The sequence below is a fragment of the Watersipora subatra genome, chromosome 11 (genome assembly GCF_963576615.1).
Source record: "Watersipora subatra chromosome 11, tzWatSuba1.1, whole genome shotgun sequence".
Lineage (NCBI taxonomy): Eukaryota > Metazoa > Bryozoa > Gymnolaemata > Cheilostomatida > Watersiporidae > Watersipora > Watersipora subatra.
In genome coordinates, this window is record NC_088718.1 from 11,001,237 (window position 1) to 11,145,415 (window position 144,179).

The 144,179-nt window shown below is 36.0% G+C and overlaps 4 protein-coding genes across 14 annotated transcripts; 3 read left to right on the forward strand and 1 right to left on the reverse strand.

Moving 5' to 3' along the window:
- Positions 1 to 1,737: 1,737 nt before the first annotated feature.
- LOC137408858 (solute carrier family 25 member 36-A-like) lies at positions 1,738 to 10,480 on the forward strand. The gene is made up of 7 exons (XM_068095440.1): positions 1,738 to 1,819; positions 2,357 to 2,596; positions 2,776 to 3,024; positions 3,484 to 3,561; positions 4,033 to 4,209; positions 7,093 to 7,367; positions 9,998 to 10,480. Exons 2-7 carry the CDS (start codon positions 2,556 to 2,558, stop codon positions 10,222 to 10,224), a joined length of 1,047 nt encoding a protein of 348 aa, XP_067951541.1. The 5' UTR covers positions 1,738 to 1,819; positions 2,357 to 2,555; the 3' UTR covers positions 10,225 to 10,480.
- A 942-nt stretch (positions 10,481 to 11,422) lies between these two features.
- LOC137408890 (synaptotagmin-like protein 4) lies at positions 11,423 to 70,504 on the forward strand. 11 transcript variants are annotated; one of them, XM_068095501.1, is made up of 22 exons: positions 11,423 to 11,463; positions 13,971 to 14,127; positions 26,423 to 26,647; positions 28,031 to 28,164; positions 30,036 to 30,100; positions 33,131 to 33,344; positions 34,081 to 34,159; positions 37,076 to 37,176; positions 38,297 to 38,329; positions 38,465 to 39,076; positions 39,311 to 39,433; positions 41,307 to 41,455; positions 47,016 to 47,144; positions 48,284 to 48,307; positions 53,428 to 53,508; positions 55,317 to 55,417; positions 61,331 to 61,475; positions 62,383 to 62,505; positions 65,072 to 65,265; positions 67,855 to 67,945; positions 68,264 to 68,372; positions 70,025 to 70,504. In XM_068095501.1, exons 2-22 carry the CDS (start codon positions 14,003 to 14,005, stop codon positions 70,159 to 70,161), a joined length of 2,994 nt encoding a protein of 997 aa, XP_067951602.1. In that variant the 5' UTR covers positions 11,423 to 11,463; positions 13,971 to 14,002; the 3' UTR covers positions 70,162 to 70,504. The 11 variants fall into 11 exon arrangements, with proteins under 11 accessions (XP_067951602.1, XP_067951601.1, XP_067951604.1 ...); XM_068095500.1 differs by lacking the exon at positions 11,423 to 11,463 and adding an exon at positions 11,470 to 11,508; XM_068095503.1 differs by lacking the exons at positions 11,423 to 11,463; positions 48,284 to 48,307 and adding exons at positions 11,470 to 11,508; positions 49,755 to 49,769.
- A 4,184-nt stretch (positions 70,505 to 74,688) lies between these two features.
- On the forward strand, positions 74,689 to 107,697 carry LOC137407816 (carotenoid-cleaving dioxygenase, mitochondrial-like). The gene is made up of 11 exons (XM_068094196.1): positions 74,689 to 74,764; positions 81,458 to 81,608; positions 85,064 to 85,171; positions 86,817 to 86,958; positions 88,897 to 89,038; positions 89,880 to 90,094; positions 92,799 to 92,952; positions 104,063 to 104,287; positions 104,762 to 104,871; positions 106,981 to 107,101; positions 107,494 to 107,697. Exons 1-11 carry the CDS (start codon positions 74,689 to 74,691, stop codon positions 107,646 to 107,648), a joined length of 1,599 nt encoding a protein of 532 aa, XP_067950297.1. The 3' UTR covers positions 107,649 to 107,697.
- Positions 107,698 to 110,059: 2,362 nt separating this feature from the next.
- Positions 110,060 to 121,506, reverse strand: LOC137408596 (serine/threonine-protein phosphatase 6 regulatory ankyrin repeat subunit A-like). The gene is made up of 4 exons (XM_068095178.1): positions 120,718 to 121,506; positions 113,387 to 113,934; positions 111,273 to 111,321; positions 110,060 to 110,562 (listed from the first exon to the last, which is right to left on the reverse strand). The coding sequence occupies exons 1-4, from the start codon at positions 121,421 to 121,423 to the stop codon at positions 110,192 to 110,194; spliced, it is 1,674 nt and encodes a 557-aa protein (XP_067951279.1). The 5' UTR covers positions 121,424 to 121,506; the 3' UTR covers positions 110,060 to 110,191.
- Positions 121,507 to 144,179: the final 22,673 nt, after the last annotated feature.

A 144,179-nucleotide genomic window follows, 5' to 3' on the forward strand; every position in this document is an offset into this window, starting at 1 on the left:
ACCTGGCGGAGTATATTGGTGAACATAGACATAAAATATGCGTGATACAGACAAAAATATTTAATTTCCTTGAATCTATTCGTCCTGCTTTACTGGAGAACTGTGATGATGTGTTGGTAATTATAGTGAACTATAAACTTAACAATCATTTTTCAGCAATTTTATGCTAAATTTTCAAAACTTTTTTAGAACTTTTCCATTTTTAAATCTTTAATTACGTTGTATTCCTTTCCTACACTGTGTGGATGTGACAAACCTGTGTTAGTGGCTGGTTAATTTTTATCATATACATGTAGCTTATTTGATGAATTTTTTTTGTTCCAACTAGCCATTGGAACAACACTAAGTAGAGCAGCCTTTCACTGCGTCATTGTGACTAGCCAACTTTGTTACCTGGATGATTAGTGACTCTCCTTATAGAATCCATTGTTACGGGCATGAGCTAAAACTGTGTGTATTGATAAACACATTACTACCAATAAATAAACTCAAAAATGACTTGATAATAAAATATTAAATTTTTTTAAACTTATTTAGCAAATTGAATATAATTATTCTTAACACTACTAAGTAAGAAACATAGAATTAAGAGTTATGTTAACTTTAATAAAAAAAAACTTAAAAAAGAGTAGATAACTCAGTATATCTTACGTTTTTCTCTAGTTTTTTGAACATACGTACGAAAAATAGCTTAGTGTATGTATGTACATACACTAAGCTGAATCAATTAATAACGCTCAATGCGCTTGTTGTCATGCTATAGAGCATAAATAAATAACAGCTTTTGGTTTTGATCTGTTGGCTAGTATCAAGTACAAGCGGTGTATCAGGGGTGGATCTAGCAAAAAAAGTGTGTGGTACAAAATTTGTATAATATATCTAGAGTGGGAGGGACTGCGCGGGGTGACCCCCTTACCTGACACCGCGCTAGCGGAACTTTTTAAAATTTAGGCATCTTAGAATGAAGGAGAGGTGTGTTTGAGCAAAAGTTGTGGCTCAATTGGGGATGTTTATTGGGACCACTCTCATTTGTTTATAAGCTAAACAAATTTAGGTCAATGTTATTAAAACTGGTTCGTTTTAACGAGCTCTACTAGGCCGTTTTTGTTCATTTCCTCCCAAAGCAAGTTCTCAGTGAAATGAATTGTAATTTACTCAATTCTTGATGGATTTTAAATCTTTTTTTTTATTTTTTGTCATATTTATGGTGGTGCATTTGCACCATATGCACCACAGTAGATCCGTCCCTGTGTATACACCAATGATATAAACCCTCACTGAAAATAATTTAAATTTGGAAACAAAATCATTGGTCTGGTGAGATATTACTTAGAATGCATCTGATAAGCCATTAGGAGGTATTTTCTGGAATGATTTCAACCTTCATGCAGTGTCATGCGTCACGCGTTATACTAAACGCGTGCGTTGATTTAGCCCACATTCCTTGTGGCCACGAAAGTTCAAATTTAGTTTCACATCCATAACGCTGTAGAGCGCAAGCTATAACACTTTCACGCGTATAAAGCGTGATCTGGGAAAATTCCTACACGATGACTTGAACATGACTAAATATTGGAAGACGCGCTACAAACCCGCTCTGATACATATAAGTAAGACGTAAAAACTATCGTAAATGTAAACCAAGATATACAGGTAAAATACGACGTCTTATAAAAACGTTGATGTTCGGTTCGGTACGAAGAAACTTTGACAGCACGTGGAAAATTTTTAGTCTACTACGAACTCAGCGTCTACACAATCCCGGTTAAACTGTCGAGGATCGTTGGTGTCGGTGGCAGTGATATATATTGCATGCGAAGTAAGATTAAATTTATGCACTTCAAACATTATGAATTTTTTATATGTATACCCATTTTTGTGAATACAACTTCCATGTTGTGGTACTGTAATTAGCTAATTGCAATGACATGTTAGATTTGCAAGCAGTTTCGCCTACCGCGTGGTCGTGATATGCTGTTGGAGTATGCAGCTCGCGTCTTTGTTCCAGTTATAGTTTATTATTTGTAATTCTAACACAATTCAGTTTTCGTAAGTTATGAAGGACATCCGAAAGTTTTGTCAAACTCAGTTTATAAATGATCATATTCCTATTGTGACTATTCTATGTAAATAAATGTTGTAGAAACACTAGTTACTACTTTTTTACGGGTAGCTAGCTAAGTTAAGTTCCTAAACAAGCTAAGCCAAACTAGCTAAGTTGCTAAACAAAACACTAAATAATAGTTTCTATCGTTCGGAGACGTAATCGTCGGCGTGCACTGTACAATTGTTAATAGATAACTTGATGATGTAACAGTATTTTGCAACGTATTGAAATTTATTAAATATTTTGTAGAAGTAATTTTACAGAGATATTTTTGAGAAGAACTTCCTAGGGTGCAACATAAAGTCCGATCGAACAATTCATGAGTCAACAAAGCCACACCCCAAGTATAGTCGGTCTACCACCACTACAAACAAAACTGTTGTTACAAACACACTGTCTTTCCAAAATTGAACCTGGATAGCCCCAAGTATTCCTCAAAGTCAACATCATGGGAGATTGCAATCCACTTGTTAATCTTTTTGCTGGCGGGTAAGTAACGATTAATTATTGTAGTTTTTGGTACTCTCTAGCGTATCCTCACTGTTGGTATGCCGTTGTTCTACTCTGAAATAGAATAATTGTGTCATTTCATTATTCAATTGTTTCCTAAAGGCGAAAAGACAAAAAATTTTGCGTGATATTCTCAAAATTTTCTTTAAAATTCTTAGTGTTGGGGGGACGGTTGGTGCAATAGTGACGAGTCCCCTTGATGTGGTAAAAACGAGACTTCAATCCAGTGGGGCTCAATGGACAGCCCCGAAATCATTACAACCGACGTTCAAATGCCCGACTACTGGCTTGCCCATCGATCCAGCGACAACAAGAAAATTTCTTGGAAACACCACACCACTGCAGTACTACAGCACAGTATCTCCTGCTACACAGTTGCCAAGACTTTCTCTGTTTGATTGTCTCAGGTAGGCCCTGAATTGAGCAACTTCAATAGATTAATGCTGCATCGAATCTTACACAACTTTTGGAAACAGGGAGGCAGTCTGTGCCTCATTGTAGCAGTAGATTAACTCTTGTTTTCATTATCCTGCTGCTCCTGTTGCATTCATGATTAGGTATTTGCGCACGGCTAGGCTAGGCTGCGGGGATGCAGGCACGTAAATAGCTCAAGCTGTGCAGGTCTGTTCTGCATTTGATTATAGCTCACAACAGTATTGATAAGCAATTTGACACTATATTCGAATGTAACACATTCCTTGCCCACTGTTTTGTAATCGTTTACGTCTAGATTGACCTTGAAATCCAGCTGATGTTATGTACCTGAAAGAAACTTCTCATATTTTTTGTGGCCTTTGTTTGATGGAAGTTCAGTTTTTGCCAGTGTGCTGCTTTCTCTTACCTACGGTTATGCAATACACTTGTAGATTTATTCACAGACATGAAGGGATCCCAGGGCTATTCAGGGGGCTTGGACCGAACCTCGTTGGTGTAGCTCCATCAAGGTAGGCTTCATATGTCCTTTTGGATGACATCACCGCTCACAATATCGAAATTCCTTCTCATCCGTTATTTCATTTACATGATGAAACCGCCCTTCGAAAAAATCTATGCTTGCATTAAGGCATGCAATTATTGATATTTTGTTTTGAGCTTGTGGCAGGCTTTGGTTTCTATTGTTAAGCACTTCTAAAAATATCCATGGAATAACTTTATTAGTCAGTGGAAAAGGCCATTTACTGACATTTTAACTTTGTCTGCTGATCTAAGATCGTGTTTTTTGTGGGCTTGATTTGTTAAAAGAAAAACTGCTGCTTTTCACACCATTTTACTTTCTGTTAGTATTACTGCAGATATACCCCAGCAAACAAGCTAAGATAAGCTGTCATTGTATATCTATAGCATTTGTTATTCAATTGAATGAAATACTGCAACATCATTTGAAGTTAAACAGAAGAATGGTTTGAATGTTTTAGAGCCATATATTTCTGTGCGTACGCCAAGAGTAAGGAAATCTACTCTCATTCAACTTACATTACCTCCTACGGTAACTCCATGGTACATTTGCTCTCGGCAGCAACAGGTGGTTTCATCTGCTGCTCGCTTACCAATCCCATCTGGTTCCTCAAAACTCGACTACAGCTCGACAGCAAGTAAGTGCTTATCTCCTTTTCGTCGCTGTCTCGTTGGTTGGCCTTCATTCTGAGAAAATCGCACCCAAAAAGTTTCCCGCCAGATTGTTCTTATTGAAATTTTAGGGGCTCAAGTATTCAGTTTTTCAGACCTGCCCATTCATTAGCAACTTCAGTGCCATTTGTAATTACTTTGTTCTTCTAAATCCTTTTTAGCCCTGTTAGGAGTATTACAGACTCCAATCAGTCTTTTATTCTATCAAAAAATAGGAGGCATTCTGTCTGTAATGCTGTTTTCATGAGAGAAATTTGGCTGCGTTAGCATTCTGAGGTTGTAGGCTCTGCTGATCACTTTTACCGACAGTATGTAGTGTCTGTAGAATTTGAGTGGCTGCTAAACATGCCTTGGGGGGAGATTGTAATTTAGTGGTCAATATGAAGCATTATCTGTAAAACCCAAATATGCGGATATTATTTGTTACTCTCGTTTTGTTTTGTAAATTCTACATAGTCTTCCTCTAGCCCGATCCTTACAAACAGTTCTACCTTTGATACCAAAATTTCACTTACTTTTTATCAGCAAAATTCAGGAATGCATTGCTGTCTTCCCTTGTTTTAGTGTAGACAAGCAATCGCCTACAAATTTCCATCAATATTGCTGACAGCTGACTTTACTTAGTAATCTATATGTTATTGTCCGCCCGATCGCATCTACTCTTGTGAACCATAGTTGATGCTAGTCTCTGTTTCACCAGGTCACTCTGCCCTACTTAGACATTGACCTCTATGATGATCAACATGTTTACAACTCCCGCACTCTCCTATAGTATAAGCGATGGCATCAGACTGGACTTGAATACAAAATCATAACATAAATATACAAGAAGAATACTTTTGAAGAAAGGTTGCCACTATTGAACCTGGTCACGCTTAATTAGTTAAGAGATGGATTTCATTAACAGCTAGCGTTTACCCTCTTAACTTGCTGGGGTCATTTTTATTTTTGTTCATGTCTTATATGAGAGACATGTTTAGTCATCGGTCAGGCAAACAAACACCAGCAATCGCCTTTTTATAGCTGAAGAGCGCTTTATTGTAGCGAATATGCTCACTCTCATGCGTCCTTAGTTGCTTCTTCATACGCCTTCGCACTCGTTCTGTAGCTCTGTGTTGGATTACCTCCTAACGTACATTGAATGGTGAGCGTTGGATCTCGCTAGGCCTTTATAGATAGCTAAGGTGCTGGGAAGACTTGATGGCAATCAGTGTAATCCTTGGTTGTTAGATGACTTCGTCTATTGGCATACGCTGACTTTTCCCAAAGCTCTAGTAGTTGTTTTATATAGTTACTAGTTAGTCTGGGTGGTTCACTGCCAAGATCTGTGAGTTTAGCTACTGCCTATTATAGGTAATGGGCTTCGCTTTGTTGGTTAATCTCCAACTGCTATTCAAAGGCACTTTTTAACAGCTGCAGCAAGAACTAGCTAGTAATTCTCGCAAGCATTTGCTAGTATTTCTCATGTGCGCTTCATAGCCGATCTCGCAAGCTTAGCGAACCCAAATTCCTTCCTGGTGATTGTTAAAGCAAAAAATGGTTCCATTTATCAATCAGGTATGATATCATTCTGTTCAGATGTCATTTACAGCTGTTCCGATAATTTTATGTTTGTAAAAGATGGTAATATGTCCACATAAAGACATTAGTATTAGTAGTTCATGATGTCATTTCGATATCCAATTGACTGATATCTAATATGACAATTGACTGATATCGACTAGATTTGCCCTATTTTCAGTTCATTGCTATAGGTGTGAGGTACTGCTAATAGTGTAATTTTACTTTGAGGACAATTTGCTGAAATACGTTTACAACCTCACACTAACCCTGCGTCACACCTTTTTACCTTCCTGCGGTCTGCACCCAACCGGTCAAATGGCTGAGAAAGGCAGATTGATTACTGCCTTTACCTTATCATAAATATACAGCAATCCAATGAAATGCGTAGTCGAACCTTAATTGTATGACGCTATTGTTGTGGATTCATGATGTTCGCTATACCATGAATAATTCCTATGCTCGGAGTGCATAGATTGGTGTGGAAATTTTCCATCACGCTGGGACTTGCCCTCATCGCTTTGTTGAACTACAATTCAATGCCTCTCGCTAACAACTTGGCCGGATTATATGGTTATATATGATTACTTATGGATTATATACATTATGTCATGATTCTGCTGAGAGCTGTTAGTATACCGTGTTCTTTAGTTGATTAGTTATGGTATTTAAATACAACTAGCCTAGTGTTACTGCACTCTAAGATGCTTTCAGTATGATGAGACATTTAGTGCAGTCAAATCTCTGCTTATCTTCTTTACCTTGCTGCACATTTTGTAACAAGGGAAATATATAAAATTTTAGCAAAAAATTTCTAGAATTGTTTTGCTTCCATAAGCAAATTGTGTTGAAATATTGCGAATTATTTGTTCTAGATCAGAGCTGTTGATATACTGATTTGCAAAAAAGATTTGCATTACTCACATTTTTAAACTTACGAAAAGAAATCGCATGCTCACATGAGAACATGGAGGTAGATGTGTTTCGCTCCCAACATCGCTATTAGTAGAGTGGTGCTTCCAGCGCTGGCTATTGGACTTGTGTATGCAGCTAAATCAACTAAACCAAAGACATGCTCTCATAAATACGTTATAAAGTTTTGCAAATGTGAAAGATTAAACTACAATACCAGGCATTGAAGGAATCAAGTATTCATGTTTTAGCTATACGCAGCCGAGTAGACAACTCCTGAACTTCTTTAATCAAAGTTGAGGAAGCTTGATTGTGTCAGGACATTCTAAAGTTATGCTGCTTATTCTTGACTCTATTGATACTTGTTTCCCTTGCAGGAAGGGAATCAGCAAACTAACGGTGCTACGGTGCATTCGAGAAGTATACAAAGAGAATGGCATCAAAGGGTTTTACCGTGGCATCACCGCTTCCTACCTCGGCATATCTGAAACCGTCCTCAACTTTGTAATATATGAGAAACTAAAGGAGAAGATCCTTGTTCATGGTCGTACAGTCGACATGGAGAATGACCGGACTGCGGTCGATTTTGGGCAGTTCATGCTTGCTGGTGCTATGAGCAAGACCATTGCCTGCATCACATTCTACCCACATGGTTAGTTTTAGAGATTTCTTTGTTTTAACATTTTTAGATTCAAGGTGCAACCGTGATTCAGTGATTAGCTTATGTTCAGTAGGTCTTCGATCAGTATGCAGCTAGTTTAAGTTGAGGAAGGCCCATTTGTGTCATTGGGGAGAGCATTCAACCACAAATGCACACCTAATCTCATGAGCATATGATGACAGTAAATCATATATCCACTTCCCTAACAGGAAAAGCTGAAGTAAGATATTTGCCTAGTGTTAATGCCCTGTGTACTCGGTGCCAGCTGTTCATATATCTGACTGAGAGTCAGTTTGTCGAGGGATACGCTTTCTCATAGACTTTCATATACTTGACCTGATTGGTCCACCCAATGGGACAGTTTTTCCTGTTGTCACGCGAGGTTACTGCAAGATGACTCAACAAATATATTTTATGTACAAAAACGAATATCGGTTGCCTAGATTGTGTAAACGCTCCATTGAGATTCCATCGAGCGTTTACAATGATTGTGTGAATGCAAAAAAAAGAAATATTCCTTTTAAAGTTATTACAATCATGTAAAAGGGTAACGTTCTAGCTGGATGACAATTGCACTTGAATCAATATTTTGCTTAATAACACTGTTCCATGACTTGGCCTTGGGAAATGGAGAGGCAATTGGGATAGAAATGGCCCACTCAGCTTGCATCGTGTAAAAATCCATTTTCCTGGGCTCCATCATCATCTTTGGATCACCTGGAATGTGCGCATCACTAGTAAGAAATGAAGAACAGTGTGTCTTGCTGCATCTCAGATGGTAAGGCAGTTTTTTGCCATTACCGTACACCTCTTTCCAATGAGCCGTTTTATTTAGCTGCAAATACCGCATTTTTCAAGTCATTGACATCGCTGTACATCCAACATTGATAGCATTGCAATTACAAGGTTTTTCTCTCCGTGTAAAGTTGAAATGACAGTTTTAGTAATTCAGCTCCAACCTGATTATGTAACTACAATATTTGTTTTCATTTTTTAAAAATACTTCAACAACATTTCACGTAGATTTTACTGTTAAAAAATATGGCATTAACAGTTTTGAAAATTTAAGAGCCAAATATGAACATTTGTGTATCAGTTGAAGAATTGAATAGTTTATGGAAGTCTTGGTAATCTCGCACGTCCAGATTTGCTCTTTGGAATACATAAAACTCTGCACGATTCGTTAAAAATGATCACCAACTTAATTTAAATATCTCGGCACATACTAACTCATATGACTATGAAGTTTCTATTCTCATTTTGAAATTATTTTAAAAATATCAATCAATTTGAAAAGATTTTTTGTGTAATCACCTGAACATTGCAACACGATCTGGCTGTTAGTACACAGAAATCTTTCTAAAGCTCACAGATTTGCGATGAACCTCTCTGCCTTTCACTCGGGATGCACTGTGGTTTTAGTAATTTACTGGCTTGCTAGAGATGTAGTGTTTTGGGCAGCATGAGTGGCTCATGTAACAACAGCATTAGCGAGAGAGAATAACTCGCTAGGGGGCCAAAACCTTAGCTAAGCCTGTAATCTAGAACCCTCATCAACATTTACAACCATTTTCATTATCTGATGTGAGCAAATAGTGGAGTTGTTCTCTCTTTACATCATAAATGTTTTGGTCTGTTTCGTCATTCTTGTAAAATTCCTTGTAGTTTGTTCTCTAGTGATTGCATGCATTGTGACATGTTTTTAATTGATGCTTTAGTAACAGTATATGATGTAAAAACAATATATTGTATTATCTTTGCACTCCCATTTATTCTTTAATATCTTTTTAATGCAACCGGATGCATACACATCAGAATCAATCAATGATGCTCAATGCGCTCATAGAGCATAAATGGATAACAGCTTTCGATTTTGATCTGTTGGTTAGTTGAACTGATTGCACATTTTAAAGCATTTTAATACATATACTAACACTGCTATAAATTTGGGCACCCCTATATGTTATATATACTTGCTCTAGCTATATATATATTTGTCAAGTTGAAAGGTTTTATACTGTGCAATTGGAAGATCTTAGAACTGGATACTTTCGTAAAACATAGTATTAATAGTATGGCACATTTGTCTCTAAAGTGGATTTTAGTTTTCTTGTATTCTTATCTACCTAATCAATCTGAGACATAAAAAATGCTTGTCTAACAAGAGTGTAGTTGATACTCATCAAATGTCATTGAATTATAGTCCTGGCAAAAGCAGGAAAAGCAATTGTACCATCATATTGGCTCCTTTCCTGTTACAAAGATGCCTACTATTACTAAAAACAATTTGATAGAGTTAAGGAAAATACCTATATCTCCCTTGGTTTATGTGTGCAACTGATGAAAGTGTGTAGAATATAGTGCATAGAGGAGAGATAATTCTTTTGTGCATAGACATTCGTCATTGTCTATTATGTCTGATATATACAGACAGTTGTTCGATGGAGGAAAGTATCTTTTTAATAAAACCAATAATTTCAAATTAAAAATGTTGCTGATAGCTTTACTTGAAGACTTGAAACAAATTCTTCAACATAGTTGCCCTTTTATGTATACTAGACATAATATTGTAATGTGCTGTCTGGGTTGACAAATAACTCTGTTATTCTCTGTTGTTGCAGAGGTAGCACGAACAAGATTGAGGGAGGCCGGCAGTGTCTACACAGGCTTGTTTCAGACACTTTCGAAAGTCGTAATAGATGAGGGTTTTCCGGGTCTTTACAAGGGCCTCTCTGCCCAGCTGCTTCGTGCCATTCCCAACACTGCCATCATGCTGTGCACATATGAGCTCGTCGTTTACACACTAACACCTGGCTGCAAGAGGAGCAACTGCCTCGACGAGGAGTAGCCTCCTCCTGTTGATTTCATCACAAATAGTTACAAATGCATTCATTATATTTTGATTCTGAGTAACCTTGGGTTTGAGAATCACCCTTCTAGCAATCCTTGATGCGAATAATTCCAATGAATCTTTTAAAGTCACTTCCTTTTTCTATCTTAGTTTAAGAGTTGGTGCTTGTGATTTTCCAGATTTAATATGTATATGTATGGTGTACCTGTATATATTGTTACATAGACCGCAATAAATTTGACTTATAGTTTGCTGTGAAACAACTTGGTATAAATTCTTCATTAGTATAAGCTTCCTTTAGTGTCGTCGAGTTCATATCTTTTACACGCAAAGCTAAAATATTCTCTTAGCCGTTTAATGGACTAGATATAAATGGTATAATATTTATAAAGGATCATTATAAATGATTTGTTTTTGCATGCACTAGTCTCTCCTTCAGCATGCATAATAAATGGTGATCATTTAGCTAGGCCAGCTGAATAGTAAATTTTATCGCTTAGTCAAACGCTGAAAGGTGTGTGCTTCGAATCAATTGTACATTTTTAAAAGCTAGTTCACACAATTAGCAGCTGATTAAAGGTAACATTGGCCAACGTTGTCATAAGGAAAGACTGCGAGTCTACGAGGCTAACAGTAAAACAGCTCGTTGAGTATCTTGTGGGCGTATCTGACTTGTAATGAGGGATTTTTTAATATTGCGATTAATTCTAAACTGTTCATCACACTTGTCTTATAGCTTAGTGTTTGGTTTCGTTGTCGATATAGAATTTTGCTTTTATGGTAAGTGGCACTCGGGGGTGTTCACCTAGGAGACAATACAATGTATAGGTTAACTTTCTACATGCCCAACGATGATACGACGAAGATAGTTTTCACTACAGAAGTTGTTTACTCGTGCTTTTAGCCCAAAGTCGCGGTGATAATTGTAGACCTAAAATCCTACTGTTAAGAAACGATCACTGACTCTTTATTTGTCGGATAAAACGCCATGACGTTCAGTTTTTAGTGATGCTCGCATGAGATTATCAATATAGTAGTACTAATACGGTATTACATGTATGTAGATTATTGTTTTGCCGAAAAAAACGTTGGCATTTAGCCTGTTGGCTAAATTCGCCAAACGTTAGATACGTGTACTTCGACAACTTTACGAACTGTTGTTTTGATGTAGCCGAAGGCTGTCCGAAAACACGTGTTTCCTGTAGTTAGACTTACAATCGGACCTTCGACGCAGTGGTAAGCTAGCAGTACTTGATTGTACAGGTGTCAGGTACTGTGACAGTACGTTTTAATTTTGTTCCATTTCTGTAGTATTTTTACTTCAGCTTTGATGAATGATATAATTGTAACGGTATTTTATTTATTTGATTTTTGAATGGCTACGCAAAGTTAAGTTTACTCTGAGTGTTACTGCATTTGTAGTCAGCACGTTTGTTGGCTCTGTTACTATCACCTTTTATAAGGAGAATAATAAATCTTGAAAATTAATGACAGTCAAACGTGTAAATTTATGAAATTTAATTGCTTGCTATTTATTGGTTACGTGTAATAAGGTTAAGACGAACTGTAATTATGCTGGAGCAAAGTTGTTTACTTTTGTTTGTCAGAAAATATAATTAGTTGCCGTTCACTTTTTGCACATTTTAGTTGATAGTTTGGTTCTGAAACGATCGTTAAAAAGCTAGCAATAAAACTTGAAATTCCACTCAGTGCTGAACCGGCTGTGAATTAATAACTTTTAATTTTTGTTTTGAACATTGATTTTTTGCTACTATTTCATGATTATCTGGTTAATTACTGTTCGGATTTATTGACACTATTCTATAAATTTAATACTTTGATTATTATAACTGACGGGTGGAGAATCAGCATTAAAAAGAATTTTTGTGGAGAATGCTATCGTCTTTTATGATGCTATGTCAAATGATTTATTTAAGGCTAGCTTGGGGAAGTGTTATCGATGTTTCATTTTTATTACCATTAGAAGTTTGCATAACGATTTAGACCTCTGAATGCTATCACCATACTTACTGACAAATTCGTTCTTACATTTTATATTCCTTTATTTAGCTGCCAAACCTGCTGATTATTATCTTTGCTTTCAATAGGTCAATGCCAATTATCTGCTGGGTCAGCCTTTCTATTTACATTTACTAAGTACATTTGCTGTTCTGTAATCAATAGGTACTGTAGCAGCAGTATAGTGTTACATTCTTCTATGCATAACAAGTATCAGTATTCCTCGTACACGTAGTTGGAGTGCATTCTGTTGTAGTCAGTGTTCTTACTAGGTAGGGTTCTTTTATTTAAACAAGGCATGACATTAGATCTTTAGTCACCAGTAGTAGTAGATGTCAAAATTTCTTTAGTTCAACTGACAAGCTTATTTAGGAGAACTGTCAGTTTCATACGCATGCCCTAGAGGGTTACAAATCGCAAAATCTCTACGGTGGAATGGAATATATGACAAGTATTTGTTTAAAAATACTTGTCTCCCCCATGTAGGCAAGAATCACTTTTTTGAAAATTTGAAGGGCTCATGTATACCTACCCAATTGAGTTCCTCCTATGTTCAGGGAACCAAAAAGCAACATAAGGTAACTTTAGACCCGTCATCTGAATTGTCAACAAGACAGAGAAAGGAGGTTGTTGCCCCTCTGCAGGCTACTATACCTCTGTCAATGTATGATGTTATGACAACATAACATTGCAAGAAACGTAATCCTTCATCTTGCATGTTGTACCAGCAATAATGTATTATGTATCTACTAAGTGCAAGCCAAGAGCAAGTGTTTCCAATTTTTATTCCTTATGCAATGCATTGTTTTGACAGATCCGACAGGTTAGCTATGACAGTCATAGAAATGCCCAGCCTTATCTACCAACAATAATTTTATGTGAAAAAATATTTTTCTGTGAAAATAAACAGAAATTAGAAATTATGAGAACATAAAAGGGCTCTAAACTATTTAAATGCTACTTTTATTTATTGCTTGTTATGAAATGTTAAAGTGAAACATCTATTAGTCGGTTGGTCATATCTCTATTGCAATTTACATGGAACTAAAGGCCGGTACGCTTTATGTCTCCATGTGTCGACGTTGTCCTCTCGGCAATTATTTGTCGATTATGCGCACGGTAAACCGAAGGCATCGCCCAGGCAATGTGGATAATTCGGGCAAAATTGCTGCTGTCAAACTTTCCTGATAGTTTGCCAAGCATCCACGGCAGCCTAGGCAATGTACACTATTTAGGTGACGGTGATTGGCTGTCTCGTATTGCTCGATGTATATTTTCTTTTGTGACAGTTTCTGCGGTACTAGTATTTTGTCGTTTCCGCTACTGCATTGTATAATAAGAACGCTATTTCTCGACATAAACGTAAATGATATAAATGTCGATGGATTTGTGATAGTGTGAACATTGTTATCACAGACGATCACCTATTTATGGCGAGATTAACACTGACATACGACGAAACATTGTGAACCAGCTTTGGAGATGGAGATTAGCATTTTATGTATTGATATTCTGTTGAACCTGACCTAAATTCTATATAGATTTAACATTAGAATATGAATGTAACTTGGCGGATGCATACTCCTATCACTACCAAGCACGTGAATTTTTTAATCTCACACTTGGTTGATCACGGCAAATCATAAACAAGGGGCAGGCTTTGCGTTAGCTACAGCTTGGATGCCAATGTCATTTGCATTCGGGCTCATGTGATCTTCATTTAGGTTGTGCTTGTGACCGACTTTTTTCTCTCGCCATGTCTGGAGTGCATCTGGATTTTGAGCTGGATTTGGACTTTCTTTCTGTTGAGGAAAGGGACATCATCCTCGCAGTCTTAAAGAGGGATGAGGCATTGAGAAAGGCTGAACAAGAGAGGAAAAGGTAGATAGAAATATACATACTGGTTGGTGATATTTCTTTTTAGTTTCGGGATTCACATAGACAAAGGTCAATTATTTAGAATTACAACTTAACAATGTTGCTAAAGTTCCTGTGCTAAATGGTAGGAATTAGGACACGAACCATTTCTATATGCCAAGTTATCCTTGTTTATAAATATCAGCTAATATGCCTCTTTTTGTGCCGTGGAAAGGGCTCATAGTATTCCTAGTTATTCACTGGGTTTCCATGCTTCGAATGGGTAGGGAATTGCAGGCTGGCGATGAACTTCCACGGTACTGTTATATGAATCTTTCCAAGATTTATGATGTATCCTTAAAAAAAACTTGTGAAGTAGATTTGCTTTTTTACAGCGAAGCCTTCTCACATAAAAAAGCGAACGAGTTGGATTTTACTGTATCTATGATTTGAAGTGGAAGCAACTCTGAACCCATTCGAAGCTTGGAAAGACAGTGTTTGAGCCTTGCTAGTAGATGTAGTTAACACATCGATAAGTTTGGAGTAATGGCTTCACCTTCATGCTACATTCTCAAGTAATTGAAAGATACATTGGTTAAGAATTTAGTCCAAAAGTTTAGAAAATTGGGGATCACTTTCCAGCAATCAATCTCTTTGCACATTTGTCATATGTTCATTCTGTTTGCGGTATTTCAATGGATGAGCTGTGCATGATCTGGAACGACTCCGGAATTCCTGAACCGATGATGGACTACTTCAGTTTTCCTACTTGTGGCAAACAATGATGTAGCTCTGTGAGTTTAGCTTCTTTCAGTTTGAGGGCCGTGGCCAATGTTTCGCGTTAACAAAAGGATCAATACTCGTGTCCATTTGTAACATCCTTCTGTTCTGCTCAACTGGACTAAACCAGTCTTTGCCCTGGAGTCATTCATGTTCGGCCTATAGTCGTCTTCACAATTAGGGCTATATCGATTGTCTCAAAATATTTGTAAGCTTGTTGCATTTTTCCTTGTCAAAGGCATGTACTAAGTTCCCATACATGTAAATGTAGTGACACACCCACATGGCGCTGCAATGTCATCATAGAAACAACCACGTCACTCTCATTCTGTCGTGATTCAGTGTCGCTGTTTGGAGGTGAAATACCTGTATAATGCCCCATCTTTGTGCCATAGAAACAGCCGTAACGACTAACAGCGTCGCACATGTGCGTGCGCGTAGGTCTTGCTTTCCTGTCGCCCCATAGCTTTATTTGTCCTTGACATCCTAAAGATATAAAGGCGCGATAAGGCGTTGCACAAATATCGCTCTACTATTATAGCACCCTATAGAAGCATGATCTGCTTGTCACCCAACGTATCACTTCGGCCCTTGCGTACCCAGGTGTCATTATACTATTGCTATCTGGAAATGGCGTAATGTTGCTACAAAGACAGGGTTGGGAGATATGATCCAACCATGTTTGGATCCACACCAACTAGTTGATTAGAAAGATTTTATCAGAAACGAGTTAGGAATAAAATATAGGCCAGTCTGTTGTGGCCGGGAAGTATTTTACTTATAGGGGGATACACTTTAGCTTGTTTTTATTGTAATTGTGCTACGCTGCCATTTATATATTTTATATTTATCTTTTGGCAAGTGGAAGTTCTGTTTCATATGCGGCTGATAATCCCATGTGATCATTGACAAAGCTTCCTTGTAAAACGAAGAGCAGTGGCCCCATTACTTTTGTAATATGGCGCGGCCCACCAGTGATACGACCCTTTTGAGGGCAAGCCTTTTTCTAGGAACATTCTAGAAAGTTGCCTTTCTTATAACACACTCTTGCTTGCATTAATTCAGCTCGCCACTGAACAGGGTCACCTAACGATGGTACATGGCAATTTTTGGTTTTTGAAACATTATCGTTTTGTAACATAGCAGGTTGCTTTCAAATCTTACATTTCTTTCTCTCATGTAAACTGGTAGAATGTTCCTGAGGATTGGGTCTAAAATTTTGTTATGCAAAGATCTGCTTTATTCTCATTCCTTTTCTATGAAATTATGAAGCGATGATGCAGGAGCAATAGAATTTGTTGAATGAAAAACATCGAATGCAAAATTGGGTTTTAAATTTTGACAATAAACCAGAGGTTGAAGCATTGCACTGTTTGTAAATCGACCCTCGTAATGCTGGACTACCGCTTTGCTAGTTCTACTATTAATATCAGTTGCTTGAAACAACGATCCCGTATTACATATTTGTAAATACTAAGTCAGCATATGATTTTTATGTGGTCAGCTATGACTCGTCATTAAATCACTAGCAAATCTTCAAAATATACTAATTTAACCAACATGGCGGCATTCCATAGAGAAAACTTACTCTAAGAGAGTGAAAGCGAATTTTATGAAAATAGTAGCCGAATGCTCGGCGCTGCACGGGTAATAACAAAACCTTTGCATAGAACATTTATTTTCAATTGGCTAAGTTTCTTTACCCTATGAATTTAAGGAACTTGAGCTAGTCTAAATCTTTACTATAACAAGAGCCATTTTCATCTCTCCGAAGCCAGTGCTAGAAAAAAAGATTGCTTCATGATCTCTCACGCTAACAAGATCTTAAAGCGTGCTAGCTGCAGCAGTGAGCGTTCTATTTCAACCAATTGGCGTTAAAGATTGGCAGGTGCATAGCTATGTGCACAATTATTCATAGTAGTACCAGTTGGATGCATAGTCTAATGGATATCACTCCTGTCTTCAGGACTGGAGGTTTGGAGTTCAAATCCTTTGCAAAGTGGATATCTCGTTTCTAAAACTTAATCGATATAGCTGGACCCACAAACTCCAGACAAACACTGAAGTTAATATATATAGATTGTGTAGCCTGTATTTAGCATGAGAGATTACTTCTCGAATGACTCACAACAAGGTCCTTTTTGTTTAATAAGGGCGAGTGTGCCTTAGACATATGTTGGAGTTGCGAAACCGTGATTTTATTATGGCAGCATATCCTAGAACCACCCAGCTTAATAACTAATAAGTGATATCACAATTGACTGATTGTAACACACGTAGCTGGTTGACAAGTGTATGTAAACAGCATGAGAGATTATTGGCCAGCTCAATGGTATGCTATGGTATCGACAGGGTTTGTAGTAATTATTAGGAACAACTCGGCATTTGTTGTCATATTTGTACCAGCTTTTCTGGTCGTCTGTTCAGAGCCATGGATGGAGGCTAGAAAAAATTTGTGTTGTGTGAGAGTCGAACTGTCAAAAAGCTGTTAGACGAGCGATCCTGGTATTTGATCATGGATCGCGATATTTTGTGAGTTGATTTGATAAGATCTTTAATCCTCCATGTTTTATTCTTTACAGCAATGGATGTCGAGCAAATAATCCCTCTCTTTTCGAAGTTAATCGGGACTCACTCGCCTCTGCAAAAAGCAAGAGTCCACGAAATGGAAATTAATAAACTCATAACTGATAAAATTACTTTTTTATTAATAGTAAAATTTTCCTTTTTCTGAGGTTTATTAGACGGTTTTAAGGGTCCAGAGCATTTAAGAGGCATGATGAAGTGTGTCACAAGCACTTTGCATTTTTGCAAAATGTTTCAAGAAACAGCGAACCCCTGAGACTACTATCACAATGATGTTTGGGGAGGGATCTCACTGAGCCAGACTATGAGAGAGATTTATGTATTTCAGTTTTTATTTTTCTAATGAATACTTTTTACCCCGGAAAGTACTGAAGTTGTGAAGGCTGATCCGCGATGTAGCGAGATGTTATTATATTATAGTCAAGCAAGTTTATTTATGTCCTGTGTAGCAAAGGATGCGTGAAAGCATTACCCCTTGATGAGCTTTCGTGCCTTGAAGTAGTGCCTGCTTATAATGGTACGATGAACGTACGTTCATTGAAATCTGTGCAGCGCTAGCTCTCTGAATCCCCTTCATCTTGTCTTGTGATTTTTCACGCTAAATTAACCGATGATTCAAATTACATAAGCCATCAAGGTTTTGCTAGTTGCTATGCTAATACATTGGTCACTATGCCTCGACACTGGACATAATAACTAGAGGATTCTGATTCGCAATAACCAAATGTCAGGCCGGCTCATGTGATCTTTTATAATCAGACTCCGGCGGAATTTATGTTACGATTCACTGACCTCTCGGAATGTTTCTGATGCCAGCAGTCGGCTGAGTGCAGGAAGCAAAGCGGAACACCTTGGCTTGATAGCTCGCACTTAGTCGACAAGTATTCATGACCGAAATTCATAACCTCCATCTTGTAAAATATGGATATTTGTGTGTAACCCTTGGAGATTGAGTATGATGTCTGCTTAACTTACGGCAAGCAGAGGTTGTGCGTGTTTTAAAAGCTCTGTTGTATAAACAATGGCTCTATGATCTTGACTTGAGACATCTGAGTTTTGTCGAAAATTTAGAACCACGACTAGTGGAGTCATGTACAGTTGCAGAGAGTACCGTACTTTTTGGACTATTAGCCGCTACTTTTTTCAGATGTTTTGAGCCAAGCCGCTTATTTAGAGGCTGCGGGCTATTCTGTGGTTTTTCTTTCACCGCCAGGGGCGCGCTAACCGGAGTCTCCGGTTAGCGGCTACTTGCAGTGAAAGAAAAAACGGAACATTGCCTGACGGTACTGTTTCGTTAAGCACTGGGTAAAAAAGCGGTGGTTAATACGGAACAATGCCTGTGGCACTGTTCCGTATTAACCAGCTCAGTTGCTGCCGTGTTAAAAATCACTGTTACGAGTTGTGCCGCCTATACAAAAGGTACGGCCTATGTATTGTTTTATTATTGTTTTTTTTAAATAGAGCAGATGCGGCTTATATAGGGGTGCGGTTAATAGTCCGGAAAATACAGTAATTCATTGTTGGATGTCATATGATTCCTGTCACCGCCAAAGGTAATTCAACCCCAACCCATTGTTTATACGTCAGTAGTTATAGACCACAGTCTATGGCCACTCTTTTGGATCTTTGTAGCGTGTCAAGCTTATCTATGTTCTCTTCAGAGGATCGGCTTTTTAATCCGATCTATACTAAATCGATACTGAACGTCAAAATAAGAATTTTAGGAGCCCGTGTTGTGTCAGGGCCCCTACAAACCGTCGTTTATTTCTCCGTGTATTTTCTTGTTTTATCATTCATCAAAACATTTTGTTTTGATGAATGATTACTACAGGAATGAATGTTACTACATGTGCTTGATGTGTTGAGGTTATATAAGCTTTGAGTTATCCCTACATGCGTGTTTTCAAAGGTATCGGATTGATATGATAATTGTCCTATCAACTAGGGGATATTTCACACATGAATCCAATAAAAACATTGTTAATATCTACCAAATGCATTAGTTATACTAATATCTGTCAGTTATTGTAATTTATTATTGACGATTTAACAAAATTCTGGATGACACCGGTAAAGGATGCATCGGAATGCTTCTATTTACTCACTGTCAAAGATGTCTACCAAACTCCAATACTGCGAATATTGTGTACCCAGTCAAAGCAGAAAAACTTGCAATTCTTTGATATATATGCAGGATACATGATTAAAATTTGTTGCGTGTGCGTACATGTGTAAATATGTAATTTGGAAGGACCTTCTATGACAACAGCATTGCTCCAAGAGTTTTTATAGTAAATTGTCGATCGTTAAAAACAGGCTATATTTGTGGAAATCAGGCTTTGATAAACATTCTGGGTATCATTTAGTAAACCGTCGCATGACACTCCAACAGCCCATGATAGCCATAAACAGGTGCTCAAAGCATTGATCAACTTTTTGTTTAATCAGTTGCATTCTACCAGCCTTAGCCTATCATTAAAGGTTATAAAATTGAGTCAACTGTGATTTAATTTTCTGTTTGGCAATTCAAACACAATTCTTAGATTTTTAATGATATGAAGATTATAAACATCGTTATCACAGACAAATTGAATGTATTAATTTTAAAAACAAAAATAGCATTTTTTTTGTTATTTTTGCATTGCATGTTCAATTGATATAAACCGTTTGTAAATGCCAACAGGCAGCATGAGTTGAGCTTTTACCAGACTAGATAAGTAGGCCTACTTAAACACAGATTATCAAAAGACCAGCTGCATTCTGTCCTACCTGGCAGGGAATCATTTGAGACTATGTTTTCCGATTAATTTGCTCAATTTTATTGAAAGGTTGGGTGTTGGGTTAATGGCTAAAATATGTAGTATGAATTGTTCATTTTACAGACGTAGTAGATGATATTAAGGTTGAATAATGTTTGCTACTCTGCATCCATTTCTTGGTAGAAATCAAGTTTTTTAATGTCATTGTGGTTGATATAGAATTTGTCAAGGCCTCAAATACCTAATCATTGATGTAGTCTAGATATGAGGCCTTTGAGAAGGGGATCTTGTTCCAAGATCTTGTTCCAAGTACCGGATAAGGTCGCAGCGTAACCTATTTTGTCCAGCCCAGATTTTATCAGAAACCCGTGGATTCCTGACTAATTACAGCTGTAGATTAAAGAATGTAAAGGAACATCTTGTCATAGTCACTGTTTCCATGACACGCATGATGCACAAATTTGAGCCGATCCGCATCATGGAAACAGCTGAAATCCACTAGCTAAAGCCTGTACAGCCTGTTCCCATATCAGCTGCCTGCGGGATGCTGGTGGTAGTCTTGCGCAGCAAAACACTTGCAAAGCTAGGCTCGGCGGCTTCTGTTCACATGAAGCCTGGTTCCCATATACGCCGCAAGTACTAGCGACAGCACCGCAGAGCTATCAGCTGTGAAATGTGAACCTACACGTCGAGTACCGCCGGTAGTTGCCGACGGTCAACGCAAGACTTCAGCGCTGTTAAAATTTCGCCAAGATTGGCAGGAAAAACCTTCCCGAAATGCTCTGTACAAGTGAAGGTCAGCATTTTTGAAACGGCATAGCGAGCGAAAATGTTTATGCGATTATTAGCGACCTTCAAGGCTGGTTTACGCTACCGCAAACCCATCCGCGTTCACACTAGTGAATATTCTGCGGCACAGTGTTCTCAATATTCAATTCGGTCGCCGAAGGGATGAAATACCAGTCCCGCAGCGACTATCGGGTAAGGGACTATATATCAAGCAATCCATGACAGCCAATCACCATCGTCGAAGTGATGCACATTTCACAGACTGTCGTGATGCATGGTGAAATATCAGGAAGATTTGACAGCTACAATTTTTCTTGACCCTATCTACGTTGCTTCAGCGACGTCATGTATCAATGGTGTATATAGTTGGTGAATAATCATCAAGATGAAAGCCCCCTACATGCCGGGATACAGTATGTTCAGCCTTTAGCATTTACAATAAGCATGGTGCTATTTTATTCATATACTGAAAAACCTCTAATTGAACGCCGTGGCTCTATTTTTGCAACTCTTTTGCTATAGTGGCGGTCAAATAGAGGTGGCATTCAATTAGAGGTGGCATTCAATTAGAGGTTTTTCGTAACTCAATTGATATTTATTTGTGGCTCATGATTGTTTTAATTACCCGCTCGGCCATTGATCCACCAGTTGGCACATTCTTTACCTGATATGATTGGTTAAAAATTAATTATTAGGGTTTGTCAAATGAGATAAAAGAGAACTCTCGAATCCTTATCAACCACCTTTCATGACTGTCTCAGACGGAACTGCTTGACATCCTATAGACTTTACGTAGCTTAGCAAATATTTTGATAGAATTTAGAGTAAGACGTGGTTTCAGAGACATGCTGGTAGCAGCATTATATCCTCCTCAAACTATGCCACGGGTCCATCTACATGGCGTCATGGATCATAATTTACTTACAATATCCTATAGTTTCGTAATAGCGCCTGTGCTGAGAAAGCAAGGAATTTGGAACTCTATGGAATTTGCAACCTGCGTGCCTCTACAACTCTACGGTGTCATACGTTTAAAAGTGTTAGGTTCTATCATACACTGTATAGTTCTTGAATTCAGTGTAAGGATTCTGTCCATAGCTGGACAACTCTTACTAGCTGCTGTTGAGCTGGATTGGATAATATAGGAAGTGCTTTAATTCACTTTATATTACAGTCCAATGTTCCAACATACGGAGAAACATGCTAGCAAATATTCGATTCTACGTTCCAAGTAATCTCCAATATATGTTATTCGAGTTTTTTAAAACACGACAGTTTTACGAGGGTTTTGAAGCTTGGGAAAAAAATCTCAAAAATATAAAAATGATAAAATTGTATAAGCTAATATAGTTTAAGTTGTACCCACAGGAAGTTAGGTAAGTTATCTACCTCTACCCTTGAACCTATCCATTACCGAAGCCATATTTTCATACGCTTGTTTCTAAGGCTAACAACCAAACCCACTTTTTATTGATTACTATTTCATTAATTTATTGTTTTGAGAAGTTTTATATAATGTATTTATTTTGATGCTGTGTAGTATTAAGGGTTATTAAAGGATTATTAAAGGTTTTTGGGTCGCGGTACGTTTTAGATGAATGATTGTGTACTCTTATAGAGACATATCCTCCAACACTCACGCTTAACATTTGGAGATGATTTTAGGATGACTCAGCTTCATATGTTGGGGTTTGACATTTTAGTAGCCCACAGTTCATTGGTTAACCCTTTGGCTAGGTTAAAGCCCTGCCAAAACACCTGAAAGGCGTGTAATTTATTTTTGAAAATTTAATAAAATCGGTATTTTATGAACATGCATAGCTCAAACTAAAATTTATTTCTTTTAACAAAATCTTTTGTACATGAACATTCATTTACATATGTACTACTACAAAAAAGCTGCAACTATGTACAATTTTTCCTGTATGAAATGCTTGGACTCCTTTCAGTAGAGTCCAACGCCACAGCGTAGCCGTGCGAGCTACAATAACGATCATCTCTGTATATTCAAAGTTTTACGCGTTTGCATCACTTCTATCATGTGAATTATTTTTATACTGATCAGACATAGATCACTAACAATCGCAGGATCAAATAAATTTTTATTTTACCGTTTTGAAAGTCGAGCCGATGTTGACCGGTTTTTCCAACTTCCATTTTTTTCCAAGTAGTCGCGATTTCTTTAGTTTTTAGCACAAAGCGATGCCTCTCAAATAATCATTTTATATTGTAATTCATCGACTAATATCTTGTTGGTGATATTAAAAACTTACTAGCGTTCATATCCTTTGTTTGGTGTTACTAGGTGACAACTTTATAAACGTCTACCGAAAGCGACATAAATGTTGTTTCCCCACGCAACCGATAAATGACATTTTTGTCGTTTTCCCAGCCAAAGGGTTAAAGGGAGCCAATCAGCATGCGAATAGTAGTGAAGAATTTGCTGTATGTGCCCGGTTATTCACCTGTACACACACCTATGATAAAATAAAAGGCAATATTTGCTGCAATGAGCCGCTGTTCGGAGGAAACCTTGGGAGTGCACCAGCTGGCCTGTCTCCTAGCCACTAATTAATCCTTTCACTGCCATCCATGTACAAATTTAGCTATCGGCCTACTGCCAGCCATTTTACTGAAAATCGCCAATTTTGCTTCATGATATGTAAACGATGTTTTTAACTTCAAGCTCTATCTAGACTATTTTTGTTATGTACGTGTCTTTTATTTTGCCAACATGTTAACAAACACTGCTATCCAAAAAATTCAATGTATCTATACTTTGCGCATTGATAAAGCTATGTGAAGCTACGATTGCTATGAAGCTAAACCGTTCCTCTACAATGTTCCTTACTCTTACAAAACTATTTCTATCATCACCATTAGAGTCAGCGCTGCTACTTTAATTATCTGTGTAATCCTGTGTTATCTGTGTACCAAAATCTGAATATGAATCGTCTATGCCGTCCTCAACATAAGAAATTATCTATTTTCTAACTCGGGAGGTCTTTACGGAAGCTAGAATAACACCAAATAGCTCGAATGTCAGAAAGAAAAAATGTTTGTTTTCAAGTTGGAAATTCCCAAACAAAAATTTGAAAATGCTTCGTTAATTTAGGCTAATTTTATAGAGAAATCTTCGGACAACACTGTCAATACCATAAAAGCCCTAAAGATCGTTGGTTATGTTGTCAACGAATAATGAAATTAAGCTACTACGCAATTGCTGGGACATTTGCAAAAATGCGCATATGGCAGTGAAAGGGTTAAAACATCTATCAGTGGTGCTTACCTCCTAAACTTTAAGCAAGTCACTTGTCTGGCATGCTTCATTCTCTATCCTAATAATTGGTAGCATAACTGCCTACATTCACCAGTTCTTCTGACAGCTGGAAACCAATGCATTCAATCATGGTTATAGATGAAACATGGCACGTGAGCTTTACAAAACTGCTAAAAAGCGTGAAGATCAAAGTTCCCTTTAGACAAGCTGAAGGCTGGGCAAGAGATTTTTTCTTAACTACAGCAGAGGTATTAGTAGTCAGCAGGAGTCTAAAGGATGTTTCATACTATGTCAGGGGTTAATCCCCTCCACTTGATTTGTCAACTATGTGCACCGATGTTATCGCCGAGGCAAAGCAGACATGTCGAAAAACATCGCCGATGTCAAAATTTCCCGATTTTTGTCGTATATTAACGATTGTCTGTGCATGTGCAATACTCACCACTTCGGCTATGGTGATTGGCTGTTGCGAATTGTATGATCTATACTTCCCTTCATGATAGTTGCTGCGGGACTAGCATTTTATGGTTTCGCGACTGTAGTGTGTAATGAGATCGCTGTGTCGCAAACTATTTGTCGATGTAAACGCAGATGGGTTTGTGATTGTGTGAACAGACGATCACGGAAGCATTGCAGGATTAATGCTGACATACTTGAATACAGCGTGCACCAGCCTAAAGATGAACTTGCATGACATTTCAGTAGACTATCAAAAGCTTTCAGTATGTTTCTATCATTTGTGATTGTTTTTAATGTAATCTGACTGTTTTAAGATTAAAATCGACGAAACTTGATCGTGGTTGAAACGATAAAAAGAAAATTACATGCTGAAATGATGTCACTAGTTGCGAGGCTGCCAGTCTCTCTCGCTATTGATATCAGCTATAGTATTCAAGTTGCAGCGTTACGTGTCTTTGTTCTGTTGATCTTTTTGCAATTATAGACGCCATAATCACACTTTAGCTTGAATATAAGCATTTTAACCACAATGAAGTTTCTTGAAATATTCTGGTAGTCTGATCACCTCAAACATCAAAACAATCGCAAATGATAGAAAAATACTGATACTCTCTGATAAAATCTACTAAAGTTTCGTATAAGTCCATCTTTAATACGAACATACTGTCATTTAGTGTGTATTAGCTTGTGGTGGCTGTTCTTTGCTTCTCTAAGTCAGTAGAAATGGTCAGAAGGGGAACATTTGGGTGTAAGAGGACCCGATTCATTACAGATTAGCAACTCTTCTAGCTCAAAATATTTAGCAGGGTAGACGGCCAATCTAATCATACTACGTGAAGTTAGTACCTCGGGTAGAGCCATGATGGAGCCAACTATGAAATGATAGACGAGTGAACTTAGTACTTGTTGAATTTGTTAAATACCTGAGCCTTATCATTCGGTTACTACCTTCCCTCTGTTAGCATAATATATGGTGATGCAAACATGCGATCAGGTAGAACTCAAGGTTTGGTTAGATTTCTTGGTAAAAACTTAACTCCAAGGGCTGACAATTTCATGTGTTTCCGCTTTTGTTTGGTTTGATGATTTAACTGCAGCTTTAAAGCTGCCATGTAAATGGAAAGATGTTGTTAGTTGTTCTTTTTTAAGATTGTATTAATGCTAGTTAAATTGAACTATACTGTAATTGTCTCCACTTGTATACCAAATGCCTGTTTCTGCTTTTATTAGGAGAGCACAACTCCAAATTATGCAACTTTCGAATCAATAAATGCCTTTGATTTCTATATACGAGTGGCATTTCATTTGCACAAGGGGTTGGTAGTTCCTTAAAGTGTTGCTAGTGATAGCTATTTCTGGCATGTAGAAGACAACTCCAAATTTATACTTTTATATTCATAAGATAACTCCCAAGTGTATATTTTTGTGTACATACTGATGCGCAAGCCCAGTCAATGATCAATGTTTCAATGTGAACTATATAGGGTTATACTCGCATAGGGAACTGAAACGCCTTTTATAAGTCATTTTATATATACGTATATATGGTAGCTTGTCAGATCTTGCTATAAGATTACTGCTACAGCAAAGATGTTACTTCATGAGAGATTTTAACATGGCTCCTAGTTTCTCTGTATTCAATAGATGGGATTATTTACATTTTTAGTGATCTGAAGAATGAGATATCTCAACTGAGGCAGCAGTCTGCACTCAGGGTCGGCTCCCAGCAGAAAAACCGTCAATGTATCCGCTGCCAGCAGGAATTCGGGATATTGTTTAAAAAGGGGGAAGTTTGTGTGAAATGCAAGCACCGAATCTGCATGAATTGTCGAGTGAACATTGGAAACTCGTCTACATTTGCCTGGCTCTGCAGCCTTTGCTATAAACAGAGGTGTGTATCTTATGGTCGGTATTTGCTTCTTGAGGATGTTAAACCGTTGTTACAACGATGATCTCAAAATGAGCTCAAAATTGCACGATAACGACGCTAGCTTGTGATAAAACCACGCTTTTTTGAGCTCATTCTTGGCATTCAGCCTATTTAAACATCATGTAACAAGCTACGAGCAATGTTAATTTATACCTTATCTACCTTTCAGAAAAGACAGATTATTTTAAGGCTGAATTTAGAGAATCATGGGTTTTAAGACACTCATCTCTATAATTCTCGATCGGACTAAACATCCCCAACTTCCATCCCTAAAAAGCTAGGTTACGTCACATATTTATGGGCGGGGCTTGTTGTGTCGATTGCGACACCGATATTGAATCGCTGTAAAAAAACCTTCAAAAACAAAAATAACTTTTGAAATTTAGTGGACCAATCTTTATTTTGAGTACAAAATCGGAATCAGCGTGTCTGATTCACCTATGAATAAACAATGAAAGCTGTTCGTGGCAGTTATGCGTTAACAGTGGCTCATCGGTGTATTAGGTAGCCTAGTTGTCGACTGTAATCGCGACTGAAAGACCAGACTTTTATAGCTGAAACAACAGTAAATACCTTATTTACTATTAAATTAACTTAATAAAGGTATTATTTAATACCTGGGCAGGGTATTATTCTATGTTTATAGATATGTTTTTTTTGTATTATTACTACTACTACTACTCACATTAGACTTCTTGGAATCCATGATTTTAAAACGAAAAAAATAAGGGTAAAGGGCTGTTTAATAGTATTCGAACTCCGTAAAACCAGAATATGTGAAGGAAAATTGTGTAAATATGGACTGATTGACAATTTTTTGAGAAACGATAGAAAAAGAAAAATTCTGAATGCGGTATGTTGGAAATTACCTCATCTGTTGAGACACACATTCATTAAAATTTTACACTGTATGTTTAATTTTAATTTTAAAGTTTAATTTTACACGGCATGTTAAAGTGGCTTCACACTTCACACTTGTTAAAGTGGCTCAAGTCTAGCCTTGACTCTACTGCTTTATCATGTTTAATAATAATAATATGGAACTTGGGCACGTTTTCATAGCAGTCTAATTTGGAATAAAGCCTGAAAGTACCTCTCAGCCGGTGTCAATCTCCTAGTTGAATTGGCTCATTAAATGAATTGATTATTTTATGTACCTTTCTGTGCTAACAACAAAAAGGTCGGAAATGACATTCCGTTGCTGACCTGAAGGCAGCCTAGGGTCTTATTTCTGATATTCTAAATTCAAATGGGAAAATATGGCTGCCACATAATACTTCCTCTCAACTTGTAGTTCTGTCATCTTTTATATAGTCTTCTATATGAATTTTGTTTCTCTTATAGACTTCTGCCGGCGGTGGCTGGTGATTGGTTTTACTCCAAGGTAGAAGAGCGACACAAATATGACATCAACGCTCTCCATGGCAGCGATGTAGTGCGTTCCTCCATCAGACGCTCGAGACATCTAACAGAAGAAGGTAGGAAAATATGAACACTTTTATGCTGATTGTTAGCTCCTTTGCTTTCATGTGATGTAGGAGCGTGAGTTCATCATAGCTTTGCTTTCATGTGATGTAGGAGCGTGAGTTAATCATAGCTTTGCTTTCATGTGATGTAGGAGCGTGAGTTAATCATAGCTTTGCTTTCATGTGATGTAGGAGCGTGAGTTCATCATAGCTTTGCTTTCATGTGATGTAGGAGCGTGAGTTAATCATAGCTTTGCTTTCATGTGATGTAGGAGCGTGAGTTAATCATAGCTTTGCTTTCATGTGATGTAGGAGCGTGAGTTAATCATAGCTTTGCTTTCATGTGATGTAGGAGCGTGAGTTAATCATAGCTTTGCTTTCATGTGATGTAGGAGCGTGAGTTCATCATAGCTTTGAATCTATTTTCTAACACATCTGAAGTCTGAGCGCGAAAAAGCGCAGGTTGTCGGGTTTTCATCGGATCATACGCAAGGCTATAAAATTTTAGCCGACTTGCGTGTGATACGTTTTCCGTATTATTTCGAGTTTCAAATCGATTGGACGACTAGTTATCGAAATACTGAGAGCATTTCAAACTAACCAAGAAATGACAAATGCCTGCTGGCAGGGTATTATTTTCTAATGGCACATGGATTGAAGGTTTGATATAAAAGCTCACAAATAGACAAAGCTAGAAAACCTCTTATCGTCATCAAGGAGAACTTTTACACCAAAACTATTTGTTGTTTTATTCGTAATAAATTTACACTCTTTACTCTAAACATGCACCAGTTCTGGTATACTGCTATAGTGATGGTTTTGCAGTTACTTCTAAAACATGACTTTCTTGAGAGAGTGTGAAATGAGGACTATTGACTCTATGTGATTTATGTTTCTTTCATGGAGTTGTACAAGCGTAGAGCTTCAGAATATTTAGTTTAAAAGGAGTTGTGCTCTCTTAAGTGCTTTTACACTCGTTGGAAAGTTGCTAATGCAGTCTAGGGTCAGGGGACCCGCTTGTATATACAAGGTTAGGCTTCAAAGGTCAAAGTTTAACTGTCATATTGTCATATATTTTTCTTTGGCAGTGGCTTCCGAAAACCTGTACGATTCGTCATAATGTCCATTCAAGAGTTATCTCCTCTCATAAATAAAGTTTGCTGTTCGCATGAGCTGGCAAACCTAACCTTTGATTTGATCTTATACTGAGTATCAGCATAGACAAGTAGATTTAACCCTGTCTATGCGAGGTTAAATGTTATGTGATGTTAAAGTATTATGTCTATTAGTGTGGTCATGCAATGATAGCCTTCCTTCTATCATCTAATCATTTTACTTACTCTCTGTATATTAGTGTGGTTGCACATTATAAACACTTAATGTATTTGTACTACCATATAATATACACCCTTAATAAATCAGTGTGACTATATAATATTGACTCTATATATCGGATTGTGATCACGCAGTACTAAATCTACATATATCAGTATCACCAAGTCATGTTTACATCCATATAACAGCTTAGCCAGGTAATATTAAACTTTGTATAGTAGTGTGATATTAATGTTGATTAATATTACTATTATGTATTATTATGTATATTCATAGAATATTGTATATATATTATTAGTTTATTAATTTTAATATCAATTTACTATATACCAGTGTGATCATATGACCGTAAATCTCCATCTATCGGTGTCTCCAGGTTAACTTGCAGATAACAGCATGACCATGTGATATTAAATTTTGCATATCAGTGATCACACAATACTAAGGTTTTGTATATCAGTGTCACCATTTATTGTTAACTTTCATGTTACCATGTAATATCAATTCTCCATGTATCAATGGGTTTATATGATGTCATCTCTCTGTAGACCAGGATAGACTTAAAAACCTCACAGGGAGGAGTAATCCGTTCGACGAGGATGCGTCTCCTCCAGTGAGTGCTTTGTTTATTTATTTATCAGCTGTCACTCCTATATAGCCAGTGAGCTGTCAGTTGCCACTCCTACTATCTAGCCAGGGAGCTGTCACTACTACTATCTAGCCAGTGATATGTCAGCTGTCACTGCTACTATCTAGCCAGTGAGCTGTCAGCTGTCACTACTACTATCTAGCCAGTGAGCTGTCACTCTCACTATCTAGCCAGTGAGCTGTCAGCTGTCACTTTTACTATCTAGCCAGTGAGCTGTCAGCTGACACTTTTACTATCTAGCCAGTGAGCTATCAGCTGTCACTTTTACTATCTAGCCAGTGAGCTGTCACTACTGCTATCTAGCCAGTGAGCTGTCAGCTGTCACTGCTACTATCTAGCCAGTGAGCTGTCACTCCTACTATCTAGCCAGTGAGCTGTCACTCTTACTATTTAGCCAGTGAGCTGTCACTCCTACTATCTACCCAGTGAGTTGTCACCTGTCACTCCTACTATCTAGCCAGTGAGCTGTCACTACTACTATCTATCCAGTGAGCTGTCACTGCTACTATCTATCCAGCGAGCTGTCAGCTGTCACTACTACTATCTAGCCAGTGAGCTGTCACTCTCACTATCTAGCCAGTGAGCTGTCAGCTGTCACTTTTACTATCTAGCCAGTGAGCTGTCAGCTGACACTTTTACTATCTAGCCAGTGAGCTATCAGCTGTCACTTTTACTATCTAGCCAGTGAGCTGTCACTACTGCTATCTAGCCAGTGAGCTGTCAGCTGTCACTGCTACTATCTAGCCAGTGAGCTGTCACTCCTACTATCTAGCCAGTGAGCTGTCACTCTTACTATTTAGCCAGTGAGCTGTCACTCCTACTATCTACCCAGTGAGTTGTCACCTGTCACTCCTACTATCTAGCCAGTGAGCTGTCACCTGTCACTACTACTATATATCCAGTGAGCTGGCCAGTCTTCAAGCGCAATCATGTACTGTATTACAAACACTATTCACAGCAATGTTTATTTATTCTTAGGAGTTGTCTATTCTCTCTAGCACAACACTGCGATTGGGAAAACAACTGCTGGTTTTACACGCTCTCTCTTAGTTATGCTTCTGGGAGTTTGCTTTAGTTGTTTCCAATAAGGAAAACGTTACTTGTTGTTACTAATAGGTGTGGGGTATAGTGTAGTAGGCGTATAGTGTAGTAGGTGTATAGTGTAGTAGTGTATACTGTAGTAGTGTATAGTGTAGTAGGCGTATAGTGTGGTAGGTGTATAGTGTGGTAGGTGTACAGTGTAGTAGGTGTATAGTGTAGTAGGTGTACAGTGTAGTAAGCGTATAGCGTAGTAGGTGTATAGTGTAGTAGGTGTATAGTGTAGTAAGCGTATAGCGTAGTAGGTGTATAGTGTAGTAGGTGTATAGTGTAGTAAGCGTAGAGTGTAGTAGGTGTATAGTGTAGTAGGTGTATAGTGTAGTAGTGTATACTGTAGTAGTGTATAGTGTAGTAGGCGTATAATGTAGTAGGTGTATAGTGTGGTAGGTGTACAGTGTAGTAGGTGTATAGTGTAGTAGGTGTACAGTGTAGTAAGCGTATAGCGTAGTAGGTGTATAGTGTAGTAGGTGTATAGTGTAGTAAGCGTATAGCGTAGTAGGTGTATAGTGTAGTAGGTGTATAGTGTAGTAAGCGTAGAGTGTAGTAGGTGTATAGTGTAGTAGGTGTATAGTGTAGTAGGTGTATAGTGTAGTAGGTGTACAGTGTAGTAAGCGTATAGCGTAGTAGGTGTATAGTGTAGTAGTGTATAGTGTAGTAAGCGTACAGTGTAGTAAGCGTATAGCGTAGTAGGTGTATAGTGTAGTAGGTGTATAGTGTAGTAAGCGTATAGCGTAGTAGGTGTATAGTGTAGTAGGTGTATAGTGTAGTAAGCGTAGAGTGTAGTAGGTGTATAGTGTAGTAGGTGTATAGTGTAGTAGGTGTATAGTGTAGTAGGTGTACAGTGTAGTAAGCGTATAGCGTAGTAGGTGTATAGTGTAGTAGGTGTATAGTGTAGTAAGCGTAGAGTGTAGTAGGTGTATAGTGTAGTAGGTGTATAGTGTAGTAGGTGTATAGTGTAGTAGGTGTACAGTGTAGTAAGCGTATAGCGTAGTAGGTGTATAGTGTAGTAGGTGTATAGTGTAGTAAGCGTAGAGTGTAGTAGGTGTATAGTGTAGTAGGTGTATAGTGTAGTAGGTGTATAGTGTAGTAGGTGTACAGTGTAGTAAGCGTATAGCGTAGTAGGTGTATAGTGTAGTAGTGTATAGTGTAGTAAGCGTACAGTGTAGTAAGCGTATAGCGTAGTAGGTGTATAGTGTAGTAGGTGTATAGTGTAGTAAGCGTATAGCGTAGTAGGTGTATAGTGTAGTAGGTGTATAGTGTAGTAAGCGTAGAGTGTAGTAGGTGTACAGTGTAGTAAGCGTATAGCGTAGTAGGTGTATAGTGTAGTAGGTGTATAGTGTAGTAAGCGTATAGTGTAGTAGTGTATAGTGTAGTAGGTGCATAGTGTAGTATTCTAACAAAAACCTTCAAATAGTTTCTACAAATACAGCATATAAATTACAGTTTGCAAAATCTGTATAGAATAAAAAGTTTTTTCAGTTCTCAAAGTTAAAACATTACAAGTTTAAATCAATCATACATTGTTACCACAACTACCATGTACTATTTCTTCTAGCTCTGTGTAATGGTGATGTTTCTGATTACTAGACATGACTGCGCTGCTAGACTATGTTCAACAGCTCTCAAAAGCTGGAGGTAGAACTTTTCCAATGTTTCTTTGAATATTTCAACTGCGTGAATCTAAACTCAAGTATGCTCAATTCTAGTAGACCTTGCGTAGTTCCTTACTACAGTTCTTGTCGGTACTCTCCATACGCATCCCCACATTTCTCTACTCTGCTATAGTCAAATATTCCTTAATTTTTCATCGGGCGTCAGGCATTGGAGAGAATAGTCGGGGGAGAGCAGTACCACCTATGGCTAGTAACATGGGTAATCTAGGGCTATGTGCTGCAGGGGGCTAATAATAAATCCAAACCGCGCTCAGGGAATGAGTCGCCGACCTATGTTCATGCTGCCGACAGCAGAGTCGTACGACGAGTGAGAAGCAAGGGTTTGCGCAATTCAAGCAGCAGTAGCGGCGGCAGCAGCTCGGAGGAAGAGAGTGAGGAGGTCAAATCTCGACAGAAGCAGCTTTTAAGAAAGCTTTCCAACACATCTTCTGAGGAAGGTAGGCTTTGGGGTGACACGTTTCCTGCAGGTGAGTTTCGTTTGAATGCCTGTTTTAACAGAAGTGCTTTTTGAATGTCCTGTAAGATCATTTCGTTGTGCTTTGCATTTTCATCAAAGCCTTCTCTCTTTTTTGCACACAGATTGTAATCGTCTACTATTGTGTTTAGGAAATGCTGCAAGAAATGCTACACTATTGGTCAGCTGACTGACCCATAAAACTCTGTCAAATATGACCTTTTGTTTTATTAAAAGGTTTATTTAATGAAGGACTAGCGGAGCATGTTAGTTATATGCCTCTCTATGGACTATTCAATGAGCCATAATGCCAGGGCAATCTGTATTTGTGATGTGACTAAACAGGCCACACACAGATGCAACACATTTGCGTTTAGCTAGTTACTTGAATGACTAATTTTTGGCCCACTCCATTATTAAAACGAAATATGAATCAAATTGACGTTTATAAGAGGATGTCTCAATAAAACTCACAGAGATGTGTAAAAGTTCCTTGGTCAAACCATTAGATTTGCTTGCCTCCAACAACAGCATACGTTTACTATACATCTATGATTGGTGTGTTTTTTGATTTCAGCATTGAGGTGGAAGTTTTTTTGAAATTTGCTACGGTATATGTCGCGTTATCATCATCAAAAGAGATGGCAAACACGCTGTATCTATTAAGTTGTGCTGGCAAATTATTGATGTTCTATTCTAGTACTCGGCTGTTCTTGTAGGTGAACCTGAGCAGTCAGATACGTCACATGCCAACTCACGAACAGGATCATCCAAGGATGATTTGGATGGCACTAAGAGGTGATCAGTTGTTTTGATGTTGCCTAGCAACTGTTTACGTAAAGATTTGCTTAGCATCCGCTAATATAAACGTTTGCCTAGCTGCTACCAACACAAACATTTGTCTTGCATCAATCAACACAAAATTTTCAAATCTAAAATTTTTTTGGAAAATATTAGCATGAGTCGATGTTACTGTAGATGATAACAATATGGCGATTTTAATCAATTGATATTTGCATGATTTATGAGATATTGGTGCTGTGTGACAATCGACTTGATCCAACACGCATGTCATTTCACTATTGTTTACAAATAAGTGTTATCACCTGGTCTCCTTAAGGTACGGCCACACGTAATGATTTTTTCGTTGGTTCTGACCGGAACCACGAAATGAACGAAAAACACAGAATTATTCGACCGAAATTCACAAAATTTTCAGAGCTGTGCATGCACACCAAAGTCGTCAATGAAATGCGTTTAATTAGGTAGCTAAACAAATTATTAGCGAGCGAGCACGATGCTAGCAGCTTTCGCAATTGATATTTTTCGCAACATTATTCAAACTTTTGGTAGTGGCTATCGTAGTCTCATTGTATTAATGATTTTCTATGTCAAGTGCATCTACTAGTGTGCTAGTCAATTACAATTATCTGTTCTATATAATAATATCAACATAGTTTAAGTCTGTTTGTTTAGCCTATTTAATTTTTTCAATGCTGTTTTCAAACTTAAAAATTCGTTTAGAAGGGTTAATATGTTTTTAATATTCTACAACCAGATTCCATATTACCATGACTACAACGTGTTAGATATGTGCAATAGTACTAGGTCTAAGTCTGTTTGAAATGTTTCTGCATTGCTCATGTATCATTGACTAGTTTCGCTATTGCTGAGCACTGTTTTTCGGTTTTAACCAGTCGTAAAAACGATAGGTCTAGGGCCCAGGGAGTTTCATGACTAATGTATCGCTAGAGTCGGTGTTATTAGGAAACAGCCAGCGGGTATGAAACATCGTGATGTAAACATTGGTAAGTGAGCTTGGCCTGTATGGACACTTGAGCGTAAGCTCGATGCCTCTTCCCAGCCTTTGGTACCCTAAATGATGGCTTATATATGTAGTGATGACTCAATTTATGGATGCTTTCAAACTACCTCGTGTAAAGTCAACTTTGAAAAATAACTCATAAAAACTAAAACATAAAAAATATAAAATGAACAATAAGTTTCTAAGGTAAGTTAGTTAAAACTTTACTCGTATGACATTAGAGTAAGTTCATATTTTTATTACCATGTTCATCTCTGAAACTACATATATACATAACGTAACGATAACGGAATAATAAAATTCTCTTTTTGTTGATTTTTCTATTGGTTTAAGTTTTTACGTATATTTTAGTTTTTACATTTAGCTTTTTTGTAATCTATTCATTTTAATACTAGCCAATTACCTACAGTATTATATTTAAAAAGTTAGAACAGGTCTGTTGTGCTGTAGAATGCATCAGTTTATTGTTATGGGTATATTTGCTCTATCACGTTTGATGGTTTTAACATAGCAAATGTTGGAGTGACTTAACTGTAGTGTAACTTGTATGTAATCGACAGCAATTCGTTTGACTAGTGTGCTATCGACAGCAGTTTGTTTGACTAGTGTGTTATCGACTGCAGTTCATTTGACTAGTGTGATATCGACAGCTGTTCATTTGACTAGTGTGTTATCGACAGCAGTTCATTTGACTAGTGTGTTATCGACAGCAGTTCATTTGACTAGTGTGATATCGACAGCAGTTCGTTTGACTAGTGTTATATCGACAGCTGTTCATTATACTAGTGTGATATCGACAGCTGTTCGGTTGACTAGTGTATTATCGACAGCAGTTCATTTGATTAGTGTGTTATCGACAGCAGTTCATTTTACTAGTGTGTTATCGACAGCAGTTCATTTGACTAGTGTGTTATCGACAGCAGTTCATTTTACTAGTGTGTTATCGACAGCAGTTCGTTTGACTAATGTGTTACCAACAGCAGTTCGTTTGACTAATGTGATACCGGCAGCATTTAGTTTGACTAGTGTGTTATTGACAGCTGTTCGTTTGACTAGTGTATTATCGACAGTTGTTCGTTTGACTAATGTGTTATCGACAGCTGTTCGTTTGACTAGTGTGTTATTGACAGCTGTTCGTTTGACTAGTGTGTTATCGACAGCTGTTCATTTGACTAGTGTGATATCGACAGCAGTTCATTTGACTAGTGTGATATCAACAGCAGTTCATTTGACTAGTGTGATATCGACAGCATTTAGTTTGACTAGTGTGATATCGACAGCTGTTCGTTTGACTAGTGTGATATCGACAGCATTTAGTTTGACTAGTGTGATATCGACAGCTGTTCGTTTGACTAGTGCGGTATCGACAGCTGTTCGTTTGACTAGTGTGTTATCGACAGCTGTTCATTTGACTAGTGTGATATCGACAGTTGTTCATTTGACTAGTGTGATATCGACAGCCGTTCATTTGACTAGTGTGTTATCGACAGCAGTTCATTTGACTAGTGTGATATCGACAGCCGTTCATTTGACTAGTGTGATATCGACAGCTGTTCGTTTGACTAGTGCGGTATCAACAGCCGTTCATTCGACTAGTGTGATATCGACAGCTGTTCGTTTGACTAGTGCGGTATCGACAGCTGTTCGTTTGACTAGTGTGTTATCGACAGCTGTTCATTTTACTAGTGTGTTATCGACAGCAGTTCATTTGACTAGTGTTATATCGACAGCCGTTCATTTGACTAGTGTGTTATCGACAGCAGTTCATTTGACTAGTGGGATATCGACAGCCGTTCATTTGACTAGTGTGATATTGACAGCAGTTCGTTTGACAACGATAGGCAGTAGTTAGTCGATGTGTTACTTATGTCAACTGTCTGTTAACGTAGGCCGGGGACTAACACCGAGCAGCGGGAGTTCGCAGCCATACAGCAGGCACAGGCGGAACTACGTGGTGCCTCTTCAATCAGCGATGGAAGCGATTCCTTAGGTAAGCCTGCTGGACTTATCTCCTCTCGTCCATCTCTCAAACCAACTCTTTTTTTCATAAACCGCAATCTAAGCTAAGACATACTTGGTAGATGCTATGAAACTGGTACCACGGTGTTTCTTCGAAGGGTCTGTTTAAAATTCACATGATACCAACGCTGTCCACTTGTTCTTATATTTTGTCCACGCCATTGGTATTATTTCTTACACAAGTAGGTCTCTCGGGCGCGATGGGGCTAATTCTTCACATTGAATTTCCTTGAAATGTGAAATCAAATATTTATCATATTTGAAATTGGCTGTAAGATATATTCCAAGTTCATTTTGTTGGCAACTGACCCATACTTTTGCAAAGCTGAAGATAGTGAAAATTTTGGCTCTGATAAGGATATAAGTGTTGCGCAACAATTCATATATGATTGTTTTTAAATGATTCTTTTCACAAAATGTGTCAATTTGTGGACAGGGGTGGATTAAAAGACTAATCGAGGGGGGACGTCGCCATGGGATGACTCTCTCCTGACTAATTACCAATAAACACCAACTTTGTGTGTTTTTAGATGAACATTGTACATGGCTCGTACTTTTCCTCTTCCCAGCTTTCTCCTTTCTAGCATCCCCTTTCACCTTCTCCAACTCGCTGAGAATGAAAGCTTTCCTTGTATTGTCATGCTCTTTCTTACACACTGAAACTTGGTTAGTGAGCATGTAGTGGGAGGATAACTCCTGCCAGTGTATAATATCATGGAGATGTCCTATTATGCTATTATCGGTGTAAGAGAACACAGCTGTAAGTGTAATAGGAGATTGCTTGGAATAAGTAATTGCATCCATCTCAACTCCCAGCCAAAATGGTTTTATCAATTTCTCTTAAATTTGACCCATGTGTGACCTTTTGACCCCAAAATACAGGTGTTCTCCTAAATAACTATCATTGGGTAGTGTTTTTGTTTGCTCTTAGAATTTTTGTTCTATTTACGTACTATAAATAATTTTATTTCCTGTTCGTTGTTCTGTCAGCATGTTTTCATTTCGCATGTGGGGTGCTGTTCGGTCAATGTTGGGGGAGAAGATTTTTCGGTGTTGGCCCCACTGTATTTGCTGCTCTTTCTTTTTGACAGATTCTGACGACATGACTACCGATAGTGGTCTAGGTAGCCTTAGTTACGCTTTGGGTGCTTTTGGGGTGGCGGGTAGCAGCGCTTCGCATAACTTTAGCACTTCTAACCAGTCGTCAGTAGAGTATGCTGCTAGCGTTAGTTTAGATTCAATCACATCGCTTTCCTCAGATGAGTGTGCCCGGCGAAAGATACCATTGACCCCTGACCTTGAAATTGTCTCCCCTATGATTGGCCGAAGAGAATTGGACATATCAGCAAAGTTTCTCAAGGATTTTAGTGATTCCTCTTCAGATGAAGACGATGAGGTGATTGATGTGTTCGCTGAAGGAGACTTGGAGAAGTACACTCTGGAGATGCCCCGAGTCGAACGCACCCAGGTACAGCCCACACTGAGCGTCATTAGAGAGGAAGATTCCCCAACTAACACACTACAGAAATCCGAGTCAACGGAACGCAAGAAACTAAAGTTGATCATAAATCCTGAAGATTTTGATTCGCCGGTCGAATCGAATGAAAGAGATGAGGGTCTGGAGGAAACGCCAGTTACTCCAGGCAAGTACAGCAGTAACTGGGATGACTTGAGCACGACACCTCGAGAAGCACATCTCTCAAAGACATCTAGCTGGTGCTCCGATCCAAATTCCACTGACACTGCTCTTCCAGGAGAGAGCGAGTCCACCATCATAGATGACGGTTCTCTTCTAGTAGATGATGGTTCTCTTCCAGTAGATGCTGGTCATCTTCAAGTAGAAGATAATGACGATAGTGAAAGCACCCCAGGTAATTTTTTACGTGAACGTGGTGCCGATTAGGTTTTGTCTTCTCCTCCGTCTTTTACGGAGGTTGACAGGTGCTTAGTTAGGATGAGGAGAATGAAGAGTTGGCGCTTTTCTAACCCGTCGCTTCCTCACTCGCCTATTTCTCTCGCACCTTTCAATCTCCTAACCTTCTTTCTCTGCTGCCTGAGATGCTTTAAGCTAAAATATTTAAATTTAATCTGTTTGTCTACTTTAGTGTCCAGTGGATTTGATGTCTTTGGTCTACCAGGTTCTGGCCCGCTTGACCACCTTCGGTGTACACTTTGCGCCGAGCATTTTGGCGGCAAGCCCCCGCACCAGAATGCGGCTGTCACTGAAGGTGGTGTATTTAGAGCCAGTTGTCTTCTCTTTGTGAGATTAACTCTACTTAGATGTTATTGGTCTTTGCATTTTCCGCATGCACTTGCTGAGTCAGCTGTATACTTGTTTGAACTGTACCTTTGTATTGACATGGCAAAGTTTTAGGGGAAATTTTTATCATCTTGCTAGTGAAGACAAAAATTCCTACTAAGTAATTTTTTACCTTCATTAATCGGTATTTAGCATTTGACGTCTGCATGTTTTTGCTGGTTTTTACTGACACGAGTATAAATAACCTTAGAGTAATGATGGAATACAAACCCGCAAAAATCTAGAATTGTTCTCTTACATTGATCTCTAACATTGATCTCTGAATGTCACAAAGTAATGCGCCGCAAAAATCTAGAATTGTTCTCTTACATTGATCTCTAACATTGATCTCTGAATGTCACAAATTGCTGTGTCCGTTTTTACAAATCACCATGTTTTGGTGCAAAGCAAGTTGAATATACCTACAGTTGCTGTCAGCACTTCACTTGCTGCCGGTGTTAGTGAAAACAGACTGCTGTGGTGTCTTTGTCACGGGTGTACAGTGCTTCCGCTAGTCTGCGCCTCTCTGTCTGCTCTCAAATTTCTTGTTTTTGTGGACACACCTGCTCATCATCTATTCTAAGTTGGATGTTTATTCTTTGTTGTTGGGGGACCTTTTCTGATATCTCGTTGTTAAACTGCACACTATGTACGCATGGATAAATTTTGCTGTTCCTACAACAATACCTGATAACAAAAACTTATAAAAGGAAGTTCCAGTTTTTTTGTAACTCTGTTTGATTTGATTTTTTGTTGGTCTGTATTAAATCCAGACACATTCATTAAACAGAACATTGGTTTTACCGTTAAGTTGTTTGTTGACATGAATTATTTTTGCATTGTTGCGTTGGTTGCACGAATTGGTTGTTTAACCGGTTTTATTGATTGTGAAAACATTGGAGAATAGATATATCATAATGCTGAAAAATTTATTACAAAAATATCGTTTAATAGTTTGGTACGCTAAATTCTACTTTTCATTTGTTCGAGAAGCTAAAAAATCTAGCATGACTACAAGAAGTAATGCTAATTGTATATCTTGATAAGCTTTGCTTTTATTTTAATTTTGCTCTGATTACGTTTTGTGAACTAATCGATCTACTTTTTAATTCACAAGTAGTCAAATTCTAATTGACTTTTTTTCATTGAAAAACTAGCTAAATATAGCCTTGATTCTGTTAAAGTGTGTTCTCAAGCCACCTCTATCTCATCTTACTTTTTGAGAGTGCAACTAAAGTTTTGTTAATGAAAGTTACCAACAAAAGTTAATTATAATTGAGCATTCTTTTTGGGGCGATTTCGAGAACATTTTGATAAAATTTACAGTTTGATTTTTCTGTGGTTTGTTCTTAAAGATGAACTTCCACAAACCTTTAGCAGATTTTATCAAAAAAGTATCGGTATTTTTTATCATTTACGATTATTTTTGATGTTTGAAGTGATCTGACTGCCAGGATGTTTTCAAGTTAAAACAAAAATCAATAAAACTTGATCCCTGTCAAAATGCTCAGATCAAGTGAAAAGGCGATTTTGGCGTTTATAGAACTTTATAAAGAGACTGACAGAATAGAGACGTGTAATGCTGCAACTTGAACGCAATAGAAGATATCAAGTATCACAACAATGCAACTAGTGATGTCATTTTAGCACGTATTTTTCTTCTGATCGTTCTAACCGCGATCATGCTTTGTCGATTTTAATTTTGAAACATCCTGGCAGAAAAAATGAACTGACTTACTGACCTCATCATTACAAACACAAGTTATGCCACATTCTTTTACAGCAACTTGTTTGTTTTGTAGAATTGAAGAAAAAACTAGCTGACAGACAATTGCGCTACTCTCCTGTTGACAACACCTCTATGGGTAACCAACCAGAAAGCGAGACATCGTCAATGGGGAGAAAAGGATCATTGGCACCGGAGATAGTAGTGAGCGTTGCACAGTCAGAGGTAAGCGTGGTGTACGAAGGGTGACGGATGAAGGAATGCACATGCTGTAGTATATTGTGTTATCTACGTATGATATACAGTGCACCCTCAGGATACAATTACCCTGATATACGAGTTTTCCCCTTGCGAAGTCGAACGTGATGATTTTTAATTTTTTTTAGTGATTCTTATTAATCGACAAAATAATAAAGACGCGAAATAAAACATTTTTACAACACTTGAAAGAGACACGATGAGTGATTTCTCTCAGTTCAGAGTTTCTTGTGTGTAAAGCAGTAATATTTTCCCTTTAAAACAAGAAGATAAGATGGAGTTGCAATCCCTTGAAACAGAAAGTTAGCGGTCAGACAACCTTCATTAACCTGCTAACGAAAACCATTAGCCTGATTACGAAAACAGCATCATTTGAGCTTTTTTGCCGAATTAGGCTGAAAAAGGGTTTTAATGAGATTCACTAAAATTATATTGGAAACGAAGTCAGACACTAATAAGCTATAAAATTTTAGTGATAAAAAGTTGAAATTCAGTAAAATAGTTGAAGATACATACTAAAATTTAGCTTTTAGCGTGTTTAGTAAGCTAAACTTATTTAAAGGTTGACTTGTAACAAAATTCACATTACAGTTATTTAGTATCAGAAGATTCACCATGTCTTACTCTGTTGTGTTGTATGTGCCAAATATGTGGAAATGTGATTACAAGCTCTTAAAAGCTCAAAAACGAACAGAAAATCGCAGCCACGATGTACTCCTTCGAGGTAAGGTTAAAAAGTTTAACGAATTTTTACGGTAAGTTATAAGATATCACTGCTAAAAGTGACAGCATTACAATGACGATAAAACAGACGCGTAAGAACAGTAGACATAGTTTTATTGAATGCGTGAAGTATATTTGTGAAATTTTTTTGACGAGTAAGGTTGCATGAAAGTGTAAACAGAAACCGACTCTCACAAATGCGTCACATTTGAGCCGTTTTGGAAAGAGAATCCAAACTACGACGGTCTCGTGTGGCTGCGATTTTCTGTTCGTTTTTGAGCTTTTAAGAGCTTGTAATCACATTTCCACATATTCTGCACTTACAACACAACAGAGTAAGACATGGTGAATCTTATGATACCAAATAACTGTAATGTGAATTTTGTTGCAAGTCAACCGTTAAAGTGAATTCAAAATTTATGTTATGTTTACATCTGTCTTGAAGATATAAACTCTCAACAGTATGTACTGCACATTGCAACGCTACATTTTGATACAGATAATAACCAATGAATATACTAAATATAATAAAGTTATTGTAGGTAACTATAGTTACTAAGGTTAACATACTATTTTGTTACTAATTTTTAATATGTACAGTACTTGTATAAGATTTTGATGATTTCACCAGGGGATGTTTGCATTATATAATTACTATGGGCTTCTATACCCCTTAATATGATTTTACACCATACGATGCCAACCCTGGAACGGATTAAAATCGTATCCTGAGGGTGCACTGTACATGTATCATACCTTATACAGATAATATCCATGTATTATACCTTCTACACTTGCAATGCATATACTATGCCTTTAATGCATCATTGCATGCATCACACTTTCAAAGCTTGCAATAGTTGTAACATCACGTAAACACAGGCAATACCTGAAGATCTTCAGTATGTACGGTATACAGCATGCCCGCTGCATAAAATGTGTATAACATGCCTTCAGGAAAACAAAACATTCAAAGCCTAACAACAATTAAAGCATTAGTTAGTTAAATTAACAGCAATTAAATACATTAATTCTTTTCTAGAATCTCAATAACGGATTCTTTTGCCGTTATTTCATAGTGTTTTTTGGTGGTCCATTGTGGAAGTATATGAGGATACAAGTCATTAAGTGTGTGTTTAAAGAAAACTGGGCATTTCCTTATATTTAGGTTAATTTTACAGTTATGACGAAATCTGACCCAATACTATAATCATGTTGGGTTGATCATCAAATTTCGGACAGACAGACAGACAAATAGATGTTAACTTTATTTACACAGGTCATTGCTGTTTAAAGCAAATGAGACCATGAGATAAAAACAAAAAATATAGTAGAGTAAATTATGTGTATTGAAGGGAAAAGCTCTTTTTGTATAACACTGTTCTATAATGTAAATTGGCAAGGTGTTGGTTTCTGGTATAAGGTACAGAGGTTTCTTTTTGGGGAAGTAGGAATGTAAAGGGTTGTCAGGCAGGTTGGAGATACAATTTGAGTATTTTAGACAGCAAATATATAAAACACATTTAGCTCTTCAGCATTAAAGATGTAGTTGCGTCAAAAATGAAATTAGGACCCATAAAAGGCTAAAACATCAGCTACAATTTGATGCCATTTTTGTTTTTGTAGACCAACCCTGTCCAGAGATATATGCGTTTGAATGAGGCCCTCTTTTAAAAAGCTCACGTTCCAGCGGGTGCCTATTTCGTGACGTCACAAGCAAGGTATCTGAAACGAAACCACGAGCAATAAATATGAGGTCGATTCGTTAGCCAATCATGCGTGCGAAATTTTTATATAGGCCGTAATAAATGTTATCACTCGTAAAACGCGTTGTCTGTGATCTCGAAGATTCTCATCGTTAGAGAATTCATTATCATCGTTACTGATTCAACGCGTTTCAACAATTACTAAGTTATACATAGTTTTAAAATGGCTTCAAGTTCGAGCGACCGCTACTCAGAGTTATCTGAGCAACTTTTAGTAAAAGATTAGAGTAGACATCCTATGGCCAAAGCTGACAGGCGTCAGCAGCGTTTTGCTGCAGAAGAAGACAGAATGGAGGTAAATTAACTTAGAGTCTTCTATACTTTAGTAAATGTAATATTTTTTATAGTCATAAATACATATACTAATTAATAAAATGATAATTCTTTGCTATCTCCAATCATCGTTTCATAGCTTATCTGCCGTTTTACCTAGCTATAATATTTTTTTCGAATTTTCTTTGGTAAATTAGAGTCATGATTACAAATTATTTTCACTCGTAGGAAGTGGGTAAAATCGATTGATCATTGCAAATCTTTAATTTCCAGAACCAAAGCTTCGAATCGTTGGCTTGGCGTACTTGTGCCTTTATTAAATGTTTATTCGTTTTTAAAATTACACTCGCAATCTATTTAACTCCCAATTTGGAAGCTGTCAATAGATACGCTTTAGAATGACATCTATGAATGACATATTTATTGCATCTACTTTGTTTACATTTACTTGTTTTACTGATTACAGAATGTTTATGTCGTCCCACCAGCCGAAGAAGCTTTGTCAGTGTGGAAACTGCCATAAAGGAGAAAGCGAGACTTGAATGCGTGCTGGATGTTTTGTTTGAGTTTGTTGCAGTAGATGAATTTGTCTTATTGTATCAGCTAATACTATGTGAGTGGCCACGACTTGATGAATACTTTTAATAAAAGCTTTATGCCGAGATGAAAATATTTTTGCTTGTAAAAATTATATAATAAAATAATATTGTTGAAGATAATGCAAAACATGATTTGCAGAATATTGTAGTGAATCGGATATGGTATATGGGTGTCCGCAGAACTGGAGAATGTGAGTTCAAATCCAGTTTGCAGCAGACTTCTCATCCTTAAAACTCTATCCCTGTCTATATTCTTTTCAAAGAGGTGGCTTGCTTATTTCACTTATTTAGTATTCGGTAAGAATACTACTAGCAATGATATACAGCAATGTATACAGCTGTATATCATTGCTACTAGTAAGAAACTAGTACGTAGGCAATAGGTAATAGGCGACATAATGTGGGCGGGGCTTATGGGAGGCTGTATATCGTTTGCATGGGTAGCTGCAGAACTGCTGATACAAAGACCGCATTCTACATAAAGTGACTTGACAGAATTACCGTAGACCGGTAGAATTGGTAGTCGGTACCCAAATGTTTACACAACATTTGGAGAAAATGAGTAGAACAAATTTTCAATTTTCGTTATTTGAGGCCTTGGAAACATTCATAATAATGCATCTGTAGCAGGATTTAAAATTTTATTCTAGCCAACATGAGCAAATACAAAATAAGATATATGCCAATAGAGCCGCGTTAGACTAGACTTTTATCGCAAATAGCCGATGTGAATACGAGAGATAGAGACAGGTTGCCAAACGCGTGACATCATTTTTGGCGAGGCTGGGCACGTTTTTGTGGCCTGAGCGTTTTTACGGCGATCAGATTTTTTCGGTTTTAATCTTCAAATATCTTGGCAATGCGATCGCGTAACACAACAAACAACATATCAACTGATAGAGAAAAAAAAATGCTTTCTTTTAAGATCAACTTAAATTTTGACGCAACTACATCTTTAAGGGCATTTAGACTAGTGCTGGGCATGAGTACTTCTTGGTCAACGGGTTTAGACCCGCCCCCTTCTATTCGTGTTTTTCGAGTATCGGGTAGCTAGTCGTGCTCGGCTCGGGTATTTCTTTGCCTACGGGTTTTTCGGGTATCGGGTTTGTTGATATGGATTTTATGTTTAAATTTTCTAAACAGATATATCTTCAAATTTACAAAGCAATTATATTTCTTTTCAATTTATTTATCATTTTTCACAGTTTTTATTGACTAACATTCGTACTCGCAGCGTTAACAGGTGGATTGTTAAACAGTCAAGATAGTCTGGGGCTACAGGGCATTTTCGTGTCAACAGGTGGCAGAAGATAGGGTCTATGGTAGCTTAATACTTAAGCATGTTCTATGTACCTCTCTTGACTTTTTGTAGATGGTGCTCCAAATATCATAAAAAACTTTCCATTATCAGCTTTTTCCGTTAGTAAGGCTTGTTGGCTTAGTAAAACTTGGTTATAATGAATTATGTAATCCATAATAGCTAGCTGTGGTAATCAATTTAAACAGAGTTATTAAATTCTCACTGCTACTATCAACGCTGATGGCAGTTTCTAACAAGGCGATAGCGGAAACAGACTAAGGACCTATGTGTTATCGGTGATAGCGAACACGCGCCGTATTAAAAATGGCATAGATTTGTTTACGAAGGCGATTTGGCTAATTGCGCAAATAAAATTTGATGTAAGTATTTCTTCTCACCTTTTAATGACAAGTAATCACTGCTTGACTACAATATTTCTAGTAGGCATAGTAAATAAGGTATGATATATTTTATTCTATCTATTAAATTAAAGACTCGTTAAACCCCATTGTCATGCCTCCTTAGCAAAAATGACACAGAATTGCCCAGAGCCATCGAGTGTAACACTCGATGGCTCTGAGAAATGCCCTGTGGTCCCAGACTAAAAGCGCAGGGTGCAATAGACCGAGTTTTTGTTAACACTACCCGACGGATCCGTGTACCAAAACCCGAACTTGAAAGTCAAAACCCGGACCGGAATACCCGAAATCTCCATTACCCGATACTCGAGAGAAGATAAACCCGCGAGTTCAACGAGTATTACTACCCGTGCCCAGCACTAATTTAGACACTGGTTCTAACTGTCCATATCAGGTAGTACTGGAGACTCGTGTCAGACTTATGCAATCTGTGGTTGCTTTCTACAGGCTGCCGTAGACTCGGATGATCCAATGTGTCACAGCATGGATGACATCGATGACTTTGATATTGAAAGTCCTGCCTTTAAGGCTAGAAAGACTGGCAGGAAGAGCTCCCAGCTCTCCAACACCTTGACTGTAAGCAACACTGGTTATCTATAGACATTGCTGTAGATCGTACTGATTACATAATCATCAGTAGTTATGTCGCTACCAGGTCACATCCTTCTTTACACTCCGAATGCCTTAAGATTGTCCTCTAGTATCCATTATGCTCACATTGATATCATTCAACTAATTTGGAGTTGTCTGCCCAAAACGTATATTTTAACTGCTTTTGAATTGTCTACCCAACGCATATATCTCGTTTGATTTGGAGTTGTTTATCCTTTGTTTTAACTTTTTTTGAGTACGTTGTGCATTAGCTTCGTATAAGTAATTGTATTATGAACATTTTCAAAAAGTTAGAATTATAATTGAACTGGTATGTGACTTTCACTACGCTGTCTCGCCGTAGAAAATTTTAAACAGACATGAAGAACTCTTTTTCTCCAATTATAGAACAACTGCTAGGTTATCTGTTATTTGAACATAGCTTATGGAAATATGTGTAGGCAGTACGGATTAGTAGGCAAATAATAGCTCGCTAGTAATTTCAAAGAGGTGTTGTTATCATCCACGTTTTATATGAACCCTCATCCCTAAGACAATCATGATGAGAGACTCCTTATTTTTGCCAATATTCAATGAATTTTTACTCAACTTCAGTAAACCCTGTTTTGGTCTGATACTTAATAAGACTAGACACACATCTATTGCTATTGTCAATCATCGTATTGTTTTTAACAGTAATAGCCGCACACCTTCTTACATGTACTTAGGTTTTGACCTCAAGCTGTGAAATAGCAAAGTATTGTTAATTTTTATGACATGTAACAACAGTTTTGTATATATTGTGAACTGAAAAGTTTCAGGTTAATCAAAGGTTATCAGGCTAGACAATATATTTTTGACTAGTTCAATTTTTTCAGCCTAAAAAACAAATTTGGACTACAATATTCATATTCCGTATTATTTCTTAGTTGTAATACAGGATGACAATGACCTTTATTCCTGCAGGATTTAAATATTCATGTCTTAAAATCAAAGGCTCACGGAAAAAGTTGCTATAGAGAAAAGTACTGTGTTGCAAGGCCGCTGTCATGTAGTACTTTACGAAACCTTTCACATATTTTACACCTTCAGAGGTTATTTTTAACAGTGTTTCTTTCTGCCAGGTTTCAGTTGAGGAACTCCGAGAGGTAGTAGAGCAGGCTGTTTTTTCTGTTGCCCTGTGCAGTGTCATGCTAGTGAACTAGTCTCCCACTGCATGTATATATACAATGTAACTTTATGTATTTGTGTCTCACCTGCCAGGCATGTCAAGTGTCACCTGCCAGGCATGTCAAGTGTGTAGTAGTTCAGTATTGAATTTGTCATGTTGCCTAATGATAGGTGATGCTGCTTATTTTATAAATGACCTCCTATTAGATGGCAGTAGAACATGTCAGCTTGTATAGGAATGACTTATCTTCATCTGTCCTTGTATAGGTGTGTTATGTTCATTAAGACTGTGGAATAAAAATTCCTACTTATATGAACACAGACAGACATGATGGGATGATTTATTTTGTCTCTTCTGAAGAAAGTTTTGATTGTGTTTTCGTTCTTACCATCATCCTTATGTAATAAATCTATTGATATATATGTTAGAGTCAATTCCAAAATGACATCTTCAGTCATTTAACAAATTAATTGTCTTTACAAAGGTACCCTTGTAACACCATGGGCATGATTGTGGACAAAGATGATAATCTGTATCAAATATTACACATGATATGTTGTACTTATTTAAGAAATAGTTTTTTAAATACTAAATAGTAGCAAATTAAACAATAAAACAATGCATATATGTGATAGTTGACACTCTACTTGACATAAATAACTTGTCTTACTTCACATCAATGTTTCAGGCAATCTGTCAAATATATGGACTGATTTTTCAGTCAATTTGTAAAATGCCTAAAAATTTTAATCATTCTAGAAAATGACTGATTTTGCACATTGGCTGTAACATATACACAACACAGAGTTTGAGCTAGTAGTTGTCTGAATATCTGAAGAGATTTCCAACATACGATCTTTAACATTTTTCGCTGGCAGAACTTAAAAATATAATTTAAGAGCTCTAAAATATGTAATTAAAATTAATTCAAACTATATCAAATGTAAGTTAGAGTAAGTTATATTGTTTTAAAAACTTACACTTGAAGTGAACTGATCATAAAAAATCTTTTTTACGGATTATTAATTCAATTTGTATATATAATTTAGTTTTTTATATTTAGTTTTTACATAGTTTTAAATTATTTAATACCAGATGTAATTAATTTGAATTATTTGTTGTTGTATTTCAGCTCTAAAATGAGCCAAGCAAAATACTATATACTCTCATAAAAATATTTGCTGCAATATTCAATTCTTCCGACATAGAAAGAGAATATCGTAACGTATAAACTTCTGTAAATGAAATTCTGTTGTCCTGAAAAGTCTTAACTTAGCAGATATAATTGTGTTACTGAGAGCAGTCTTGTTGGGATCCAGTGTTATATGTCTGGAACCAGGATGTGCATGTTCGGTTGTTATAGCACTAAAAACCTACTAGTTACTGGTGAGTAGGATTTCATCAATAACTCAATCTGTTTGCAGCGCGAAACATCAACGGTAAGGCACCGACAAGAGACTGTTTTACGCTTTCCTTGTTTGCTTTCACAAAAGCTGTTACGACTTCATTTTTGTACATTCTTATACTTTATACTATCTGTGCTTCCCGGCATTGCCCGGGTATTTAAAATAAGCTTATAAGTAATGAGAGTTGCCTGCCATTTGCTATTAGCTTGGCACATTGCCAATGGAAAATTTTAGTAAGCTTGCTAACGAGATCTATTCGTCTCACGTTACACAATCACCCTGCGTAGTACGCAAAGCTGTTGGGTATTTGCTCCCATATAACGACATATATCGGCTAGCTTTGAAATAAATCTCTGTGGCCTAATTGGGACGGTTTCGGATTGGTGAATGGGAGGGTCAGAGATCAAATCTTCTTTGGTACGGATTCTTTATTCCAAGATTTTAATAGCTATAGTGGAATGCAGACAGACAGATCCACAGACGGATTTTTAAAAAATATAAAGATCAAATAGCAAATAATTGGTTTGCTGTGTTCTACACTAATTTTATTCGTTTAATATTAGAAAAAGTCACATTTTTCAATTGATTTAAAAAAGAAGTGTAAGAAACGGGTTTTTGTTTGTCTAAATTTGTAAAAACATATTTTTCTAAGAAGATATGATTTTAAAAAAAAACGCAAAAAAACTGGTGTTGAACTCGGTTCATCGCTTGCTTGTATGCTTGAATGACAATGTGATAATGCTTGGAATTTCTTTTCATACTAATTTAGTTTGTAGTTATTCGCTTCACACTGTTTGCCTCCCAACTTTGGGTATCTATGAATTATAGAAACTTCATAATTGATGGAAATATCGAATCAAATCTATTGTTACAAAAACTGCTAGGCAGATCTAATTAAGAAAATATTTATAGTTCAAGCCACTAGTAAATTTCAAGTGAGCTATATTAATGACAATTTTATCATAAAGGTTACACTCGGTTTGTATTGCAGTAAGGTGGTGTTGATATTGTTACTATTCCTTTTGTGCCAGAACGTGTGAATATGATTGAAACATATCATGTGATCACCGACAAAATTATTTTATATGAATTAATTAAATTGATTAATGAAAATTATCTTATACAACAATTAACGGTGGGCACCAGGTTTTTTCGTGGTTAGGTTGGCTCTTTGTATTTCAACAAATTCTACCTTTATTCGAAGTAAGATCATGTAAATGGTGGGGTAATAAGGAATCTTTAATCTCTTGACCCCAAATTAGATTAGTGAATGTCTTTTTTAAATGCGATGATCTTTAGGGGTGCAAGTATGTTGAATTTTTTTTCTGACATTCGTCAAATGGCTGGTGGAATGAGGTCTTTTGGTAGTATGTGGTTGAGAAATTGTCGGTTTGCTTCAGATAGCTTGCAAAGAGATAAAATGTCCATAATCAATAATATATTAATCCATAATCAATAATATACTGTTAGGAGTCGGAAGTGATATCATTTATACAAGGCTTTCGTCGTCGCTGATCGTACCTACGTAATTTTTCCCAATATTGCCCAAGTTGATTATCTCACCCTGTGTTGGTTACATCGCTCGAGGAGTCTTTAGCTTTGTCTTTATATTGACCTCGCTGATTGGTTTATTCCAAACTTTGTCTTTATATTGACCTCGCTGATTGGTTCATTCCAAACTTTGTCTTTATATTGACCTCGCTGATTGGTTCATTCCAAACTTTGTCTTTATATTGACCTCGTTGATTGGTTTATTCCAAACTACATTCTGCTAATCTTTCCACCTATTATCAGCTGTCCTAATCTACTTCAGGTCTGCACCAAAAGCGTTCCAACAAAGTTTCTTTCTCGCTTAACATGGCCATTTGGACGTCACTGAAGTTTCTGTATTACAGTGGTATATGGTTGCATATGAATAGTTCTGTCTCAAGATGCTTGTAGTTGGTCATAAATACTTTTCTTTAAAATATCTGTGTTCATTTGCTTACTGTTCAGTATATATCTCGTTATAATGGTGAGAAGATGAAATAAGCCACAAAAGGTTCTTTGATTAATAGGCAGTTTGTTCATAAGTGCACCTTCAGGATACGATTTTGATCCGTTCCAGGGTTGGCATCGTATGGTGAAAAGATTGTATGTAGGGGTATAGAAACCATAGTAATTTTATAATGCAAACATCCCCTGATAAAAATCGTCAAAATTTTATATTAGTGCTGTATATGTTAAAAACTAGTAACAAAATAGTATGTTAACCTTAATAACTATAGTTACCTGCAGGAACTTTATTGTATTTAGTGGTTAGGATCTGCAATAAAATGTAACATTATAATGTATCGTAGGAAGTTCTTACCTTCGAGACAGGCGTACGTATAACATAAACTTTGAATTCACCTCAAATGAGTTTAGCTTGCTAAACACACACACTTAGAGCTAAGCTTTAATGTATATTTTCAACTATTTTACTGAGTTTCCACTTTTTATTACTAAAATTCGATCACTTATCAGTTGCAATCTTTGCTTTCACTGTAACTTTAGTGGGCCTGTTTAAAAATGTATTTAATTTTTTACCTAATTCGTCAAGAAACTCCAGACAATGTTGTTTTTGTAATAAAGTGGATTTTTATTAGCAGGCTAAAAGAAGCTGTCTAACTCTCTGTTCGAAGAGATCGCAACTCCAACTTTGCTACTGGTTTCAAAGGGAAAGTTTTACCTTTTTACACATGAGAATTGCTGAACTGAGAGAAATTGATCATCGTGTCTCTTGCAGGCGTTATAAAACTATTTTCGGCAAATAGCATTTTGGGGTCTTTGTTATTTTGACATAATAAGCACACCGACTGCAAAATTTAGACTTGGCTGAAAATTTTGTTGAATTTGTATGGTGAAAAAAGATTCATATAGTGAGGGGAAAAAATCATCATGTTCCACTTTTGTAAGGTAAAAAATCGTATATCAGGGTAATTGTATCTTGAGGGTGCACTGCACTGTATATTGAAGGTCAGGTTTTGTCGGTGTATTTGTTTTATGTATTGTGCTGTATATGTACGTTTTGGGTATTGTCCAGTTGTGATCAGCATGCCCTGGTTATACCCAGTGTTGTATGGTTGTACTCAAGGTGTGGGGCGGATATACCCAAATTGCCACAGTAATCCTTAACTTTTTGCAGTTAATTTTAATTGTCAGCAATTTTCTCTTTCTTGTAGTTTTATTAGACAATTTTGAGAGTCATGGGCATTTAAGAAACACGATAAAAAGTGTAACAAACACAGTGCACTTTTGCACTTCATGTAACTTATCGAACTGCGGCTGCTAGCACAATGATGCTTACGGAGCAATTGCACTGGACCAGAATATGAGAGAGATCTATGTATTTTATTTATTTTATTACATTTCATCTGTCTTTATTTTCTTAAATTTTAATTTTTTAATGATTATTTTTACCTCGCAGAGTACTAAAGTTGCTAAAGGTCAACTGCAAAGTAGCAAGCAATTACTACTGTATATATGGTATCACTTAAGCTGTTATTGGCTGTTAGTAGTTACTGGTTACAAGTAATTGGTTGGCACATTAACTAAAGGCAAACTCATTGGACGAAAGCAGCTGTTGAAAATGAAAGTAGATCTTGGACTTACAGAGATACTAGCTTTTATTATTGTAAGCTGATAAAATGGCCTTCTATCTTTATACCAGGTGAGCACGGAAAGCATTACTAGTGCTTTAAGCGAGGCAGGAGCGGACTACTCCAAACATGACATCACTGGTGACTTGAAGGTGGGTTTAGTGGGGTCCTCCCATGTTTTGTGACGATTCTGACGACCCGACGACAGGGATATTTAAAAAGTGACAGACGAGACGACCATTTATCAATGTAGGTGACGAGGTGACGATGATTATGTAAGTAGAATTACTAAAGGTACGGCTACACATAACGAATTTTTCGTTGGTTCTGAGTTCTGGCCGAAATCACGAAAAACGCAGAATTAATCAGTCGAAATTCACAGAACTATTTGAGCTGTGCATGCCCACCGAGTTCGTCGACGAAACGCTTTTAACAGATTAAACAAATTATTAGCGAGCACGATTCTAGCAGCTTTAGCAATTAGTATAGTCCAAGACATGTATCGCGACACACAGTAAAAGTACGGAAGCAATTCAACATAGAACACACGATGTAACTGTTTAAGTTGCGCTATTGTTGGTGAGCGAGCACGACTAGCAAATTTTAAGATATATGTAGTTCGAGAACATAATGCGACACGCCAGAAAAATATTACAGAAATTCACCATAGTAAATACGATGCAACCGACTTGATTGCGCTAAAGATGGCAACATTTTCTACCACAAAACTTTTGCTGCTAAAAAGGAAGTATAATTAAAAAATAAACATTTTGTAGCTATAGCGTTCAAACAATAAACACATACAATAACGCAATCTAAGCAGTTGCATCGTGTGTACTATGTTGAATTGCACTTATACTTTTATTGTGTGTCATTATACGTCTCTTGGACTATACTAATTGCAAAAGCTGCTAGAATCGCGCTCGCTATCACGATTCGAGAAGCGCAGAATAATTCTGTGTTTCAATCATTTTGTTATTTTGGTTAGAACCAACGAAAAATTTGTTACGTGTTGCCGTACCTTTACTAACTTATTATTTGTCCATAAATCAACACGTTCAACCGAAACTTCACTAGTTTTGGTTAGAAGCATCTGGCCCAGCATTTATAGACTGCCAAATAATTAAAGTAAACAGCAATGAAATGCCACGACATTGACAACAAATCCGTTTCCAAGTCTGTGACTGACAGTGATTATTAAAGACAATCTCGGTCTGTTTTTAGTACAAGAAATGTAGCCCTAAAAACCTAAGACGGCTGTCACTCTTCGCGGAGTAATCAGCAACGCTCCCAAACATCACTAATAAGTTTGTGAACGTCGCTGGTTGAGCCATGCTTTTGGTTAGCAGAAGTTCAAACTGAGCAAGTTTCAGGTTTTTAACGCAACCCAGTGCCACCATAATAGATATTTGTATTAAAATAACGAATGTGAAGAAAGAGGTTGTTTTGGTTACCAACTTGAAAAAGGTGACAGTGATTTTAAAAGTGCTGACAGTGATTTAAAAAATGACGACAGTGATTTTAAAAGGGACTATTCCGACGACAACTTTGTGTGGTAGGACCCCCTTTAGTTAGACCTGTCATCTAAGGCATATCTGTTATTCTGTTAGACGGTGTCTCGTAGTGTTGTTATTATGAAGTCTTTCTTTACGAGCACAATGAAGGACTTGCAATGTTGGTTCTACTTTTGTGTTGTCTTGTTATTTCAATACATTTTTGATGAAAGTGCAGTATTGATTAGTATATTGTTAAACAACGCTGTCTAAAATTGAGTTTATGACAATTCATTCCATGGCTCTTCTTGTCCTATTGTAGTTAGTATTGTAAGTTGGTAAATCTTGAACATTATTCTGGAGTTGCTCACTAATTGTTAAGTGTAGACAACTTCTAAAATTATTTGCTTGCATAATAATTATAATTATCATGTAAGTTCAGGTGTTGTCTTCCCTTTACTTTCCAGCTGAGTGTTGCATTTGATAAGCCAACAGGGTTGCTCACGCTAACCATACACGAGTGTCGGGATCTCGTCGCTGTCAACAAAAAGAAGAATATATCAGATCCGTAAGTAGATCTGTTCTTGACTTCTTAACGGAGTGTCGGCTCACTTGCTTCCCTAAAATATTGATGTGGTGATGTGACAAATAATGGACCATATATTATAGCAATAATAGTTGTACATATATGTTATATTTATAATGGTTATAATTTGTTTTTAATATTAAATGTGTATATAGATACAGTCAAACCTCGACATATGCAGTTACTTGCTGAGTTTTCATACAGTGATAGGGTAGCAACACCTGGATGCACCAGTGTCAAAGCGTCACTCCCAGTCAACAAGCAGATCATGTTTCTATAGAGCGCTACAGCAGAGCCATGGTTGTGTGACACCATATGTCAATGTGTCACACAACCATGGTTTGTATCTTTAAGAGGTCAAGGACAAATGTATGGGGGTGTGTCGCCGCGCTATTACTATATGGAAACCTAGTATATGTTCCTATATGCACTTTGTATGTCAAACCCATTGTATGTTGGGCAAAGATTCTCATAAGAATACATTATATGTTGTTTAATTTGTTCCGGAGCTCATAAGACTGGTTAATTATTTTAGGTAATAATCACATATAGTGTTAGAATGGATGCATTATATAAAAACTAAATGTTACCCTAACAATATTGGTGTGTTTTGTGAGGCGTCTTCGTGAGGCATAATTTTACCTCAACGCTGTGTGATAAAGAATAAAATCAGTTGAGATGCATTATTGCTCGTGTCAGAGGTGCTAAGTTGTCCGTATGTCAGGCACTCAAGTCTATTAGAGTTGTGACACTCTGATAATATTTTGCTTGTTAGGAGGCACTCAGGTGAGATGAGTTGTTGTACCTTGCATAGACCATACGCTGCTGTAACTAAAATCGCATTGCTACTTTTTTTTTTTTTTCAAATATAGATTTTTAATAACGGAGTTGCGTATCCTTTGAAATTTTTAACTTTTCTCATCCAGGAAAACCAAAATGAATCACTACAACATGTCATTTAAGTCAATGTTCAAGGTATAGCTTTTGAAAAGTGTTTATATCACGGCTCTTGTTTGGTTCAGCATTTGGAACTGACAAAACATGGATATGTCAGATTTATGACTGATCTAGTTTGCATTAAAATTTGTTTAACTTTTGAACTAGTGTGGAAGCGCAAGCCACAAGTGTCATGTGACTTGTTTAAAATTCTACAGTCTTTAAATATATGAATCTGTCCACTTTAATAAAAATCATTACTTCAAAACATCAATGGTTGTTTCGTATGCAAAAAGCGCATCTGTTTGTTGTGCTGCTAGCCTTGCCAGTATCGCCACTAGAGAGTAAACAGTGCCTAACCTGCAGTGTATATGCATTAGACTACGCGCCCCAAAATTATATTTGCTGATGCACAAGCATTAGTTCAGGTAGTAATAGATATTAATTTATTTTATCTGGTCGATCCAAAATATGGAGTTATGGGGCCTTGCAAAAATTGCTCGACATTTTGTTGTTATCGAGTCTTCCTATTTTTTATGTTATTTGCTTATCACTTATTGATACATTAATATTTTATACTCTCTAGAAAGCGTCTTCATTGGTTCGTCTTCGCTTAGTAGAGATAATCTGTAGAAAATTTGATTTGTCTACAGCAGGCTGCTATTAAATACTAACAATAAAGGATATATGTATAGTTTTAGTTTGTTACTGAGTATAAGAGAGTGCGTGAATATGATTGGAGTTGAAGGCGTCAATACAGAGGGTTTAGGATAGTCGACGATTGAGGTTGAAGGTCATTATGCTATTTTAGCGCCAATGAATGAATTTTAAGAAAATAACTAAATTTAGCAAATAATGTAAGTAATTTGAATAACAAATAGGAATGATAAAGAATAATAGTGGTAGTAATATTAGTAATAAATACCATCAAAGCTACTAATAATCCAGTCCCTGGTTGAGATGTTAATGAGAAGAGTGTTTATATCTAGTGTAAATGCTTAAAAGCTTCGTCTAAAGAGCACTTGATTACAAAACATGATTTGGAGGTAATTAATTGGATTATAAGCTGATGGTGCAGCCCTATTAAGGTCAGCAAATCATAGTGCTGCAGTAATGATGTCTGACTACAATATATATATATTATATACGTATATATATTATATATATATACGTATATATATTATATATATACATATATATATTATATATATATAATATATATATTATATATAATACATATCACGACTGCAAAAAAGCAATTATGATATATATCATAGTTGCTTTTTTTCATTAGTAAAAAAGTTGTTTTGTGCTGTAAATCAAGTTCGATTGCCATGAGATGTTTTGAAAACCAAACATTTCAATTAAATAGTAAAGTGTTAAAACTACAAAGCTATTTATTGGGTTACTTATTAAATACTTTGATGGCATTATTCATAGCCAATTACATGCATGATGCATGCCATGCATTGATAATTGCTTTAGTTTGCTGCTCGTGAGCATTTTCTGCGTTATATCAAGAACTTTTTCTTGATTTTGTAAAGCAAATTCATATTTTTGTTTACATCAGACGACATACTGAAGCCTTCCGGCTCTCTTTGTCATTGCCTTAAACTGGTTCATATCTCTATTGTACCTGCATGCACTGAAGTTGTCTTGCCTTGTTAGTTTCAGCTTTCTATGTGGACTGCAATTGCAGAAGGCCTCCATTGGTTATGCTAGACTTGGCTAGTATGATTGCATGTTTTAGACTCGCTTCTAACCTTCCTCTCTGGCCAACCTCTTCCAATCCATCTGATCCTTCCAGCACTCACCCACTTTTAACTTTTTACAGTTTTTTGAAACCCTTCCTCTTTGTGCAGTTCAATTCATGCTTTTCCAGTGGTTTGTTTACAGCTTCCTATAGCATCTTCCTGCGATGTTTGACCTTTTTCAGCTATTCAAATATTTTTTTAGCAGCGTCCGACCTTTTTTAGTCTTTGAATGCCTCCATTCAAAGGACTATCATACATTCATTATTTATATAAGACTTTATAGGAGCTTTTGAGGAGACTCTTCGCAGTAAAAGTTGGTGTTCTCAGCTTCATAATTTACAAATCACTTCACATGAATATATATACAAATATGCGAGAATATTATACTTTTGTTGGGCAGTTCATGTAATTTTTATAGAAAAATGTTTTACATATGGTGTAACCCAAAAAAGATCAATAAATGAAAAGGTATTGCCATGTGGTGTTATAGACGCAAAAGCAAAAGTTTATACAATTAAAACCTAAAGCTACTAACCTTAAGTATGTATTCATTTTATCTCTTTTGACAAAAGATTAAAATAATTATCAATGTAATTGTTGGGTGCATCTTTTTGAAAGACAAAATAAAATGATAATGCCGTCGATATCTGGTACTTGAGAATTTAAATGTGTCAGTGATAGAATTAAACCAGAAAGTGAATCACTCTATTGTCTCATTGTTCGTATGAGAACAAATAATAGGTTACGCTGGGTAGGATCTAGCCTGGGCATGGCTCTCGTGGGGGATTTGGAGAGAGAGCCTGGGACACATAGCAACACGCGGGGAAGACAACTCTAAAAGTCGACTTCTGCAGTCGCTAATATCACAATCGTTATTTCCGAAGGAGTATCATGTGACGGTCTTTTTTATGATCCTCGCGAGTACATGTATTATGTATTATTTTTAATCTGAATTGGCAGCAAACAAACGCTGGTTGGTAAGTATGAAATGTTGGTTGCATAATAAATCAATCACGGGAGTTATATTATTTCATATGTTTAATTAATTAGGTTTTGATTTAATTGTAATCAAAAATTAAATCAATTGAATAAAATATTTTCACAATAACAATACAAACGAATAGCAATAGAACAACAAAAATGAATCGCACGCTGCTAGTAAAGAAAAGTTTATCTAGTAAAAAGTAATCTCAGTTTTATTTTACTCGCGAGTATTGTGATTACTTGCGACAGTTATTATGAACAACTCGGACCTACCACTGCAGAACGGTGCCATCTGAAAGCAAATACTCTTTCCGAAGCTAGTAGGAAGAACTATAAATTAGTCAAAACCTACGATAATATGTTGTAAAGCTTGAGACTGTTTTGGTCTCAGCGTGACTATGCCTAACTTTGATAGATGATTTTTGAATTGCTCCATTTTTTATCAGTAAATGAAATGAAACCGCAAACGTGAAAACGCAAGAGAATAGTAACCTACGATTCTTATCGTTTTGTTATCAAACGGGGTATTGCCTAACTACCCAGTCTATCAAAAACATAGGGCCTTTCACTAGATCAAGCCACGTTACCGTGACGATAGGCTTTTAAACGAGCCACATGTAATACATCGTGAGATCGGAATCTATCGACACGCTTTCATTAGTATCAGTCTGAGCGTCATATGTAACATATGTCGCTCGTTTTGCCGAAGTTATCTTACCTTTTTTTCGCTATGTGTCCCAGGCTCTCTCTCCCAATCCCCACGAGAGCCATGCCCAGGCTAGGTTGGATCTATCTTGGCGCCTAAAGCTAGAATGATAATCTCACTGGCTATTCACTGAGGAGTTGTCTTCCCAATTTGTGTGAAGGCTATTAATCTGTATCTTTGCTGCTTCCTGCTTTGTTCACAAATGAATTGTTAAGATCTGTAATCACAGGCAGTTGAGATTGTGGAATGTTAATGTATTGCTGCATGTAGCAAGTGACACGTAATAAGTGTGTTTGCTGAGCTAAGAATTTACACAATATTCTGAATAGAGTAATTCTTAAAAGAGTAAATGCGTAATTTTAAATAAAATAAATGGGTAATTTTAAATAAAATAGCATTTTCTTAGTTTTAATGCAAATGTTGAAAATCTAGCAGTGTGATGGACATATACAATACACAAATTTTAGCCGGTGTATGATTGCAGCTTAAAGGTTGACTTGCAACAAAATTCACATTACAGTTATTTGGTATCAAAAGATTCACCATGTCTTACTCTGCTGTGTTGTCGGTGCAAAATATGTGGAAATGTGACTACAAACTCTTAAAAGCTCAAAAACGAACAGTTAATCGCCGCCATCGCAAAACCGCTGTAGATTAGAATTTCTTTCCAAAACGGCTCAAATGGGACGTAGTTGTACAAGATGGTTTCTGTTTACACTTTCATGCAACCTCGTTCGTCGAAATATTTTCACAAATATACTTCATGCATTCAATAAAACCATGTCTATTGTTCTTACGCGTCTGTTTTATCATCATTGTAATGCTGTCACTTTTAGCACTGATATCTTATAGCTTACCGTAAAAAATCGTTAAACTTTTTAACCTTAGCTCGAAGGAGTACATATCATTGTCTGATAATCATGACGAGCCTGTTGGTCACCTGTGATAATCGAAAAGTGCTGCAGAAATTATTTGCGAAGTATTTGGTCATATAATCAGATTACGACTAGACATTACAGTTTTGTTTCGACTGGACAAGTCAAAGCAAAACTGTAAAGTAGCGCGCATCTATATTTGATACGGGGTCTTCGGTAAAACCCGAAGAGTTTGTCATAAACTAGTGCTACGAGAAGTTTTATATTGAGCCTTTTATTGGCCTTTCAATTCACGTGAGAACATCACGTGACAAGACAATAACCAAATTTCATGGCTACGTCATCGAAATAAAGAGATTCCAATCTACTGCGGCTTTTCGTTTTTGAGCGTTTAAGAGCTTGTAATCACATTTCCACATATTTGGCACCTACAGCACAGCAGAGTAAGACATGGTGAATCTTTTGATGCCAAATAACTTTAATGTGAATTTTATTGCAAGTCAACCTTTAACAAACTAAGTATTTGATAGACCATGGCTTTGCGTAAATTTAGTGATTGTCTGCTCATGCCATTTTAGGACGATTCCCATGTTATGCTTAGATCTTATGACATGAGAATAATTTGCTGGTGCTGTTGCAGCTATGTCAAGGCCTATCTGGTCTCAGGCAGCCAGAAATTCAACAAACGCAAGACAAGGATAGTCAAGGGAACAGTGAATCCTGTGTTTGAGGAGACGTTCACATACACCCTCAGTCACAGCGATATGTACACAAAGACTCTGCAGGTAAAATGATTCTCTGGCAGGACAGTTTTTATACAGCTGTAGCACTTATCTCTGACGGAGTCCGCAGCTAAACTTATTGTTACAGTAGTCGTCTATAGTATGGAAAAATGATAACGTTTGTTACTATGGTGGGGATGTTTTGATTTGGTTTGAAGTTGCATTTGTTTTAATTCTGTTTGGTCAGAAAAACTAAAATGGGTTATTGGACAACTCTTGTGTTCAGGCTTTTATCGTTGCTGGTAGCACCTGCTTTCTTTTGTCCAATATCGCTGAAGTTGATTGTCTCACCCGTGTTGGGTATTCTGCCAGCAGAGATTTTGGCTCATCGCTTGTTGCTAATAAACTCAGGTCGCTATTTCTCTATTAAATGAGAGGGTTTTTATAATGACCTCAATAATTGGTTCATCCCGAACTACTTTTATAATGACCTCAATGATTGGTTCATACTACTACGCGCCGACTACTAGGGCGCGTAGTCTAATGCATATACACTGCAGGTTAGGTATTGTTTACTCTCTAGTGGCGATACTGGCAAGGCTAGCAGAACAACAAACAGATGCGCTAGTGGTGCACAGGCTAATTTTTTATATCTGTAATCGTCTCATGCTAATCTACTTCGGGTGTACACAAAGAACAAGATGTATTCCGAAATAGTTTTTTGCATAATTCCCCAATTCTGGTGAGCCACTGAAGTTTCCATAACAATGGTATATAGTTACATCTGAATAGTTCTGTCTTGGTACATGAATACTTCTTTGTAGATGTGTTCATTTGTAGATGTGTTCATTTGCTCACTGTTCAATACATATGTCATAATAGCTAGTACTTATTTGGCTCCGCCATTTGCTAATATAGAATAAGCAAAACAAAACGCTCCTTTTGTCGAAATATTTTCTGTCCATTTTAGATATCTGTTTGGAATAATCACAGGCTGGGACATAAAGACTTTCTGGGTGAAGTCAACATCGTATTTAACGCTGCATTTGAGGGAACTGCTGGCCAGGCACGGTGGCTAAACCTCGGAAAGAAGGTTGGTTCAGATGTAAATGTAATTCAGATATGACAATTGGTTGCGTGTGGTTCATTCACTTTGACCAAAAACTGGAAGTTCTTGCCGGGCGAATAAAAATGAACGTGTTTTAGTGGACTCTTATCGCTTCCAGCATAATGTAATCTGTGGCGGAAGGATCTAGAATCACTTCTATTGCGTGAAGGCGACCAATAGACTTGAAGTGAGCTTAAAGATGAACTTACAAAGAATTTTTGTAGATTTGATCAGAAAGTATCAATATTTTTCTATCATTTGCGATTGTTTTTGATGTTAGAGGTGATCTGACTGCCAGGATGTTTAAAGATTAAAATCGACAGAGCTTGATCGTGGTTAAAATGCTCAGTTCAATCAAAAGTGTAATTTTTATGTTTATAGTTGAAAAGATTGAAAAGAAACTGACAGAATAGAGACACATAACACTTCAACTTGAACACAATAACTGATATCAACTATAGCAGCGATAGCAACTAGGGATGTATTTCGTGTGTCTTTTTTCTTAGCGTATTAATCGCGATCAATTTTTTAATCTTGAAACATTCTGGCAGTCAGACCACCTCAAACATTAAAAACAATCACAAATGATAGAAAAATATCGATAGATAGTTTCTGATAAAATCTGCAAAAAAATTTGGGTAAGTTCATCTTTAACCCAAAGAATTAACAATCATTCAGCTTCCTTTTTTACTGTCTGAATCACGATTGAATCGTCTATTGGTACGCTGACTAAGTCGAAGTCATGTACACTAATCCTAACGAGCTGTAAAATCAATCCTCAGCTCTAATTGGTCGAATAAAATTGATCATGCTGAAGCCTTACGACTGGACGTCTTTACAACCTTAAAAAGTCTTTAATTCCTGCAACTGCATCACAAGCTGGTTCTGTTTTGGATGACTGCCTCCCTGGTAATACCACACAGTATTTTGAAAGCTTTGTGTTTAGAGAAGCCTTGCTGACACGGATTTAGCATGGCTGGGGTCTGCTCAACTAAATAGAGTTCAGCTTAAAGCCACTTAAAATGTTTGAAGGCTAATTATGATGAGTGAGAGAACATCAGTTAACACTTAGCCACATCATCATCATTAGTGAATAGTGAATAGTGAATAGTGATAGTGAATAGGTCTATGACACTAACACACTAGGAAAAAACAAAATACAATCAGTATTTGTGAAAGCCACTTAAAATGTTTGAAGGCTAATTATGATGAGTGAGAGAACATCAGTTAACACTTAGCCACATCATCATCATTCTTATTTCATCATTCATCATATATCTGGAATTGTTGACTTCTGAGTTTTCACTGTGCAATCAAAGCAAAAAAATCTCAATTTTTTTGTCCAAAGAATTCTCTGTTTGAGATATGAGTCATTCAAAAATGAAGTATAGGTTTTTTATTCTGTCAACACATCCCAGTTACTCTGCTGATATGTGAATTATTTAAACACAGTGTATTTTCTCATCAAGAGTAGAGGTAGGAAAGTTTATAAAGAATGGTACGGACTGTATCGTAGTACATTGGTAGTGATCCTACCATACATCGGTGATCGTCTGTCATAACATGTAGTGTTTGCAATATACTATGCAGTCGATTTAATACTATTCCCGCAGCAACTATCTTGAAGGGAAATATAGATCAAGCAATCTGTGACAGTCAATCACGTTTACCAAAGTGGTGCACAGGCTGTTGTGGTTACACGATGAAATATTGGGAAAGGTTGACAGCAGCAATATTGCCCAACATATTTGCATGGTCTCGGTGATGCTATCGGTCTGCGGTGCACAGTTGACGAATAGTTCGCCGAGAAGACAACCCCCGACTTACGGCGATACAGTGTGAACTAGCCTTTAGTGGTAATAAAAATCCGAAACACTGAACAGAAAGTCGATGTTAATAGCACATCTGCAAACTTACAATTCAAGAACAACATGACCATCTGCTATAAAGTATTCTCGCTCAAATTATACTTAGTCGTTGTGAATACAAAAGTATTTAGCCTTTGGTCTAAAGTAGCGCAACAGGCCTGCTAAATTTTTTTATTTTTAACTTGAAAGCGGAACTTGACAAAAATTCACTCGAGGTAAAAACACATCGGTTTCTATCTGTATGATCAATAGTTTGGGAGTCATGAGAGTCTTAGACTTGTAATCATATCGTCATACCAAGAAATCGTTTGTTATATCGTTAAATAAAACCAGTTTTCTAAATGCCATTTGTGAAACAATTTTACGGTAAAATCTACAGCGGGTTGGTTTAGGCCCGTCTTCTCAGTTTGAACCTGAGCATAGTTCCATGTTTTTGTTTAACCTTTTTTATCACCGGATGAACTTGAATGTAAAAATCGATTTTTAGTGTAGACTCAAATGTGATTTAAAACTATATTATTTATATATATATATATATAGCTGTATATATAGCTATATATATATATATTTATATATATATAAATATGAATATGTTAATTTTTATGGTTTTACAACCCAACAAGCCAGAGCTTACATTGTTGCTAGGCTTGTTCAGTCATTACGCAAGTTGTACTGTGTGGCAGGTGGAAAACAATGCCGATATTCTACCGCCATCTGCTCCTGATTTGGGGATAGCCCTGAAGTATGTCCCGACTCGAGTCATTCCCAAGAAAGATGCTAAAGATAAAGTTGCCAAGGCTGAGCTCCATGTGAAACTTCTTTGTGCTAGGAATCTTCCTACTAAGAAGCATGGAATGTATGACCCATACGCTAAATGGTGAGTGGATATATGACCCCTATACTAAATGGTGAGTGGATGCATGACCCCCTACACTATATGGTGAGTGGATGTACGACCCCTGCACTAAATATTGAGTAGATCTATTACCCCTACCCTAAATAGTGAGTGGACGTATGACCCCTGCATTAAATTTTGAGTGGATGTATGACCCCCTACGTTAAATGGTGAGTGGATGCGTGACCCCTACACTAAACGGTGAGTGGATTTATAACCTCTACTTTAAATGGTGAGTGAATGCATGACCCCTACATTAAATGGTGAGTGGATCTACAACCCCTACACTAAATGGTGACTGGATCTATAACCCCTACACTAAATGATGAGAGAGGGACTCTTGTGTGAAATAGTGAACGAATACAAGGCTCATCTGAAATGCTAGGTGGCCATATTTCCTTCATGTGGAATGATGAGTGATGAGTGAGCATTTCATCCATGCATTAATTACTTGGTGACTGTATATGATATCTATGTGAAAGGGAGGGTAGTAGGTAATCATCAAGGCTAACTTAACTTCAAACCTGAGCCATGGAAGGTGAAAAGCATCTAGAGTTTGACTACATTTCACAAACTTCTGATACACTCGACTAGGACCATTTATGGGGAGTATATCATCAATATGATTGTTATAAAAAAGATTTGATGCAGCTCCCCAAATTAGCATCAAACAGCCAATAATAATAAGAATAATGTTGTAGTAAGTTTTTTTAACAATTTTAAACTTTAATAAAGCAAATTTTGCTTTAAAGGTTGACTTGCAACAAAATTCACATTACAGTTATTTGGTATCAAAAGATTCACCATGTGTTACTCTGTTGTGTTGTAAGTGCAAAATATGTGGAAATGTTATTACAAGCTTTTAAAAGCTCAAAAACGAACAGTTAATCGCAGCCTCACGAGACCGTCGTAGTTTGGATTCTCTTTCCAAAACGGCTCAAATGTGACGTAGTTGTGGTAGATGGTTTCTGGTTACACTTTCCTGCAACCTTATTCGTCGAAATATTTTCACAAATATACTTCACGCATTCAATAAAACCATGTCTATTGTTCTTACGTGTCTGTTTTATCGTCATTGTAATGCTGTTTATTTTAGCAGCGATATCTTATAACTTACCGTAAAAATTCGTTTAATTTTTTAACCTTAGCTTGAAGGAGTGCATATCATTGTCTGATAATCATGACGAGCCTGTTGGTCACCCGTGATACTCGAAAAGGGCTGCAGAAATTATATGCGAAGTATTGGGTCACATGATCAAATTACGACTTGCCGATTAGACCAAGCCGAAACAAAACTGTAAAGTAGCGAGTATCTATATTTGATACGGGGTCTTCGGTAAAACCCGAAGTGTTTGTCATAAACTAGTGCTACGATAGGTTTTATATTGAGCTTTGTATTGGCCTTTCAATTCACGTGAGAACATCACGTCACAGGACAATAACCAAACTTTAATGACAACGTCAGAGAAATAAAGAGATTCCAATCTACGGCGGCCTTTCGTTTTTGAGCTTTTAAGAGCTTGTAATCACATTTCCACATATTTGGCACCTACAACACAACAGAGTAAGACATGGTGAATATTTTGATACCAAATAGCTGTAATGTGAATTTTGTTGCAAGTCAACCTATAATTATGACTCAGGAATGTATGATGATCACTGTACGACTGTTCACAATAGCACAACTCCCAAATGTCCGATGCTGTACATTTATAATAGTAAAGTCATGTGCAACAATTTTATCATTGCCGTGAGCAGTTCATAGAGTGTTAACCATGAGCAATTCATAGAGTGTTTGCACTTAACCCTTTGGCTGTGGAAAGGACAAAAATGTCGTTTATCGGTTGCGTGGGAAACGACCTTTCTGGCGCTTTCAACAGAAAGCAAGACTAGGCAAGCTTATAAAGCTGTCGCCTAGTAACAATAGACAAAGGGTATGAACGCTAGTAGACCTTATATATTATCGACAAGATATTAGTCGATGAATTGCAATATGAAGCTAAAAGCTAAAGGAATTGCGACTTCTTTGAAAAAATAGAAGTTGGAAAAACCAGTAAACATACAACTCGACATTCAAAACGAAAAAATAAAAATTAGTTTGATCTCGCAATCGTTAGTGATCTTTTGACTGACCAATATGATATAACTCAGATGATGGTAGTGATGTAAACTCTGAAGACTGAGTATACAGAGAAAAGTGATGGTTATGGTAGCTCGGACGATGACGATGCTACTGGCTTTGGCTATGCTATGGCATTCGACTCTGACGAAAGGAATGCTTACCAGCATTTCATACATAAACAATTGTACATAGTCATAGCTTTTTTGCAGTAGTAAATATGTAAATGAATGTTTGTGTACAAAAGGTTTTGTTAATAGAAATAAATTTCAGTTTGAGCTATGTATGTTCATAGAATACCGATTTTATTGAATTTTCGAAAATAAATTACACGGCTTTCAGTGGTTGTCGCAGGGCTTTTACCCAGCCAATGGGTTAAGTATGGACTACTTTGTTTGATAAATAACTTCTCCTTTTTTATTCTCTGTCATTGATTACTTTTCCTTTTCCAGTGTGATGTTGCCTGAGAAGGCAAAACAGAAGACAGCCACAGTCAAGAACGACCTGAATCCAGTTTGGGATGAGACCTTCACCTTCCCTAAGGTATGTAGATATTAAGGCTTGTGTTGGAGATGGAGTGGACCTTCACTATTCATTTACTAGCTACTGGTGTTGATTTTCAGTTTTAAGCTAGTTCAAGGTCACTTGACAGTCACACAAGATTGACTGTGTACAAGCATAATCTTTTTACTCCTTTATTTCGAGCTCACTTTTTGAGAATGCTTTCGAGTGAAAGCTCATGACTGTCCACCTGTAACTAACTAACTGGTTAAGTATTTTCTGCATGACATAAGAAGCACCGATCGCTGTGTGTCCTTCTAAGAATATGATGTGTAAAGTTCCACAAACTTGTGCTTCCAGAAAACCACCTCGGAGCTGAGAGAGTCATCTTTGGAAATTAGTGTGATCGACTACGATAGGTTCAGTGCAAACGACCTCATTGGCACCGTCAAGTTAAACCTAGGAAAAGGTATGAAGTTCCTCTCTGCCTGCTGTTTTACTAGCCGTTCCTGTCTAGAATTATCTTATTTTACTGATAGAACTGTCATGTTCCATGGAGTTATCACATGCAGTAGATTTATTACACGCAGTAGAGTTATCATACACAGTAGAGTTATCATACACAGTAGAGTTATCATACACAGTAGAGTTATTGAAAAGTATACCTTTTTTTTAATCCTGCCTATTGGCAGGCAGTGTGTCTAAAAGAATTTCTTAAACTCTGTTATCATCCATTTCAAGATGATAATTAGCATTTTTTGAGAGAAAAGCTGTTATAACACAAGAGTGCCCATATAGTATAAGTGATAAATTCCCAAAAGTTTTGACATTGCTAACAACATAATACTGACCAATCAAATGGCCAACATTGCTCAAAATAGCCAATCAGTTCACAGCATAAAATCGAGATAGCCAGTCAGCTCAAAGCGTAACCTCAATATAGCCAATCAGCTCACAGCGTAAGCTCAAGATATTAAACCATAACTGTCACGAACAACTTTTATCGTATTTATTAGGTAAATCAGACACGCTGATTCCGATTTTGTACTCAAAATAAAAATTAGTCCACTAACCTTCAAAGTCATTTAGGCTTTTTTTAAAGCGTTTCAATGTCCGTTCCGAAAACAACACAATCGGCATAACAAGCTCCTCACATAAATATGTGACGAAACCTAGCTTTTTCAGGAACGGAAGTTAGGAATATTTAGTCCGATTTAGAGTAATAGAGATGGGTGTCTTAAAACCCATTATTATCTATATCCAGCCTGTAAAATAATTTCAGTTTTTTATGAAAGGTATATAAACTATTTAAAATTGCTCGTAGCTTGGTACATGACGTTTAAATGGGCTGAACGCCGAGAAAAATGAGCTCAAAAAGCGCGGTTTTATCACAAGCTAGCGTTGTTATCGCGCTTTTTTAAATATGCAATGCTAAATAGCTTATCTACCTTTTAGAAAAGACTGATATTATTTTTAAGGCTGAATATAGATATTAATGGATTTTAAAACACCCATCTCTATTATTCTAAATCGGTCTAAACATTCCTACGTAACTTCTGTTCCTAAAAAGCTAGATTACGTCACGTATTTATGGGCGGAGCTTGTTATGCCGACCGTGTCATTTTCGAGACCGATATTAAAACGCTGTAAAAAAGCCTTCATTACTCTGAAAGTTAGTGGCCTAATCTTTATTTTGAGTACAAAATCGGAATCAGCCTGTCTGATTTACCTAGTAAATACGATAAAAGTTGTTCGTGACAGTTATGGTTTAAATCAATTCACAGCATAAGCTCAAGAGAACCAATCAGCGCACAGCGTAAGTTCAATATAGCCAATCAGTTCACAATGTAAGCTCAAGATAGCCAATCAGCTTGCAACATAAGTAATAACATGTTTCTTTGTTCTTATTAAATATGAGTGTGTTAATGTTGATATTTATTTTATCAACGTTTTTAGTTTGTTTTTGAAAACGGCTAAAGCCGTCCTCCCCCGTACCCAATAGATGTGAGGGATTGTAGTCTATGTGCCGGCTGGTCAGTCGAATGCCATCAGGCCAAGTTTGTAGTCAACTAAAATAAAGGCATGTTGATAGCGAATCTAATCTTAATCAGCATATTGTAGGCAAAGCTGGAGGTAAGGAGGTAGACTGGATGTCCGCTAGTGAACCCGCTAAGGAACTCTGGGATAACATGATTAGAACCCCCGGGGAGTGGCAGGAAGGATGGCTACCCATTGATTTGGTTGTTAAGCCAGAATAAAAACATTTATTGGTTTACAGATAGATTCATGTTTTTGTCACTTGCGTTTGTTTCTTTCCATGCAATCAAACATGACTGTTCATTCACTGCAAGTGTTCGGTACTACACTTCTATATATTTATATTTCCTGAATAATACTTTTCCGAATATTTCTTATTTTATATGTAATAATTCTTTTTCTTTTTAACCTGCCACTGAGATGAATAGTCGTAGTATAATATTTTCTGAGTGGAATCGAATGCACAACAGCATATCATAAAATTCGATAAGATCTGTTTTGAAGAAATTTTGTATATTTTTCACTTTTTCATACCATATATAAATATAAGGATTTAGACACGAATGGTTTTACTTGTAATCAAGTCGGACAATCTCATCATAATAATGTTTTAATCGCACTGCGTGTGTTGTGGAACTCGATTTATTTTGAAAACGTGACCAAGTCGTTCTCCTTTGAGTTCTCACCTTGACCCAGCAGCTACTGAGATGAGGATACAGACAAGCATCCTGCAAGGAATGTCACAGGTGACTACTATGACTGCTGCGATTGAAGGGCTGACCTTGAACTTCATGAAAGGTACTTTATCAGCTACCAGTTTAGTAGATGGGAGATTTTTAGAGAATAATCCCTTTGCAGGACTGCCAAATGTTATTAATATACTAGCGGCTGCAGTGATAATTGTCGTCATTACAAAGGGTGGTGTAGATCATCTGTTCATTTTAATCCAGTAAATGTACTTGTGTAGCTTTTATCGTTGTCAACAGAGCGTAGAGAAATGTTTATGTTGCAAACGCGAGTTTGCTTTCTTTCTCTTTGTTGATAACTAATAGAACTCTATTGAGCTTGTGTTAGCTGCACGCTGACATTGCTGACTGGCTTTTGGTCAATTCTGTTAATCCATTGTATTTTTGTCATATATGATGCTTCTAGATTCCCTTCCTGTACCCTTTTTTTATAGTGTGCATGCGAGTAGACATTGTTCAAGCGTCTATGTATCTATGAACGTGGAGTTTATAGATACACACTGCACGCTGTATGTATCACCCCTACACACTGCTTTTAGCATGGGGTAATTATGGTTGTTGTATTGATTAGAGGATAACTCGTTATCGGGTTATATGCGGGGTGGTCGGTTATCGTATCGCACAATAATTAATTCTAAGAAGATCTCAGGCTCTTAGGCAGTAGATTTATGCCTTGGTTATTGCATATCATTATGGTATGCAATAACCAAGGCATAAATCTACTGCCTAAGAGCCTGAAATCTTCTTACAGTTAATACTTGTGCGATACGATAACCAACCACCCGCATATAACCGTGAGTAAAACATTATTATGATAGTGGACCACAATAATAAGAAAGGCTACAGCAATTCTACATTTTTGAAGAGCTAGCGATAAAGGTATGAGAGAGGACGGTAACTACGGCGATTTACTGGTGCTATGAGAACCCAGGATAGAACTCTTATAGCACAAGTAAATTACCGTACATTTCCCGGACTGGGAGTCTGAGACTCTCAGTACTCCCAAACTATTGATCACACAGAAACCAATGCGTTTTTCATCTTGAGAGAAGGTTTTTCAAGTTCCGTCTCTAATTTGAAAATAAAAAATGTAGCAAGCCTTCTGCGCTACTGTAGACCAAAGGCTAAATACTTTTGTATTCACAACGACTAAGTATAATCTGAGTGAGAATATTTTATAGCAGAAGGTCATGTTGTTTTTAAATTGTATCTTTGCAGGTGTGCTATCAACATCGACTTTCTGTTCAGCGTTTCTGATTTTTATTAACACTTGAGGCTAGTTCACACTGTATCGCCCCAAGTCAGGGTTGTCTTCTCGGCGAACTATTCATCGACTGTGCACCTTAGACCGAGAGCATCACCGAGGCCATGCAAATATGTTGGCCAATATCGCTGCTGTCAAACTTTACAAATATTTCATCGTGCAACCGCAACAGCCTGTTCCCCAATTTCGGCTATGGTGATTGGCTGTCACGGATTGCATGATCTATATTTTCCTCCATGATAATTGCTGTGGGACTAGCATTAAATCGACTGCATCGTATATTGCAAACATTACATGTGTGTCGCAGACTAATCGCGGATGTAAACATAGATAGGTTTGTGGTAGTCTGAACTGTGTTATCGTAGACGATTACTGATGTATTGTAGGATTGCTGCTGATCATATGCGCTACAGTCTGTACCATTCTTTAAAAACTTTCCTACCTCTACTCTTGATGAGAAAATACACTGTGTTTAAATAATTCACATATCAACAGAGTAACTGGGATGTGTTGACAGAATAAAAAACCTATACTTCATTTTCGAATGACTCATATCTCAAACAGAGAATTCTTTGAGCAAAAAATTGAGATTTTTTTGCTTTGAATGCACAGTGAAAACTCAGAAGTCAACGATTCCAGAGATATGAGGAATGATGAAATAAGAATGATGATGATGTGGCTAAGTGTTAACTGATGTTCTCTCACTCATCATAATTAGTATTCAAACATTTTAAGGGGCTTTTTTCACAAATACTGATTGTATTTTGTTTTTTCCTAGTGTGTCAGACCTATTCACTATCCGCATACCATTATGTATAGTTAATAAGTCTATGGTTAGTATATTGACAATTATTAGGCAGATGATTTTTTCTCACAAAACATACCGGGCCCGGGCATTTTTAAAAGTTACTGTGGGCAGACAACTTCATATTTGTATACAGTAATACTTCAACTTACGAGTGCTCCAACCTACGAGAAACTTGAGATACGAGCCAGCTTTTAAGCAAGTTTTAGCACTAACATATGAGCCATGTTTGAGATACGAGCACGTGAGTCAGTTGCCAAGTATGCCGGAGGCGTTTTATGAGAACAGCATCACTCTGTATTTTTCAACTGCTCAGGTTATACTTTTGTACCGTGTTTTTTGTGCGCGATTTGAAAAGTAGCTGATGTAGCTCTGTTGTCAATTGACACTCCTCTCATTTTTCTCTCTCTCTCCTTTCTTTTTATTTAATATTTACCGGATTCAGACACATTCATTGTGATTGTGAAACACGGATTGCATTTTGCGCTTAACTTAGAGAAATTTTATTAACATAAAACATGCAAGCCATACGTTGTATTTTACATAATCTGAGTAAACATGGCTTAGTGCGGAGTTGCCACAGATATTGCAATATATTTCCTGATCTAGTCTCACCTGATAACAGAGTATTTATGAGAAATTCTGTGTTCCATAAATTCTGGAGTATGAGTCGACCCGGCGTATAATTCGAGGTTTAAAGTTTGGTTTAAAAACCTTGGTTTTGACATGAACCTGCTGTACGAGTCATCCCCTCTTTGCTGGCTCAAATCGCTTGATCACTGATAGTTCAGTCGATGTTATAGGCGAGCGATGAGTAGCTGGAGAAGGGATGTTCAAAAGTGCCATCAGCAAACATACCCATGTTTTTGGTGCCATCGGCAATATGACACTTAAACAAAGGAATGAAAAAAGGCAGTGCTAATGAAGATTACAGGGCACGGACAACAACACTCCACCATTGTATTGGCCCGCCTAGCCAATAGAATGAAACTGCTACCTCTGATAATATACGTATTTAACAGAAAGCAGACCACAAGACATATTTCTGTCAGAAATCCTGAGTCATGTACAAAAAAGATAGATGAACGATAGTGGTTATGTCAAATAGATCACCAAAGTGTGGGTTTGTAGATAAATACTACGGAAAAAGCATTAAATTCTAAAAAAAACATGTTATTTGAGACGCTAGAGCATGTGACGTAATTTATCCAATTCTTACTTGGTAAAGTTTAAAAGCGGTAAAGTTGGTTTGTGTTCATTTTGATATATTTTTATCAGCCTTTTCAATTTCACTTACGGAACAGTAATGCTTTGAGAATGTTGTAAATTATGTTTGATGTATGTTTGAAAGTTGGCTGAGAATTTACATCGCATGTTGGAAAATTGATATGTAGAGGTTTGATTGTATTTCACATGTTGGATTAAACCCGCTACGTGAGATTCAGAAGACAGCGTTATGCTATGGAAAGCGAAAACCATTGAGAACAAACAGATAATAAAATTTATCTATCCACAACTTAAGTACAAATTAATATACGAACTAGCAATTTACTGGAGATATTTGCATACTATTGGCTACCAGCGCCTGGAGCTGCGAAAGTCAACTACTAGTACAGCGGTACATGTACATGTATGTATAGCAAACACCATATTTATTGACCTTGGTAAGGGTAATTGTTGGCATGTCATTTGGTGACATTGTTCTTGGCAATTTTCCAAACTGTTATTTCAGCGAGTAGAGGCAACCTTGATTGCCACCAGAGTATTATGACACCTTCCAGGCCAGTGGATAGTGAAGTACGGTGAGTATATCGCATTGATCAGCAAGCTTGTTAGGAATGACTTTCTCAGATCAATAACAAACTAGTCTGCTCTGCCTGCCTCCCTCGACTAGCAGTTATCTTTTTTATCTACTGGAATATTTCTATGCCTTATGGAGAAGAACTCGGCAGCGTATCTGTTTGAGTCTGTGGACGAGTGCCCGGAAGAAGTTGTTACAGAGATATCAGGTCAGCATAGAATTATTTTATTTTCCTTTTCTTTCCATCATTTCCTTTTTCGTTAACATCTCTCATAGGTTTTTATATATTCTATTTTGTATATCTCTTATACTTTTATACTTTTGTATTGAGTATGTTTACGTTCCATTTGTTTATAATCTACTTGTACACTCTTATAAGCCCTGTGTACACTTAATTTGTACCTTTTCAAATACTATCTAATGCAGCTCCAACTTGGTATATCTATGTTTCACAACAATCCGAAGACCTACTAGAGAGGCATCAGCACCTCTGCCATGGGTATCATAATATACCCATGGATAGAATCCTATACTGAGTGGTTAGTCTGGCAAACATTAGAAGGTAAACGAGCATATCTAGAGTTTAAATGTCTGCAAATTATGTGTTCAAGGTCAAACGCACTTCACAACAGACTGACACATTTGATATGCGCTGCCACCCTGCTCTGATGTGCAAATCACTATTTTATTCGTTCCTTCATTGACAGCAATCACTGTTATCATTTTATCATAATTTCTGACCTTATTGGCTTTGTGCACAGCTCATAAATATGCTACTCCTCTGTATATGTACGGCGTTTGTTTACAGCTATTGCAGTGTCTCTTTTAACTGAAACACAAATTCTTGCTGCTGCATTGACTCTTCATCCCTGTATACACCAACTGATGTTGTATATCCCTTTCGATGCCGTAGACTCATAAATGCGTTTCCTAGGGTCGAGTGCCGTAGATGCATAATTGCGACTTTCCCAGCAATTGCGTAGTAACTTCATTTTATTATTCGTTGACAACATAACCCATGGTCTTTAGGACTTTCATGATATTGACATCGTTGTCCGAAAATATCTCTGTAAAATTAGCCTTAAACAACGAAGCAATTTTAAACTTTTGTTTGAGAACTACTAACCTAAAAACGAACAATTTTTGTGTAGGTTTTGTTAAGTACCATGTGTGTCAGAAACCAGGTAATTACTTATGTTGATGACGTTATAGCCAATTCAGGTTTAGATTTTCGTGATTATACAGATAATTAAAGTAGCAGCAGTGACTCTAATAGTGGTGAAAGTAATAGTTTTGTAAGAGTAAGGAACATTGTGGAGGATCGTCTTAGCTTCCTAGCGATCGCTTCACATCGCTTTATCAATGCACAAAGTATAGATACATTGAATTTTTTGCATAGCAGTATTAGTTAAAATGTTGGCAAAATAAAATATGTTACAAAAAATGTTCTAGATAGAGAATGGAATTGAAAAAATATTGTATACATCTCATGAAGCAATATCGGCAATTTTTGGTAAAATGGCTGGTACTAGGCCGATAGCCGAATTTGTACATGGTTGGCAGTGAAAGGGTTAAACTTGCTACTGGCTGTCTTGGAGTTGTCTCTAGTTGTCTATCATGCTTTCCATTACATTACTTCCCGCTTCTTCATGTATTTTATATTATTTGTCTACGCCGGTTCCTGTTTCTATACAAGTTGTTGAGAGACGTGAGGTTAAGTTTTTGTTATTGTTTACTGATATTACCACTGCTTTTCCTTAATGTGAAAATTATTGGTTGAGATTTGAGTACTTCAGCATACTTGTGGTAGCTTTCTTAAAACCTCTTCTAGAATGCTTATACCTTCAACATCTCAATTAGAAGTCAACATGTTTAGCCCAAGAATGACCAGATTCGTTTTCTTTTATTATGTGTACCTAGTAGATTCCAAAAGAATAGTCAGCTAGTTCTAAAAATGGTTCTTACGTTGTGCGCAGGCGGAAACTTTGCGGAAATTTCGCAGCTGTGTAAGCTTCTGGAAATAGTGACAGCTAAAATTATTTGCCGTGTCATGATGTCTATTGGTTAAGCTACAGTGAGTATGCCAGTTATATTTATTTATGTACACAAACTGACATCAACGAAGGTTTTCCAGAAAAAGGATGTTTAGTCTACATTTTTTTCAGTTTGCATTACTTTGGGATCTTTCTTAGAAGATGCCCACCAGTAAAAAGCCAACACAAATCAAGTTGTCACTCGAAAAACTTTTATAACTAGATTGGATAAAATTCTGCAATATTTGCAACCATGTTTTCGAGTAGATTATCTTCCGGAAGTCTCTGTTACCACATGAACTCACACAAATAGTTGTCCTCCATGGCTCGGTAAGTTCCACAATGGCACTTGTATTAGGTTTTGTAAACATGCCAGCAGAACTCAATAGTATGAGTGTGTGCTCCGGAGTCAGGATAGACCGTACAGTTGTATGCACACGCATGCACACCAGCAGATATTTTTCACGAGTGCGGGTGTCTTCGAAATAGCCCTTCTTTGAGTTGTGCTATCATCGGCTAATAAAGCTTTTTTGAGAAAGCGTTTTCTTCGAACATTGATAAGAAGCTAAGTAGGTGGTTCGACCCTAAATAAGATTAAAAACAGGACTGATACTGTATATTTCACCTTTGCTCACGCGTGCGCATCTTCTTGACTTGACATACTGTTAAGAAAGAATGCATAAAATTCCTGACGGATCACAACCAATTATTTAGATAGACAGTGTCTGATCAACAAAATATATTATTTTGGCTCTTACAATCGCTCTTTGATTCTCGTTTTATTTATCCAAGTGGCTCTCGTTTGTTTGTCCTGAAGCTAACCATCTGCTGGGTAAGCAACATGAATGACTTTTATCACCTCCATGGCCAAACGACATTTATGTAGTTTTTGGCAGAAGTTGATAAAGTCGTTACCTAGTAATACAGGAACAGGAAAAGGATATCAATGTTATTAAGTCCTAAATATTTTCGACTATGTATTTATTTATGAGTTTAGCTGTGAAACTATGATCCGAGGGTGCATTGCATTATGCTATAAGCTAAAGAAAAAAAGAATTTTGATCCTACAAAACATGGATAGGTGAGAAACGAGTCAGCGTGCAACTCGATGTTCAAAACAAATCTAAAATTTACTCTTATCCTGCATTGGCCAATGACCTTTTGTCTGACCAATATGATAATAATTCAGATGATGGTAGGGATGTAAACACTGAAGACTTGGAATACAATGAAATAAGTGATGGTTATACTTGCTTGGATGATTATAAAAGAACAGGCATAACAACATGGGGTATGGTCTGTGCATGGGTCTCTGCCGAGAAGAATGCTTGCAAGCACACCGTACATAGACATATCATACACAGACATATCATACACAGACATATCATACACAGACATACTATACATAGACGTGTCATACATAAACATACCATACATGGACATGTCATGCATAGACATACCTTACATAGACATACCATACGTAGACATGTCATACATAGACATACCGTACATAGACATATCATACATAGACATACTATACATAGACATGTCATACATAGACATACCATACATAGACATATCATACATAGACATAATTTACATAGACATATCACACATAGACATACCATACATAGACATACTATACATAAACATACCATACATTGACATATCATACATAGACATACCATGCATAGACATATCATACATGACATACCGTACATAAACATACCATGCATAGACATATCGTACATAGACATACCGTACATAGACATACCATACATAGACATATCATACATAGACATACTTTACATAGACATATCATACATAGACATACCATACATAGACATACTATACATAGACATACCATACATTGACATATCATACATAGACTTACCATGCATAGACATGCCGTACATAAACATATCATACATGGACATACCATACATAGACATACCATACATAGACATACCATACATAAACATATCATACATAGACATATCATACATAGACATGTCATACATACAGAGTTGTCCTAGTACATAGGTGAATGAATGTTTATGTACAAAAGAACTTGTTAATACAAATTAATTTAAGTTCAAAGTACGGAATTTCAACGAAAAATACCCTGGCTTCGGTAATTTTTATAAGATTTTGACCTTTTAAAGATGTGATTGCATCAAATTTTAGTTGATTTTAATATGAAGTACTAATTTATTTATATCATCTGAGATGTTGTTTTAGGCGACCTCATTGTCAAGATATTTGAAGATTAAAATCGACAAAAAATGATCGAGGTAAAAATGCTCAGAAAAAAAGATTTGCCCAGACTTGCCTAAAATGACGTATATAGTGAGACAGCCTGTCTCTATCTCTCGTATTCACATCGGCTATTGCGATAAAAGTCGAGTCCTACGTGGATCTATTGGCATATATTTTATTTTATATTTGCTCATGATTGCTAGAATAAAATTTTAAATCTAGCTACAGATACATTATTATGAATGTCTCAAATGCCTCAAATAATGGTTTTTAAATATTTGTAATATTAGTTTCCTCTCAATGTTGTGTAAACACCTGAGTACTGACTACGATTTTGCCAGTCTACGGTAATTAGGTCGTCGAGCAACTCGAGTTAATTTATTTCATTGCGGCCTTTGTATTGGCGAAGGCCTCAGTTGCTACCCACACCGGAAACTAGTTTCTAAATAAAATAAGCAAGCCGCATCTTTGACAAGAATATGTTTAAAAATATGACGGAACCAACTGCATCCCTAAAAAGTCATGTATAGTCTACGTTATCTAGTCATTATTAGTAGCAACTTGTAGAAAAAAATTTACTGGTCACATTGGATTAGTTGATTAAATTGAGAAGTAGGTACAAAACAAATGGTTTTTTGAGTTGACCAAAATCGTGAACACAAAATAAATTAACCCACCAATTCTGGCAAAGGATTAATAAAGCCATTCTTGCACCTGGTTGGTGGTTTGTGGCATGGCCTCATCTGTTTTCATTTAGTGGTGTGAAACATAAATATTTTTGAGTAGTTCTTAATATTTGGTCCGTTAGAATTGAGTCGAGCTTTGCAAAAGTACCTGTCAATACAGCTCTAATTACACTTCATAAATCCATCTATCAGACAAGATTTTGGCACAGGTGGCTATGGGGCTATGATGTATTCAATATGTTTTGCAAATCATGTTTTGCATTATTTTAAACATTATTATTTTATTATATAATTTTTACCAGCCAAAAATCTTCATCTTAGCAAAAAGTTTTCATTGAAAACATCCATCCAAATCGTGGTCACTCGCATAGTTTCAGCTCATATAATTGTACAAATTACTCTACTGCAGTAAACTCAAAGTCTGTATGTATCTGTGGAACAGAATTCCACACACCATGATTTGTGCAGCACACATTCATGTCTCTCTTTCCCATGTAAGGCGGTTTCCTTAAAACATCCTGTAATCAATAAAACAAATTTAATAAATGCATGTCATTCATCGGTATGTCGTTCTAACGTGTATCTACTAAAAGCTTTCAATTTGGGAGTTAGATTGAGATTGTAAAATTACAAAATGAACAGATGTTTAACAAAAGCATAAGTACGCCAAGCCAACAATTCGAAGCTTTGTTTCTGGGAGTTAAAGATGAGAATTGATCAACCAATTTTCCTCACTTTCTACAAGTTAGAAGTGAACATAAATTCTAATCGTAAATCTAATTTACTAGCTAAAACTGCCAACGAAAGTTTGAAGCAATATTATAGCTAGATGAAATGATAAAAAAGTTAGAAAACGATGACTGGTGATAGCAAAATTTTTTAATTATATTAATTGATAAATGTATGAATGAGTTCTAAAATTATTTCCTTCAGTTTAGTATATATATATATATAGGAGACTCAAAGCTAAAGATACATGCAGATTTACCTCCATTCTCCTACCATACTCTGCAGAATAACGTTGCTGACGTCTGTCAACTCTAACCATAAGCTGTCTGCCGCAATCTTTAACCACCTGATGCTAAAAAAAATCTGATTCTCCTTCGCTAGAACTGGAAGTGTTGTTACAATTTTCTTGTTCGTCAAGAAAACATCAATAAAGTGTGTTAATTCAATAAATTAGCAATGTCAATCAATTCAGTAAATTAAATAGCTATGTCGATGTGCGATAATTCAGTAAGTTCCTTAACGGCGAGAGTCTTTGAGATCACAGACGTGTTTTACGAGCGATAAAATTTATTATGACGTGTATAAAGATTTCGTGCTGATGATTGGCTAAAGAAGAGATAGTATATTTATCGCTCACGAACTCCTTTAAATATGCTCACTATACACGTCATGAATAAAGCACCCGTTTATATTTGAGCATTTCCAAAAATGATATCTTCAAACGCCTATATCTCTGGACAGGGCTAGTCCACAATGACAAAAATGACATGAAATTGTAGCTGATGTTTAAGCCTCATATTGGTGCTAATTTCACTTGATCAACTTCTTTGACACAATCACATCATTATGATGAACAGCTGTTTAAAGGTCTACAGTAGCATTTTCTTTGATTCTCAGATAATTGCTAAAGAACTGAGCTTGTACTAATATAACATTGAGAAGTCAGCATACAACAGAATTTGAAGTACAGTAAACGCTCTTATAACGTAAATTCCACATAACATAAAGAATTTATGTAAAGTTTTTGCTTCATACTACGTAAAGATTCCACGTGAACTTTAACCTCTCGCAAGATCTAACTCAGGTTGACCTTACTTTGCAAAACAAGCTTTCCGACCTTTAAAAAATAGGCTTTAGTTTAGTCCCGGACAGTAGTCGTGCACTACACAAAAATTTGTGATTTTTGTTGCAAAGGGAGGATTCCAGATTGGATATCTGGCTGTTTGCTGAGGAATGGACCAGGGAAGTACGAGTTTGGAGAGCATAAATTCAACCACTGGTTTGATGGTTCCAGCATTCTGCAGAAGTTCAACATTTCACGAGGACAAGTTACATTTCAGAGTCGGTGAGTTTGAGTTTGACCACACGTGATGTGTCAGTGCCTATGTCAGATCTAGTCATCACTATCATAAATAAGTTCTGTTTCATCACCTTTTCCTAGGGCCGATGATAATAATAACCAGCTACCTAATCGGTTGTAATACAGTCGACCCCCGCTTCTTCAGACTTTATTTCTCCAGATTTTCAATTATCCCGACAACGTCGGGGTTTGGACTATTGTCCAAACATTAACAACTGACCGATAGGTGGCTCTTGTGACAAATGGAACGTGAGCATGATTTTCCTGTCTGAGTGTTGTACTGTAGTTTTTGTTCATTATTATTACTGCTATTAATATTACCCTATTGCAGGTATAAACATATTTTACTCTCTCATGTACAGTGCACCTTCAGAATACGATTACCCTGATATACAATTTTTCACCTTACAGAGTGGAACATGATGATTTTTTTACCTCAGCATACGAATCCTATTTCACCATACGAATTCTACAAAATTCTCCCTCGAGTTCAAATTTGGCAGTCGGTGTGCTTACTACGTACGTCAAAATAACAAAGACGCCGAAATGCTGTTTGCCGAAAACATTGTGAAAACATTTGAAAAAGACGCGATAATCGATTTCTATCAGCTCAGCATGTTTTGTCTGAAAAACGGTAATATTTTCCCTTTAGAGTTGGTAAAAATATTGGATTGTCGATCTCTTCAAACAGAAGGTCAGTGGTCAGACAACTTCTCTTAACCTGTTAACAAAAATCTGCTTCATTACGTATTAAACAACATTTTCGAGAACAGCATCGCTCCGGCTTTCTTGGCCGCTAGGTTGAAAAAGGTTTTAATCAGGTCAGCTAAAAGTCATAATGAAAACACGACAGAAACTGATAGATGAGGAAATTTTAGTGATGAAAAAGTTGAAATTCAGTAAAATAGTTAAAAATACATACTAAAACTTAGCTTCAAGTATGTGTGTGTTTAGTAAGCCAAACTCGGTTGAAATGAATTCAAAGTTTATGTTGTACATACGTCTGTCTTGAATGTAAGAACTCTCTATGGTATTTATTACTGCACATGGCACAATGTAACGTAACATTTTAATGCAGATAATAACCAATACTAGTTTGTTACTAATTTTTAATATGTACCGTACTTGTATAAAATGTTGATGATTTATAACAAGGGATGTTTGCATTATTTAGTCACAATGGTTTCGATACCCCTCCATACGATACCCCTTCATACCATTTTTTCACCATACGATGCCAACCCCGGAACGAATTAAAATTGTATCCTGAGGATGTACTGTATGTATATGCATATTGTAACCTAGTAGTATATGTGTGAGAGACAATCTAGGCTGTTTAGTGTACAGTACTGTACTCGATTTTATATGTCCAGACTTTCCAATGGCTCAGTCTGTTTTAGTGCAAACAAATGAGAGTTGTCTGCACTATGCGTGAACAAAAATTCCTATAAATCTTCTAAGCTGTGGAAATTTCTAACGATAGTTTTTGAAGGTTAGACAGCTAATGCAAGGGCTTAGAAATTTGCAAAAACTTACATTCATAGAAAGTATTACAACTGGATATTTTTCAACATGAATGATAACAAATTCATTTAATAATCAGTTAAGACCGTTGGAGAGAACAATAAAGCAAATTTACTCGCGTTTAGGCTCTATGGATACTGAAACAGGATTGAATAGTATGAAAAGAAGCTTAAACAAGTGATCTTCAAGATGAACTTAAAAGTATCAGAAAGTATCCAGGATTTGCCAGGATATTTCAAGATTAAAATCGATAAAACTTGATCGCTATTAAAACACTCAGATCAATCGAAAGTGCGATTATGACGTCTGTAGTTGCAAAGTGATCAACAGAATAGAGGCGCGTAAGATTTTAATTTGAACGCAATAGCCGATATCACTATTGCAGCGATAGCAACTAGTGATGTCATTTCGCAGATATTTTTCTTCTGAGCGTTTTAACCGCCATAAAGTTTTTTCGAATTTAATCTTGAAACATTCTGGTAGTCAGATCAACTCAAACATCAAAAACAATCGGAAATAATAGAAAAATACTGACACTTTCTGATAAAATCTACTAATGTCTTGCGTAAGTTAATCTTTAATACAACACAATATCTGTATAAAAAATAGTGTTATAGTTATATCTATAATTAGTGATTTATTTTTATTGTGCTTAATCTTGTGGGAACCTTTTAGTAAAGAATTTAGTAAAGATCAAATTCTGTCAATTTTAATCTTGAAACATCCTGACAGTCAGATCACCCCAAATATCAAAAATAAATTGCAAATGATAGAAAAATACTGATACTTTCTGATGAAATTTACAAAAAATTTGTGACAGTTCATCTTTCACTGCAACTCAAGAGATCTAAAGCACAGCTATGCCATAGTACATGTACACGGGCATATTCACTATAAAACAGTTCTACATGTATATTGCTAATTTTAGTACACTTGCTTGGGAATGAGCAGAAACATAACAAGGACGATAATAAGTAGTAGAATTGGCCAAGCGATCAGTTGATTCTTGCTATAAACTAGCTGCTGCCATTTAAGCTCAGTTGTAAACTTGTAATACATTGTGTGACCAAAAATTTCCATGTTGTTACAGGAGTTGTCTAACCTTTGTTGTTATTTTTACAAACTCTCAGCTTGGAAATTTTGTTTAAATTTTCATGGCTTGCCCTGATCTGAATTGTCTCCTAACAATGGCAGTGACAGACTGCACAGCCTATCTATTTCTTTCGTAATTACAATAACATACCCACAAACAAAAATGCTCATGGGATATTGCTAAAGAAGGATATTTTGTCAATGATAAAAACAATACTCTTCGTTATTGGTCAACTGGCTGTGTTACCATTTTTCAACCATAATAAGTAAACTAGCTGTGCTACCCGGCGTTACCCGGGTATTAAAAATCAGCTTATAAACAATAAGAGGTAATGCGAGTTGCTTGCCACTTGCTATTAGCCTGGCACATTGCCAATGGATAATTTGAGTAAGTTTACTAATAAAAGCAATCGCTTCTCATGACATTACGCCATCACTTTGCATTGTGGCGGAGAGCGGTCGTGTATTTGCTCCCATATAGCGACATATATCCCCTAATGATCATATCAAGCTCGTGTGGCTGAACTGGTAAGGCAACGGACTGGTGAATCGGAGGGTCCGAGATCAAATCTTCTGCGATATGGATTCTTTATTCCAAGATTTTTAAAGCTATAGCTGGACAAACACACATACGACCAACATTGAGAAATATATATTTAGATTGTTGCCAGTTATCACATATGCAGTCTGTGAAAAATCAGTTTCCAAATTTCAAATGCAATTTCTGGGGTTGGTGATTGTTGACTGCCCGTATTACCACGTGATTGTACTATCGTAAATATGATATAGCCCTGCGGTTATATTGCAATGTTATGCTCATTTAGGTTCCTTGAATCTAACACCTATATAAACAACACAAAGACTCAGAGGTTGACTGTAGATGAGTTTGGAACTACAGCTACCCCTGACCCCTGTGCTACCAGGTTTGAAAGGTACCGCCTACTAGAGTTAACTCTCATGCTAAAGTGTTATAGCTTGTGTATTATGGTTGTGTAAGATAAGCCATTCCATATGCATGAGGTATGTAAATGGTGTTTGAATTCTAATTGTGCAACCTTGTAATTGTAAAAAATTATGATATAGTATGCAATGAATGAGGTACATCATAACCAAGTAAGCTAAGTATTTTGATGGAGCATTAAAACCATAGCCTGATTTCTTTGTAAATATAAACTTGCTTCATAACAAATGCATTTGATGAATACTGAAAATGTTTTTATTGGATACGCCTGTAGAATATCCTCTAAATGATAAAGCAAATACTGAGTTGGTAGATTATTGTTGAAAGTAGCAGGTAGAAAGAAGATAAATCTAAATTTAGGAATATTCGTAGGTTAGAAATGATGGATTATCAGGTACCTCCAATCAACAGTAGATTTTTCAAGGTATACATTGAGGGTCTGAAAACTTCCTAAACGGGTTCCTAGTGTTGAAATGTGTACTGGTTATAACTAGCTGATGTGTAGGACCTTGCCAAAAACTGTCCTCATATATTGACACTTGGTTTAAACAAACACATGCGCTTCAGGTTTATAATTACGTTCCGTACTGACATTATGTCCTGCTTTCTGTTTTCTCATTCCGTAGTTTAAATACACCTGAACAAGTTGCTAGACTCAGTGATATACTCAGGACTTTTATAACAGTAAAATACTGAAGTTCAACCCCTAGTACCCACTAAGTTCTTATAGAATGGTAGTATGCTGGTGTAGAAAGTGCCGGTCATGGTTGACCAGTGCAATGAACTTCTACTCACGAGTGGTCATTGATATATTGAAAAACTGCCAAACTCAATTGGCAATTCTAAAACTTTCATTTTCAATATAAATGCAACACAATGTTTCTGATTAGAAATTCAAGACTCTGTGTTTGCATGCATCAAGGACAGTTGTTCTTAATGAATGGATTTTTGTCGTGAAACAAGTTGCATTAAAAGTGAACGAATTCCCAATTATCACCGCGCTTAAAAATAAACTTTGGCAAAATTTGTATAGATTTTATCAGAAATATCCATGTTTTTTGGCTTTGAGGTGATCTGACTGCCAGTATGTTTCAAGATGGAAATCGACAAAACTTGATTGCGATTAAAAAGCTCAGATCAATCGAAAGTGCGGTTATTATGTCTATGGTTGCAAAGAGACTGGCTGAATGGAGAAGCGTAACATTGTAACTTGAATGCAATGACCGATATCAAGTATAGCAACGATAAACACTTGTGACATCATTTCACACATATTTTTCTTCTGAGCATTTTAACTGCGATCAAGTTTTGTTGATTTTAATCTTGAAACATCCTGACGGTCAGATCTTGTAGTAATCTTGAAACATCCTGGTAATGAGATTACCTCAAACATCAAAAACAATCGAAAATGATAGAAAAATACTGATACTTTCTGATAAAATTGACCAAAAATTTAAGTAATTTATCTTTTAATGTTAGTTTTTATTACACTTTGGTTTCCAACTTTTGCCAGTCTCATCAGATTCCCTTACGAAACAGAAATGTTCTATCTACAGCTTCATTGACAACTTCATTGATATCTTCATTGATAACTTCATGATGGTTTATTAACTCAGGTTTAAGTCTATGTTCTTCAAGTCAAGTGAAGAGACAGACAATACGAATGTTAACATCCTTAAATATGGTGATTGTCTCCTCGCTACAACTGACTCTCCTAAGATGTACCTCGTATCTACTTCACTCCGAGCTCAAAAGCAGGTAACTCTTGTGCAACATCAGCTCCTTATGACTGGCCGCTGAGCTGTTCAGGAAGTTTTTGGAATATTAGGTGCTATATAGCATAAGATACCGCCGTTACATGGAACGCTAGGGTAGATCCAAAATTCAACTACCATCTTGGTCGTCTTCTTATTAACCATGATTCTAAAATCAGTAAAGGGTGGTATGAAGTGCTGTTTAATATTATATTATATTTAATGTTTTATGTGTTAAATATTGTTATTTTTAATGTTTTATGCATTTAATATTATTCGCCTAAACTATGTGAAGGAGAACTGCATACAGTTGTACTAATTTACAAAACTGCATTTCTAAAAATATTGGGTGTATGTCATGTCATACATTGATAATGAAATTCTATGTTTAGCCAAATATTTACTCAAACTTAAAATCATATATCAAAAGTTTTGTATGAAAAGGTGATTGTAAGTCAAAATTTGAATGTACATCACAGCATGAGAACGTACTGTGGGGTGATATAAACCCTTTTGGAGTTATGAACTTCTGACACTGCTATCAAAAATACAACTCCAAAAGTAGTCATCAAAGATGAAAATTGTATGATTTTTTTATAAGTCTATGATCTTATAGCGCGTGTCCTGAGATGGGATTGTAGAAGGGATATATTATTTTTCACTTTTCAGCCTGATTTCATTAGTAGGAATAGATAGCATTGGTCTACTGCAAGTTGTTTTGGAGTCATGTGAACCTAAAGGTTAACTGGCAGCATTTCAAATATACGTCTATTTATACCAATATATATCGTTGTATTTCGTCTTTCTGCAATGATTTTGATGTTAAAAGAACACCAGTTTTAGGTACAAAAACATTTGCAATGTAAGCTTTAAGCTGTCACTTTTTTGTCACTTACACCCTAAGGTTATTTTTTGGCAAAACATAGACGTATGATATACGAAGTCAATGCTGATGATTAGCCAAAACATAGACGTATAATATATGAAGTCAATGCTGATGATCAGCCAAAACATAGACATATAATATAAGAAGTCAATACAAATGATTAGCCAAAACATAGACGTATGATATCCGAAGTCAATGCTGATGATTAGCCAAAACATAGACGTATAATATATGAAGTCAATGCTGATGATCAGCCAAAACATAGACATATAATATAAGAAGTCAATGCTAATGATTAGCCAAAACATAGACGTATGATATACGAAGTCAATGCTGATGATTAACCAAAACATAGACGTATGATGTATGAAGTCAATGCTGATGATTAGCCTATGCGTAAATGTGAGACAAAAATGCTTCTGACGGTCATCATTCTGGCAAATTTTCTTCATCTGGTCACCAGGCTACATGTTATGGTTACCCAACATGGCAGATAATTATAATGTAGGGTAGAAACAGATTCCACAAATACTGAGAAAGTCTGCATGGTATTTATGCGCCCCATATTAACTTTCGATTGATGGCTATAGAATTACACCAATCAGATTTTGCATACATCTTGCGGTGTGCACTAGCGAGAAATTCTTCCTTTACTCAAACAGGAAATATAAACAATTGTCCATAAAATTTACTGTTCTGTTTCTAATTTCTAATTCTAGTATAATAGTGTTCTAATTTACTTTCTGTTTAATACCTATTAACGAGTATGCTTTGCTTTTGTGAATAAGAATTTTGAAGAGAAACCTTTTAGATAATCTAGTTCAAAAAATGAGTCATTTTAAAATAATTATATAGTCACAGCTGTCTGAGTCTGTCCTTTTACTACTTGAAAATGTTGATAAAACCTGGTATTGGCAGAAATTACACAAAAATATTATTCAAATCCTAATCTGTAATGTTATCTGCTACTGTATGAGTATATGCAATAAGAATTTGTGCTGTCAGTTAACTGTTAACATGTAACAAACTACATTCCTTGTCACCTCTCTGTTGCAGATCTCCTTCCGGAAGCTTCTTTCCATACACTTAGCTTCTGCTCACCCACATATTGATTATGATGGTGTCATGTACATATCAGGGTCCTCTTTTGCTGGAAGGCCGAAACATCATCTGGTTAAAGTACCTCCATCTCAAAAAGGTAGATTGTTTATTTGAATTCACCAATTTATGGCTTGATGATCAGCTGCGTGTTTCTTGCGGATCAACTAAAGAGCACCTGTTGCAGGTTTACGAATAGAGTCAAAGTTATGGTTTAGAATGGTTCTTAGAAACTTTCAACAACTCTTGGGGGGGGACGACACTCACACAGATCAAATGAAAGTGATAGAAATACTTAATGATTCACAGGTTGAGGTAGTACAAAGTTTGTGGTAGCAATAGCATCCAGAAGGCTGACTAGCTTAAAGCTATTTCCATCCACATATAGTTAACCAAGTTTTGTCATTTAGCTTTTGTATAGTTTTATATAACTTTTTTGTTTTAATTTTATATGTAATTACCAGAAGTATTCATCGTTTCCTTAAGCAGAGGAATGTGTGAAACAAATTGCAATAAATTCTAATAAAATACATGCACCTGCTTTTGACCGTTTCAATATATGAAGGAAATATCAGAATCAACTAACTTTGTATGTCAAGGTTTGACTGTAAATTTGTGGAGTTGCCAGACTGAAGCTTCCATTATGAAGCTTCTGAAATAAGCACATTCAAACTAAGGCAAAAAAAGGTCACACGCGTCGCTCTTGAACTCACGACCAGCCATTTTCTGTTTGAATGCTGCAGTTGTTGTGTTTTAAAAGACATTTAAACTAATCATTTGTGAGAAAGTAATGTGAATTTTTTAGTCGATAAAATATATTGTCCAATCAAATGTGGGTTTCAGTTATGCTAGGCTGAATTACATTTAGCATTCGTGAAATTTCTCGGTAAAAGGCTTTCTAGCTTCTGCTAGAGTTAGCTTACTGTGCGGCTGTTTTGTAGGAGATGAACAGGAACTCTTGTCTCAAGCCACCATTCTGTCGACGATACAATCAAGGTCAGCTCTGAACCCTTCCTACTTACACAGCTTTGGTATGACTGAGAACTACCTGATCTACTGTGAAACACCTGTCTCTATCAGTCTGTTCAGAGTATTGACCTCTAGAGTAACTGGGGCAACGGTGAACAAAGCTTTTAGCTACAACCCAGATGAAATGGTATGTATGGCTTTACTTTATTGCTAAGCTGACAAAAGTTCTTGTGTCGAACTTTTGAAGATTCTAGTACCGTCCTTTTCGGACTATAAACCGAACCTCTATATAAGTCGCATCTGCTTTGTTTTCCAAAAACGATATTAAAACAATATATAGGCTGCACCTTTGTATAGGCCGCAGAACGAAGCTTTTTAACTCGGCAGCAACTTTGCTGTTTAAAACGTAACAGTGCCGTTAGGCACTGTTACGTATTAACCGACACTTTTAACCTAGTACCTAACGGAACAGTACCGTTAGGCATTGTTTCGTATTTTCTTTCACTGCTAGAGGCGCACTAACCGGATATTATGGTTAATGTGCCCTAGCGGTGAAAAAAAAACAACAGAATAGCCGCACCCTTATATAAGCCGTATGGCTCAAATCATCAGAAAAAAAGTAGCGGCTAATAGTCCGAAAAGTATGGTAGATTCTATCAGAATGTATCAGTAATTTTCTATCATTTGCGATGTTTTTTGATGTTTTAGGTGATCTGACTGTATATATACATATACATGTATATATATACTAGCTCAAGTGCGGTTTGACTAAAAACTTCATTTTTAGTCAAACCGCGCCTGAGGAGTGCACCGCACAAAACCGACAAAACCGACTAGTACTTTTACTGAAAATTGACGTTATCTCTAATATTTTTTCTATTATATATAATAGACCTATATACTAGCTGAATGCTCAGGTATTAAAAAAGTCTCTGGACAGAAAATTAATTTTTATTTAACATATACATTTACCATTCTAACTTTTGAAGTTCATATCATGAAAAAAGTGTTTTTGTGCAGTTCAAATGAATTATGAGAAAAAATAAACAACTGTAACGGTTTTCAAACTTTTTCAAACAATTGTAACTTTTAAATTTCATATTATGAAAGAAGTGTTTTGTTGAAATAAATTAAAAAGGAAAGTAAAACTGTAAAGGTTTTTAAAAGAAAAGGGGAAATCATTAGCAAGTTATGGCTAAATATAGTCTGTTTTGCTACGATTACAATGCAAATTTATTTGGTATACAATTATATGATTTTAGTTCGTTTCAGTGTTGGCATCATAAGGCGAAAATATCGTATTGACGTATAGAGTGGTATAGAAGCCCATAGTAATTATCTAATGCAATCACCTCCTGGTAAAAATCATCAAAATCATCATCATTAAAACCTAGTAATAAAACAATATGTTAAACTTGGTAACTATAGTTACCTATACAATAACTTTAATGTATTTTGTGGTTATGATCTGCAAGAAATGTAATATTACAATGTAGCCTACTACGTGCATCATTCTTACCTTTAAGACCGCCCTGTAACATAAGCGCTGAATCTAACTTAAATGAATTTAGCTTACTAAAAACATACTTGAAGGAAGTTTCAGTATGCATTTTAGTAAACTTTAAACTAAAATTTTATCATTTATCAGTTTGCGAACCAGTTTTTACCAAAACTGATGACGCTGAACTGAGATACAATCGCGGAAAACTGTGGCGGAAAACAAATTAGTCCTAGTATGGCAAGGACAAAAAAGCATCGTCTTTCATAAAGTTAATAGAATTTCAATGAATACCTCATTTAGTGTATGCCATCGAAAAAAGGGTATCCGGTATATGATAAGAGCGATAAAATGCCAAGGACTGTATAGCTCAGTGGCTAAATGCGTGGTTGGAAACTCGCGGTTGCAATCTCCATGAGTTCAAATCCAGCGTGCAGCGAGTTTTTCATTCCAAGATTTTAATAGCTTTAACTGGACATACCAAATTTAGACAAACACAAACTTTGAGATATATATGTACAGTTATATATTATTATATAAAGTGTTGAAATGAATACTTCATATAAAACTATGGAAGAAACTAGCTGGAAGATTTAAATAAAGTTTATTTAATTTATTATATAGATTTCATTTATTACATTCAAGCTAACTAATTCAAAACCAGCTTGAATGTAATAAAGTAATATTGTTGTTTTACCTTGATATTTATTACTTTACTATAATTATAGCGTGTAAATAAATATTTGTTTAAATTGGTTATGACTACAGACAAACCTTTACATATAAAGTTAGTCTATTAACTGTTAAATCAAATTTTCCTTAAAAATAAGATGTAATTTGTTTAATTCATTCCAAGAGCTGTTTCATACAACTGTACTGTAGAACTGTCATAACTTGAAAAACATAAACTACAATTCATATGAAAGCCCAAAAACCTATGATAACTCATTTATAAATTCTGCAGGTATGTACACAAAACATTAAAACAAATGCTTAAAAGCAAGTAATCATACAAAACTAATTTTGTTCCTATATGTGCTGCTAAAAAACCTTTATAAAACCCCATACCTCATTTGCCTTGTCACAAAGATTTTTATATTTGTGACATTTTTTTAACACTTCTCATAAAAATGAATACAAATAAAATGAGCAATTAGCAGAATTTTGATAAAAGATAAATAACAACAATACAGAAGTTGTCCTCTCAACGTCGTCTGCCTGAAATGCTGCTAAGAAAATCTGTTGAAAATTTTATCTGACATATATACACTGTGGCTTTGTGCGATCTAATATTTTTAATAATTCAACAGACAAGAAACCTTTTCACTGAGCAGATCATTCAAAGGCTGTTGCTTCAGGTCAAACCAGACATTTATTATGGTTTGTATTTTAGGCTCAGTTTCACATTATTAAAAAATCAACAGGAGAAGTTCTGCCAGTGAAATTTCAAGTGAAAGGTCTATTCTATTTTCACACAATAAATTCCTATGAAGACGACAATCATATAGTGATGGATGTATGCGCCTACACAAACTTTACAACCGAACGTGAGTTGAACATAATTGACCAATAATATGATTAACATTATCTTGTTGTCCGTCATGAAATGTGTCACAACTGCAAATCTATATATAAATTTCAAAGTCTGTCATTCCGTCTGTTCAGCTATAGCTATTGAAATAAAAAAATGAAAGATCTGCTTCATGCTGGATTGGATCTCGAAACCTCCTGTTCACCAGGCGATAACCTAACCAATTGAGCGGCGTGAGATGCAAGGGATTTATTAGGCGATATGAGTCGTTACCTCGGTTAAAATACGCCTAGTACTCTTAGTAGAGCAGGAACATAAACTTATCTTTCAGCCTTTTCCTTCGGAGGGTGGGCTACTCAAACTAAGATGTTTTATAGTCAGATATTTATGCTGAATTCAATTATAATGTTTCTACACCTATGTGTTTGCACATTTCTGAGCTAGAGAGTCCTTTCGAAATGGGAGGGGGCAACTCCAAGTTTGGTTGGAAAACCTTACATATCAGACAAAGAAAACTATTTTATAATCTCAAAAATTAATAAATGCTTTTATTTGAGATTAAGTGAGTCAATTCTCAGCATTCCTTAACCCATGCCAAGGATGCAGCAAAACCACTTGTTTCACTGTCTTGATTAGTCTGTGAAGGAAACCCTAGTCAGAGTGACTAAATTTCAATATGAGACAGCCAAACAGTATTCAAACAGATGGTTGATATTAGAAAAAGAGAGCATTCGATGTGAAATTGCTCAAAAAGTGCTAAGCATTGAGAACTTTGATGAGAGTTCAGACTTGTTGTCATTATGCCTGTTATAAAAAGTATTGTAACAAACCCGTTATGGAAAGAGCTGAGCAAAGACATGAGAAGAGACAGAAAGAATGTGATACAGCAGAAGAGGTGAGATCAGATATTTCTAGCTTTACAAATTCATGATGATTACTCCATGATGATGGTACATTGGTGGGAGAAAAAGAAAACATTTTCATTTTTGTCTGCACATTTTGCGAGCAGCAAAATTAACTCTTTGCAGTTTACATGACGTGTTATAGCCTACAATTTGGACATAAATTTATAGATAAATTACATGTATGATCCTTCCTTGGTTTTTTGCATATGACCACACAAACTACGATAGATATGGCATGCTGTACTGAGATAACTAATCTGAATGTATGGCGTAGCAAGGTGTTTGAGGCTCTTATGAAGAAGGGGTATTTTACTTATCAATCACGACATCACTGTCCATTCAGCTCTATCGCTTGTGATCAATCTATTGAGCAAACAGTTAAAAAAGACTCAAAGTCTCACAGTGGAATCATATGGTTTACCAGGAATCATCGACCTCTCAATGCTGGACTCTATCTCACCCAGAATGAACAGCTGTACATACAGACATGAGGAAGATGCTAGTGCCTGGTGATTCGGATGCAGCAAGTTATGAAGTGCATGAAAAGGCATGGAAGGCTGATGAGAAAATGAGGGAAGTCATGAAAGACTCATAATAGCAAGAATAAACCTGTTTGCGTTTCAAACCACCAAGCTAGTACATATTACCAGTGGTGCAAAAGCCTCCATTGAAGTGAAGCAGGATCTTGAAATGGCAAATGTGATAGGAGAGAAACAGCTTTCAGAATTTGTCCAGAGGAGGTTAAGCACCCAAAAGATTGATTTCAATGCATCCATCAAGTCAAACAAGCTCAAAACCTTCTCCACATTACCATCAGCTAAAAAATCAAAAGAAAAGTCCTAAAGTGTTCGCACAGACTGTTTGAGAATTTGTTAGTGATCAGCCAACAGCTTAACTTGGATTTGAGAAGAGTGTTATCATTCTCTCTTGGCAACATCAGCTGGTCCCTGGCTAACTCTGATGGCTCTATATTGAAGACTGCCAAGTCGGCTCTGATGGCTGCTGTTGACGAAGATGTTGATGATCAACCATCAATCTATGTTAATCAGGATCAGCTACCAGTCTTTGACGCTGTTGTGGTTGATGCTATGGCCGAAATTCAGACCCTGAAAGCTCCTCCAACTTTTGGCATGATTGCAAATCAGCTTTTGCAACAGATAGTTAGTATTGCAAATGTATATCACACATGTCGTGTGGATTTTGTTTGTGACACATACCCTGATATCAGCATTAAAGAAGGTGAGAGAAGTCATAGAAGTGTGAAAGGAAGGCAGAAGGTTGCTGTGTTTAGTCCGAACTTGTGAGTTTTTAGCAGATGGCTCAAACAAGACTGCTTTAGTGAAATTTTTAAAGGATACATGGAGGAAGCCAACTGTGAAGCAGACACTAGATCTTGTAACAGCTTTTTCTCAATAATGCCACATGATCAGCTATGACCTTGATGGATCAATCACTGTAAACCAAATAGAGAGTTTGACACCAGACCACGAGGAAGCAGATACGCGCATGTTATCACATATCGCAAAGACAATGGAAGACAAACCCAGCTCAAAAGTTCTAGTCAAGTGCCAGGACACAGATGTTTTCCTAAGCTGTCTACCTCTAGTGAATGAGCTGCCATCACAAAAACTTATTTACTGCTGTGGTAAGAAGCAGTTGAGATATGTAAACAGGCTGTCTGTCTACTGTCCTCACATCCGAACGATGCAAAGTACTGCTCGGGCTCCATGCTCTAAGTGGATATGACAGTGTAAGCGCATTCTATTCCAAAGGAAGATAACTTTCTTCAAGAACAATCCTGAATTCAGTAACACACTGAAATCATTAGGAACAAATTTTGAAGTTGATGGTGCAATAAAATAATCTGTTGAGACATTCATACGCAGATTATATGGTGAGGAGACAAATTCCATCAATGAAGCAAGGTATAAGATCTGCTCACCATCTCGGACATCACAACTAAACCTACCACCCACACTAAGGCTGCCTATCAGGCCGCGATATGGTGAAGAGCCAAGCAAATCATCATCAATGCCCCATCCCCAGCAACATGGATGGTTTATGGAAGATGGAGAGCTTAAAGCTAGATGGATAACACAACAATCAGCACCTCCTGATGTGCTCGTGGACATATTTTGTCGATGCAAAACTGGGTGCCAGTCTCGTTGCTGTCCGTGCAACAATACAGATCTCAAGTGTTCAGACATGTGCAGAAGCAGCTGCTGTAGCAATAGAAATCAAGAGGATGGAGATGAAAGTAGTGATACAGAAAACTCAGATGACTGTGAATTAGAAGGTTAGCATTTGAGTGGTATTGTAACCAAAGGTGCACTTCATGTTTGATTAGAACACATTAGATTTGTCACACCGTATAAAAGACTGACTAATTGCGATTTCACTTGCATAATAAATTGAACGGTTCAACATAATAAGCATTAATGATGAATATATGTATATTAAAATGTTATATATGCATGGTCTGAGTTTTTAAAAAATACTTTTCATTTTGTTTTGCAGATCTGTAATGATATATGAGTTGCGGAATAACAAGGACAAGCTGTCAAGCTGCCACAATATCAACCAAAATGGGAACACATAATATTATGTAATACAATTCTAATATTATAATAATTGAAGAATAAATTTCTTAATGTTATCAGAACTGATTCCAACTTAGGTGATTGCTAATTATTTAGTATTTATATGCCATTTTCATTATTACATTGTTGGTAGAAGCACATGAAACATTACAGACATTTATTTATATAAAATAATATATTAATTACATTGCTTAAAAATGAACAATCTGAGAGGTGTAGAAACCAGATATTTGAAATCAGCTAAAAATTCTGATCTAGATGCCACTCTTATCACATAGCCCACCTCCAAAAGGAATAAATCACTTTTTTTGACAGCTTTTTGATGCCCTCCTGCTCTACTATCTGTGTTACACAAGGTCACTAAAGCTTGCTCTTAAGGCTTTTATTAGTAAGTTTAGCAATACGGGTAGTAGCTTATTTAAATTAGTCATTGGCAATGTGCCAGGCTAATGACAAGTGGCAGGCAACTACATTACCTGCCACTGTTTATAAGCTGTTTTTAATACCCGTGCAACGCCGGGCATTCGGCTAAGCTTCATTAAGAGCTGTGTCCGTTTGTCTGTCCGCTCTGAAGCCATGATTAAAGGAAAAAATACATCGCACAGGAATTGAACTCGGGTATCCGGCTTTGCAGTCAAGCGTACTACCAACTGTGCCACTAGACCACCTTGTAACATGGTGGAATAATTGAGCAGACAGCGATTACACATGAGACTCTCTCAATGCGCATAAAAATGCCAGTGTACTACTAACAATAATAATTTTCACCATAGTAACAGCGGTGTCAGTCTGTCAATGTGTAGTCATAATTAGAGGCTTAGAAAAAATATTGCATCGTACAGGATTCAAACCAATGACTTTCAGATTCATAAACGGAGATTCTAACGCATGCTCTAACCGACTACCATCTACCATTTCAGAATATTTTTACACATAGTTATTACACCTGATGATCACTCACATCACACTAGACTGCCAGAGTACTAGTATATATAGCAATATAGCAATGTCGGCAGCAAAAGCTCACGTATTTGTTTAGCTCCTTTCGTCAGCTGCTTCTCAGCTAGTGTTGGGACGGTATATAATTTAGTGCCGGATAGGATATTCTTGTACTTTTTTATCGGTTTTCCCAGTGTCGGTATCCTCGGTATTTACCATCTTCGGTATCCTTTGCCAACTAAAAAAGTTTGGTATTGTCGGTATTATAGTTCGGTATATGGTTTTCAGTGTGTGTTTAACTTCAGCTTACCTACTGCCCATTTTTATATAACTCAGGTGGGGGATAAATCAAATATAAAACGTATAAATATATCAAACGTATCAAATATCAAACGGGGTTTTTATCAAATATAAAACGTAATATAACATTTTAAAACATCAGTAAAACATTTTATCAATGTAAGGCATAATATAATATTAGATACATACCCTACAGGATGAATTTATTCGCGGAGTTATATTTCGTGAAAATTGCCATTTCATGCATATTCGCGGATTAGTTTATTCGCGGCTGAAAACTGTCACTCTCTATGAAGAGTTAACTCTATTAAGTCTACCAATAGAGTTAACCCTACGCATGCGCAGCTGCGCGCATTGCGCGTTTCGTTTTCTATTTAGCTTACAACTACGGGTCGATCGTGCTAAGCTATAAATTTTTTGCTGCGTTCAGAGGTTTTCACGAATATTCATAGATTTGGAGGCCTTTGATGAACCAACAATTTGTGGTAAGTAATGAGTTTTTCACATCTACTAAATTAGTTGAATTTTACTTTGGTTCTTTGGTAAAACGCAATATTTATTTTATCCATCCCTACTGCTTCATTATTTGTTTTAGTGTGAGAGAGAGATTTTTCATCATACACGGAAGAACAATGATTGCAAGGGTGGTAGATGTCATTCTTAGAAGATCACCAATCATTCAGGGAGGTCTTGAAATTGAGGTAGAAGTGGCCGCAGCTGCTATTGAGGAGAATATGTCTGTTCTAAAAAAGGAACAAAAATGCTTTTACGAGCACAAATCTTTGGCCAACCGGCAAAACTTTACAATAGTAAGCCTCTATGAGAGTTCTGATGATAACTTCCTTACTAGTCATGTAGTAGCGAGAGAATCGCCTTTAACATCTACCCAAGACAGTGACAGCGATATAGAGCTGCTATTACCAAAATAACTAGTCAGAGAGCACCATTACACGCTAGTATTCACTTATCAAGAGTACCAGTTTAATTTTATTGCTAGACAACCGCCATATGGACTAAACTGTTTATATTTACTCCATTCATTGTTTGTAAAATTTTATTTGTATTTGAAATATTTTATTTGTACACTCAAGTTTGTAATAAATTATAATATATCTATACATGAAATAAAATATATGATTTAATCATGTTTGCTGCAGCGATATCAAGGAATTGTTGTCGATGAAGGGGTCTAGGCTGACTGGTTGCTTCTCTGCCAATATTCCTGCCTTGATGAATATTACTACTTGTCTCTAGTTTTCGTAATTGGAGTAGGTTGTTTCATTCTCAATCTGCAGTAAACAAAAAAGAAAAAATATTAACGAGTGTTAAGGAAGTACAAAAACAATAGCTGAAGTATTTAATGAAAGCGATCAGTTTTTAAACAAAAGAATTAACTAATGCAGTTAGTTATGGAAAAACGTATCTGCACTGCAAATCAAATACATACCATAATGTCTAAATCAAAATCATGATCGTCCTCAACTTCGGCAAAAGAGATTGATGGAGTTGATTTCAATGTAAAAAGACTAGGAGAGATTTTTTTGCGATGACGAAGCCATGCCGAATAACTTGTGAAAACCTTGAATAATTTTGTAAAGTTTGATGCAATGGCAATAAAACTCGAAGCCCGGCGATGATTTTAAAGAAGTTTTGGAACTCGGCTACGTTTAGTACTTCTGCCTAGTGGCTATTTTTGCGATGACGCCATTCTGCATATCTTGTGACAACCTTGAATAATTTTGTAAAGAAATGTGATGCATTGGCAATGGTGTTAGCTCAAAGCCCAAGCAATGATTTTAAAAATGTTTTGGAACTCAACTACATTTAGTATTTATATTAAAAGCTAGCCTAGCAACTAGTTTTCAATTTGATGCAGTAGTTATTCTCCCTTGTGATTAAAAATAGAACTAATAATTCGCGGAATTGACTGTTCGCAAAATCACGAATTTTTATGACCAACGAATATTTTCATCCTGTAGGGTATAAGTAAGCGTGGTAATGTTCGTTGAAGAAAGAGTTATAATATAATTCGCATGTGTTGTGTTTTCAGAATGTCTGAGAAAAAAGTTGTGATTGCCAATGTGTGCTGATCAACTCTTTTTGATTAGAGTGTTCGTCAAAGATGCGTTTTTGCTATTAACCATAACATTAATTGATGCGCGATTTTTCTTTTTCATTTTTCTTATTTCTTACTCATTCAGTTACATAGCGATTGTGGGCGAGACGTCAAATGAGCCCTTTCATAAGCAGCTCATTGTGCGGGAGATTCTCCCTTGCACACGTCGCTGGTAATGCTGTAGCCTGTCAAATACAAAAATCTTTCCGGATAACCAATTACTGATAGGCTTTCACGGATAAATACCGATCATATCAAACCGGCCGCGGGGATAACTAGCTGTCACCGAAAATGATTGGTTTTCCGGATACCGATAATCACTCGATGTCGGTAAAAGCGGATAACTCCTTACCGGTCCAATACTATTCTCAGCGTCTAGATTGGCCTGTAGGACTCATTGTTATGAAAGATCTATTTGAATACGACTCGGAGGTCCTGGTTGGTTTCTATCAATTTTACTCTCTCTGACACCATATCAAAATTCGAACACAAAATCAAATCATTAAACTGTATTGACGTACTTTTAAGTACATGTAATTACTTACACAGACAATATAAATTTGTAAATGGTAGTTGTGTCTCCAAACATTTCGTGACATCAAAGGGGTTTGCTCTTTTACCGCCACTCAGTGCGCCCAGGCTATACAATATACATATCAATTGATTCCTCAGAAGATTTCCTATCCTTTGAATGCATTCATTTAAAGCAAGAACCATCCGAGTAGTCACTAGGTGCACGTAAAACTGACAAAGTCCGCTTATTGAAATCTGTTAGTTATACTCATACATAATGATGTCCAATGATCTAGTTTGGAGAGTATCTCTTTATGTTTAACATAAGAAGAGACATAATGTAGCCAGTGTTGGGATTATTTCATTGTTAGAAACATAGGTGGGTAGTATAAATTCAGTGTGCATTTGGGGTGTTTTCAAACTAAATTTTATTGCAAAAATAGCTAAACACTTTGAAGAGAGTGAGAGAGCTGTTACTAAGCTAGACGGAAAATACAGCTAAAAGGTATGCAGACTCCCAAATGTGTGTCAACCTCTACTTTTTATAACGTGTCATAATCTACCTCCTAGTATCCATTCTTTTAGCAGAGAAAGTTATTTTTAACGCCATACGTTAAACCATTTATTTGATTTTATTGGCCAATTGTTGCCATTGTTTTGTTTTACGATTTTTGTATGGCATAAATTTAAAAACATTTCTGTTGGAAATGAAGTTATTACCAATGAAGTAATATATATGTAATTATATATACATACTAGCCAAATGCCCGGGTAATAAAAGTCTTTGCACAGAAAATTGATTTGTATTCAAAATATAACAGCAGTTACCATTTTAACTTTCAAACTACGTATCATGAGAAAAGTGTTTTGTGCAGTTTAAATAAATTAGGAGAAAAAATAAAACAACTGTAAAGGTTTTCAAACTTTGTCAAACAATTGTAAATTTCAAACTTCATATCATGAGGAAAATGTTTTGTGCAGGTCAAATAAATTAAGAAACAACTATAAAAATGTTTAAATGTGAAATAATTAGCAAGTAATAGCTAAATTAAGTCTGTTTTGCTACGGTTACAAGAAAATATGATTCAGTAATGATACAATTAATACGAACTGAGAAAAAAATAAAAATCTTGAATACGTTGAATTAATAGTAACAAGTCTTGCATAGAAGTGTGTGTGTATAAAAAAGGCTACTGTTCCACCAGAAGATATCCTTCAAAGTTTTGAATATGACGATACTGGTACTTATCGATACTGGTACAAATGTAAACATGAGATACCGGACTGCCTTTGTTTGACCGAAAGGAAAGATAATCTAGAGGCTATTCCTACTCGAGATAATACACTTGTCCGCGTGAAAAACCTGACTGCGATTTAGCAATTAAACCTTACGAAAAACCGGAAATAGAAGTTGACAAAAACACGAAAAAGCATAGAAATAGCATAGTCAATAGAGTTTCAGTTACCGTAATACGTCAAATCAAGTGGGTGAAATCAAGAAAAGGGTGCATATAGTAAGAGCGATAAATTGTAAGAGCGATAAATTGTAAGAGCGATGAATTGTAAGAGCGATGAATTGTAAGAGCTTTTGTGGACTCGTAGTTAGTCAATTGGATTACTAACCTTCGGTTGCGTTCTTCGTGAGTTCAAATCCAGCAGACTGCGAGCTTTTAATTCCAAAATTTTAATAGCTATAGCCGGATGTGTGGAAGACCACATACGTACAGACAGACGACAAACTTTGAGATTCATATATACAGTGAAACGTGGATAACTCAAACTTCACCGGACCGAGTGAAGGTGTTCGAGTTATCAGAGCACTGTCACAAGTCCATGTATTTATTAGTAGCCTAGATACATATACATATATAAACTATAATTCAAATCAAAAGCTTAAATGGCTTGTTTCAAATTAAATGTTTCTAATGTAAAGTTTAATAAAAATTTATCGGAAAGTATAGAGATTTTTCTATCACTTGAGATTTGTTTGTTGTTTTATGTGATGTGACTGCCAGGACGTTTTCAGATTAAAATTGGCAAAACTTGATCGCTGTTGAAATGCTCAGAAGAAAATACATCTTTTTCTTTTGAGCGTTTTAACCAAGATCAATTTTGCCGATTTTTCTTGAAGTTTATGCGAAGGTTACCTCGTTTTTCCTTGCCTTTGAAGGACCATCGCTAAGCGGATGTTTGGTAAAAATCAAATTTTACCAAACCTTATAACAAAAATATTTTGCTGATGATAGTAATAACGATGCCTGTGAACTACTAAAAGAGAGGTTTATCGCTTTGGCTTGGAATAAAGTGATATTCTAAAGCGATAACAACCGTCTCGGTAGCCGTTGGGCAAAAAACTGTTCGAGTTAACGAAGTTGAGGTTGAGTTATCTGAAGCAATTTATCATTGCATGGGAACAGACCAAACAAAACCGTTCGAGTTAACTATGTGTTTGAGCTATCCGAGGGTGAGTTATTCATGTTTGACTGTATATATATATATATATATATATATATATATATATATGTATATATATATATCTAAATATATATATGTATACATACATGTATATATAAATACTAATAAAGTAACATACAGTCAAACATGGATAACTCGAACTTCACGGGACCGAGCAAAAGTGTTCGAATTATCAGAGCGTTCAAGTTATCAGAGCACTGTCACAAGTCCATGTATTTACTTATTTATTAGTAGATACATGTACATATACAAACTATAATATAAATCAAAAGCACAAATGGCTTGTTTCAAATTAAATGCTTCTAATTTAAAGTTTAAAACGTTTTTATCAAAAAGTATAGAGATTTTTCTATCACTTGAGATTGGTTTGTTGTTTGAGGTGATGTTATTGCCAGGACGTTTTTTTAGATTGACATTGGCAAAACTTGATCGTTGTTGAAATGCTCAAAAGAAAAGACATCTTTTTCTTTTGAGCGTTTTACCCACTATCAATTTTGCCGATTTTTCTTGAAGTGCAAAGATTACCTTACTTTACCTGGGATTCGTTAAGAGCAACACTCCGAGGCAGTTCAATTAAAAGTTTCACGAGGTTTTACGGTACATTGTATATCACTCACGCTTTTTGAATGGATACTTATTGAATGTACACACGTATTCTGTGTTTAGGTCAAACGATGAATAGTTTTTTTTAGCTAAGACAACGTATACGTTTAATTACAACAATTTTTAAGACGTTTTAAACATTCAACATTCTGACGTTGATTCAACACGGAATCAACGTCGGAAAACTATTCATCACGGGCTAGCCGGGTCACACACTCAAAGATTTTCGTCACGCACATACAAAACAAAAACAACATGCTGTGTTCGTTTTGTATGTGCGTGGCGAAAATCCTTGCGCGCGTGACCCGGCTAGCCCGTGCTATTCATCGTGTAGCAGTATAAATCAAATTTAACCAAACCTTTAGAAAAGTCGTTGACAAAAATATTTTGCGATGTTGGTAATAACGACGCTTATGAATTACGAAAATATGAGGTTTACCTCTATGGCTTTGAATAAAGTGATTTTCTAAAGCGATAACAACCGTTTCGGTAGCTGTTGGGCAAAAAAACAGTTTGAATTAACAGTGTTGAGTTCGAGTTATCTATAGCAATTTATCATCACGTGGGAACGGACCAAAGAAACCGTTCGAATTAACCATGTTTTCGAGCTATCCGTGGGCGAGTTATCCATGTTTGACTGTATATATATACTGATGCTATTGTGTATATTGACAGATCTTTTTCACGTGAGCCTGGATACCCTCAGGTCAGGCAAATGGGCAACGGACAGTGGATGGAAGCAGCATGATCAGCGACCAACGAGGCTAGTCTTTCCTCTAAGGGATGCAAGCAAGGAGCCTCCTAACAAAAATTTAGTCACCCTGCCAAACAGCGAGTGTCGGGCTTTTTGTGTCGCTGAGAATCTGGTTGACATTGATCCAGAAAAGCTCTTACCAGAAGGTATGTTACTGGTGCACAGGTAGGCTGAGGTACTTTTGTTTTAGTCAATTGTTCAAAGTAATATAAAAACAAGCTATAAGGGGCAGCCATAGTGTGTCGACATATTTACTACTGATGTATTTGACATCAACGTGTTTGCTTCTTACGTTGTATCAATCACCATGTTTCCATGACACGCATGATTCGCAAATTTGAGTCAATCCGTGAGTTAACCGCATCATGGAAACGGCATAAATCCGCAAGCTAAGCAAGTTCTGTCACTTGCAAATCTTTATCGAATTCATCTTGCTTGCGAATAATGAATAATTCAAATAGAGGTTTTACAGTATTTGCCTTTTGTTTTTCTACACAGGCATGCGAAAAAATTCATGAAAACCTAAACCCACATGCAAACATAACAATACTTCCTCACACCCAGAACACTGCATATGTTCTGATATATCTATGCAGAGAGACTGTATGGGTCGATTGTAGGAGAGAATGGTCTGGACATGCCACAGATAAACTATGAAAATCACAATGCTAGGAAGTACAGGTACTTCTATGGAGCTGGTTTGCTTGTCAACAACTATTTTCGTAGTTCGGTAAGAGGCTCCTTGACAATTAATAACCTTTAGATTTGTCAACAATGAGCATATGGGGAGCATAACATGCATGGGATGCTATCATTTTTAAACTCTGGTAACTTCAATGAAACTAACCATGTCTTACAAGGTATATTTTTAGTAACACGTTTAACGACAAGAATGAAATTTCTCCAATTTGAAGATTTATTAATTGGCCTTCAAGTCAAGAGAATTTTAAATATACCGCTAGGCAGTGCTTCTCAAATAGTGATGTGTACGCCCTCCCTCTCCCTGAGGGAGTGAGGCTCCGTTGATGAGGCGTTAGACCTCAGGGAACGTGTTTCTTGAATTTTTTTATTGTGTTTTTATATTGTCTTAAAATAAAGTGCAATTGCACCTCCATTACGTCAAGGGAGCAATGGATCTATCCTTGCCTGAGTGTTTGCAGCGAGCATTCACTCAGCGGTGGCAGGGGTTTGTTTACACTGAGTCTCTTATAGAGCAGGAGCAATCTTTTCTGTTACAGTTAATAGAGTTATTCTTTGTTGCAAATTGGTCCATAATTCTTTTTTTTAAATGGTAATAAATACACGTTATGCAGAGGTGTACTTACATGTATAACTATTTTATACACAACTGATACTATTTATAGTCATGGCGAGGAAAGTGGGCAAGATTGTTCCTCCGTAGGGGGAGTGGAGGCATGGCAGAATTTAGTTGAGAAGCGTTGAACTAGTGTCAGTATATTAGTTGTTCACTCATTCAAAAATAGCTTGCCAAAATCAGGATATTTACTGATTAATAGCTCAAAAATAAAACACTTTTGCTAGTGCATCTAATTTTTTAAGTAACTTCTATAAAGTGATAGATTTACTACATTCTTTATTAAAACTTATAACTATTAGAAAAAATCAAATTAAGTAGGTGTCACCGAGTAAATATTGTATATTTTATTACATATTTCATATTAATATATCTATATTTCATATTAATATATCTATATTAATATTTACTGTTGCTAGAACCTTGAAAATCATTTTACAGCGTGTTAAAACCTATTCATGACTAGAATTCGCTACCAGCAGAAGGTTATAGAATCTAGAAGAGCTTTTCGAGGATAATACTTGCAAATAACCTTTCTAAAATTCATTTAGAAATAGTTTAGCCATGACTGGATTATCATCACAAATTTTTTTTACCAAAAAAGCAATAATTAGAATTTTGATTAGTTTGCATTTATGGTATTTCATTTATAAAGGTGCCAGCTACTATATAGGGTTGTACATAATGTGTACATAACATATGTGTATATTATATATCTAATACTATATCAAGTGATTCTATAAGAATCAAAATATTATTGTAATGGTAAAACACTAAAACAAGCTATTAATAATTTTGAGCATACCAGTATTTTAAGATGCTATCTAACCTATTACAGTCAGCTTTTTAAATGCTTGAATGGGGTCCAAAATGGAAAGTTCAGAAAGATTACTAACTTTTAGTTTGAGATTCTCTAAAAACAACCTAAACCTTTTTCCAACTAATTTATTAGTAAAGTTTTTGTTCATATTAGTCCTAAGTCAGTATTCGACTTTTAGTGAAGGTACACAATGAGAAATGTGTGACATTCATCTTTTGTCACACTAATAGCATCAAACAATGGTTTTGCGGACAGCGCAAGCTATTGAACATACTATCATCTAGCTAACCAATCATAACCAGGTATCTCACTCTTTAACCAATCATAACTAGGTATCTCACCTTTTAACCAATCATGACTGAGCATATCACCTGTTAACCAATCCTAACTAGTATCCCATATCCTAACCAATCATAATTGTGCAGGTTTATTTTTAACCAATCATAACCAGGTACCTCACCTTTTGATTATAACCAGGTGTTTCACCTTTTAACCAATCATAACCATGCATTTCATTTTTTAACCAATCATAACTATGTATCTCAACTTTTAACCAATCATAATCGTGTATCTCACCTTTTAACCAATCATAACCATGTATTCCACCCTTCAACTAATCATAACCGTGTATCTCACCTTTTAACCAATTATAACCATGTATCTCACTTTTTAACCAATCATAAGCCTGTTACTCATGCTTTTAGATTGCTAAGGTAGATGTTGAGAGCAAAGCAAGCACGAGATGGCGAGGAACATCTAATCAACATCCTAGTGAGCCTGTCTTTCTCGCAAGGCCAAGGCCTGGTGGCAGCAGCGAAGATGATGGTGGCAGCAGTGAAGATGATGGTATGAGCTGATTATCACTTACCAAAATATAGGAACTGAACAGCTGTGACTGTATGATCGTTAATTAGATGGGGATAATCTTTTTTACGATATCGGCGTTGTGTAGGGCAAACAAAAAAGCTGATATCGTGTTAGTACAATTCTTAGTGCTTTTACATGGCTGTGGCAAAGTGAAAAAATTCCATTAGCTTTGTTTTAATCAAAATTCTTTCTAGGATATGCAAATGAAATTTAATGAATATATTTAATATTTAAATTTAATATACGTGTATATGTGCTCATCACCCATCAGATGTGTTAAAATAGTTGCATGATTTTATAGAATCACATTACAATGAGTAATTAATGTTATGCTTTGTTGTTGATTTTAGGAGTTGTCTTATCTACTGTTTGTGACACAGACCCTGGCAACCGAGACTTTCTACTCGTTCTTGATGCAAAAAATCTGACAGAAATAGCACGAGCATATGTTCCTGAAACCGTTAGAATTCCATACAGTATCCATGGCTCCTATTATAGAATCTAGGCTATTTATAGCTAAATATGCTATGAGAATTCTTTTGCTTTTTGTAATTTTAAAAGTTTTTCTTAATAATATACAGTAAGTCGTCGACTCACGACCCGTTTGGTTCTGGCCAGTCGTAAGACGATTTGGACGTAAGTCGATTTTGTATATTCTGTCAATTCTGATCTAACATAAATGAATTTAGCTTACTAAACACAGCCTACTTAGAGGAAGTTTTAGTATGTATTTTAGTAAACTTAAAACTTTTAATTTAGAGTTTATCATTTACCTGTTTGCGAATCCGTTCTTACCATAACGGATAACGCTGAACTCGCCATGATGAGCAACGTAAATCTCTTAATAACGTATATAATCAGTACCCAAATCGCCAAATTTTAATTTCGAGATAAATTATTGTTGATATCGTGTGGCAAAAAAATTTTGCCTTAACAAAAAATACCAAAAAAGCTTAACGAAAATAACAAAGACCCGGCTTTTGCTGCACCTCGCACCGAGCTGCCTGACCTTTCTTGGGACGTGGTCGTAAAGTCGGTGGCCGCATGTCGCATAGGTCATAAGTCGACGACTTACAGCTGTAGTCTATAATGCATTCTGCCATAATCCAGGCACCAGCTAGTTGCAGCCATAATCCAGGCACCAGCTGAATGCAGCCATAATCCAGGCCCCAACTGATTGCAGCCATAATCCAGGCACCAGCTGATTAGTCATACCTCAGGTTATTTATATGAGTCCTCTATTTTTAGATCTAAATTTATTTTGAATGTTGTTTTTGCTTTTTAATTTGTGCTGTAAAATTGTTTTTATTGTAGTTGCTTGAAATGTTTTATTTTAATAAATAATCTAACCTACTCAAAAAAGTGTAATTCATATAGGAAAACGTATTCCAATATTTTTAGCAATTTATTAAGCCTCATCCATGAAATATCAGACACTGATGTTTTTGGAGCATTAGAAGTTCAAGTAAGAATGGCTAGGAGCTGATTACCTGTGTAAGGTCAGCGTCACCGGCGAAAGTAAAAATCACAAAGGATTTAATTATATATTAGCTATTGGAGTGGTATTATAGCTTTATCACATTTAGAAGTTGCAAAAACTCTGACAATGTCTAACCCTCGCCATGGCAACATGATAAAGCGTATTCATAATACAGTAGACGCTCCTACAACGTAAATAATCCGTTCCAGGAACATTTCCGTTATAGGGAATTTACGTAGTATGATCAGTAAAATACATGTAAATTGCCTAATTCGTTCCAAGATCTCTCCTAACTAGCACTTTTGGCTATACAGAAAAAACTAGGCTCAACTTTTTAATTTGTTGGCTGTACCATCACGGCAGTATTATTGGTTTGCATCAACAACTTTTCTCCTTTTTTATTATCACTTTTGCTCGTTTTAGGTTCATGATTCGAAAATTTTACAATAAGTTATGTACATTTTCAACTTCCCTTTACAATGATTTGTTTCGTTTTCTTGACAGCAAGGTCTATTCGGCAAAAAAAACTATTAACAAATATTTTATATCTTCAATAAAGAAAAACAAAAATATATTTTCACTATGAGCGGTGCGTACCTGTCCACCGTCTATTTGTATCCAGGGGTCAAGGTTAAGATAATGGATTTTTGATGATACTCCAGCTCGTGACATTAAGATTGGTAGAGCGACGCTGAAATACCTGTACCAATGGATCACCACTACTACACCAGCTACTTATTCTCTCTGTTTTGTCAACACGTCTGACGATCTATCACGGCGTGCAGTATATATAAAGAGAGGTAATGCTATGCGTACATTGTTTTGTCTCGCAAGTGCGGCAGGAGCAAGAAAGCGACATTTTAAAGCTTACTACAAGATAATTGTTATCTAAATTGAATTTTGTGAACTTGCACCAATTTGACACTACATTATATGGAATTTTTTACGTAGTATGAAGCGAAAACTTTACATATTTTTATTTACGTTATATGGAATTTATGTTATAAAAGGTATATGCTATGGGAGTGTCTACTGTACTGGTAATTACACTATTATGTTATTGGAATGTCTTTTGTACAGATAATTACACTATTAGATTTCGTTCACATTGATTCTAGTGTAAACAAGCAATAGGTTTGTCACTCGGAATTTCCAAAATAACAGCCACAAAAGAGTTGTCTGATCTCTTTAGCAGATTATTCACAACTGCCAGCACCCGCCATGCATTTTTGAGCATGTGACAAAAGTTATTGTGAGCTTAAACAAAACTGACATTGAGCTATATATCAAACGACTGGCAGAAATTTGTGAGCTGACTTAACCAGACCGACATACAGAAGAGCAAACTTGAGAAATGCCCAAAATGTGAAGCTTTTTTTAAAAACCAAACCATCAGAATATTTATAGCATTTCATCAGAATTTTCAGGGTGATTTGTTGAAAGCCTTTTATGTTTGACACAGTACAGTAGTATGACAAAATAGAATAATCAAAGAAGAACAGCTGTCAACTATATGATTAAAAAGTTGAATCTAGCGACAGAAATTGTTCAAGTGTCTTCTAGGATTATCAAAAAGTTACGCCGTCTTTCTTTTCTCTACTAAATAGGCGCTGCAGTCGAGAGTTCCTCTTTGGAGCATTTTTATGTTTTGCCTTAGAATAGAACAATGGTCGTAGGCATAACTTTTTGTTCAATGTACTTCGATATTCCATGAATTGCTCTTGGTTTGTCTCTGCCAGCTGACCCTTGACCCTGAGGAATATGTCATGAATGTCATCCCCGGCTACAGAATTCTGTAAGTGATGAAAGAGCGTTGAGATCATCAGGTTACGTTCCGCACTATCATTGCGCACGATTGTCGTGATGACTAGGAAATCGTGTCCAGGTATAGAATAATGTAGTGATGGGAGATCTAGCTGCTTCTGAAGAGACACTCCATCTGTTCAATATACAACAAAATGATAATTAGTACTTTTTTATGTATCTGTGAGCGCAACTTTGATAATTGATAATCATCAACAAAATAATCCTTTTCCTTACATGATAAAAGAAAAATATGAACAGACTAAAATCAGGAAATATTGAGACAGTTAAACAGAAGTGTTTTACAAGTCGGTAATCTAATAGTAATGCGGGAGAGTCGGGATAGTGAAAATTGAAAAGACAGAAATCATGACTTATTGAGTGAATTGAATAGACAAGTTGTAAAAGTTAGTAATCTAATAGCTTTGTGGAGGAATCGGGATAGCGACTTTTAGGAGGTAGTAACAGCAAGTTCATAAACTGAAACATAACGGTGGATGTAGTATGTCGGTGTCACGGAATAGAAAACGATGTTTGTCACATGTGTGAAAGGATAAATATAAATATTCTGGGCATAGGTTTATGCAGGATTTTAAAACCTGTAACATAAATGCAGAAATGAGCAAGTTTAGGAGAAGGCAATATGTTCAGAGATTTTGTTATGTAATGGGTGACGGGGTGGAAAGCTGGAATATTTTTTAATCCTTTGTTCAACTACTTGATTTCATTCAATGTATAAAATTATTGATTTTTCTCAAAAAAGTCAACAGAATGATGTCATAAGGAATAGGTAAGAGCGATCACAGATGTCTACCATCTCTTCGAAAGAAAGGTTTGACTGTCTACCTGATGTATTTGTGATGCCCGTCCTCTGGCATATCTGAAGTATGAGCACCTGTAAACATAAAATGTTCAAATATCAACAAGGAGAACCATATGGTGCTTGATTGTCTTTAGCTTCTTTGTATCAATCATGGAACAGAGTGAAATCAGTTTGACTTGGTAACTTGCAAACACAATTCTATGTTTTTGGGAATGGTTGTAAAACTGGGTGGCGCAGAAAAATAATCGGGAAGGGAAGTATACATTAATATACATACATTATAAATGTATAATTACGTTATAGATTTAAAATTATTTTGCAGCAAATGACCTTTTAAAAATGAAGCCAAGTATAATACAAGACAGTAAAAACCATTTAGGACAATATAGATGAGTATCCTTTTAAATTAGGTTTTATTGAAAATTGCTTTTATTTAAAATTAAATATTTTAATTATACAATTTAAATATATAGTAGTTATTGATTTAAACTACTGTATTATTATTGTTAAAATTATGGTACTATTATTGGTATTGTCAGACTAGGTAGACCAGGTTAGACAGCATCCAAAAATTTACATAGTTTCTGAATTAAGAGTTAGCCACCCTTTGCCAGTTACTTGAAATAACACACTAAGATGACTGACCACGTGGCAACCAAACAAAAGGATGCATAACTCACTCAAAACATGTAAAGTTAGCAAGAACCAGTCACACTGGTCTGAACTGTTAGGCATCCTCAATGGATAAACACCGATAGAAAATAATACAATATCCAGTTAAACTTGCTAAAAAACTTGCTGCCTCGAAAAAAAATTCAGTCTACTCCTGAATTTCCCCGTTTTTTTTGCGATTCGCATTTCAGTGAATAAACGAAGCAGAACAACTGTTGAAAAAGCAATGAGACAAGGAGATTTACCAGCAATAAACTGACCAATCAAACATAAAAGTCAGTTCTAATTGACGTACCAAGTTGAGCATTACTAAAGCTGTTTAGGCTAGTGCTGGGACGATATCAAAAATTAGTTTCGGTACGATATGATAACGTAGTCAACCGATATATCGAAATATCGGTTATGTTAATCGGAGTTGTCTTACCTGCCAGAAAAACTACCATGAAAGAACAACTCCCTAATGAATCTATATACCGGTATACATGTAATTCTCTGAAGAATCGGGTATCAAATAGGTAGAGTAGAATATCCTTCGTTTTTCATGACGTCTTTCTATCGTTGTCCGCCATTTTTATGGAGAACTTCTATCGTTAAAAACACGAAGCTTCTGCAATTAATTATGTTTGTTATGCTTTTGTTTGCCAATTTTTTATTGCTGTACCAAAATAACATCAAAAATACTATTATTCATGTAAACATCAACGATACTTACACAGTCAGATGATACAGGCCATATTATAGTCATCAAATTATTAATAACAATTAATCTTGCCACAATCAATACTCATAGAAGACCTATTCTTCAAATCTGAACTCTTGTATATAGTATCAATCAATTTATTTTTGTAAAAGTTATCCTGCATTACTTATTTGAAGTCATCATCTCATGTAAATTTTATTTTAATTTTTACACCAATAATCTCAAACTGAACATGAATTGCTCACTACTATTTTGCATTCAGGATACTTTCACATGCTTCATTTTATTTGATAATATGCCTGAAAATAGAGGCTTTTTGTTATTTTGTTATCAGCAAAATTAAACATTACTAACTAACATACTATTAATCAAGAAAATGACGATAGTTTTCCACAAAGATGGCGGCTTTTTCGCGGACGAGCGCGTTTGCAAACAATGCGATGACGTCAAAAAACCGATGTATCTATATTATCGTCGATATCGTCCAATATCGATGGTATCCGATATTTCGATATGGGCAGAAAGCACTCGGTACGGTCGGTATCAGAAAGTGATATCGACGATATACCGAAATATCGTAATATCGTCCCAGCACTAGTTCAGGCGCAACTTTAGCTTCGGTTACACTTGTTGCAGCGCAAAACCAAAAATTCTGTTGTCGACAGCTTTAGCCTGAACTTTTTAAAACAAGTTCTACACTCTATTGATTATAAACAAACTTTTAAATGAGCTCACAAACTTAATGAAGACATCATTGGATTTTACCTTGGGTTTCCCAGCCATATTAGAAGAGTTCATACAATTTATGATGCCACTAACAGCGACTGTTTTATCCTGCAGTTGAATAACTCCCGAATTTCCACGACAAGTTATGGTTACAATCAATGCAGACGTATCTTCCTGCGCTCCCGCAGTCAGCAACTCCATTAGTTCTCTTTCTGTAGCATTTGCAAGGATCACGGGCTGGAGGCACAATTTTGTCATGGTGAGATGAATACAAGTCCGTTCGTTTGCATCTTCTGGGTGGTCTGAACTTGTGCAGACGATAACCAATTTGGGTGGCAACTTTAGAAAGTAGAACCCTTCTTGTGTCTCTGACCAGGCTAGCAACGATTTCACTTGTTTACATGTCGTCAAGGAAATTGGATTCTGCCCATGGCTCGTGTTTTTCAGCAATGCTGTGTTCAGACTCGTTTCATCAGAATCATGGAGGAGCTTTGTTACTAGTTGAACGTGATTGGCTTTGGATGCTATATGGAGAATAGTTTCTTCTCGCTGATTGGTTAATCCCAAAACATCTATATTATCCCTGCCTACAACCAACAAACCAAACAATGACACATGTGTGAAACTATCCATTGGGAATGAATATCATATGCTTTGACGTAAATTAGGATATTATTAAATGGTTTAATTTTGAAAAAAAAGCTATGAGACAACACTCTATCAAAATGAAAAGACCTTCAGTTTAAAGACAATGGAACCATCACAATATTTTAGCTGTTTTATAGAAGGATTCTATGGTTTCATAGAAGCTTCATACGCTTAAAGCACATAAATTACATATCTTTTTTATTGTATATTTCAATACATCAGAGTCTTGGCTTTCGAATGAGCTATTGTTTGCCATGGTGAGACAGACATTGGTTGGTGTTTATAGGATTTCCCCAGAGCTCTACCGCGAAAAAGTTTACTGGCATAGTCTCGAAAATTGTGACGTCACAGTTCTCATATTTGTTGTTGTGTGCTCTTACCGCTTATTTATCAACTACGAAAGTGACGATAATGACGCTAGTGGCAGGCGAAGGTAGGACAACTCCAGAGAACGAATGAAGATGACAAAGGACTCAGTGTCATTAGTTCTCCATATACATATTATTTCTATGATAAGTACCTCAGACTCCAAGAACCATACTATATTTTCCCGATGATATTATGCACTAGCTCTTTATTTTTAATGCGATGTTAAGGGTGATGATTGAGACTAATTAATTTCAAGCATTGCATGATCTCGCGAAAGTGTGATTGACATTTAGTCCTAGGGCCACGCAACCGCAGGTCATAATTTAATCGATGTGATTTCATTACCTTTATCAACGACAGTACATTTATTGAAGCATAATTAATTAACCCAGAACATGTGTTTGTATTGGTCGGGCGTTAGCTCGATCGCGGGCATTGTTGATTATCTAGAATCTTAGTTTATTATTAGCGCTCTCCGGGTTTAACAGCACAGATTGTCACAGAAAAACGCAGCCTCAATGGCAGCGAAAGGGATCGACGACCTAAGGCTAAATGAAAATTATGACGCCACATTTTGAGTACCTGAACCAGGTGTTTTTTTTGCAGGACGTACGTTTGACACCCCGTTTTTATAGTTCTATTATTCTTTGTGTATTAAATATAGGCTCATTCGAAAGCCAAGACTTTGATATATTGAAATATATAATAAAAAATTATGTAATTTATGTGCTTTAATAGAGGTACTAACAGTAGGCTTGGCCATGCGTGATTTCCTTTAATTTTCAATCAGAAAGCCTGCAGGTGGGTGTTTAAAAGGCTGATTCTCAGGGTTCAGATAGAGTTTACAACCAAATATATTTAATGATCTGGAGGAAGGTACGGAGCATAGGCATGTAAACTTTGAATAAAATCAGCCAAAAAATGTGGAAGCGCATAGCATTTATGCGGACTAACAGACAGACACAATAACAAAGTAGAATCTATAAATCTCAGTGTTTGTCTTTTCATTAGTCTTTTTGTTTTCATCTCTGTGTCCAGTTATGGGTTAAAATCTAGTGATGAAAAACCTGCTTTACAGAGGATTTGAACTCGCAGCATCCAAGTCGCAAGTCTACAAAAAAGCGCGTCTAACCACTAGACTAAGCCCAACGTCTCATTTGTAATGCTCCTACATATAGATATACACTTATCACGATGGCACATGCTAAATATGCACATTTATTATTAAATAATATAACCTTTTACAATTGTTTTTCTTTTAATTTTTAGCAGCTGATTTTTTCACCATTACCTATTTTATGAAATTTGGAATTTTTCAGTAGGCCGTTTCAGTTTTAAATTCCCGTTACATTCCTATGTCCGGTTTCAGTAAACCTGTAAAAGCTAAATACTTTTCACGCGGAAAAATGTATTATCTAAAGTGGGAATTACCTCTACATTCTCTCTCTGATCAGTCAGACAACGTATCAGACAAAGACAGTCTGATATCTCATTTTTATATTTCTACCAGCATTGAGAGTTACCAATATCGTCCATCACAACTTTGAATACAACAAACTTCTGCTGCAACGGTAAACTTTCTTATGCACACACTTCCATGTACTCATTGTTTATTTTTTCCTTTATTTGCTTGAACTTCACCAAAAGACTTTTCTTATGATATAAAGTTTCAAAGTGAGAATGGCAAATGTTGCATATGCAAAATAAAATAAGTTTTCTGCGCAAAGACTTTTTCATTACCTGGCAACGCCGGGCACTCCTCTAGTTTATTAATATAGATTCTATTGTTAGATAGAAACATAATATGTTTCAGAGGAATTCTATAGTTTAATAAAGACAGCATACTTTTCTTTGAGACATTCTATTATTTCATGGAAGTATTCTATCTATATATATATATATAAATTTCAATGTTTGCCTGCCTGTCTGTACTTTTTTATGTATAGCGATGAAGGTTTATAAAAGACAAATCTGCTGCGCACTGGATTTGAACTCAGAACCTTCAGTTCTGCAGGCAAACATTTACCCAATACATTACATTGTCAAACTGATTATACTATGGCATAAAATGTGTGCATACTTATTATACCCGCCAATATTTCTTGGCTTTATGCTTAATACTTCATCTAAGGCTATGCGAGAAGCCATACCAAAAGAAAAAATGTGACCATACGTAAAGAAATATGCTTAAACTCACATAGCCAACAAGACTATTGCGATCACTATTATAGAGCTGTAGCAGGCACTGCAGACGGAACAGTATGAATTACCCAGAAATGAACACAGTACACAGAAATGAACACAGTACACAGGAATAAACACAGTACACAGGAATAAACAAGCACATTCATTTAAAAGTTAGAATGGTAAATTTTGCATATGTTGATTGAAAATAATTTTTCTGTGCAAAAACTTTTTTATTACCCGTGCAACACTGGGCATTCAGCTAGCTGTCCCATACGGACCTTGTATGTTTCACAAGAGCATTAGAATTTTTACAATGCATAATTTAAACTTGATAAACCAAACTAAATTGGACAACCAACATTTCTAGGTCAATCCAAATTCACAACGCACGCTGTTTGAACCGTTGGGCTGGCAATACAGCTACATGCTGTCTAAAGACACCTTGCTATGTGTTAAGGATGTCATGGTAACAACTCAACATTGAATCCACACACATACCGTGACTTGGATGAGCGCTACTTGGTAACATTGTACATGATATAACGCGTTCCTTTATTGGCATACTCTCATTGACAGTGACATCACAAAAACTAGCAACCAGCAGCTGACTGCGGTTGCTCTGAGATAATATAAACTTGGAGTTGTGTCAACTTAGCGCGAATATTGGAATAAACAAATCGTATGACACGCTGAATCCATCATTACCCTCTAGTTTTCAGTTTATCATATGTTTCAATATGTACAGACAAGCATAAAAATATTATACATGCTGGTTGCAAGTTGATATCAGAACATTCATCTTAGATGTGAGACAGCCCATTGCAAGCAAATGGCATTCATTAATTTGATGTTTAAATGCTGAAGCATAGCTGAGGTAAAATATTATAAAATTCTGAGGCTATAGCACCAGCCTTGCAGCAAACACGTGTCCTCGACAAATCAAATTAGTCTCTATAATAATATAATTTGTAGTAATATAATACAGTTTGTAATATATATTACATATTTTTAGCATTTGTTTTTCTAACTCTGTTGGGTATGAATATCAGCTCCAAAAAGAAATGCTTTTTATAATGTGCCATTAAATGAATTTAAACAAAGAGAAAGAAATAAGACAAGTTTGTGTCTAGATTATGTGACAATTACAGGTTTTTGTGAGCTCAATTCATATTACATGATATGAACAAATTGTGTACAACAATTATTTTGTAAATATTATTGTTAGCTTCTTTAACAATCTAATATCCGCTCTCTTAACATAAAAAGGTATTTTAAATACCTTATGTCAAACTATTTACTTATTTGATTGATACTTGTATGACATTTGAAATGCATTCGACACGTGTATCACAATTTGAAAAAGTTTTTATTTGAAATGAGATTATTGCTAATCTATATACATGTATATAAATCTCAAAGTCTGTTTATAATTCAGTATGTCCAGCTATTAAAATATTGGAATGAAGAATCTCAGAGGGTTTGATCTTGGTACCTCCCGATCACCAAGCCAATGCCTTACTAATTTAGCTACGCAAGATCAATGGATTCATTGGGCGATATATTTCGATATGTGGATAAAAATACACTACCGCTCTCTGTTACGGCGCAACATGATTTTATGCTTGCTCTCCCGTGAAAGCAAGCAGTTAGCTCTTGTTAGTAAGCTTACTTAAATTAGCTATGGGCAATGTGCCAGGCTAATAGCAAAGGACAGGCAACTACATTACCTGCCACTGTTTTATAAGCCGATTTTCAATACCCGTGCAACACCGGGCATTCCATTAGTAAAGAATTAAAAAGACAGCTTGATTTTAGGGAAGCAACTTTCTGAATAACCCTTCACAGAATATCAAAGAAAGTGTTTATGATCAAATAGAGCACATGATGAGATCTACTCTGGATGACGCTAGTTTATCTTCATGATAAACCTCATCACAAACATTCAGAGAGACTGTAAAGTTTGAAATTTTCAGCATTATTGCAAATGTGTCCAAGATCTTTGTCACATCTTGTTCACGAACTTCTGCAAGCGAGTCTCTTTATTGCCAAAGCTGTTTTGATGTAGAACCAACCATTGATAGCAGTAAAATTAAATTACGCTTTCTGTTTGCTTGATTCTTTTCTTATCAATGAAATAGTTATCTAACAATTGAACATAAGCAATGGTAAATTGATAGATTTTCTGCAGGTTCTTGATTGGCCGATAATCTAAGCTTGTTTTTATTTAATGGCTGATCCAGTTTATAGCAAAATTAGTTTAAGGATCAGTTAGTGTCGCTGCTTCAAGTTCAAAAGGTTTTATAGTTATTTCTGACTAAATAGACCAATACAAATGGAGGTCTAGACCCCCATGTTGGTCACTTTCACGATACCGAAAGACAGCCTGAAATGTTTACAACCGGAGCACCTAAGTAATAGTTTATTTATATTTTGATTCACATCGAATCAAATTGAAATCGTTCTTTGAAAGATTGTTTTCCAGCCCTGCCTCCGAGGGCTGATACTCTGAAAGAAACACTCACCTGGCTAGGCCCAGACTTGGATATTATACCCCCAATCACCTCGTTGGTCAATTTGAAATACACCCCCTAAACACTAGGAATTCCCTAAGGGGTGCCCAGGTTCCACGCCCCGCTAAACATCCAATATGATTCAAAAGCTATAAAAAAATTTCACAGGCCCTTCCACTGGTTTGGCTGTGGAAACCCCCCTAAAGTAGCAATTCACTGACAGTGCCCCATGGTCTGAAAATCCCCCTAAAACGTGATTTTGGGCCGAGCCTAATGGGCCTTTTGAGGGGGAGTATCACCAACACTTTTTATAAAACTAAATAGCAAAAAGTTGGGCTGTTTTTAAATTTTGCAAAACAAAATGTTAGCTTCTATTGGTTTTATAATTTTTAAAACCAGTTTTATATGAAACAATGTTACAAATTAAGCAGTAATCAATTTTGCTGACCTTTTAAATATTGCAGTAATGAGAATAACACATCTCACAATAATAAACACCGGTACACCGCTAAAGTTCTCAAACAACTTTGAGCAACCGGGTTTTATAATAAACAACCCACTATTAAATTAGTAAAAGGATATTTTTCTAATAAAATGATGCCATCTTAACTTTTTCGCTACCGCAAGCCGATATATCGGCTTGTGTAGTAATATAAGTACAGACTGTTAGCTGATGTATCGACTTATCAATGGGATTTCACTTTTCTTCTTATTACGAAGCTCACACATTAGCTAGACTAATCAAATTTAGTCTCCAATGAAACAACCTTGTTGCCAATCACGTGCAACCAATTGAACATTTTTCCATGATTCCATTTCTAACTATTTTTCAAAATGGCAAAACCAGATCGTTATCGTCATGACAATAAGAAACTCACCACGCTCGCTCAACGCAAAGAAAAATTGCGAGAGTGAGATTTATTAAACAATTGTATACTTACATCATAGAGAATTCTTTTCTGAATAGGATGCATTTTACAGTAAAACAATATCTGTTTTTATTCTCGAGATATTGCGTAAATACTTGCGATATATCGATTTTTCGAAAATCCGTTAATTTGGGCAGAACAATCGTTCGATCAGAATCTAATGCGGTAGCGAAAGAGTTAAACAAGATCTGCATAAGCCTCAGATATAAAATATGGCATGCAACACTGCAATGCGTGCGACAAAAAACTTTGGCAGTTAGTCAAGTTGCGAAAGGCACGGGTTTGCCATCAAACTGTCCTGCTAGTAGCACGCAAGCATGTTAAATAATTAAAAGTAATCACTGGCTGTCCAGCGTATTTGTGAGAGATCAACATGTGTGTAGATAAACCACAGAGAATAGGTATGTGCGCAATAATCCCAAAACTCTCCAAGGCGAAGGATTGGCTCATGTGGTAGGGTGGCGGGCGGCAAATCCAAATGTCAAAGGTTTGACTACCGTACAATGCAATCCTTCCAACTGGGAGTTCGAACAGACCGAAGGACATGGCTCTTATTATAGTAAAAATTATCTCATGAGAGAAAAACCCATGAGAAAAAATAAAGTGAAGATGTCGCAGCTGTCACACTGCCTCACAGGATCTACAGTCTACCTATAAAAGGTTGGTGCATTCTCGGCTATAAATTCGCGATCAAAGTAACAGAAACAACAAAAATTGAAAAGTTTACCTGCATGACTATTGCAGTCTGTGAGATCATCAAGAAGAGACTTTACTGTCGTAGGGCTATCTTTCTCAAAGTAGCGATCTAACATTTTACTAAACTTTGAGTCGTCAGGCCACATCATGGGTAAGTAACTCCGAATTTGTTGATTAATTCTCTGGTTGTCTTTAAAAAGTTTGTGTAGCATAATAAAGACTTTTGTAAGGAAAGGAGTCTGTAGAGATTGAAATATTACTGTCATTGCCTGCCCATTTCCATTTTGCACGGCGAGATGAAATGGCATTAGACAATCACAGTTACAAATATTTAACACGGCTAACCAACCGGAATATTCTATACTCTTTAAAATGTGCTGCAAACATTCCGAATGATTGTTTACCGCAAGTTCGTGAAGCGATGTGTTGCCTTCTTCATTTTTAATGAAGAGTAAGTCCTTTCTCTTCTCGATCTCAATAGAACTTAAAAGAATGTCTATTGTACTTAAATGTCCATTCCATGAAGCGCGATGTAAGGCCGTGTCGTTGCGACCATTTTGGGCCATAAGCTGATGTTCTACTTCCTCCGTGCTTAATATGGACACTAAATATGCTATGAGTTCATGGTGGCCGTTATTTGCTGCCCTCTGCAAAGGGGTGCTGCCGCAAGCGCACTTCAAATTTAGAAGAGATCGTTGTTCATGGGAGTCTAATTGCTCCAAATACAGTTTCGTCATGTCTGTTAGTCCATTTGAGGAACACAGATGGAGCAACGTGTCATGATACGCGTTCTTTCGTGAAAGTATCGTCTGCTTTTGTGCTAAACTTAACGTTTGTAAAATTCTTCGCACAGCATTAATATCCTCGACTTCTGTGGCTGCGAAGAGCTGAGCAAGTTCTGGTAGGTTGTTCCTGTCTTTGTCTTTCTGCTTACTCATTTCACTGACTCTCACCTGAAAGCAGAGGTAAAACTTGCAACATTTCGCATTTCGATTTACGAGAGTTGCCGAGAAAATTACCCTGGTAGTTTTTTTTATGTTTGAGCAATCCCTCGATGATTGAGAGTGACGTCTGCTTAGCTTGCAGCAAGCTAGCTGTTCCTGTTTTTTAAAGTGGATTATTGTACAAACAATGGCTCCGTGATCTTGGTTAGACATGTCTGAGTCCAGTGGCAAGGAAACCTCGATGACTAAAGACATGCAACAAGCAATTTAAGGTTGAATGTCATTCATTTCACTACCAGCGGTCTTGCTGGGATTGGAACACCACACTGTTGTTTGTAGGTCAAGCATGCTAGACCACTAGACAATGGCTGCTCTCAAGATCAGTTCAATTAAACAACTCCTACTCTGATGTCTTCAAACATCATAACCCCACAACACCACCCCGTGTGACAACAGTTTTGTGGAGTTGTCCTACTATTAATATGCATCTAAGTGAAAAACCTCTACTTAGGTTAGAAAGATTAATCTTTAACCTACACAATGCTATCAAATTTTATTGGTTTACAACAAGTCATGTGACATAGGGAGCCATTTTTATTTCATTACCTTCAAATTTGAAGTAGGTTGTTAAACATGCATGAACTACCAAGTGTGAAACATCTTAAAAGTTAGGATAATAGGTAATAATGTAAAAATGCCATTTTTGTTGTTATGCTACAAAATATAAGTGCAAATTGATGTAAATAGACTTGAAACATTGAATATGCTTATTTTCACAGTCTGAGGACTAGGGCTTTAGGGAAAGATTCAGTAAAAAGGCAAAAGAAATGTAGAGTGATGAGTGACCAAAAATCGATTTAGTAGTCAAAAAAGCGAAGGAGAAACAACGACAAAATAGAGATCGCTGAGAAAGAAATCAAAGTGTATTTCAAGCAGCCAGAATGGATTTTCAATTTGAAAAGTGAAGACGAGAGCTCGGTATTACAAGACAAAAAAACAGCCAAAGAAAAAACATATAACAAAGTTGTTTTCATCAGGTTGGCGCACAGCAGAGGCAAACACCAATAGTGACAACACAAGAAACACTAACAAAGCTTACACCACAATTGCAACACATACCAAGGACTCCAGCCTATCTATTAGCCTGAGCAGCAGCTTCCTGTCCAGTCACTAGGTATCTTCAGCAAGCTTTGTGGCTCATATGCCAGCAACTGCAACATGTACAGCAAGGCTGTTTTTACTTAATGTTTCCTTGTTCCTAGAATAGTTCGGTATAATCTATAGTCTATGGTGGTCATAAATAACATCTAGAGGTTGGAATTGACTGATGTAATATTGTTATACAAGCAGTAGGCGGCTGTACAAAATAAAACATAATGAGCAAACTGCTTCGCTTGGGTGGACAGCGAGGTTCTTGAAGCCGTAAAAATCTCACACATGATTTACTGGTGAGAGATTCTAGAAATCTCACACATGATTTACGGGCACAACCCAAGCAACTCACGATCATGTGCACAAGTGTAGGACCGCCTACAATAATCTTGTATTTCTGAAACATATACAACCAGCTATAATTTGTCTTAAAAAAGGGCGTGAATAGAAAAACTTGGTACCATCTTTAAAGCTCTGAATCTCCCCCATCTGTTTTTTGGTTATCTACTAGTTTTTACAAACAATACTCCGGCTGTTTTGGCGCTAAACAGTGTTAAATTTTGTTATTGAATTTTGTTGTTAAATTTTGTAATTATATAAACAGCATCAATTTTGTTATCTAACAAATGCTATTTTAAGACACAGGTGCTTAAATTGTGAAATCTATACCGCTAGAGAAATAGAAATGTTGAACATTTGAGAAAACTGAAGAATTTAACACATTGGCTTGAAAGAAAGAATTACCACCGACTAATTTTTGCTAATATTTCATTAATACTGAGCAGGTCTCATTGCGTGAGAGTATTATGCAATTAAGAGGAATAAATTTTAACTCCCAAGCAATACAATAACGTCACAGAAAAATGCACATTGATAAGATTGTACAGTTAAAAATGATACAAAACGTTATTTTATTTAAGTAAACTATGTTGGGCTTATTGATACCCATAATTCAAGTACAGTGGAACCTCGGTTCTCAAACACTTCGGTTCTTGACCAATTCGGTTTTCGACCAAAAAATTTGAGATTCGTTCGTCTCGGATCTCGAACATAAATTCGGTTCTCGACCAAACCGGAGCATGGCGCATTAGCTTTAAACATTCGGAACAGCTCCGAAAACAGCATGGAAACATTCGTTAACAAAGGGAGAAGCAAGTTACACTTCATAAATTCTTTACAAAAAGGAAGGAACCATCTGGGACGACGTCCCTCTACCGAAGAGATTTGCTAGGGAGACAACTCCTTCAGTCGAGTTACCCTAAATTGCTTTGGAGGAGGATTCTCCTTCAGAGATGTGAAGTAAAAGTTCCATTGCAGTTTATAGTTTCTTTTCCTGACGATTTCTGATGTATCTGATCGGTTGTAATTTTTGCTGTTTCAATTTCAATTCAATCAGGTAAGGAATTCTACATAAAAGGTCATGAACTCTTGTCTCACTTAGCAGCACACTTTCTTGACATCGTTTAAAAGTATGAGTATTATTTAAAAGTTATCTCGCACATAGAGCCGCTCAAATCGAAATAAGAATGGCCGAAGTGTGGAAAATGTATAAAATGGAATAGCTGCACGGAAGTTTCTTGCGCATCATTCGCAAGTGTCGTTTCTATCTTTTGCAAACATGAAACATATGATGAAAATTTGCGAGTAATAAAACTCGCTTGGCTTGCGGGTTTTTACAGTTTCCATCTTGAGGATGATGCAACTTGCGGATTATCCGCATCATGGAAACACACACATTGTATTCGTCGTAAGCAGACAGTGCTCAACTTGTTTTTACTGTGTTCTCTAGGGTTTGAACCGCTAGCATCCAAGAGCTAAAAGCAGCTCTCAGTTTCGTAAATGCTTCCTAGATCAAAAACAATATTAGTACGCTTCAATCAAGTAAAAATTTTAATAGCAGTTTTATTAGTAGTGCATCTTAACTCAGGCATACAACAGAACCTGACCCAATTCTATCAGTTTAAAAAACTTCAATACTATCAGCACAACAATGCCAAAAGATTTGTTGCAAATTTTTGTTTTGATAAGTAGAATTTCTATGTTTTGATGTAAATTAATGCGCGCATAAAATAAAAGTACAGTGAAAACTATATAGCCTACAGATTTAATTTGTTCCACAACACGGTTCATATGTAATATGCTGGAGTGAGTATTTCTATAAAAATACATTGGCATTCATTCACATTTTATACATTTCACGGTCCAGAAATGTATGATAGCTCATCTACAAATACTACAGATAATTATACAAAACACTAAAATACACTATATATTAAAAATATAATGATTAATCAAATCAGTAAACTGTTTTTTATTTTTATCTTACAGAGGTAGGCAAATAGAAGGATAGGCTTGGAGAAGGGTGCGTAGGTAAAGGGTAAAGGCTTGGAGAAGGGTGCGTAGGTAAAGGGTAAAGGCTTGGAGAAGGGTGCGTAGGTAAAGGGTAAAGGCTTGGAGAAAGGTGCGTAGGTAAAGGGTAAAGGCTTGGAGAAGGGTGCGTAGGTAAAGGTTTAGAGAGAGGTGTTCGGAAAACCGTCCGAGGTAAAATTACTTCCCGACAACTTTGTTTTTTTGATTCTATAAAAATCAATTTTATCAAAAGCTATTTATATATATTTACTACTTTTTAAAGATTTTTTAAAGAAAATGCTACATACAATGTAGTACGTGTTATGTTACTCTAGTAACATGGCAGTCTCGTGTGCCAAGAGATCATCACTTGTGCTGATAAAGCAGAGAATCAGTAGCTACACATTTACTCTGAAATAGCGTTGGAGTGCAGAAGAAATCTTATCGGTTTGGGCACTGTTGAAAGCGATCTTTCATCCGAACCTCCAGCCATAGACAGACACCTTTCTTATTATAGTAAATATTGCTAAAAGCTTCTATGGCTGTAGAAAGCTAACTGCTTTGTGATGCTTTCCCATTGATTACTACTGGGTTTTCATGCTTCGAATGAATTTGGAGTTTCTTCCACTCCAAACCATAGAAATGGTCAAATCTGAACGGAATCGACAAAATTTTGCTTTGTAAAATTTGTATGAAAACATTTGCAATGAGACTACTATTTAACGTCACAGAAATGCTCACTGCAGATGGATTCGAATCGATGATACCAAGTTAAAGCTCTCCCTAGTGGAAGTAAAAAATTCAGCGTATTTCATCACACTATCATTCGGGTATATTATAACTACTATTGCTAACGATAGGTTGCTCATACAACAATGATGAGATAATTACCTTTTTATCTATTTTATCACCTTTTTCATTAAATAACTGAACCTATTGACTGTACAGATACCCACTGCATTGGTGCCGACCTCTTGCTATCTTCTATCATAGAAAGTTTTTTACTAAACGCGATTGTCGTTCATGTGACTTTTGAAATAATAATTGTATTACAGGTAGGAAATTCGGTTGCTGTTTTGTAACATAGAAGGTCATTAGTATTATTAATAATAAAAAAATTCCGATTTGGTATCCTATCTGAGTTAGTACAACAATTGCACGAAGCGTGAATTGAAAAGTGGCCATGACCCGAAAGCGAATCTATCTTAGCAAGTTTCGTTTTGAGGAGTACATCGCTAATCTTAGAAAAATCAATAAAGTGCAACTCCGAATTTTTGAAACGTTAGGGTGCAAATTTGTCAGCAATAGTTAACTCCAAAGCCATTCGAAGCAAGGAACTACAGTGATTATATTATGCGAAAATTGTTTTGTTCAGATGGTCAGTTCTATTTCCTGTGACATACTTCATGGACAAGAAATACAACATCCCAATATTAAATGTTAGAATCGTATCAATCAGAATATAACATCCTACTTCAAGTTAAAGGACGATGAAATCTCAAGTTAATGGAAAGCATTTGATGAGATTCCATTGTTGTTGAAAATTTTTTAATTTAATGGTTACTACATTAATTGTATTATTGTAGTCACCATTAAAATTAAAATTTAATTGCGTGAACAATCCCTCAAGGATTGAATGTGATGTCTACTTAGCTTACCGCAAGCAGAGGCTGTGTGTGTTTTTAAGTGCACAAACAATGGCTTTGTGACTTTGGCTGGGCGTGTCTGAGGCCAGTGGCGAAGAAACAGTGATGACTGGAGTCAAGTCTTTTATGAGAATTGAACCGTAACGTATGTTTCCAGGTCAGTCATTTTAGCCCAATAGATCACGGCCTGGTCCAACATGAACTAAATATTTTTTGAACAATCACTGACCTCCTATTTTTGAGTAAATACTGTTAGACTGCTGTCTTGACAACCTAATTGTTCTAAAATAGACTTTTGAAGCAGTTTTTACATGTTTTCTTTTTAAATACAACATATTAAGCAAGTAATCAAAACTCGGAAAAGTTCATGTAGGCCTGATTGCTTTTCACACACAAGAGTTGGATTGAGTAGAAGGCAGAACAATGAAAGTTTAACAAAGGTTTAAAAATGGGTGTGGTCACAAATAAATCTGTTTAATTAGTGATTGAAAACAATACAAACAAGCTTCGGAAGCACGAGTTAAACTGGTAAGACAAGATTCTTTCTGTCAGCAATCAATTTCAAGAGTATAATTCAGACACAAGCAGCACAAACGATCCTCAAACGCTCTAGCAATTGCAACTGGCTAACCAAACCCAGACTTATTTAGTTTTCAACGTCATATGTTATATTCTCCCTATTACAGCTCTTTTTTCTTGTATCCCAGTCCTTCTCTCACCTATGTATAACATATCTTTACCTCCTATGCTCACTTGCTACTACCGCTATACCAGCTTACCTTTTACTTTTGAGCATTTCTGTTTGAATTAATATCATTCAGTTCCCCCTTTTTTGTTCCCTCACTTTTCCAATTTTGACGTTCATCTTAGCTTTTCACAATTAGGGTAAGAGAGTGACAGATAAAAGAAAAAGGTACTACTAGCTCAGAATGATAACCTTGATAAGTAGACTTTAACTTCTACTCGGGGCCACTCAGACAACCTAGTAGCCTTTGTCAGAATTCCTTCAGTCTTAAACCAAAGTCTTTCTTCCTATTGATTTGATGAACAATACAGTATACCACAAGCCATAAACTTTTTCAACTCGCTCACTCACCTACTTTGTGCATGTACAAACAATATGATAGCTTTTCAAAAGCCTTAAATGTTTTTCTGTCAAATATTGAATAGCTAGCTTCTCAGTTAACATAGGCATTCAAATGCCCTCGCTCTTTCTAGTCCAAACACATAATAGCCACGAGTGCAGCATAATCTGAGGTTTTTAATTCTTCTACAATTTTCGCTCTCAGCGACTCGGTAAGATTAAGGTGGCTAGTTTATATGGAAACATCAACCAATTATCAAAACTATAATCAAATTATTATTATTACTATTATTATTTCAAAAGCATCTTCAAAACAATAACATAATGAAAAATAACGAGTTAGAGAGACAAAAAAGGAAAAAGGAGAAAGCTACAACTAAAAGAAAAAAACAGACAAATTTGTTAAATCGCAAATTGAACATGGAAAAAAGAACTATGTAGGCCTAGTTAGTTTGCATTTCAGCCTCCAATCACACGCGGGTTATTATATTATATCCACGTTGCAACATAAGCAACCACCAAAACCGTGACTTTGCAACAATTGACATCAATTATATTAAAACAAATTATGTATGTGGAGCTGAGCTGAAGCGAACTGAAATTACCCTAGCTAGTAGGCTATCAATGTTTTGCCACCTTTCCATTGACACTATTTCATGCTTTCCAGCGAGTATTGTCTTGAAAAGTGATACGTACCGTAATACCGCTTTTGAAACAGCAACTAGTCCTTATTTGAAACAGTTGATACACAAAGGAAACACTCTTTTTACTACGAGCCCAACTCGCGCGTGCCAAGTTAGTCAGCTTGGTAATCAACTAGTACGGGCAAGCGCCTACTAGCAAAGCCATTTATATGAAGCAACTTGGCGAGTCAGTATTGGAAATTCCCATAGAAATTACCTACTGAAGAAAATGTTGCGCACCGCTTTGTTCAAGTTTACAGCAGATGGGTGGGTTTGTGACAAACAAAATGTGGCAAGTTTCTGGGATAATTAAAAAATGACTCAATGAGCTATTAATTTCCTGAGGTATGCTTTGTTAAAAAACTCAATCAACACCTGTATAATTAACTTAATAAGCTTTTGATCACTACCGGTGATAGCTTAAAAATAAGTTGATGCTTTTATAAAGCAAAAATAATTCTACCATATGAGTCTATGAAGTTCATAAAAGATATGTAAACGCTGGTTTTTTGCTGAAAGTTATTTATAAAACTTTCTTCTGGTAGATTAGAACATCGCAATACTTTGTGGTGACGCGCAACGTCTGCATAATCATCATGACTCGGTATAAAATCGACTAATCGAGACCAATATGAAAGCACTACGCAATCTAAATAAACAGCGCGCTCAGCATGACTGTCAGAACGAAAGTCGGGTAAGAAGTGGAAATCGCGGACTAACTTCCATAGTCGGCCGAAGGAAGAGATTAGAGAACCGCAGCTTTGTTACACCAATAATATACAGCCCCCCAGTCTGGGGGCTGTATATCATTGGTTACACTGTAAACAAATATACATTCCAAATATGATTGTAGACAAACAAGGAGGCACAATGTATTTTCTAGGAGCAATAATTCATAACTGCAAAAATAATATGTTATAGCAAAGATATTTCAACCACCACTCCATCGATAACTTTCAAAACTTTTTTGCTGGTTTATTTAATAGCCGTCTTGAGGCAATCAGTTTTAAATGTGATTTATGAAGTGTGTCTGTTCATAAGCTATCAGTAACAATTGCCATACTACAAACTATCAATTATGTATTCAATGATGCTTCCTTGTTGAGCTATTTCTGAGCATGGAGCTTAATGTATTAGCTCACTGCATAGTCTCTGAACATCCCACTAAATCAGTAGCTTTTTAGCCAGTATGCTGCTACCAATGATATACAGCCCCCCATGTGGCCCATATACAGCCCCCCATATGGGGGGCTGTATCTCATTGCTGCTACGCAGTGTGCCATACGAGATCATCAGGTGTGTTGCTAGAAATTATCAATAGATGGCCTTTTCTTCGAACTTCATATATACATGTATTATTATTGGCCATTATCTGTCCATATGTTTGTCTTTTCCACCATAAAGGGCAGAGACAACCATTTGCACAATTTATTCGGTGGGTTTGAAAAGTATTGAGTGAGGTAGTGGCTTCAAGCATCATTTTGGGGAGCTGAATGTCACAAGTTCGATAATTTACGATACAACTATTGATACAACTGTACCAAAAGTTTTCCAAATATGATACAACTTTTTCTCTTGAATTAAAACAATTATCCTGAGGCTTTATAAGATGACCAAGAGCTTCATGTGTCTTTACCAATTCAAATAAAAAGCATCCTTCAAGATACAATTGCATCATCTAGAAGTAAAAAATCATCAGGTGACCAAACCAGAGGTAAAGGTAAAGGAGATGATTCTGCAGCTCTTACAAGCGGTGATGCTAGCCTGTACAACCGCATCTAGGCCAAGGTCAGATATGAGCTCATTTGGTGTAAAATACTTTTTTTCGTACTTCCCACATTTCCGTTGCTGCTGTTCGAGAGTTTCTTAAGCATGAAATCGCTCTATCCACAAATATAATACTGAAAACACCATGTGAATCGTGAAGAGTAACGACTGAAAAAACAGTTGGTGAAGTAAAAAGTAGAAATAAGAGAAAAATTGGACTCAACGTCTCTCAAGACAAATATTCAATTGAGGGGCTAAACTAAAACATCAAAAGTGAACATAAAAATAAACTCATAAAAACAGTTACACAAGTAGGAATTACTACGATAGAAAATATTGAATCATGTGATGCTCCTTGCTTTGGTTGAAAACAGTTGAGTACGAAATCTACTGTACATAAAACTGGCGCGGACCAATACTCGGTAACTTTCCCAACTCTGATTAAAACAAAATGAGCACAAAATCATATACATCGTAGGCAAAATGTTAGTACAGGATGTGAGAGCCCTGAAAGGAGCACAATTGTCAGCCATTCGAACGGTCATCCTTAAAATAGTGAGTATCACAAACAAACATTTAGCAAACTTTCAATTTAAAAGTGAGAGAGAGAACAAGAAGTTGCTGACACGGTTATTATTAGATTTCATAATCTAACTCATGCATCATTAATTACCAACTTGAAATATTTATGTATATTATTATTTGTTTTACACACCCTAAACATGTGTGTTTATGATGTACTAGCCGGTATTAAAAAACAGCTTATAAACAGTGACAGGTAATGTAGTTGCCTGCCACTTGCCATTAGCCTGGCACAATGCCAATGACTAATGTGAGTAAGCCGCTCTCCGGATTGCTAAACTTACTAATAAGAGCCTTGAGAGCGATCTTAAGTGACCTTGCGTAACGCAGAGTGCTAGAGTATTTTAATCGACAACTCATATCGTCTAATAAATCCATTGCATCTCGCAGCTTAATTGATTAGGTTATTGACTGGTGAACAGGAGGTTCTGAGATCAAATCCAGCATGAAGGGGATCTTTCACTCCTAGATTTTGAGAGCTATAAATAGACAGTTTGAGATTTATATATACAGAGGTTTCAGCCATTTATAGTTTTTATCTTGTAGATAGAGATGACAAAACAACTCTAAACTATGCATAATCTTGATAGTATATTTACAGTACAAGAGCGTAACTTTAATGTCAGGAAGATAAATCCAAAAGCATAAAACCAAACATGACTAGACAGTATACAGTGTTACATAACACTAGACACCACAGACTTCTTTCAAACGAATATTTATTTAAAAAAGGCGAGCAATTTATGTTATGTTCTTTTCTGTCTAAAAAAATCTGCTCTGCCAAATTATGTTAATTTTTTCTTGTCTTTTATAGTAGGTTTTCATTTGCTAGCATTGGTGAGCTTTGAATTATGTTTTAAAATCAGCAAAATCGTCATATAAAAAATATTTCTTTCTAAAAAGACACAATGGTTTGAACAATCAATCAGAAAAGTACTACATCGTGGCATGGGAATCAGAAATGACAGTACTTTATTTTTAGATTAGGTTTCAACCAATCAGAAGGCTTAAGATGAAGTTTTAAAAAATTACATTACTTGCAAATACTCTAACACTTTTGTAAGTTTGAAAAACGTCCTCCTCTCTGGCTGATTTGTAGAAATACCTTTTTTAGCGAAAATTTTGTTTTCTTAGGCTGTATTGTATATAAAAATTACTTGATTTATTTACTTGGCCATTATTAGATAATTTGAAAAACACAATATATAAACATTGAAACAGCCAGAATCCAAGGATTACGTGTTTGTCACAATTTCTATTTCTATAACATTTCCATAATTCATTTCCATATTATTTCCATTTCCATAACATTTCCATAATTTATTTCCATATTATTTCCATTTCCATAACATTTCCATAATTTATTTCCATATTATTTCCATTTCCATAGCATTTCCGTAATTCATTTCCATATTATTTCCATTTCCATAACATTTCCATAATTTATTTCCATATTATTTCCATTTCCATAACATTTCCATAATTCATTTCCATAGTTTTTTCCATTTCCATAACATTTCCATAATTTATTTCCATATTATTTCCATTTCCATAATTCATTTCCATATTATTTCCATTTCTATAACATTTCCATAATTCATTTCCATATTATTTCCATTTCCATAACATTTCCATAATTTATTTCCATATTATTTCCATTTCCATAGCATTTCCGTAATTCATTTCCATATTATTTCCATTTCCATAACATTTCCATAATTTATTTCCATATTATTTCCATTTCCATAACATTTCCATAATTCATTTCCATAGTTTTTTCCATTTCCATAACATTTCCATAATTTATTTCCATATTATTTCCATTTCCATAACATTTCCATAATTCATTTCCATATTATTTCCATTTCTATAACATTTCCATAATTCATTTCCATATTATTTCTATTTCCATAACATTTCCATAATTCATTTCCATAGTTTTTTCCATTTCTATAATTTATTTCCATATTATTTCCATTTCCATAATAATTCCATAATTCATTTTCATATTATTTCCATTTCCATAATTCACTTCCATATTTTTTTCGTTTCCATAACATTTCCATAATTCATTTCCATATTATTTCCATTTCCATAACATTTCCATATTTCTAAAATAAAATTTCCATTTCCATAAAATTATGGAAATATTTATGTTCATGGAAATGGATATGGAAAAGTAAACATTTCCATAATATGTTTAGCGATCCCTGCCAGAATCTCATAAATTACGCTGCCAAAAATGGCTGACTTGAAGGAGTTTATTAAAATACCTAAATTACTGAGCTGGTCCATGTATATCTAAGCACTTCTTATTAGCAGCATCTAAGTTGACTACAAAATAGATGACAACTTCACAGTTGCTGTCGCACTGACATATGAATGTTTAATTCATTAAGTCTGATGAAAAAATGTTGAACAATTATGACCAGAAACTGAGTTTTTATTTGTGCTGTTAAATTCTGTCCGTCTACCCAACTATTACTAATATTAGTTCCAGTAAATATTATTTATTGTTGATATAATCTGTACATTTATTTTAATTGAATATTTGTTAGAATGAAAAGATAAGTTCTTGTGATTGCTTTCTCGCTGACCTTGGGACTGACCTTGCTGACCTGTATGAAACTAAGCTAAATATGATTTTTGTTGCTGCTGGCAATTAAACGCCTTTTCCACTTGGGTCTTTCTGTCTATTTATTATCAATAAGTGATATTTTCAACATATTGACACCCTTCAAACAGGTGATAAAGGATTAACACTATAAAAGAGGTAGAGGGGATGCACTGTCAATAACTACATGTATCTTAACCTATTAGTATACATAAATTAACTGAATGCATGGCGTTGCACGGGTAACAAAAAAGTTTTGCGCAGAAAATATTTACTTTCAATCAATATAAACAATATTTACCATTATAACTTTTAAATGCAAGTATTTGTTTATTTCTGTGTACTGCGTTTGTTTTGTGTACTGTGTTTATTTCTGTGAACTGTTTTCATTTCTGTGTATTGTGTTTATTGCTGTGTATTGTGTTTATTGCTGTGTACTGTGTTTATTTCTGTGTACTGTGTTTAAATGAATGATAAATTTGTTTATTCACTTACTCAAGGATCTAAAATATAGGCCTATGGTACAAAAACTACTCGTTATCCTGTGGAAATTTTCTCCAACAATCAGACATGTAGGGCTCTAGTTACAATCTGTAGATCTTTGCCCAAAAAACTTTGTAATAGTTCCTTCTCAATGACACTACAACATATTGTTGGAGATTGACGCAATGAATTTGCAACATTTGCAATCTGCAATTCCTTTTGTCAGTAGATGAGACATATTTGAATAGCATTAATAAGTAATGTTTCCTGGTAGGGCTATGACTAAAGTGTTTGACTTTCAGATGACGTACTCAGACAATAAAAACTGAGATTAAGAGAAGGAAATACTCTTTGAAGCAATCTTAGACTCCTATGGGTTGCAGAGTCAATCGCTAACACATTGACAATGAGATCCATGGCCGTAGAGCTGCTGGGATAGAGATAGGAATTTAGGCTTGACGATGTGTCTTCAACCTAACAGCGGAGAGTAAAGTCTTCTGCTTTAGGCATTGAGATTTAGTTTTAAATCCATTTGATCTCTATTTTTAAGTATAACCATCCTACTACCGGTCTGGACATTCTGAAACTAGAAACCTGACTCTTAATGTCTTTTGGGTTTTTTAAAAACTAGCATTGCGAGTAAACTAGCCCTTTCCCTATGACTTTATTTTCATTGCCAAACCTCCTACGACTGTCAAGGGCTAACTTGCACCGCCTTGTGTTGAGTAAAACAAACAAGGCTAAAAAAATTGTGACAAACAGACATGCTTACGCTATATGAAAACAATATTGTTATTGATAAGGCATTTAAAAAAAAGCTTAACGTTTTCACTCAGCAGTACCATATAAAAGATTTGCTGATATGATGTGACTATTCACAGAAAAAAATCTGTACTCGACTTTTTTATGCATCCATACAACAACAGGGGTGTAAGCACCCCTAAGCCCTATTATGGGTGCACCCCTATTGCCATTTTTGCACCCTTTGCGTCACAACAAATGGGGATTAGGAAAGCAAGCACCCCTAATATCAAGCACCTCTAATATACTTGCTATTGTAATGGCTTGCCAGTTAGCTATAGAATTTTACAGTCTCCATTAATAATTAGGTAACTGGCTTATTGACTTTGCAGTCACCACGCTGCTGGTCCATTCATAAGCTTAACCACACTATCCCATCAAATCTATTTACAGACAAATGTGGTAATTTTGTGGCATGAAACTCTTGTCGCTTATGTGTTGTCAATGCCACAGCAGGGTGTTTTCGCTAAATGTTATATTTTCTTAGATTAATTCTCGCAGATATTATCATACTACGTGGTTGTGAAGTTTAGCAATATTGTTACACTATTTTATTTTAACAACCTTTTATTTATCAACTATCTCCAGGAAAGGGTAAAAGAGGTGCGTTATCTACCATTATAAATGTATTTTATATAGCTTGCTTGTGTTTCACATTCTGTTCTTGTGAATTATTAATCACTTCTTTTATCAATTGTTAATAACCTGTGTGTAGCGTATTACTATCTCTGTTGTAATAAATTGTTTTATTGTATATAGTTTTACGGTGCGAAATAAATAAATATATATACAAGATAACCACATTCGAGACTTATTTACAATCAATCCGGAAGGGATGTTACAGCTATCGACTTGATTATCATTTGCAATAGATCTATCTCTCAGTCAGACTGAGTCTAGTAAAGCAAACAACTCCAAACTTAATGCTGACTGCTGGCAGCCCATGAAAATCCAGATTTTAATTTATATATTTTTTGTTGAATGAAAACAATAGAGTATATAGGTAGATATATCAAGTTTCATTTGCATATTTGAACTTTGAACATAACAACAATCTTTGAACTGCTCATAAATTCTGGTTAAAAATTATAAACAAGTTGCTTAGTTCTGGTGATTTTCAGCTCAGCAACCTTAAATGAAACATAAACTATGTCGTATTGTTTTGGGGGTTGTTATAATTTTGAACACAACTAGCTTTTACAAAAATAATTCTTCACAATATTGCGTTAGCATAAATATAATTATAGACCCTGAATAAACTATACTTATTATAAATAATAGTTTAAATGATTCTATTAGAAGCATTAACAGGAAAATTCACTGAACTTTTCATTCATTTACAAAATCTGTTTTTTTATCCACTAGTTTTTACAAGCAATACTCTAACACTACTAAACAGTGTTAAATCTTGTTATTAAATTTTGTTGTTAAACTTTGTAATTACATAAACAGCGTCAATTTTGTTATCTAACGAATGCTATTTTAAGACACAGGTGCTTAAATTGTGAAATCTATACCGCTAGAGAAGTAGAAATGTTGAACATTTGAGAAAACTAAAGCATTTAACACATTGGCTTGAAAGAAAGAATTACCACCGACTAATTTTTGCTAATATTTCATTAATACTGAGCAGGTCTCATTGCGTGAGAGCATTATGCAATTAAGAGGAATAAATTTTAACTCCCAAGCAATACAATAATATCGCAAAAAAGTGCACACCGATAAGATTAAAATGATACATAACTTTCTTTTATTTAAGTTATATATCAGTGCCATGAATCTGCATTTATCCATTGTTGAAATCAAAAGCATCTATACAAAAGATCTGTGTCAGAGGCATATACATGAAGTCTCCATACAGTGATAACGTAGTGACACACCCTCATATGGCACTGCAATGCTATAATAGAAACAGCTGTATCACTCTGATTCCGTCGCGATTCAGCGTCGCTAAATCACGACCCTGAAAGACCCGTATGAGGCACCATCTTTGTGCCATGAAAACAGCCTTAGCGACCAACAGTGTCACACTTGTGCTTGCGCATAGGTCTTGCTTGAATAACGCAATAAACAACAGTTTTTTTGCACAACTGTCACTCGTCTACAACACCCTATGGAAACATGATCTGCTTGTTGGCCCAGTGAAGTGCTTCGTCCCTGGCTCACCCAGGTGTCGCTACACTACCACTGTATGGAAACTTATTGAATGGAAACTACAACCTTTGCCTGTAACTTTAGGATGATTCCCTGTTTGACCGGACGGAGGTATAATAAGGCTAATGATTGGCTTTAAAACAACTGCTAGTAATTCAATCTAGTGATTTAAGTTTCGCTTTCAAGTTTTGCCTATTTAAGTTTTGACATTTGTAGTGTTTTAACAAAAATAAAAATCATGAATTGAACAGGACAGGTTTTCTAAGCTTATAATTATAACAATATTTGCACAAAAATGTACAAAACTATAAAGCTTCACGACATGGCGAATTAATTGCTTGATGGTGATTTTTAGGTTAGACCATTTGAAACTGCTACCATTGGAAGAGGTATCACCAATCGTATAAACGATATAATGTGTTAGGGCGATTTATCTCACACCTGACACCTGATGAGTGAGCGATACTGAAACTAAAACGCATAGCCTTCTAATCTATATATATATTTCTCAAAGTTTGTGTATTCGTTCGTCATCGTATATGTCCAGCTATAGCTATTAAAATCTCGGAATAAACAATCCATACCACAGAAGATTTGATCTCGGACCTTCCCGTTCGCCGGTCCAAAACCTTACCAATTCAGCCACACAAGCTTAATAGATTCGCTAGGCGCGATATGTCGCAATATGGGAGCAAATATGCTCCCGATTTCCATAACGACGTAACGTCATGAGAAGCGGTAGCTCTTAGTAGTAAGCTTACTCAAGTTATTCATTGGCAATGTGTCAGGCTAATAGCAAGTGGCAGGTAACTCTCATTATCTCTCATTGTTTATAAGCTGATTTTTAATACCCGGGCAACGCCGGGTAGCATAGCTAGTCATACAATAAGCTCATGGCCATGGAAAGGCCATGAGCTTATTGCAAGGCCTTCCACTCACAGGAGAAGGCCATGAAAAAATTCGTGAAATAAATGTTTCTAATTACCACAAACACAAAACAGTTTCTCTTTAAGTTAAAATATACAAAAAATATAAACAAACATTTACAAGTTTTCTACATAATAATATTAATATCGCAGTCTATCACAAATCGCCTATCCTTCGTTTTTTCGTGACGTATTTTTATCATTGTCGGCCATCTTTTAGACAATTTTATCGTTAAAAACACGAAGCTTTTGCAATAAATGTTTGAAAACGATGCTTTTGTTTGCAATTTTTTTATTATAGTATCAAAACAACACCAAAAAGTACTATTAAATAAAAGAAAAACGATCGTTTTCTAAAAATATGGCGGCTTTTTTGATAACGAGCGCATGTGCAAACGGCTTGATGACGTACAAAAAAAACGATGGATTCGCAATATTGAATTGAATCATCTGGAGATTTTTGTAAATCATGAAGCTCAACAAGACGAGTGATCAGGTTATGAAGCCACGAGCCGTAGTGCCATCGTGCCAAGTAGCTTATAGCCCCAACATGTTTGAGTTGCTCACGTGTCACCTTACTTTTGTTCATTATTTACTTCTGAATGTTGTTCTTTAAGAATTAAAAGCAAACACCGCTTAACTTGTACCACAAAACATAGACACAACTTAGAGCTGACATCAAGAGAGCACAAATCTGAATGACGATATGGCTCATATTTACAGATATGTTCCCTGCTTGTGTAGCTTAGAGGTGATAATTATTTGTGGTGCTCTAACTAATAAAGAATACTCAATTTCCTTTATCTTAGTTATTGAGAATCGTAAATACAACTTGTCTTTACGTAAAGACAGGATTACGTACTAAAAACCTTGTTAAGCGATTCCACAATTAAACAAACCCCTTCGAGTCTCCGTTGATAAATATTTAGCCTATATAAATATAAGGTGTATTTTATATGTATCGGCTACATATATGCATAGGCATACGTATATGTAAGCATACGTAAATAGCTTGTGTACATTACCTACATGTAGCTTATTAACATTGTGATGTACTTCTTCACCTTTTCTTTTTCTCAAATTTTTATTGACTTATTTCACAAGTGTAAGTCTTTAACAAGCACGTAAAATTTTAACTTTTCTTCAACTTCTTTCTTTTCTAGCACTTTCATTGTCAATTTACATCGATTTTTTTTCATTTTTTCATTTTTAGACAGCAAAGTCTATGTTGCAAAAAAATTAATTAAAAAGTACTTGATGACCAAAATAGAGTATGTACTAATATTGTTTATTCATTAAGGATGTTATTTAATTGGAATCTGTGTGGTCTCTGTTTGCTGCTGTAGAGCTATGCACATTTAGAAAACTTTTGCTTGGTAGCCGTCTGTGGCCAGCATTTGGATGTTCACTATGTTCAAACATCATTTGTTTTTATTTAGCGTGATTCTTGTTGAATATTACACTGCCAACTAGATCATTAATATGGTCATAATGTAGTTATTTACAGTTATTACTAATACTAAATCTTTACTATAATAATAGCTGTGCTTGTCCATCCATCCGTCTGTCTGAAGTGACACTAAGAGCATTAGGAAAAAGATTGCCTCGCCCAGGAGTCAAACTCAGATATTCAGATTTCCAGCGCGCTACCAACAGCGTCACTCAACCACTTTTCCGCATCTAAGAATAACTGTGCACATACTTATTATACATGACAATCTCTCACAGCGCGCGGGACTACCTTGGTACTATTATTGTATCATAACCAATAGCTAATATTAAACGCGCATCTTCACAATAATGTTCAATCCATGTTATAGTCATAACATGGATTCAATGTGGATTCAACATGGATTCATAACGTGGCTCAATTGAACACTAACAATGCTTGTGGGCATTAAGGAGACAGCAGTGCTACTACAACAGCGGAAGAAAATGAGGTAGTAGAGTGATGGGTGAGGGGCATTTATGAGTGAGGGGTGAGGGGCCTAGATTTAGCAAACATGAGTCGTGACAATGGTAATCCCTGGAAGTAATGTGTTGCCATGACAACAAACAATATACATTGTACTGCTATGTTATATGTAAAATAAGGCTATTCTATAATGATTCATCTTGATCCTGTTTTCATAAGCTTTTTCCATGAGGTTGTAAAATCTGAATACCATGGACTGTAATGATTATATTCTTTTCATTTAACTTATTTTTGGTTAAACAAACTAGTAAAAATGTATATTCAAACCAAAACCACCTTAGCAAATATATTTTTTAAAATTCATGCTTTTTTTGGGTATTTAAAAATGCCTCCCAAATGACGCTTATACAAATACACACAGTTTTTGTACATGTATGAATTTGTTTGTCAAGGCAATTGCTTCATTTTTCAATTGCAAATGAGGCAAATGTCTCATTTGTCACGGCAACGAGGCATTTGCCTTGACATTGTTCTTCAAACTTATACTAAACTAAATGTCAATACGTAGCAATAACAATCTGCAAGTACCCGCTTACCTGCCCAAGACATAACGCTATTTTAGAAACCAGGCTAAATAAACATTTTTGCAGCCACAAATGTTGTGGTGCAGCAATAATAGTCCTCGTACAATGATCATGAACACTGATTGTCTTTTTTATGTTATGAGTTGTATGGTAATCCTTTATAAGATATATATCAACCTTGACTTAGGCTGAAAACAAATTATAGTGAAAGAATACTGACACTTTTTTATATCTGTATTGAAGACGGAACTGCCTGACTCTTTCTATTCAACTGTGCACTTACACGAGTCCATAGATTAAATAAAAGTCTCCATACCCAGGAGAATACGTCTTATAATAATCAGATCTTGATCAGTGACTTCCTCTGGTACTGAACCTGTCTTCCTCTAAAATTGGACTTCCTTACATATTATAAATCCGGCAGATGCCGGCAGATGTTGGCCGATACAGATGACTTGGCCGATATAGTTAAAATTCAGATATTAGGGATTCCAATATATGAGTCTTACTGAACATTAATATTAACAAGTAGGAAGCTCAAGTAAACACTAAACATGACTAATTAAAATCCTGGACAGTAGTTGTAAAGATTTGCCAAACAAAAACAACTGTAACCTACCATAATAAAAAGTGTTAAATACATAAATATATAAACACTAGCTGTGCTGTACATTATATAAATATATATAATAATATATTTATATATTTATACATAAATATATAATTATTACCCGGCGTTGCCCGGGTAATAAAAACGTCTGCACAGAAAATTGATTTGTATTTAACATATAACAACATTTACCATTCTAACTTTCAAACTACAAACTATACTGTTTTGTGTAGTTGAAATAAATTAAGAGAAAAATGAAAACAACTGTAAAGGTTTGAAATCTTTGTCAAACAACTGTAACTTTCAAGCTATTAGCCTGGCACATTGCCAATGGAAAATTGCAGTAAGCTGCTAGGCTTCTAATGACGGTACTCCATGACATTTCATCAGCATTGTTGTCCATCTGCAGTTATTCTAATAATAGCTATAGCCGGAATGTAGACAGACATATGACACACGGACATACTTTGAGAAATATATATATAGATAAATATTCAGCACTATAGTATTAATGTCTGCTGCTGAACACTACTTGCAAAGCAGACGTGAATCTGCTGTCAGATATCACTTTGTCAAATGAGACACAATAAAATAAATGGTACAATATAATTTAATTTAGCATATAACACAACGACATAAAATAAATTTGCAAAATATATAATAACCTTTTAGTTTCAAATTTCTGCGTAAAGGTAGCACACTTGACCAAATTATTTGCTAAGGTCAAGGTTCATAAAGGCAGTTTTGGTAGATACAGATCAGAACCATTTTAAACGAACTATTTGTATTTGTGTGGTCGGGTAAAGCGATAATAAGAAAATTAGGTCATTAAAATTAAAAAAATTAATGTCACCAATCTATTTCTGCTATATAAATCTAAAAATTATCTACAAATATCACACTCTTGACATTGAATCATCTGCCATCTCCTTCTTATCTCAATATGATACCTATGAACAGCATCACAAATAGGATGGTTTTAGCTTAATCAGTCTCTGAAAATAAAACCTACCAGAATCCTTAGCCAATTAATTTGCCAAAGTGCTGTAGCCCCACAGGATGGCGAAAAAAAGGAAAACAAAGAAAACTGCAAAACTGCTTAAAAATTAGGTTAATGTTGCTCCAAGCCAAATTAAAACTGCTTCTAACATCACAAATAGATAGGAAGCTTTACAGCTTTCATTAAAATTGCAGCCATTTTGCAACTGCCTGTGCAACTATCAGTGAATATAAAGCATAGAAGGGTGAATCTCATAATCTCTAGTTACCAACTTGTTACCAAAGCTATCAAAATGATAAATGATGATATACACACTGCTATTAATACTCCAAAGTTTGCTGTTATTGGATTGGATAGCAGGAGCCTGTGGCTGAATCTGCTGAATACTAAATGTGCGGTCTGTAAATGTATGTAATATGTATTGTGTGAACATATACTACTACATGTGCGGTCTGTAAATGTATGTAATATGTATTGTATGAACATATACTACTACATGTGTGGTCTGTAAATGTATGTAATATGTATTGTAGGAACATGTAATACTAAATGTGCGGTCTGTAAATGTATGTAATATGTATTGTATGAACATATACTACTACATGTGTGGTCTGTAAATGTATGTAATATGTATTGTAAGAACATGTAATACTAAATGCGCGGTCTGTTATTAAATCATGTGCACGTTCAGATGAGGCTGAACATTTTTAATTCCATAAGTTTGTTTCAAGACATTTTTTTTAATTTGCATATGACGAATAGAGATTTGTTCAAACAAGCAAATAAAATGCCAAAAACCACAAAAGTTTTAGAAAATTTAATGTGCAATCAAAATATGATCTAACCAGTTGAATCGATTAAAACACCTACACGCTTTTAGTGAACTATGAAAATATCCAAAACATTATGGTAGTTTATTATCTTGCTTACAGTGTCCACTATTTTTTGCTTTTATACATGTATCTCTTACGGCACAGCTTCGGCAAAAAAGAACATTAATGATTTCAGGAATGTTTGTGATGAATCAAAAAGTACATCACCAAATGATTGTTTGATTGATTTGCTTGTGGTATCTTTTTTTTGTCCAAAAATCATTGAAACTTCATAAAAAAGCTGGGACAAGACTACATTGCATAAATTGCAAATAATTGTTTATAGTACAAAAGATAAGTTTTGACCAAATTCAGATTTAATGCCAGAGATTTTGCAACACACACTCGTCAGTAAAACGCGTGTAGGCGGAGGAATGATGAATCTAAATACACCATTCACCAGAAAGCAATAAAGATTCATATTTTAACATAGACTATTAAAAGGATGGAGCGTCATCTAAAAGAGTTTTTATTTATATTATCTTCTAGTTTGCGTATTTAATTACGTCAGTTTTAGTGTAAAGGTTTTCTAAACTGCATTTTCTAAAAGATTGTTTTTGATGATTTTAGAGCCCTAACATAATATTACGAAACAAGAAAAGGGTGATTTGTATATTTTAAAGCTGCGGATACCAAAAGAAAAAGGAAATACTTAAAACGAAAGCAAAATATGCTCAATTCTTTAAAAAAGTTATGAAGCTGTCTAGTAGCTTTCATGAAAATAACATGATATGAAAAATGAATACTTGAAATGAGTGAAAACAGAGAAGGTAGGTGTGTGAAAATAAGAAGTATAAAAACACAACAACATATATTATTATATTATGATAATATACTACAATTACACAATATAATTACAACTATAATTATTATAATTTAATATAATAATTTAATATAATTACATAATATAGTCCTAATTATTGTATATATTATTGTATAATATATTTTTATTAAATATATAGTAGCTATAGCAATTTACTGTATAAGTAGTTCATTTAGACTAGCTCCATATCTCTTTTACCACCTCTACCTAAGCAACATCTGCTTTCTGTATCGCTAAGGCTTTTCCTCCAGCATAATTTGGAGGCAAGGGAAAGCAAAGCTATTATTTTCTTACCGGTTATTCAGATTATTACATTTAGTTTTTACGAAATTTTATGATGCAGTTGTATTAGTGCTGTAGCTAAATCTCTGAATTAATTATCCTAAAGTGTTTGAGATGTAGAATTGATTAACTAATATAATTCAAACTGGAAATCTGCATAACTAAATTCATGTATAGAATAATATAGATAACAAACATCCTGTTTCTAGAATGTTCTACGAG

Bases quoted from the DNA above. Each gene is read 5' to 3' on its own strand.
- LOC137407816 (XM_068094196.1), top strand. From the start codon at position 74,689: ATGGAGAAGAACTCGGCAGCGTATCTGTTTGAGTCTGTGGACGAGTGC. The intron at 81,609-85,063 runs GTGAGTTTGAGT...ATGCTCATTTAG, and splicing joins CAAGTTACATTTCAGAGTCG to GTTCCTTGAATCTAACACCT. The intron at 92,953-104,062 runs GTGAGTTGAACA...GTATATTGACAG, and splicing joins CACAAACTTTACAACCGAAC to ATCTTTTTCACGTGAGCCTG.
- LOC137408890 (XM_068095501.1), top strand. From the start codon at position 14,003: ATGTCTGGAGTGCATCTGGATTTTGAGCTGGATTTGGACTTTCTTTCT. The intron at 62,506-65,071 runs GTTGGTTCAGAT...ACTGTGTGGCAG, and splicing joins GGCTAAACCTCGGAAAGAAG to GTGGAAAACAATGCCGATAT. The intron at 65,266-67,854 runs GTGAGTGGATAT...TTCCTTTTCCAG, and splicing joins TATGACCCATACGCTAAATG to TGTGATGTTGCCTGAGAAGG.
- LOC137408858 (XM_068095440.1), top strand. From the start codon at position 2,556: ATGGGAGATTGCAATCCACTTGTTAATCTTTTTGCTGGCGG. The intron at 3,562-4,032 runs GTAGGCTTCATA...TGAATGTTTTAG, and splicing joins GTTGGTGTAGCTCCATCAAG to AGCCATATATTTCTGTGCGT. The intron at 7,368-9,997 runs GTTAGTTTTAGA...CTGTTGTTGCAG, and splicing joins CATCACATTCTACCCACATG to AGGTAGCACGAACAAGATTG.
- LOC137408596 (XM_068095178.1), bottom strand. From the start codon at position 121,423: ATGACGAAACTGTATTTGGAGCAATTAGACTCCCATGAACAACGATCT. The intron at 113,935-120,717 runs GTAAACTTTTCA...TGTTGGTTGTAG, and splicing joins AGACTGCAATAGTCATGCAG to GCAGGGATAATATAGATGTT. The intron at 110,563-111,272 runs GTAGACAGTCAA...TATATTGAACAG, and splicing joins GGGCATCACAAATACATCAG to ATGGAGTGTCTCTTCAGAAG.